General features: G+C 43.5%; 2 protein-coding genes across 2 annotated transcripts; both read right to left on the reverse strand.

Annotated features, from left to right (window-relative positions):
• Positions 1-23,860: 23,860 nt before the first annotated feature.
• HEATR3 (HEAT repeat containing 3) lies at positions 23,861-69,248 on the reverse strand (the record flags this gene model as incomplete). Its single annotated transcript, XM_080702191.1, has 15 exons — positions 23,861-23,983; positions 29,101-29,277; positions 32,111-32,254; positions 33,525-33,613; positions 38,645-38,781; positions 39,098-39,180; positions 39,446-39,603; positions 39,691-39,781; positions 45,420-45,697; positions 51,525-51,665; positions 56,103-56,212; positions 58,753-58,865; positions 61,333-61,420; positions 68,862-69,034; positions 69,111-69,248. 15 exons carry the CDS (start codon positions 69,246-69,248, stop codon positions 23,861-23,863), a joined length of 2,043 nt encoding a protein of 680 aa, XP_080558317.1.
• Positions 69,249-82,847: 13,599 nt separating this feature from the next.
• CNEP1R1 (CTD nuclear envelope phosphatase 1 regulatory subunit 1) lies at positions 82,848-102,257 on the reverse strand (the record flags this gene model as incomplete). Its single annotated transcript, XM_080704058.1, has 6 exons — positions 82,848-82,889; positions 86,886-86,940; positions 87,061-87,170; positions 94,786-94,859; positions 100,313-100,384; positions 102,233-102,257. The coding sequence occupies 6 exons, from the start codon at positions 102,255-102,257 to the stop codon at positions 82,848-82,850; spliced, it is 378 nt and encodes a 125-aa protein (XP_080560184.1).
• Positions 102,258-144,179: the final 41,922 nt, after the last annotated feature.

Below are 144,179 nucleotides of genomic sequence, written 5' to 3' on the forward strand. Positions count from 1 at the left end.
TGAAAGGAAGGAAGGAAGGAAGGAAGAAAGAAAGAAAGAAAGAAAGAAAGAAGAGAGAGAGAGAATAAAGATTGGATTGGGAATGTGGCTCAGTAGCAGAGTGCTTGACTAGGATGTGGGAGGCCCTGGGCTCCATCCCCTGCACAGCACCCAAAAAAAAAAAAAAAAAAAAAAAAAAACTTAGATTGGTGATTTTTCTCTTTTTCTTTTCTTTTTGTTTTTGCTGCACTAGGGATTGAACCCAGGGGCATTCCACCTTGGAATTATACCTCCTGCCCTTTTTAATTATTTTTAGTTTGAAACAGGGTCTCACAGCCGAGTGTGGCGGAACACTCCTGTAATCCCAGTACCTGGGAGGCTGAGACAGGAAGATCACAGGTTCTAGGACTGCTCAGCAACATTTTTAGGCCCTGTTTCTGTGTGTGTGTGTGGTACTGGGAGTGGAACCCAGGGGCTTTTCTACCTCCAGGCTATACTCCCAGATCTATTTTATACTTTATTTGGAAACAGGGTCTCACTAAGTGGCTGACAGTCTCATTAAGTAGCTGAGGCTGGCTTTGAACCTGTGTGATCCTCCTATCTCAGCCTCCCAAGTGCAGCGCTGGGATTACAAGTGTGCACCACCATGCCTGGCTAGGCCCTGTTTCAAAATAAAAAATAAGCCATGAGTGGTGGCTTATGCTTGTAATCCCAGTATTTGGGAGGTTGAAACAAAAGGATCGCAGCTTTGGGCCCAGCCTCAGAAAAATAAAGCCTGTTTTAAAATAAAGAATAAAAAATGGGGCTGGGGGTGTAGCTCAGAGGTAGAATGCTCCTGGGTTCAGTCCCTAGCACACAAAAAATTAAAATAAAATAAAATACAGCTAGGGATGTAGCTTGAAGACTGAGTGCCTCTGTGTTCATTCCCCAGTACAAAAATGTGTGTGTGTGTGTGTGTGTGTGTGTGCGCGCGCGCGCGCGTGCACGTGTGTGTGTGTATGTGCCTACAATACCTTTTAGAAACATCATATATGCATTTTGTTCTGTAACTTTCCTTACACTCAACAACCTGAAAGGGCTGGGAGTACAGCTGAGTCGTAGAACATTTGCTTAACATGCACTAAGCCCTGGGTTTGATCCCAGCACCAACAATTTCTTAGGGACTGCTCAGTGTTAGCACGCATAAAGCTACTCTCCTTGGGATGTGAGGGGAAGTTGGTCTTCCTTTCTTCCTTCCTTCCTTCCTTCCTTCCTTCCTTCCTTCCTTCCTTCCTTCCCTCCTTCCTTCCTTCCCTCCTTCCTTCCTTCCTTTTGTACTGTGGGTAGAACCCAGGGGCTTTCTACCCCTGGGCTATACTCCCAGACCTATTTTATATTTTATTTGGAAACAGGGTCTCACTAAGTTGCTGAGAGCCTCACTAAGTAGCTGAGGCTGGCTTCGAACCTGCGCGATCCTCCTGTCTCAGCCTCTCAAGCGCTGGGATTACAAGTGTGCGCCACCACGCCTGGCTAATTCTTTATTTTGAAACAGGGTCTTACTAAATTGTGCAGAGCCTCACTAAGTAGCTGAGGCTGGTAGTGAGCCTGTGACCCTTCTGTCTCAGCCACCCAATTACTGAGATTACAAGTGTGCGCACAGCTGTTAATTTTTATTTATTGAAACAAGATCTTACTAAATTACTGTGTGCTAGACTCAAACCTATGATTCTCCTGTCTCAGCCTCTTCAAGTACTGGGATTATAGGTGCGGGCATTAAGCCCAGTCCAACTTTTTTTTTTTTAATATGTGAATTATCAGAGCCTATCCAAGTAATCATTATTGCTTAGAACTGGGAAGTTCCTCAAAGACTCACAAGTTGAAGGCATGGTCCCCAGAGCAGCAGTGCTCAGAGGTGGGGCTATGGGAGTGACTGGGTCCGGAGTGCTCTGACCAGATCAGGGATAATCCATTTACAGAACATTGGAGCTGGCCAACCATGGCACCCTGGAACCATGAGCCAAAATACATCTTTCCACCTAAGTTGTTTTTGTATTGGGCTCACAGAAACAAAAAGCTGACTGTCACGTGCTCCTCCACTCCCACCCCAGATGCAGAAATGGAGGCACAATTTGGAAAAGTAACTTCCCATGCTGTATGAGTGTGTGTGTGTGTGTGTGTATTATTAGAGATTGAAACCAAGGGCATTCTACCCCTGAGCTACAACCCCAGCCCTTTTGTGTGTGTGTGTGTGTGTGTGTGTGTGTGTGTGTGTGTGTGTGGTACTGGGGATGGAACCCAGGGCCTTCTACCTCCGGGCTACACTCCCAGACCTTTTATATTTTATTTGGAAACAGGGTCTCTTAAGCCAGCTGAGGCTGGCTTTGAACCTGAGTGATCCTCCTGTCTCAGCCTTCCAAGTGCGGGGATTACAAGCGTGCGCCACCACGCCCGGCGCCCATTTTGTTTTTAGTTTGGGTCTCACTAGGTTGCAGAGTCTCACTACATTGCTATCGCTGTCCTCAAACCTGCGATCTTCCTGTCTCAGCTTCTCAAATACCATGATTATAGGTAGTGCGGCGCTACGCCAGCTCCAGATACTTTTTATACTTGTCTCTCCTGGATTGAATCACATGGGTTTTCAAACTAGAGTGTACTGATCTGATGCCAGTACCTTATTTTCTCTCATTCCTGTACCAATCATCTTTTCACCTACAATTTAGAGTATTTCCATCCACGCGCTCAGAAAGTGGATCCCCAAAATTAGCCTTAACGTTCTTTCTCTGGATCTCAGAACACACCAGCAATTTTAATTTTTAGGGTGAAAGATTGTGTCTTGAATTTCCTCCCATGTAACTGGCAGTGACTTTGGTGGCGGCGTGGGGGAGGGGCAGCCCATTTTCCCACTGGCGCTTTTTTAATACTTTTTCCCTCAGTTCAGACAGCTAAGTTGTTTAAATCCTAAATACAGCTAGGTATAATTGACTTCAGCATCAAATTAATTTATATTAAATATATATTTGGGTCGACTTAAGTAATTTTTGAATCTGTGGAAGGAAATTAGTTTGATAAGTGGAAACAAGAATTGCCTTCTATTCTAAGGCAAAATTTGAAAAAAATAAAAAAACTGGGGATTGAACCCAGGGGCATTCTACCTCAACCTTTTAAAATTTTAATTAATTAATAAATTTATTTTGGTACTGGTTATTGAGCCCAGGGGCATTCCACCTCTGAGCTACACCCCTGGCTTTATTTATTTATTTATTTATTATTAATTAATTAATTTATTTATTTTTATTTTTTGCAGGTCTGGGGATGGAACCCAGGGGCATTAGACCTCCGAGCTACATCCTCTGCCCTATTTTTTATTCTTTATTTTGAAACAGGGTCTCACTAAGATGCAGAGGGCCTCACTAAGTAGCTGAGGCTGTCCATGAACCGTGATCCTCCAGACTCAGCCTCCCAAATGCTGGAAATACAAGCGTGTGCCACCACGTCTGGCTCATTCCTTGCCCTTCTGACCTGCCCGGCTCCTTTTTTAATTTTTGTTTTGAAACAGGGCCTCGTTCAATTTCCAGCAGCCTCACTAAGTAGCTGAGGCTGGCTGCGAACCTGCAATCCTCCTGTCTCAGTCTCCCAAGTACTGGAAATACAAGCATGTGCCACCACATCTGGCTCATTCCTTGCCCTTCTGACCTGTCCTGGGGTGGGGGATGGGGGAAGCCTCGGTACAGGGGTTGGCAGCTGGACGCCTGGCTGGGGTCTCTGGAGGTGGTAAGGATGAGGGCAGCCCGGCCACGTCTTTCTTCCTGAAGCTTTGAAGTAGGCTTACATGCCTCTTTTTTTTCTATGTCCTCCAGAACTTATGTGGCTGCTTGTGTCCTTCCACACATGGAGGACACTGACCCTGGGCTCAGCGGCAGGTTCCTAGACGGTGAGAAGCAGCAGTACCTCCCTCATCTCCCAGCGCCCAGGGAAGTAACCCTGGCTTCCATATGCCTGGCTCCTCCTAGAACCCTCGAAACCAGTGAGAGCGTCTAGGATGCAGGGGAGCTCTGCTGTATTGACCGTTTTCGTCTATTTGTTGGCTGTGTGCATTTCTTCCTTGAGTTATGTGTTTGTCTTTCTTTGGTTCTCTTTTCTTTGTTGGCGCTGGTGACTGAACACCATCTTGCACATACTAAGCATATGCTCTACCGCTTATCTTTATCTCCAGCCCAGTCTTTTTTTTTTTCTTATGCTTTAGTAACTCAAATTCTAGGATCTCACGCATAGATAATCACACAGATACTAAAATATTTACCAAAAGCATTATCCAAGGGTCCAAAAAATGAAGTACTCTGGAGGACTTCCGGGAAGATGGCGACCGAGAAAAGCGGGGCTTAAGAGTCCCGCTAACAACCAATCTCCATTACCACAAAAAGAGCGCCTTTCATAGCCAGAAAACACCATCACCAGAAAAACAAAAAAACCCACCAGGCTCCAGAGAGAAAGCGGACTGAGAACAGAGCTCAGGGCCACAGAGGAGACACACGCGCCCGAGGACGCGGCAGCAGCGCCATACTGCCGGCGGCAGCGGCGAACTCAACGGACGGCTACAGCAAGCCAGGTGAGCTGCTGCGGAACAGCCAGGCGGGATCTTTCGGCGCAGACAGCATTTAAAGCTCCCAGTGGCTGAGCTCAGCACACGCTGCAGGGATTCAGAGTGGAAATCAAAACCAGAGAAGAAAAAATACGCCAGCCTCATGGCCGAGGGCGTGGCAGAGGTGCCATATTGCCACCGGCGGCGGCAGCAGCAGTGAATTCACCGAGTCCAGTACAGCTACATCTGCGTACTCAAGAACAGTGAGTCAAAGTGCGGGCCACAGAGGAGAAATCGCAGTATTGGGCCTCCTGGGACTTGACCCAGTGAGGGAGTGGTGGTGGCAGAGATATCACACCATAGGAGAACGTGCAACCTGGCACCCCCCATAGTTTAAAGCAGCCTCTATCGACTCCCTGGGTCGGAGACTCTGTGATACAACCCAGTAAAGGAGTAGTGGGGTCTGAGATAATACAGACTCGAGATCCAGAGCACCTTAAGTGAAGCCATAGTGACCCAAGGGAAGAACCCAGAGAAGGCACAAACCTCCGAAATCATGGGAAAGAGGAATAACACTGGAGTAATGAATGTGCACAACCCCACAACATCAGAACCTGATAAAACAGAAAATCAGAGATTTCTAGAAGATCAAATCAGGAAAATAACTGTAGAAATAATAGAGGTGCTTCGAAAAGAACTCAGAGAGAGCCAAAAAGAGATAAAGGATGCAATTAATGAAGTAAAGGCCTCAATTCAAAGCACAAACAACCGATTAGACCACATGGAGAACAGAATCTCGCTCTTAGAAGATGAGCAATCCAAAAATGAATGCATAGTTTCTAATCTAGAAAAAAATATCCAACAGCAAGAATCTGACATTGAAGAAATATGGGCCCATCTTAAGAGAGCTAACCTAAGAATAATTGGAATAGAGGAGGGAAAAGAAAGTGATACCAAAGGGATCAACAATCTCTTCAAGGAAGTAATAGCAGAAAATTTTCCAAATATAGAGCAAGAGGTTGATACACAGATCCAGGAAACTTATAGAACTCCCTTTAGACAGGATCGGAGAAGAGGATCCCCACGCCATATAATTGTCAAAATGACCAATGTGGAAGCCAAGCAGAGAATCTTAAAGGCAACAAAAACAAAGGGCCAAGTGACATTCAGAGGCAAACCAATTAGAATCACTCCAGACTTCCCAAACCAAGTCATGATGAGCCAGAAGGGCTTGGAGTAACATATTCCAAACTCTGAAAGAAAACAACTTCCAGCCAAAAATGTCCTATCCAGAAAAACTTTCTATCAAATTAGATGGAGAAATAAGAAGCTTCGACAAACAGAAACTGAAGGAATTTATGTCTTCAAAACCAGCACTAGAGAAAATACTCAAAGAGATTAACTACAAAGAAGAAATAGGTAACACTCACCAGAACCAGAGAAACAAGAGTTTCCATCCAACAGACAACTAAGATTGGTTATCTGTGGAGATTCATTATTTATGTTAGTCTTTTACCTATCTCTAAGTTGTATTGTTTGCCTTTATTGTTGTTAATTTTTAGGATTTCTAGTTGGAATATTAATATACCTTCAGATATAGCATTTGGAAATATTTTATCCAATTCTATTAGTAACTTTTAACTCTGTTTACATTGTCTTTGGATATACAATATTTTCTTTTATTTTTTAGGGAGTTTGTATATTCTTCTGTTGCCTGTGCCATTGAAATCATATCCAAGAAATCACTGCCAATTTCAATGTTGTGAGGTTTTATGACCCAGATTTTCTCCTAAAAGTTTATAGTCTTAAGATTTATATTTAGGTCTTTTATCTAGTTTGAGTTAATACTTGTATGTGGGATTAGGTAAGGGTCCAATTTTATTCTTTTCCATGTAATTATTATTTTTCAACAATATTTAGTTAAAAGATTATTATTTCCACCACCAAATCTTCGTGGAAACCTTGTCAAAAATAACTTGACATTATAGGGAAGAATTTAGCTCTAGGCTTGTATTTAACTCCAATGGTCTATATATCTGCCTTTAGAACAGTACTACACTGTTTCAATTATTGTAGCTTTATATGGTTTGAAATCAGAAAATATATATTTGCTAGCTTTGTTCTTTTTCAAGATCGTTTTGGGTATCTAGAGTCCATATTCCATATTAGGATAGATTTTTTTCTGAAAAATAAATATATAAATATATGATAGTTTCACCTAAAAAAACAAAAAAAATATGCTCTAGTAAGAAAGAAAGCAAAAAGAAATATTGAAATGCTATCTTTAAATCATCAAACGCTTGGTATCAGACAAATGAAACTATTATGTGAGATTATCATTTTTAATTTTGGATAAATTGCTATAATACTAGATGTCAACCACTAAGCCAAGCATGGGAAGGAGGGATGGGGAGAGAATGGGGTGGGGATCGGGTGGGGGCTGACTGGGCGATGTGTGCATGTATGTCTACAAAAGTTTGTATCCCACTATGATGTATGAATACAGTGCACCAATAAAATAAAATTAAAAAAAAATGAAGTACTCTGGACATCCTCTTACTCAAGAAACATTCCACTTCTATAGGGTTCAACATGTTTGAGGCACTGGTCTGTATTTTACAAATACTGACTTCATCTTCAACAGCAAATCTATGAAGTAGCTAGTATTTATTGCCTTTTTTGGGAGGGGTAGGGGGACAGTTACTGCGGATTGAACCCAGGGGTGTTCTACCTCCAGTCCTTATTATTATTATTATTATTAGTAGTAGTTTTTTTTTTTTTTTTTGGTGGTACTGGGGTTCCTGGAAGCCCTTTTACCTCAGGGCTACACTCCCAGACCTATTTTATACTTTTTAAAAAAAACTTGGAAACAGGGTCTCTTAAGCCAGCGAGGTTGGCTCCGAACCAGCGCGATCCTCCTGTCTCCGCCTCCCAAGCACGGGGATTACAAGCATGCGCCACCACGCCCCGGGGCAGTAATAGTTTTGAAACAGGGGCTTGCTAAATTGCTGAGGCTAGCATCGAACCTGTCACCCTCCTCTCTCTAATGAGATTACAGGCGTGCCTAGTACTGTCATCCTCCCCTTTTCCAGATGAGCAAAATGAAAATTAAATAATTTACCAAGCTAAAACAACAAGGAAATGGCTGAGTGGGAATCTGAACCCAGGCTATTTGATTCCAAAGTCTGAGAGCTGGCCAGAATCCAGTGTGGCCTCCTCCAAGGGCTGACTGGTTAATTGACAGTTCTAACTCTTAAGTGGGGTTCTGAGGCTGCTAAAAAGAATGCAGCCCTCTGCACACTGACACGGAAGGATCGGGAACATATTAACTAACCAATGAAGGCACCACACACTCTTCTGAGGACACTACCATCTGTATACAGAGCTGAGGAACAACACGTACACGTGCTTGCTTAGGTAAAGAGCACTTCTTCTTCTTCTTTTTTTAATGGCACAATGTTATTTATTTATTTATTTATTTGTTTGTTTATTTATTTATTTGTGGTACTGGGGTTCCTGGAAGCTCTTCTACCTCCAGGCTACACTCCCAAACCTATTTTTTTAATTTTTTTTTTTTTTTGAAACAGGGTCTCTTAAGCCAGCGCAGCTGGCTTCAAACCTGCGCGATGCTCTTGTCTCTGTCTCCCAAGCACAGGGATTACAAGTGTGCGCCACCACGCCCGGCTTAAAGAGCACTTCTGAAAGAATGCACACAGAACTGGTAGAAGTATTTACCTTTTTCTTTTTTGAACATTGAACCCAGGGGCATTTTACCCCCGAGGTATGCCCCAGCCTTATTTTATGTTTTATTTTGAAATAGAGTCTCACTAAGTTGCTAAGGCTGGCTTCAAACCTGCGATCATCCTGCTGCAGTGTCCTAAGTACTGGAATTACAGGTGTGTGCCACCATACCTGGCTAGAGAAACCAGGAAATAGAAAAACATTACAATAATTATCTTTTGATATTGTTTTGTTTTGGAGGGTTTTGTGGTGCCAGGGTTGAATCCAGGGTCATTCTACCTTCGAGCTATGTGCAAGCCCTTTTTATTTATTTGTTTTGAAACAGAGTCTTGATAGGTTGCTGAAAGTCTCAGTACTTGCTGACAATGTCCTTAAACCTGAGATCTTCCTGTCTCAGCCTCCTAAGTACTGGGATTGCAGGCATGTGCTACCAGGCCCAAATTGTTGTTGTTTAACTATTTATAATGTACATGTAGTACCTGGTTTATATTATTATTATTATTATTATTATTATTATTATTATTATTATTATTATTATTTTGTGGTACTGGGGATGGAACTCAGGGGCATTCTACCTCTGAGCTATACCCCCAGCCCTATTTTTATTCTTTATTTTGAAACAGGGTCTCACTGAGTTGCAAAGCCTAGCTGAGGCTGTCTGTGAACCTGTCTCAGCCTCCTGAATGATGGGAGTACAAGCATGCATGATCATGCCCGCTTCTTAGTTAAAAAAACAAATGCATATTCCTTTAATTAGACATTTATTGAATAAAGTCTTTTCTTTTTCTTAGTACCTGTTTTAAACAAACTTTAAAAAAAAAATGAAAGGGCTGGGTACAGTGACACACACCTGTAATCCCAGTATTTGGGAAGATGAGACAGGAGGATGGAAGATTTGAGGCCAGTCCCAGCAATTTAACGAGACCTTGTTTCAAAATTTAAAATAAGGTCTGAAAATCTTGCTAAATTATGATGTACTTGCCGGGCGTGGTGGCGCATGCTTGTAATCCCCGCACTTGGGAGGCTGAGACAGGAGGATTACACAGGTTCGAAGCCAGCCTCAGCTACTTAGTGAGGCTCTCAGCAACTTAGTGAGACCCTGTTTCCAAATAAAAAAACATAAAATAGGTCTGGGAGTATAGCCCAGAGGTAGAAGGCTTCTGGGTTCCACCCCCAATACCACCAAAAAAATAATAATAATAATTAAGTAAATAAATTACGATATACTGGCCTCAAACCTGATGTTCTCCTGTCTTAGCCTCCCAAATATTAGGATTACCGATGTATGACACCACACCCAGCTATTTTTAATTTATTTTTTATTTTAGGATAGGGTGTAGTGCCTGGCATGGTGACGCACGCTTGTAATCCCCACGCTTGGGAGGCTGAGACAGGAGGATCGCACAGGTTCAAAGCCAGCCTCAGCTACTTAGTGAGGCTCTCAGCAACTTAGTGAGACCCTGTTTCCAAATAAAAAATATAAAATAAGTCTGAGAATATAGCCTAGAGGTAGAAAGCCTCTGGGTTTTCTACTCCTAGTACCACCAAAAAAAAAAAGGGGGGGGGCGTGGTGGCGCATGCTTGTAATCCCCATGCTTGGGAGGCGGAGACAGGAGGATCGCGCAGGTTCGAAGCCAGCCGCGCTGGCTTAAGAGACCCTGTTTCCAAATTAAAAATATGAAAATAGATCTGGGAGTGTAGCCCAGAGGTAGAAGGGCTTCCAGGAACCCCAGTACCACACATACACAAAAAAGATAGGGTGTAGCTTGGAGGTAGAATGCCCCTGGGTTCCATCCCTAGGACAATCAATCAATCAATCAATCAATATACAGGGGCATGCTAAGTGCCCTGCCTTGACTCAAAGTTTCAATCTTCCTTCTGCAGCCTCCTGAGGAGCTGGGATTTCAGACGTGTGCCACTGTACACGGTAAAAAGTATAATGTTTAAAAGACTAATAATTTCAAATTTAATTTCCATCTTTGAATATTTTTTGTTTTGTTTTGTTTTGGTACTAGGGATTGAACACAGTGGCACTCTATCTCTGAGCTACACCCCATCCATATGTTATTTTTTATTTTGAAACAGGATCTCACTAAGTTGCTGAGGCCGACCTTACACCTGTGATCCTCCTTGGGAACCTGTCGGCTTTCCAAGTCCTGAGATTACAGGTGCCCAGTCCCCCCACGCCTGGCTAAATATTTATGAAAAGAAGAAAGAGAAAGAAAGAAAGAAAGAAAGAAAGAAAGAAAGAAAGAAAGAAAGAAAGAAAGAAAGGGAATGAGAGAAAGAGACAAAAGAAAGATAAGCTATTTGAAATAGCCTTGTGAAAGTTATTTCACTGTTTTTGTCTTGTTATATATAACTTAAAATCTGATCTAAAAACAAACACATATTCCTTTAATTAGACATTTATTGAGAAAAAATCTTCACTTTTCTTATTTTACTTAAATAACTGTAATTATTTTTATGTTAAATAATCTCAAGAAATTGATTCCTACAAATTAGAGTAAGAAAGTGTTTTTCCTGGTTTCATGCTTACTAAATGGAAGCAATTGAAGTCAATAGCTCCTTAATTCAGAAAGAATTTGTTCTTTTCATGAATATTGCTGAAAATGTTAAAATTTCAGGGCAAATGTGTTCTCATAATTGGGTTTTCTATATAAGATTAGAGGATAAAAATGTGTGAGGAGAACACTTGCTTATCATTTCTCAATCTGCATTAAAAAAGACTCAAGTTAATTTTGTTTGCCAAAAGAAAAAAAAAGAAGAAAATGCTCAATTAAGCCAGGCATGGGCACGCTTGTAATCCCCACGCTTGGGAGGCGGAGACAGGAGGATCCTGCAGGTTCGAAGCCAGCTGTGCTGGATTAAGAGACCCTGTTTCCAAATAAAAAAGTATAAAAATAGGTCTGGGAGTATAGCCCGGAGATAGAAGGGTTTCCAGGAACCCCAGTACCACCTAAAAAAAAAAAAAAAAGCTCATTTAGGAGGACTAAAATAGTTCTGATTAAAGAAATAGTAGACTTCTCAGCCGGGCGTGGTGGTGCACACTTGTAATCCCCACCCTTGGGAGGCTGAGACAAGAGGATCACACAGGTTCAAAGCCAGCCTCAGTTACTTAGTGAGGCTCTCAGCAACTTAGTGTGACCCTGTTTCCAAATAAAGTATAAAAAATAGGTCTGGGAGTGTAGCTCAGAGGTAGAAAGCCTCTGGGTTTGACTCCCAGTACCACACACACACACACACACACACACACACACACACGCCAAAAAAAAAAAAAAAAGAAATAGACTTCTCTTTTTGGACAAAATTTGAGAATCTTCCCCTCTATGAAGACATAAGATTTTTGTCAGTGTGTGCGTGTGTCTATGTGTATGTGATTAATTACTGGGGATTGAACCAGGGGCATTCTACTTCTGACCTATGCCCCAGTCCTTTATTTTTATTTTGAAATAGATTCTCACTAAGTTACCACATGCTGGCTTCAAACCTATGATACTCCATTAGGAATTAATGATCCAAACAAGAAATTAATTCTTACAAAAATGTGTGTAAGAATAAATTTATAGAAGATGCACAATATCTACACATTAAAAACTACAAAACAAGCCGGGTGTGGTGGTGCATGCTTGTAATTCCAGCGCTTGGGAGGCTGAGACAGGAGGATCGCACAGGTTCGAAGCCAGCCTCAGCTACTTAGTGAGGCTCTCAGCAACTTAGTGAGACCCTGTTTCCAAAGAAAGTATAAAATAGGTCTGGGAGTATAGCCCGGAGGTAGAAAGCCCCTGGGTTCCACCTTCAATAACACACACACACACACACACACACACACACACACACACACCAAAATAGTGCTGGGGGTGTAGGTCGGAGCTAGAATGCCCCTGGGTTCAATCCACAGTACCCCCCAAAATAATTTTTTTTTTTTTTTTGGTGATACTGGGGTTCCTGGAAGCCCTTCTTCCTCCGGGCTACACTCCCAGACCTATTTTATATTTTTGAAACAGGGTCTCTTACGCCAGCGCGGCTGGCTTCGAACCTGCACGATCCTCCTGTCTCCGCCTCCCAAGCGCGGGGATTACAAGCGTGCGCCACCACGCCCGGCCCCCAAAATAAATTTTTAAAAAAGGGTTGAGATGGTGCTCAAAGGTAGAATGCCACTGGATTCAAGCCCCACTGCCAGACACACACACACACACACACACACACACACACACACACACACAAAACAAAAACAAAAACAAAAAAAACAAAAAAAAAAACAAATAAAAATCCGATGATAAAGGCAGTAAACACCTTTCTGTGATCAAAAAACCAGCAACACATAGCAGGGCATGATAGCACACACTTGTAATCCCATTACTTGAGAGGCTGAGACAGGAGGATTGCAGGTTCAAGGACAGCCTCAGCAACTTAGAGCAACTTAGTGAGACCCTGTTTCTAAATAAAAAATTAAAATAGAGTTGGGGTGTAGCTCAGAGGTAGAATAGAGGCTGAGACAGGAGGATCGCAGGTTTGAGGACAACTTAGTGAGACCCTGTTTCAGAATAAATAATAAAAAGGTCTGGGGAGTAGTTCAGAGGTAGAATGCCCCTGGTTTCAATCCCCAGTACCAAAATTAAAAAAAGAAAAAGAAAAACACAAGAAAAGAGAAAAGAGAAAGAGTGGAAGACAGGCAGGCAAGAAAGCACTGCTGTGTGCCCTGCACTGGCTGTAGACAGGGGCAGGACAGCACAGAATGGGAAAACTTTGGGATAGGAAGGTCGCTCATAAAGAGAAAAAAAAAAAAAAAAAACTGGGGGGGGGGAGAGGGTACTGGGATGGAACCCAGGGGCATTCTACCTCTTAGCTACACCCCCAGCCCTATTTTTTATTCTTTATCTTGAAACAAGTTCTCACTGAGTTGCAAAGGGTCTAAGTAGCTGAGGCTGTCCTTGAACCGGGATCCTCCTGTCTCAGGCTCCCACATGGTGGGGTTACAAGTGTGCGCCACCACGCCTGGCTCGGAGAAAATTTTGTTGCTTCTGGGATGACTGGAGTTAATAATCAAACTCACAAAGTTTATACATAAAAAAGTGCAGTGGCCCTGGTGGTCCAAGTCAAGGTTTCAACATAAAGGTGGTTCTTTTTACTGTTTTGTCCCTGTAGCTGTTAACAGATGGACCCCCCCTATCTTCTCCTTCCTCCCTTGGTCATTGTAATTCAATTTACGGCATCTCAGAATTTTTCTTTCATCACTAATACATCAGTGTATCCAAAATAAGCCCATCAAGCCGGGCATGGTGGCGCACGCTCAGAATCCAGACGTTTGGGAGGCTGAGACAGGAGGATCGCACTGGTTCGAAGCCAGCCTCAGCTACTTAGTGAGGCTCTTAGCAACTTAGTGAGACCCTGTTTCCAGAGGTAGAAAAAGCCCCTGGGTTCCACAAAACAAACAAACAAACAAAAAACAACAACAAAAATAAGCCCATCAGCCTTCCCCCAGTCTGAGCCCCTTCTAAAGTTCCCCAAATCACTAAATGGAGTATCGATGCTTTCTGTAGGCCGCAGACCTGAGTCAACCTGGAACTCTCACCCACCCATCTCCCCCTGTGTCTAATCCACCACCACTCACTGTTGAATCCTTCCACCTCACCACGACGACCAGGACCAACACCCTCTTTCCAGAGTGGCTGAACAACGTCCTACCAGTCCACCCTCCAACCTTCCTCCACCCTCAGCCAGGGCAGAGGGTTACAAAGTGCAAGTCTAATCATGTCAGCCCTTCCCTCCCTCCGTCTTGCTCTGCTTTAAAATACTTCAAGGATGTCGCCTTCCCATAGCCACGTGTGTGTGTGTGTGTTGGAGACTGAACCCAGGGGCATTCTCTCTCCAAGCTACACCTCCAGCCTTGTTTGTTTATTTATTTATTTATTTTTGTGTTGCCTGGGATTGAACCTAGGGCATTCTACCTCTGAGATACACCTTCAGTCCTATTTTTTTTTTTGGTAGTACAGGGGATGGAACCCAGTGGGATTCTACCTTTGAGCCACACCCTCAGCCCTATTTTTCATTCTTTATTATTTATTTATTTTGGTGGTACTAGGGGTTGAACCCAGGGTCTTTCTACCTCCGGGCTATACCCTCAGAACTATTTTATATTTTATTTGGAAAATATTTATTTTATTTGCTGAGAGCCTCACTAAGTAGCTGAGGCTGGCGTCGAACCTGTGCTATCCTCCTGTCTAAGCTTCCCAAGCATGGGGATTACAAGCGTGCACTACCACACCCAGCTCTATTTTTCATTCTTTATTTTGAAACAGGGTCTCATTAAGTAGCTGAGGCTGTCCTTGAACCACAATCCTCCTGTCTCAGCCTCCCAAATGTTGGGATTACAAGCATGCGCCACCAAGCCCAGCTCTATTATTATTTTTTTTTTATTTGAAAATAGGATTCACTAAATTACAGAAAGCCTTACCTAAGTTGCGGAGGCTGGCCACAAACCTGTGACCCTCCTGTCTCAGTCTCCCAAGTACTAGGATTACAGGCATGCACCATCACACCTAGCTTTATTTAAATTTTGAAATGAGTTGTGCCAAATTGCTAAGGCTTCTTTCAAATCTGCAAACTTCCTGTCTCAGCCTCCCAAGTACTCATATTATAGCCGTGGGACACCTGGCTTGAATTTTGAGGGACAAATAGGAGTTAGATTAAGTGGGAAAAGGAGGTGGGCAGAGCACAGTGCATTCAGACACCTGCAGCAAAGGCAGAAAGATGATGCCTGACAGCAACACACATAGCAAAGCAGGCTAATGGGTTGGATGACAACATTTTTTTTTTTGATACTGGGGGTGGAACCCAGGGGCTTTTCTACCTCTGGGCTATACTCCCAGACCTATTTTATATTCTATTTGAAAACAGAGTCTCACTAAGTTGCTGAGAGCCTCACTAAGTAGCTGAGGCTGGCTTCGAACCTGTGCGATCCTCCTGTCTCAGCCTCCCAAGCGCGGGGATTACAAGTGTGCGCCACCACACCCGGCTGAATGATGACAAATTTAACATCTAAACTGGAGTTATTTTTCTGTTTTCTCTCTTTTGTGGTGCTGGGCATTGAACTAGACCCTCACACATGCCAGATAAACACTTTATCACTGAGCTACACCCCCAGTCACAGAGCACTTTTTATTTTTATTTTATTATTTGGTATTAGAGATTGAACCCAGTGAAGTTCTACTTCCAAGCTATACCCACACTCCTATTTATTTATTTATTTTGGAATTTGGGATTGAAACCAGGGGTATTCTATCTTTGAGCTACATCCTCAACCCTATTTTTCATTCTGAAACAGGGTCTCACAAAGTTGCTGAAGGCCTAAGATGCTGAGGCTGGCTGAGAACCTGTGATCTTCCCGTCTCAGCTTCCCAAGTATTGGGGTTGCAATCGTGTGCCACCATGCCTGGCTTTATTTTATTTGGAAAGAGTCTCACTAAATTGTTGAAGCTGTCCTCTAACCTGTGTTCCTCCTAGCTCAGCCTCCAAGTACTGTAGGATTACAGGCTTGTATCTTTGTTGTGGTGCTGGAGATTAAACTCAGGGTTTTTCTACCCATACCCCCAGCCCTATTTTATTATTTGGAAATAGGGACATGCTAAGTAAGAGCCTCACTAAATTGCTGAGACTGGCTTTGAACTTCTGATCCTCCTGTCTCAGCCTCATAAGTATTGAGATTCCAGGTATGCTTTACTGTGCCTGGTGGTCAGTGTCTATTTCTTAATAATAAGAACATTTTTTGTATATAAGTAGCTATGCTGGATCACCAGGCATAAATCTGAACTATCTTAAGCATGTGGTCCTCCTACCTGCAAGTGATGGCCAGGGTTTTGAACTTCATCTTGTGGGTAACGGTAAGTATCAGAACGTACAACACAAAAGCAGGGAGCCTGTTTCAAAAGGACCACTGACAAGCTGCGCGTGGTGGCGCATGCTTGTCATCCCCGCGCTTGGGAGGCTGGGAGGATCGCACAGGTTCGAAGCCAGGCTCAGCTACTTAGTGAGGCTCTCAGCAACTTGGTGAGACCCTGTGTCCAAATAAAGCATAAAATAGGTCTGGGAGTATAGCCCCGAGATAGAAAAGCCCCTGGGTTCCACCCCCAGTACCACCAAAAAAAAAAAAAAAAAAATTAAATTAAATAAAAAGAAAGAAAAAAAGACCACTGGCAAGGCAGGCATGGTGGTGCATGCTTATTATAATCTAGCATTTGGGAGGCTGAGACAGGAGGATCATGGTTCGAGGACAGCCTCAGCTACTTAGTGAGGCCCTTTGCAACTCAGTGAGACTCTGTTTCAAAATAAATAAAAATTGGGCTGAAGGTATCTCTCAGAGGTAGAATGCCCCTGGGTTACATTCTCAGTACTGAAAAAAAAAAAAAAAAGAAAAAAGAAAAGAAACACAAAGGATCATTAGAAACGATGAACACAGTAGCCAGGTGAGGTGAAGCACATCTTTAATCCCAGTACTTGGGAGACTGAGATGGGAGGATTGCAGGTTAGAGGATAGCCTCAGCAAGTAGTGAGATTGTTAACCTAGAGAGACCCTGTTTCAAAAAAATAAAATAAAATAGGACTGAGGGTGTAGCTCAGAGGTAGAATACCTCCAGGTTCAGTCCCAGATACCCCCCAACACACATTATGAACATATGTTTGATTGCCTAGAAGAAATAAATTTCTAGACATATATGAAGAAATAAAATGCCTGAATAGAAAAATAACAGTATTCAGATTGGATCGGTAATAAAAAGTCTTCAAGCTAGGCATGTTGGCTCATGCTTGTAATCCTAGTACTTGGGAGGTTGACATAGGCTGAAGACCAGCCTCAGCACTGTAGCTGAGACTCTCAGCAACCTAGTGAGACCCTGTTTAGAAACAAAAAAATAAAAAGGGCTGGGAGTATTGTTCAGAGATAGAATAGTCCTGGCTTCAATCTCTAGTACTGCCAAAATAAAATAAAATAAAATAAGAATAGAAAAAAAAAATTCATTAAAAAATCCAGCCAGGAGTAGTGGTGTACACTTGTAATCCCAGCACTTGGGAGGCTGAAACAGGAGGACCAAAGGTTCATAGCCAGCCTCAGTCACTTAGTGAGACCATGTTTCCAAATAAAGAATAAAATATAGGGCTGGGGGTGTAGCTTGAAGTAGAATGACCCTGGGATCAATCCCCAGTATTGCATTAAAAAAAAAATCCCAGGACCAGATGGCTTCACTGCTAAATTCTACCAAGCATATTATTATTATTATTATTATTATTATTATTATTATTATTATTATTAATTGTTTTTGCAGTAGTAGGGAATGAACCCAGGGGAATTCTAATCTGAGCTACACCTCCAGCCCTATTATTTATTTATTTATTTATTTTTGTGGTAGTGGGGATGGAACTCAGGGGCATTCTACCTCTGAGCGATACCCCCTGCCCTATTTTTTTTTTTTTTTTGGTGGTACTGGGGTTCCTGGAAACCCTTCTACCTCCGGGCTACACTCCCAGACCGATTTTTTACTTTTTTATTTGGAAACAAGGTCTCTTAAACCAGTGCGGCTGGCTTCGAACCTGCGCGATGCTCCTGTCTCTTCCTCCCAAGCGTGGGGATTACAAGCGTGAGCCACGACGCCTGGCGAAACAGGGTCTCACTGAGTTGCAGAGGGCCTCACTAAGTAGCTGAAGCTGTCCGCAAACCGTGATCCTCCGGTCTCAGCTTCCCGAATGCTGGGATTACAAGCGTGCGCCACTACGCCCGCCTTATTCTTTATTTTGAACCAGGGTCTCACTAAGTTGCGGAGGGTCTCACTAAGTAGCTGAGGCTGGCTATGAGCCAGGATCCTCCAACATGCCCAGCTTCTACCAAGCATTTAAACAAGAACTAATACTAATTCTCCTTAAGCTATTCCAAATAGATGATTTATTCCAAACATTCTATATTACCCTGATACCAAAACCAGAAAAAGATGCAACAAAAAAGAAAACTATAGGCCAGTGTCCTTGATCATAAGTGCAGAAATCTTCAACAAAATACTAGCAACTTGAATCTAATAGTATACTATAGAGATTATTAGCTGGGTGTGGTGGCACACGATTATAATCCCAGTACTTGGGAGGCTGAGACAGGATTCCAGGTTCATGGCCAGCCTCAGCTACTTAGTGAGGCACTCTGTAACTTAGTGAGACCCTGTTTCAAAAATAAAGAATAAAAAATAGGGCTGTAAACCGGGTGTGGTGGCACACGCTTGTAATCCCAGCATTTGGGAGGCTGAGACAGGAGGATTGCAGTTCACAGACAGCCTCAGCTACTATTTAGTGAGGCCCTTTGCAGTTCAGTGAGACCGTTTCAAATTAAAAAAATAAAAAATAGGGTTGTAGGTGTAGGTGTAACTTGGAGGTAGAATGCCCCTGGGTTCAATCCCCAGTACTGCAAAAAGTAAAAATAAATAAAAATAAAAAAATAGGGCTGAGGGTATATCTCAGAGGTAGAATGCCCCTGGGTTCAATCTCCAGTAGTGCATTAAAAAAAAAAAAAAAAAGTCGGGCGTGGTTGCGCATGCTTGTATCCCCAGCGCTTGGGAGGTTGAGATAGGAGAACTGCACAGGTTCGAAGCCAGCCGTAGCTACTTAGTGAGGCTCTCAGCAACTTAGTGAGACCCTGTTTCCAAATAAAGTTTAAAAAAATAGGTCTGGGAGTATAACCCAGAAGTAGATGGGAAAAAAAAAAGCCCCTGGGTTCCACCCTCAGTACTATAAAATAAGTAAATTGGAAAAAAAAAAAATGTCCGGGCATAGCACACGCTTGTAATTCCAGTACTTGGGAGGTTGAGACAGGAGGATCGACGAGCAGGTTCGAAGCCAACCTCAGCTACTTAGTGAGGCTCTCAGCAACTTAGTGAGACCCTGTTTCTAAATAAATATAGGTCTGGGAGTGTAGCCTGGAGGTAGAAAGCATCTGGGTTCCATCCCCAGTGTCACACACACACAAACAAAAAGATTATTTAATCAGGCATAGTGGCACACAACTGTAATCCCAATACTTGGGAGGTTGAGACAGGAGGGAAGGCTGGAGGATGATCTCAGCAACAAAGTAACTCTCAACACCCTAGTAAGACTTGTTTCACTTTTTAAAATTATTTATTTATTTAATTTTTTTGGTAGTACTGGAGGTGGAACTTAGGGGCTTTCTACCTCCAGGCTATACTCCCAGACCTATTTTATATTTTATTTGGGAACAGGGTCTCACCAAGTTGCTGAGAGCCTCACTAAGTAGATGAGGCTGGCTTCAAACCTGTGTGATAACTCCTGTCTCAGTCTCCCAAGTGTGAGGATTACAAGCATGCGCTACCATACCAGGATAAGACTTGCTTCAAAATTAAAAAAAAATAAAAAAGGGCTGGCGTGGTGGTGCACCCTTGTAATCCCCGTGCTTGGGAGGCAGAGACAGGAGGATCACACAGGTTCGAAGCCAGTTTTGCTGGCTTAAGAGACTCTGTTTCCAAATAAAAAAAATATAAAAATAGGTCTGGGAGCGTAACCCTAGTAACACCAAAAATAAATAAATAAATAAAAATATAAAAAAATTAAAAAAATTAAAATTAAAAGGGCTGAGGTGAGGGCTAGGCATGGTGGTACACACTTGTAATCCCAGTACTTGGGAGGCTTAGGCAGGAATATCACAGATTTGCTGCCAGCTTCAGCAATTTAGTGAGGCACCCTGCAACCTAGTGGGACCGTTTCAAAATAAAAAATAAAATAGGAAGCCAGGCATGGTGGCACACGTTTGTACTCCCAGCATTTGGGAGGATGAGACAGGAGGATCACAGGTTCTTGGCCAGCCTCAGCTACTAAGTGAGGCCCTTTGCAACTCAGACACTGTTTCAAAAACAAAGAATAAAAAATAGGACAGGAGTGTGGCTCAGAGGTAGAATGCTCCTGGGTTCCATCCTCAGTAACACACACACACACACACACACACACACACACACACACACACACACACACTAAGCTCAATCCCCAAAGGTTTCAGGCCAGCCTCAGCAACTTAGTGAGAACCTGTTACAAAAATAAAAAAATAAAAAGGGCTGGGGTTCAACTCAGAGGCAAACTATTCCTGGGTTCAAACCAGGTATCATATAGCTAATACACTTTTTTTGTGTGTGTGTGGTACTGGGGATGGAAACTAGGGGCATTCTGCCTCCAAACTATACCCCAGCCTTATTTTTTATTCATTTTGAAATGGTCTCACTGAGTTGCAAAGGGCATAAGTAGCTGAGGCTGGCCACGAACTATGATCATCCTGTCTCAGCCTACTGAATGCTAGGATCACAAGCATGTGCCGCCATGCCTAGGCTGGGGATGCAGCTCAGTGGGAGAGCACTTGCCTAACATGTACAGGATCCTGGGTCCAGTCTCCACCTTGAAGAAAAATTATTCAGCGTTATCAAAATGGGATTCACCCTATGGATGTATGTTCAGTATATGGAAATCAGCAAGTGAATTATACCATATTAATAGAATGAAAGATAAAAATCATACTATCAGAGACGGGCATAAGATAAAAATTATACTATCAGAGACGGGCATGGTGGCACACACTTGCAATCCCAGCATTTGGGAGGCTGAGAAAGGAGGATTACAGTTTATTGACAGCCTCAGCTACTACTTAGAGAGGTCCTTTGCAACTCAGTGAGACCCTGTTTTAAAATAAATATTAAAAAATAGGGCTGGGGGTGTTGTAGCTTGGAGGTAGAATGCCCCTGGGTTCCATCCTCAGTACTGAAAAAGAAAAAAAAAAATACTATCAGCTGGGTGCAGGTGAAGCCTGTAATCTCAGCACACAGGAGGCTGACATAGGAGGATTGAAGGTTAAATACCAGCCTTGGCAACATGGAAAGGTTGTTCCAAAGGAAATGAAAAGCCCTGCTGGGGCCAATAATTTGGCTGCATTGACTACTGAGCACATATCTCCTGTATGTTTCTTGGGCCAGGAGAATAGAGCACAAGGAATTTCACGTGTGGTGTACCATTCCCACCCTTCTGCCCACAGAGAGAAATCTGCTCATTTTCACTTGATCTCATAGGCCCAGTGACTCTTAGAGCTGGGAAACATCTCGGTTTCTCAACAATCTCTACCAGACAGGTAAAAACTCTAAGATATGCCACAGTGCAAATGAAACCTAACACTAGCTCATTTTATGCAGCTACAGAAGCAGGAGGAAAAGTACTATACCGGGGGAAACGGATACATCTTCAAATCTCCACGGACAACTCTTCTCACCAGGCAATCGGATGGATGATGGACCCCAGGGACCCCCTCAGGGAATAATGCACACGTCACCTCCCACCTTGAGGCCCAGCGGTCACCTTATTTCTTCAAAGACCCTGGGAGGTAGTGCTGGGAAGTCCTGCTGTCTTTTTAAAAAAAATATATCTTTATTGGTGCAGCGTACGTAGTCTCACATTATAATGAAGTTGAGAGTGACAGGGACATACATGTGCACAGCACTCCCAGCCCTTCCCCTGTACACGACACTGCATTGGCACCCATAACTTCATGGATGTACACAACGCCAATGCAAGTGTGTCCTTCATTGATTCTCCCTCCCTCCCACAACCACCCTTCTCCAGATCCCTCCATCACTCCACTGGGCTTTCCCCTCCTTTATATGAAGTCTTTCTTAATGTCTCACATACATATTAAGTCATGTTAGCATACCATCAAGAGTAGGATTATTTAACAAAAAATTGTACAAAAGATTTTTAAGATACAAAACGTCCAATTAAAAAAGTATTTATTAAAAATATTTTCTTACCAATTTCTGATTCTGTGTCAAGTTAGATCAAGGAGTAATGTTACAACTGATGTGACCACTGAGTAGAGGCTGGAAATGACCTCATTAGCTCATCCGTACAGTCCACTTAGTAGAAACATACTAATTCAGCTCACTTAAGTTTCATAATTGGAATATAGACTTCATATCGAAAAATAATGTTATAAAGCTTATCTTCATATTTCAGTGAGAGATAAAGCTAATCTAAAATGATACTGGCTTTAAAAAGTATCCAAGACATGATCTGAATTTTTCATTCTTGCAGAACCTAAGGACAACATGATTGCTTTCTTGTCTTTTCACCGGTCATGCAGTACTTAGGAACTATATGACCTGAGTCTGAGTTTGCATTACTGCTCTTGTATCTAATGATAAAAATATTCTGGAGAGCTGGGCATGGTGGTGCACATCTGTAATCCGAGTACTTGGGAGGCTAAGACAGGAGGATTGCAGATTTGAGAACAACCTTAGCAAATATTGAGACTCTCAGCAGCCCATTGTGACCCTGTTTCAAAACCAAAAAAAAAAAAAAAAAAAAAAGGGGCTGGGGTTGTAGCTTGGAGACAGAATGCCCCTGGATTCAACTCCTCGTAAAAAAAAAAAAAAAAAAAAAAAAAAAAATTTTAGAGCCGGGTGTTGTGGCGCACACTTGTAATCTCAGTACTTGGGAGGCTGAGACAGGAGGATCACAGGTTTGAGGACAGCCTCAGCAAGTTGGAGAACTCTCATCAACCTAGGGAGACCTTGTTTCAAAATAAAAATAGGGCTGGGGTTGTGGCTTGGAGGTAGAATGCCCTTGGGCTCAATCTCCAGTACCACAAAAACAAAAAACACACACACAAAAAAACAAAATTAAAAATAAATGAATAAAAAGGGTTGAGGTATAGTTTGGAGGTAAATGCCCCTGGATTCAATCCCATTACCACCAGAAAAGCCCGAAATGCAGTAGAAAGCACTAGAAACACCACATAGGTCTCAAGGCATCTAGAGTTTCTGACAGGTGTTAAAGTTGTTGGATTTTTTTTTTTTCTTGTGCTGGGGATTGAACCCAGGAGCATTCTACCTCTGAGCTATACTCCAGCCATATTTTATTTTTTATTTTGAATCATGATCTCACTAAATCCCAGAGGGCCTTGCTAAATTGATGAGGCTGGTCTCCAACCTGTGATCCAATCCTCCTGTCTCAGCTTCCCAAGTACTAGGGTTACAGGTTTGTACCATCATGCCCAACTGCTTTTAAAGAGTTTGTGAACTTAAGCCGGGTATGGTGGCACACCCTTGTAATCCCAGCATTCCGGAGGCTGGGACTGGGAGGATCACGATTCGCAGACAGCCTCAGCTACTTAGTGAGGCCCTGCACAACTTAGTGAGACCCTATTTCAAAATAAAAAATAAAAAATAGGGCAGGGGGTGTAGTTTGGAGGTTGAACATCCCTGGGTTGCATCCCCAGACCCGCAAAAAACAGACAAAAAATCAAATACAAAATAAAATAGGGCTGGAGGTGTAGCCCAGAAGTTGAATGCCCCTAGATTCAATCCCCAGCACCACCAAAAAAAAAATAAAACCAGAATACAGGCATTTAAAAAAAAATGGCTCTCCGAAACACACACACCTTTCCTATTCTTAGCATCAAGTACTTTGGGGAAGAGCTGGTCTTTTTTCTTGTAGTGCTGGGGACCAAGCCAAGTGCTCTCCCAGCATGCTCCATCTCCAGCACGGATGCTCTTCAGGTGCTCAAGAAGTCAGTCTCTTCTCAACAGTTTCTTGATAAGCAACAAACCTTCTCAAATTCATCTTCACGTTGTCAAGAACACACAGCTGTTCTGGACTGTATTTACCTCTCCCTTCTTTACGTATCTGGGGGAAAAAAACATTACTCTTTTAATAAAATATTTAATTTGAGGTATATTTTCTGAATAAGACAGCTGCAAAAATTTGGTGAGAAGGATGATGATGATGATGATGACCATCATCATCACCACCACCATCATCATCACCATCATCATCATCTATTTTTTGTGGTACTGGGGATGGAACCCAGGGGCATTCTACCTCTGAGCTGCACTCCTAGACCGATTTTTTATACTTTATTTTGAAACAGGGTCTTACTAAGTTATGACGACCTCACTAAGTAGCTGAGGCTGGCCGCTCAGAACCCGGATCCTACTGTCTCAGCCTCCTAAGTATAGGGATGATAAGCATGTGCCATCAAGCCTGGTTTGAATGTGTACTTTTTTTTTGCAGGTCTGGAGATGGAACCCAGGGGCATCCGACCTTCGAGCTATACCCCCTGCCCTATTTTTTATTCTTTATTTTGAAACAGGGTCTCACTAAGTTGTGGAGGGCCTCACTAGGTAGGTGAGGCTGACCATGAACCACAATCCTCCGGTCTCAGCCTCCCGAATGCTGAGATTACAAGCATGTGCCACCACGCCCGGCTTGAATGTGCACTTTTAAAATGATAGTTATAAAGCCAGGCATGGTGGTGCACGCTTGTAATCCCTGCAACTTGGGAGGCTGAGACAGGAGGATCGCACAGGTTCGAAGCCAGCCTCAGCTACTTAGTGAGGCTCTCAGCAACCTAGTGAGAACCTGTTTCCAAATAAAATATAAAAAATAGGTCTGGGAGTATAGCCTGGAGGTAGAAAGCCCCTGGGTTCCACCCCCAGTACCACCAAAAAAAAAAAAAAAAAAAAAGGATAGTTATAAAAAAAAATGATAGTTATAGGCGAGCACGGTGGTATACACACCTATAATCCTAGTATTTGAGAGGCTGAAAGTCTTTGAGGAAGTCTCAGCAAATAGACTCTCATAAACCCAGTGAGACCCTGTTTCAAAATAAAAATAAGATAGGGCTGGGGGTATAGTTCAGAGGGAGAATGCCATGCGGTTCTATCCTTCCACCCCCCCCCCCCCGACAGAGTTAGAAGAAAAATGACTTAGACTTGAAAACTAAATTTGGAGGCTGAGACAGGAGAATCACAGGTTTGAATCCAGATTCGGCAACTTAGTGGGTATCCCTGCAACTTAGTAAGATACTGTTTCCAAGTAAGAAATAAAATTGGGCTGGGGGGTGCAACTTGGAGGTAGAACACCTCAGGGTTTAATCCCAGCAACCAACCAACCAACCAACCCAAAAAACACATGTGGCTCATGCTTGTAAACTCAGCACTTGGGAGGCTGAGACAGGAGTGTCACAAGTTTGAAGACAGCCTAAGCAAGTAGTAAAATGTTCATCAACCTAGTTGTGACCTTGTTTCAAAAGAAAAAAATAGGGCTTGGGTTATAGCTCAGAGATAGAATGCCCCTAGGTTCAATCTCCAGTATCACACACACAAAATTAAAAAAGAACTGGGTGGTGCACGCCTATAATCCCAGCATTTGGGAGACTGAGACAGGAGAATCGTGGTTTGCAGACAGCCTAAGCTTACTTAGTGAGGTCCTTTGCAACTCAGTGAGACCCTGTTTCAACATAAAGAATAAAAATAGGGCTGAGGGTGTAGCTCAGAGGTAGAATGCCCCTGGATTCCATCCTCAGTACTGAAAAAAGAAAAAAAAAAAAAGGCTGGTGTGCAGCTCAGAGGCTTAATGTGCCTGGATTTAATCCCTAGTACCAACAAAACAAAACGAAACAATACTGTATCACTGGGTATGCAGCTTAATGGCAGAGTGCTTGTCTAGCCAGGGTAAGGTCCTGGTTTCTTTTTTTTTTGGTGGTATTGGGGGTGGAACCCAGTGACTTTCTACCTCCAGGCTATACTCCCAGACCTTTTTTTTTTTTTTTTTTTTTAATAGTTTATTTGGAAACAGGGTCTCACTAAGTTGCTGAGAGCCTCACTAAGTAGCTAAGGCTGGCTTCGAACCCGTGCGATCCTCCTGTCTCAGCCTCCCAAGCGCTGGGATTACAAGTGTGCACCACCACAACCGACTAAGGCCCTGGTTTCAATTCCCAGCATTGCAAAAGAAAAAAACAAACAAACAAACAAACCAACAAATTGTAGGCTTGCCTTCTGGCTAAAAATTCATTAATTTCACTAGGATTTTATACCTTTTAGAAAAGAAAAACAATAAAATATTATTACCACAGCAATGCATACTAAGTAGGGAAATGAATCCAAGCAGCATACTTTTCAGAAGTACAGGGTTATTTCTCAGTTCATTGTTTACACAACTCCTTTCTTAGCATTTGCATCCTCAATTTTGAGTTTTTTTTTTTTTATTATTTCTGGTGCTGGTGACTGAACTCTCAGGGCCTTGGTCTTGTTAAGCATGCAGCCCACGACTGAGCTGTACTTATGGGGCTTCTGTGGTTTTTTGTTTTGTTTTGCACTACTGGGCATTGAAACCAGGCCCTTGCATACGATAGGCAAGTATTCTATCACTGAGTTATATCCAGCCCTTTTTTATTTTGATAGAGTCACACTAAGTTGCCCAGGCTGGCCTGGAACTATAATCATCCTGCTCTAGCCTCTGGAGTAGCTGGTATTATAGGTGTTAACATACCCAGCCTTTTGCAGAGTTGGTTTGGCATTCTACCTCCAAGCTACACGCAGCCCTATTTTTTAATCTTTATTTTGAAGCTCACTAAGTTGTGGAGGGCCCAAGTAGCTAATGTTGGCTGCAAACCTGCAATCCTCCTGTCTTAGCCTCTCAAGTACTAGGATTACAATCATAAACATCCACACCTGGCTTTTTTTTTTTTTTTTTTTTTTGGTGGCACTGGGGATTAAGCCCAGAGGCATTCTACCTCCAAGCTACCCCCCCAAAACCCTATTTAGTTGATGAGAGTCTCACTACTTGCTAAGACTGTCTATCCTCCCATCTCAGCTTCCCAAGTACTGGGAAACAGGTGTGTGCTGCCACACTGGGCTTCTGCAGGGTTGTGACAGCTCTTAACTACTTCTGCTTTCCTGGCAGCTGCAGAAAAAAAGGGGATTATTTTTTCCTCATCTTGTAAGCTCCTTTCTCAAAAGTTTCAAGGGCCTATAGCTTTTAAGAACACTGTGGATACACTCATATATTGGTATGAAAATACCTCTAAGATATGGTGCTAAGAGAAAACACAGGAGGTGTAGGACTGTCATTATATTATGCCTCCTTCTAGATAATGAAGGAGAAAATACTAAGATTCATTTGTCTTTGCTTAAAGAAACACCCTTGAGCCAGGTGCGGCGGCACATGCCTGTAATCTCCCAGTACTTGGAAGGCTAAAGCAGGAACGTCCCAGGTTCCAGGCCACCCTCAGCAGCTGAGCAGCACCCTTAGCAAATTAGCAAACTCTGTTTCAAAATAAAAAAGTACTGGGGGTATAGCTCAGAGGTAGAACACCCCTGGGTTCCATCCCCCACCCCCCAAAAAAACCTCCACCACTCAACTTGGTTACATGTAAGGTAAGGAATATGGGGAAATAAAACCTCTAACTGCTTGTAAAACAAGCAATTACAAAAAACTTGACAGGCTTGAACAAAGCATAACTAAGAGTAAACTGTTCACTTTATTTCCCTTCACAATTAAGTCACTCACCAGTGAAGGTCAACTCAATATACCAGAGCCAGTATTACTAAGTTCTATAATGTCAAAACGGAAAAACCATTGTTGTTGTTGTTGTTATTATTATTATTATTATTTGCACACTGCTGAGGATGGAACCTAGGGGCATTCTACCTCTGAGCTACACCACCAGCCCTACTTTTATTCTTTATTTTGAAACAGGGTCTCACTGAGTTGCAAAGGGCCTCACTAAGTAGCTGAGGCTAGCCACCAACCTGTGATCCCCTGTCTCAGCCTCCCAAATGCTGGGATTACAAGCATGTGCCACCCCGCCCAGCTTCAATGTTAATGTTCTTAAAACAACACTGACATGTGATTCAAGGTATTTTTTTTGGGGGGGCGGAGGTACTGGGGATTGAACCCAGTGGTATTCTACCTCTGAGCTATGTCCCAACCCTATTTTATTTTTATTTTTAAACAGGGCCTCGCTAGGTTGACTTGAGCCTCACTGCTTGCTGGGCTGGCCTTGAACCCGGGATCCTCCTGTCTCAGCCTCCCCAGTACTGAATTACAAGAATGCGCCACCATACCTATTTTCAAGTTTGCTCTTTAAATGTTTGGAAGTGTAGCTCAATGGTAGAGCATATGTTTAGCATAAAGGAGGCTCTGGGTTCAATCTTTGGCACTAAAGTAAGTCTTGGTTGTGGTGCACACTTGTATTCCCAGCATTCGGGAGGCTAAAACAGGAGGATCGCGGCTCGTGGACAGCCTCAGCTACTCTGCAACTCAGTGAGACCCTGTTTAAAAATAAAGAATAAGAAAACAGGGCTGGGAGTGTAGCCTGGAGGTAGGATGCCCCTGGGTTCCACCCCAGTACCGCAAAAAATGAAGTTACAAATAAATGAAACAGCTAATATGGATGCTACATCCTGCCCCTCCTTTTAAATTTTGAAACAATATCAGGTATGGTGGATCATAACCTAGCAAGACCCTGTTTGAACTCAAAAGGTCTGGGGGTGTAGCTTGGAGGGAGAAAGCCTCTAGGTTCAATCCCCAGTGTTACACACACACACACACACACACACACACAGTCTTAATAAGTTGCTAAGGCTTGTTTCAAAAATTGTTATCCTCCTGTCTCAGCCTCCCAAGTAGCTAGGGTTATACCTGGCTATAGGAAGGAGTGAGTATGAGAGAGAGAGAGAGAGAGAGAGAGAGAGAGAGAGAGAGAGAGAGAGAATGAATGGTGGAGCTCGTCAGATGCCACTCTAGCTCCAATGACAGTAATTCAAGAGTCACTTTGGAGCGGTGACTCAGCCAAGAAGCATTCTAGAAAGTACTGGGGATGAAGTGCAATGTTAATTACTTGGATTCACAGGAACTCGTCATGCACATGCCTCTGAATTTCACGGTTATAACTCCATTTACTCTCGTCCCCAGAGAATGTGAAGGTTTATGTATTTATAAATAAAACAGCTACAAACCTTCACTTTGAAGACTGGCTGGAATTCTTTCAGAGCAGATAACAATTTAATTTGAATTGAGGCTCTTTCAGCTTCTTCGCCGTCTGCAAAAACATCAAACAGGGCGTCCAGAGCTTCTCCTGCTACTACAAGGTTAGGCTCTTTGGTGGCAACATCAAGCAGAAAGCACCCGATGGTCTGGAAACAGCAAACATATTAGGCAATGACTGTGGTCAGTCCCCAAAATGAACACTAACTTCCACTGTGGCAATAAGTCATCCATACTATTTTATATAAAAATGCTGGGGGAAAATAAAAACTTATTTTTTTTTTGGTACTAGGCACTGAACCCAAGGGCATTCTACATCCGAGCTACAACCCCAGCTCTATTTGCAGGAAATACAGAGGACAGAGAATGAGCCTAACACCATAAAGGAAGCAATCAGATGAATCCAGGAGTCTGGACGTTACGTGAACAACTGATCCGGGAACTAAGGAAGAACAGGTAGCGCTGGCAAGAACCGTTCTAGATTAAGAGAGACACAGAGGAGCCCACACAAGACACAAACCGTGGAATTAACTGGTCTACACTATTAATAGGTGTCTTTAAGACAACTGGGAAATTATGAATATGGACCAGGAATTAGATTATTAAAAAATGAGCCGGGTATGGTGGCGCACGTTTGTAATCCCAGCATTTGGGAGGCAGCCTCAGCTACTGAGTGAGGCCCTGCAACTCAGTGAGACACTTTAAAAATAAAGAATAAAAAAACAGGGCTGGGGTGTAGTTTGGATGTAGAAGGCCCCTGGGTTCCATCCCCAGTACTGCAGCAAAAAAAAAGAAAAAAAGAAACCGAATTGTGTAAGGCATGATAATGACAGTTACACAGAAAACTGGCCCTACTCTTAAGAGATGCATATTGAACCAATAAGGCAAAAAATTATGATGCCTTTAATACTCTAACATACCCAGCAAAGAAACTATGTGATATACATGATTGAATGTTCACAGTTCAATCTGTGACAGGTAGTCAAAATTTATTGTACTTTCTCTCTACTTTTTTTTTTTTTCCATCTTTGGAAATCTAGCTAAATAAAAACATTTTAAAATCTTGTATCTGAGAAGCTGGGCATGGTGGTGCACACTTGTAATCCAAGCATTCGGGAGGCGGAGACAGGAGGATCATGGTTTGCGGCCAGCCTCAGCTACTCAATGAGGCCCTAAGTAATACAGTGAGACCCGGTTTCAAAATAAAGAATTAAAAAAAAAAAAAAATAGGGCTGGGGGTGTTGCTCGGAGGTTGAATGTCCCTAGGTTCCATCCCCATCCTGAAAGAAAAAAAAAAAAAAAAAAAAAAAAAAAAGCTGGGCATAGTGGCCCACGCTTGTAATCCCAGAATTTGGGAGGCTGAGACAGAAGGATTGCAGTTCGAGGACAGCCTCAGCTACTACTTAGTGAGGCCCTTTGAAAACTTAGTGAGACCATGTTTCAAAATAAAGAATAAAATAAAGGGGGGTGTAGCTTAGAGGTAGAATGCCCCTGGTTTCCAACCCCAGTATCTTAAAAAAAAAAAAAAATCTTGTATCTGAGAAAAACTTGTTCCATTAAAGTGGACGTGGATCTTGGCAATTACAGTCTTAAGTCTGTAAAAGAGGGCAGCAGAGGGCAATCTTCTCACTCTATATCATGCTTCTGCATTTTTCTAAATGTTTGCTATATATATGCATCATTTTCCCAAAAGGATTATTAAAAGCATTAGTCACAGTACACTCCTGTAATCCCAGTCCTTGGGAGGCTGAGATAGGAGGATTTCAGGTTCGAAGCCAGCCTCAGCAACTTTGTGGGACCCTTTTTCAAAATTAAATATAAAATGGGGCTGGCAATATAGCTCAGATATGGAACATACCTGGGTTCAGTCCCTAGTCCCACACAAAAACCCCACAAAACAAAACCATTAGTCATCACTATGAAGTTCTTAGCAGGTTAAGAGGTGCTTTAAGATAACTAGTTTATTAACCATTAGTTAGTCATCAATAATCAAGCAGTTATTAGCATAATGAAGGGCAATTTTACATTGTTGACTTCTGAGTTATAGTGTGTACCTGTAAAAGTGCAGCTCCTGAGCACCTGCAGAGAGATCAAGTGCTAAAAGCAAACATGCTGAGTGAATTGCTAGTGTGTTGGCACTATATGAGGTACTGCGTGCGTGCGTTACTAGGGACTGAGCTCAGGGCATTCTACTGCTAGCTGGGGTATCCCCAGCCCTATTTTTTTTGTGTGTGTGGGTCTGGGGATAGAACCCAGGGGCATTCGACCTCCAAGCTACACCCCCTGCCCTATTTTTTATTCTTTAATTTGAAACAGAGTCTCACTAAGTAGCTGAGGCAGTAAGCGAACTGTGATCCTCTGGGTCTCAGCCTCCCAAAAGCTGGGATTACAAGTGCACCACCAAGCGGCTGCCCTTTTTTTTTTTTTTTTTTTTTTTTTTAATTTTGAAAACGGGTCAGTCTTGATAGGTTGATAAAAGTCTCCCTGCTTGCTAAGGCTGTCCTTGAACATGTGATCCTCCTGTCTCAGCCTCCTAAGTACTGGGATTACAAGTGTGTGCTGGCTTAAGAGTTGCTGCTTTTAACTTATAAAGTGATAAATTATCTGTGTGGTATTTTTCAAAATGCGCTTTGCCTGTTGTATAAGGAAAACTGGATGGTGTTTCCATCAGCAGAATATAAAATACAGAAATATTACCCAACAGCAAAAGCAAAAGGCTTTAAAACTTCTGCATTTGGCCTTTTTGAAATCAGTTATTTCCAGTGTAAAGTTAAATGGCAAAAGAGGCTCAACTCTTCATGTCCTTATCTAATACATGTAGTGAGAACAATTCAAAGGGTACATTCTCAAAATATAACTTAAGCAACTGCTAGATATGACACTTCATTATGCCCACAGAGGTTTTTAAAAATCCCATACCAAGTCATTGTTCACCCATTTGTAATTTATTTAGCATTTTAGAATGGAAACAAATTGTTTTACCTTAAGAGTTTCAAGTGTACCAACTTCTTTGGCTAGAACACTGCCAGTGATTCCTAAAATACTAACAACATTCACTCTAACCCCGATATTACTACTATGAAGGCCTGCTTTGCACAACGTCATCAGCTGATCAGGTGTAATGCACTGTGGAGAGAGAAGAGTATTTATTTATTTATTTATTTAATTTTTTTTGGTGGTACTGAGGGTGGAACCCAGGGGCTTTTCTACCTCCGGGCTATACTCCCAGACCTTTTTTATACTTTATTTGGAAACAGGGTCTCACTAAGTTGCTGAGAGCCTCACTAAGTAGCTGAGGCCGGCTTCGAACCCGTGCGATCCTCTTGTCTCAGCCTCCCAAGTGCGGGGATTACAAGCCTGCGCCACCACGCCCGGCTTAGAGAAGAGTATTTAAACTCAAGCATTTCCAGTGACAAGTGGAAGAAGGAATTTCTTCTAAAAGCTGGATGATGCTAAGAGCAGCAGGAATGGCTGGTGGAGATTATTATGTATTCCTATAATTCACAGAGACAGCTGGCAGTTCTGAGCTAAGCTGAGGTGCACTCCTGTGGCCTCATCCAGCTATAAACGGGGCTTTGGGTCCCATTAGCGTCGTCTGAAGATGAACACTCTAGATGTACATAACTGAAGAGATTCTAATTTCATTTTCTTTTCCTTTTTGTAATACAAAAAAGAAAATTTACAATTTGAACCCATTCTACCTCAGAGGCATACCTCCCCCAGCCCTATTTTATTTTGTGGTACTTAGGGTGAAAGCCAAGGGCATTCTACTGAGCTAGACCTCCAGCCCTATTTTTTATTCTTTATTTTGAAGCAGGATCTCACTGAGTTGCAAAGGATCTCACTAGGTAGGTGAGGCTCCTGTCTCAGTCTCTCAAATGGTGAGATTACAAGTGTGCATCACCACGCCTGCCTCTTATTTTTATATTTTATTTTATTTTATGGTACTGGGGGTGGAACCCAGAGGCTTTTCTACCTCCGGGCTATACTCCCAGACCTATTTTATACTTTATTTGGAAACAGGGTCTCACTAAGTCGCTGAGAGCCTCACTAAGTAGCTGAAGCTGGCTCCAAACCTGTGCGATCCTCCTGTCTCAGCCTCCCAAGCGCTGGGATTACAAGCGTGCGCCACCACGCCCGGCTTTTGTTCTTTATTTTGAAACAGGGTCTCATGAAGTTGCTAAAAGCCTTGCTAAGTTACTGAAGCTGTTCTGGAACCTGCAATCTTCCTGTCTCAGCCTCCCAACTACTGGAATAACAGATGTATACCATTATGTCCGGCCATGCATTACTTTGTAATAGAAATAAGTATTTTAAAAAATTAGTTAAGTAATGAATTTTACCTACTGATACAGAATCTTTTCAAGTTTCATAAAAACAGTTTAAGAAATCTTACCTGAGGAATGTTCTTGGAGGCCATTGTCTGCAAAAGGGCCCTTAAGGCACTGCTTATGGCTTCTAGAAACTCATCGTGTTTAGCAAAATCTAAAACAAAAAAAGCTGCTGTAAAACACAAAGAGGACGTACAAATGTTCACTTTCTCCACACAAGCAATTCTGTAGAAAAAGAAATAGGATCAAGCCAAGTGTGTTGGTGCACACTTATAATCCCAGCATTCAGGAGGCTGAGACAGGAGGATCGCACAGGTTCAAAGCCAGCTTCAGCTACTTAGCGAGGCTACTTAGTGAGGCTCTTAGCGAGACCCTGTTTCAAAATGAAAAATAAAAAATAGGGAAGGGGGTGTAGCTTGGAAGTCAAATATCCTGGGTTCCATCCCTAGGCCCGCAAAAAAAAAAAAAAAAAAAAAAAAAAGGATCAAAACCAAGCCTGTTTTCCAAGTATGGTGGCATATATCTATAATGCCAGGACTTGGGAGGCTGAGGCAGGAGAATTGCAGGTTTGAGGACAGTCTCAGTAAGGCAGTGAGACTCAGCAAGCTAGCGAGACCCTGTTTCAAACTAGAAAATAAAAAGGCTGCAGGTGTAGCTCTTAGGTAGAATGCCCCTGGATTCAATCCCTAGCAACACACACACCAAAACCCTTATACTATAACACATAAGTCTGAACAAGGACCACAGCTGAAACAGTCACAGAGGAGAGTGTTCCTGAGTTCCAGGAACAGCGCCTCAGCCGCCTTCGCCGACTCTCACTCTGGCATTTGATGAGCCTGAGCAGGCTGCTGGAGACTGACTTCAGTCCTTCGCAGACCCCCAGCATGGTGACGGCACACCTGTGCTGCTGTCCCCTCAACCAGAGCGCTTCCTTGCCAACTGAGTCCTGCGGAGCTAAAACCTAGTGTTTGTGCACAGCCAGGCCACTGTTCCTCCCTGGTCTGCACTGATTCCCCTTCCCCTTCCCACTCCCATTCCTCATGCTCCTCATTCTTTCTAACTGTCCCTTTTCCTCACATGAGAGAAACGGAACAGAAGCTAACAAAGTTGCTAAAACAGTTATACACAAAGGTCAGTGACAGTCGCCCCTGTAAGCCAGCTCCCTGACCCCCTTTATGGGAAGGGAAAGTAATTCACTTGGATTCCTGGACTGTAACTTCCAAAAATACCACAGAAATATTTCCAGCCCTGCATGATCTTCGGGAACCTTGCCACCTCCCATAAAGATGGGGTGGGGGGCTGTTTCTCCACTCCTTGAACCTGGATGGGACTTTGTGACTTCTCAACAAATAGAACACATGAATGATAGTCTAGGCCATAAACACAATCTAACTTCCCTGACTCATACGTGTGCTTTTTCTCTCTCGATTCTTGCCCTTGGGACCCGGCCATCATGTCATGAGGGAGCCCGGGTCACATGCAGAGGTCATTTAAGGGTGTTCTACCTGACGAATGCAGCCACAACTGTCAGACAAGTGAGTTAACAAGACTTCAGATGATTCTGGTTCAAAGCCTTCAAGGTTTCCAGCAGAAGTCTTAGATTAGTATTTCTGGAGCTCAGCACTATTGACTTGTTGGACCACGTATTCTCTGCTGTTTGGTTAAAGGAGTTTCCTGTGCTTTGCAATATGTCTACTAGAACCCCTGGCCTCTACCTTTAGATATCAGTTGAACAAAATAAAATACCTCCAGACACTGCCAAATGTCCTGGGGCAAGGCGGAAGGCAAAACTGCCCCTACTGGAGAAACCAGCCCTAGACATTCTAGTATAGTTAAGCCATGTCCACCATGCTCCACTTAAATCCCCGACCCAAAGAAACTGTGGGGAGTAACAAGTGATTATTGTTTTGTTTTTTTGAGTCAGGGTCTTACTATGTTGTCCAGATTGGTCTTGAACTCTTGGGTCCTATTTATTCTTTATTTTGAGACTAGGTCTCACTAAGTTGCAGAGGGCCTCACTAGGTAGCTGAGGCTGGCCTCAAACCTGTCATCTTCCTGTCTCAGCCTCCCAAGTGCTGGGATTAGAAGAGTTTACCACCACGCCCTCTGTGCAGCTTGAATGTTGAATATCCTGGGTTCAATCCCCACTACCCCATGGAGGTCTTCAGGGTCAGTGGACCTAGGACAGAGCTCTGCCTATCATCTCACATTGGTTTCAGCTCACACGCTATCCTCAGAGGTTTCTGCACTCGCTGAACACCTCACATCACTCTGCAGGGACTTTTTTTCATTTCTGAAATTGCATTACACATCATGCCAGAATCTAAAACTATAAACTGCCTTTGCCAATCTGTTGACACCAGTATATACCCCTAGGACCTAGACAGTAAGTGACACATAAAGTAAACATTTAAGAAACACATGCTAAACAACGAATCTCCTTGAAGAGTTTCCTTAACCTTTCTTTTTTTTTGGGGTGGTATTGGGGGTGGAACCCAAGGGCTTTTCTACTTCCAGGCTATACTCCCAGACCTTTTTTTTTTTTTTTTTTTTTGCGTGTCTGGGAATGGAACCCAGGAGCATTTGACCTCCAAGCTACACCCCCTGCCCTATTTTTTATTCTTTATTTCGAAACCGGGCCTCACTGAGTTGCAGAGGTCTCACTAAGTAGCTGAGGCTGTCCGTAAACCGCGATCCTCCGGTCTCAGCCTCCGGAATGCTGGCATTACAAGTGTGCACCACCACACCTGGCACTCCCAAACCTATTTTATATCTTATTTGGAAACAGGGTCTCCCTAAGTTGCTGAGAGCCTAAGTAGCTGAGGCTGGCTTCGATCATGTGGAATCCTCCTGTCTCAAGTGCTTGGGATTACAAGTGTGCGCCACCACTCCTGGCTTCCTTAACCTTTCTAAATCTTAACTACTTCATCAGAGAGATGAAATGATAATATATGTTTCCTAAAACCTGCTACCTAACAGGCTCTAAAAAATTAAGTGTGAGCCAGGCATGATGGTGCACGCTTATAATCCCAGCATTTGGGAGGCTGAGACAGAGGATCATGGTTTCTGGACAGCCTCAGCTACTTAGCTAGACCCTTTGCAACTCAGTGAGACTGTGTTTCAAAAAATAAAGAATAAAAAATAGGATGGGGGTGTGTGGCTCAGAGGTAGAATGCCTCTGGGTTCCATCCCCAGTACTTAAAAAAAAAAATTAGTGTGAAGTTGTTACTATTAAACTTCAAAAAGTTATCACATTGGTTCTGAAATGTATTTAATTAATCCTCAGAGAGAAAAACTAGAAATTCAAACTACTCATAAAAATTATAAGTTACAACTGCATTATGAAACATTAACTCAATACAAACAAAACATCTCAAATTCAATTTTTTCTGTTGTTTCTCAGGAAACTAATCATTATCTTAGATTCAAAATGCTAATTTATTACCCAATTTACATTATGTGTAATTCACATTTTATCTAGATGAAGGAAAATACTTGGTCAATTTTATCCAAATTTCTGGCCATTTATAAAAATTTGGGAAAATAACTTCAAACCAGCCTGCCTTTTAGATAAATTTCCAGCAAAAGGTCAACAGAATAGGCACTGTCACAGATATTAAGTAAATGCCAAAAAAAAGTCAAATAAGCTGGGCATGGCAGTACACACTTGTAATTCCAGTACTTGGGTCACTATACAGGAGGATCACAGATTTGAAGCTAGGCTCAGAAACTTTTTTTTTTTTTTTTTTGGTGGTACTAGGGTTCCTGGAAACCCTTCTACTCCAGGTTACACTCCCAGACCTATTTTACATATATTTTTATTTGGAAACAGGGTCTCTTAAAAGCCAGCGAGGTTGGCTTCGAGCCAGCATGATCCTCCTGTCTCTCCACCTCCCAAACGCAGGGATTACAAGCGTGCCCAGCTAGGCTCAGGAACTTAGTAAGGCCCTGTTTCAAAAATAAAGAATAAAACAGGGCTGGGGGTGTGGAGTTAGAATCCCCTGAGTTCACGTGAGTAACAGCAGCTCCTCCACCCACCCCATCCCACAGGACATCTTGCTGGACTGCTGAGGAGTCAGACCAGCAAAAACTCATGTTTCAAATTAAAGAATAAAAACTAGGGCAGGGGGTGTAGCTCAGAGGTCAAATGCCCCCGGGTTCCATCCCCAGACTCGAAAAAAAAAAAAAAAAGTTGGGCTGGAGATGTAACTCAGTGTTAAAGTGCCTGTCTAGTACCCACAGAACCTTGAGTTCAATCTCTGGAAATGTAAAACAACAACAACAACAACAACAACAACAACAACAGGTTAACTATGGTATGGTATGGTATCTGTCTAGGTTTTACATTATAAATGCAATTAATCCATATTAAGCTGGGTCCCGTGGTGGCGCACACTTGAAATCCCAGTACTGGGGAGCCTAGGACAGAAGATGAAGTTCAAGATCAGCCTCAGCAACTCGGCAAGATCTTACTTCCAAATAAAAAGATAGGACTGGAGTGTAGCTCAGAGGTAGAAAGCTGCTAGGTTTAATCCCCAATAAAACACACACACACACACACACACACACACACACACACACACACACACACTCAGCTCCTACCATGCAAAGGTATTTGGAAAGATACATATCAGATCAAAGCAAAGTGTGGAGCTGTGGATGGTTTTAGACCGTTTGCTGCCTCCCCATTTCCCATATATCTCATCTCTAGAGAATCTCTCTGGAAGCAAACACATGCAACTGGTTTAACAGTGGCGGGGCTCTGGAAGAGGAACTGGGTGGCATGGCACAGAGGAGGGGTAGTGTCTGCTTTACATTCTCTAATACCTGCTCAAGTTTGTTCCACATAGAACAAATTTTAAATTTTAAATTCTTCAAGTGAAAGGAAAAGTAAAGGATGGAGAATTACTCAAATATCTCGATGAGGATTTGATGCATTTATGATTCAGTTTAACTGGCCTGACACAACGAGATGCAAATAATTTTAAGAAGAAAGAAAATTATAACCCCCACACTTACTAGCATACCTTGTTTTCCCCTCTATACCACTAGCAAATATGATTATTAGTGTCTGGAAAAGGTTTCTGCAGGTTGAATGATAAGCAATACATAAATTCCAAGTTCCTGCTCATTCAAACTTCTGCTCTGTTTAAGCAGTCTTTCTCAAGGCAGCCTAAATATTTACCTGGTTGAGAAAAAAGGAGTTGTGACAGGTGCTGTGCAAGCGTCTGAAGGCCTGGAGCTCCTCCCAGATGGTCCACGTCCAGGAGGGACACAAGACTCTGGAGACACACGAGCGCTCGGCACTGTACAGTGTTCATTCTGAAAAGGAAGTGAGACGGTACTGTCTCTCTAAACTACCCACGGAAATGCAGCGTTAACGTTCAACCAACCTAAGCTTCAGATTCCGACGGGAGTAACTGTAAGTGTTAAGGGGATCCATGACAGGTCACAAAGAACCACAAGATGGATGTTGATCTGTCAGTCAAATTGCGTGCGCACTCAGGGTTGTGATGTACAACTCATTTGCAGCAGAGTCATGAGAACTTCTAGGTCTTGGGAGAAGTCAGCATTTTCTACTTATTAATTCAACATTTTATATAATGACAAATGTTTTTGAAGATAGAAAAATTCTTACTTTCTAATCAAAGGTTTCCACGTAGGATTCCTGGAACATATGTCAACTGCAACACTGTTTGGAAAGGAAGTTTTCTCAAAGACCTAGGTTTTAAAAAGGCAGTAAGAAAAAGGTTACAACTGATTTCTTTATAAATTCCCGTACTATTACCACCAAGAATAAAAGGTTAGGCATGATAACAGAATGTCCTTTAAGCCTGTTTTCAGTACTGCTAAGTTCTGTTTGTGGCCCACATGGTGCCACTACCTGCAAGCTGGAAGTGTGTGCTTACTCCTTGGCACACAGAATGAATAACTTGCTTAAGCCTTGCCCGTGCTCCATAATGAACTCAGAATGAAAAAGTATTACCTTTTTTGGAATGAGATAGTTGGTGAGAGCTGTGTGAATCTCATGGGAGAGACAGAGTGGAGACAGCAGCTGCCCACCGCATTCGCTGAAGGAACTCTCCATAAACGCATCACTCTCATCACTGCTGGAAAGCTCTTCCCATTCATCATCGGAGGGGTCTGGGAGGAGTACAAAATCACACTTGGCTGGGATAACTCCACGGAAGCTGCCCTCTGCCCAGGGATAAATGCAAACTGGTGTCAAACCTTCACTGCAGCACATGTTGACAATAATTTCCAGAGCAGTTTGTTGAGCTGTCAACAAAGCTATCGTCTCTCTCAGTTCCTTGTCAGTGGGCTTAAAAAAAAAAAAAAAGGCAAAATTTTTGCATAAATTTTCTCATTTAAGGCCTACTAGAAGAGTTCTGCACTTGGAATGGAGCATGTGGGGATGGGGGTAGGTAAAAGAAAGACCATACGTGCTAGAAGTAGAGGCAAGCATTTTAATTCCTCTTGGCACAGTGAAGTGCGTCACTGTTAACTGAGTTTCCAGCTATCAGCATGTTTATTCGCTAAGTGTGCTTAGTTTGCTTGAGAGAACAGAAAGATATTCAGGAATTTTGAACTAAATTCATCCTGAAACTTAATCTAGTATGTTAAGAAACAGCTTGGCATACTAAGATTAAAACAAAAGTTTATTTCAAACACCAGATATTTAAACACAATGAACCTATTATAAGATGCTCAGACTTCTTGGAAAGACTATTAACAAATACTAATAATAAGCCTTTATATGATCAACAAACTTTGGCTAAGGAACAGATAGGCAAGCTTCCTGGCTTTTGTTTTATTCTCTTGTGGTACTAGGGACTGAATGCAGGGGTTTTCTACCTCTGCACTAAACCTCCAGTACTTGTTTATTTTGAAACAGGGTCTCACTAAGTTGCTGAGGGCCTCACAAAAGGCTGGCCTCAAACCCAGGATTCTCCAGTCTCAGCTCCATGCCCAGCTTTCCTGGCTTTTTTGAAGATTAAAATAAGTATTCTGGCCGGGCATGGTGGCGCATGCTTGTAATCTCCGCGCTTGGGAGGCTGAGACTGAAGGATCACATGGGTTCGAAGCCAGCCTCAGCTACTTAGTGAGGCCCTCAGCAACTTAGTGAGACCCTGTTTCCAAATAAAATATAAAAAGGTCTGGAAGTATAGCCCAGAGGTAGAAAGCCTCTGGGTTCCACCCCAGTACCACCAAAAAATAAATAAAAATAATAAGTAAATAAAATAAATATTCTGTTAAGACTGAAAAAGCCAGGTGTGGTGGCACATGCCTATAATCCTTGTACTCAGGAGGCTGAGACAAAAAGAACACAGGTTCAAGGCTGGCATTGGCAATTTAGCAAGGCCCTGTTTCAAAAATTAAATTAAAAAAGCTAGGCGTGGTGACACACACCTATCATTCCAGTAGTTGGGAGGCTGAGACAGGAGGATCACAGGTTTGAAGCCAGCCTCATACATTAGAGAGACCTTCAGCAACTTAGGGAGATCCTGTGTCAAAATAAAATAAGGTTGGTGGTAGGGCTCAGAGGCAGAATGTCCCTAGATTCAATCCACAGTACCACACACAAATATAGAAAAAAGAAAAAAAAAATAGGGCACTGTGGGTATAGCTCAGAGATAGAATGTTCCTAGATTAGGCCCCAGTACCCTTCCCCCATACACACAATAGAAATGCCAGTGACAAACTGAAATAGTGGCACTGATATTCTTTTTGGTGTCTGTGTATATATATGGTACTGGGGGTTGAATCCAGAGGCATTCTACCTCCAAGTTATACTCCTAGACCAATTTTAAATTCCCAGCCCAATTTTATTTCTTGTTGGAAATGGTCTTGCTAAGTTGCTGAGGCTGGCTTTGAACATGCAATCTTCCTGTCTCAGCCTCCCAAGTCCTGGGATTATTAGCTTTATTTACCACGCCTGGCTGTGGCACTGAATTTTTTTTTTTTTTTTTTCCAGTACTGGAGATGAAACCATGAAACCCAAGGGCATTCTACCTCTGAGCTACACCCCCAGCCCTATTTTTTATTCTTTATTTTGAAACAGTCTCACTGAGTTGCAGAGGGCATCACTAAGTAGCTGAGGCTGCCTGCAAACCAAGATCCTGTTTCAGCCACCCAAATGGTGGGATTACAAGTGTGGGCAACCACACCTGGCCCCACTGATATTCTGAAATAGAACAAAAACTAAAAACAATGTATATTTTACTTTTTGTGTGTGTGTGTGTGTGCTACTGGGAATGGAACCAAGTGGCATTGTACACCCCCAACCCTATTTTTATTATTTATTTTGAAACAGGGTTTCACTGAAATGCAAAGGCTTCACTGAATAGTAGCTGAGGCTGTCTTCGAACTGCGATCCTCCTGTCTCAGCCTCCCAAATGTTGGGATTACAAGCATGCAGCTACCACATCCGGCTACAATGTATATTTTATTGTTTGAATGTTTCCAAATTTTGACAGTGTTCTAATTGTCTTTTCCATGGCTATATGACATTTACTGAATGGATACCATGTAATTTACTAAGCCTTCCACTCGTGTACAGTATTTCAGATTACAATCAGTTCTTCATATTCACAGGTTCTACACCTATGATTTTAACCCACTTTGTCACTTTTTTTGTGTTGAGATGGGGTCTTACTATGTTGCCAAGGTTGTTCTCAATCCAAGAAATCCTCCTACCCCTGCCTTCCAACAAGGCGGGACTACAAGGTGCTGTATGCATAACACAACACCCAGGTGACCAATTTTACATCAAAACTTTTGGGGGATGCTAGGCATATACCTGTAATACCAATACATGGGAAACTGAGGCAGGAGGACCACAGGTTCCAGGCCAGCCTCAGCAATTTAGTGATACTCTGCTTCAAAATAAAAAAAAATTAAAAAATCAGGCATGATAGGGCACACTTGTAATCCCAGTATTTGAAAGACTGAGATAGGAGGAGGTTTGAGGCCAGCCTCAGCTACTTAGTGAGGCCTTCTGCAATGTAGTGAGATCCTATTTCAAAATAAAGAATAAGCTGGGCGAGGTGGCGCACGCTTGTAATCCCAGCATTCGGGAGGCTGAGAACGGAGGATCGCGGTTCACAGACAGCCTCAGCTACTTAGTGAGGCCCTATGCAACTTAGTGAGACCCTGTTTCAAAATAAAGAATAAAAAACGGGGCAGGGAGCCGGGCGTGGTGGCACACGCTTGTAATCCCAGCATTCCGGAGGCTGAGACCGGAGGATCGCGGTTCGCGGACAGCCTCAGCTACTTAGTGAGGCCCTATTCAACTCAGTGAGACCCTGTTTCAAAATAAAGAATAAAAATTGGGCTGGGGGTGTAGCTCAGAGGTAGAATGCCCCTGGGTTCCATCTCCAGACCTGCAAAATAAAATAAAATAAAATAAAATAAAATAAAAATAGAGCTGTGGGTGTAGCTCAAAGATAGAAGGTCCCTGGGTTCCATCCTCAGTTACACACATAGACACAAACAACTTAAAAATAGGGCTGGCAGGTGTACCTCAGAGGTAGAATGCTCCTGTTTTCGATCTTTAGTAAAATACATGCGTGCACACGCACGCACACACCCACACACCCACCTGGGGGGGGGTGAAGTCTACTGTACTGAACATGTACGGACCCCCCACCACCACCTTGTCCTAATTCCCTAAGCAGTGCAGTATAACAACTATTTGCATAGCAGATATAATGTATTAATAAGCAATATAAGAAATCTAGAGATTATTTAAAGTACATCTGAGAGCCAGGCATAGTGGCCCTTGCCTATAATTCTAGTACTTGGCAGGCTAAGAAAGAAGGATCACAGGTTTGAAGCCAGCCTCAGCAAATTAGCAAGATCCTGTATCAAAAAATAAAAAGGGCTGGCAGTGTAGTTTGGAAGTAGAATGTCTTTGGGTTTAACTCCCAGAACAAAAGTAACTAAGTACACCAGAGTGAGGCACAGTGGTGCACACCTGTAACCCCAGTACGTGGGAGGCTGAGACAGGAGGGTGGCAGGTTTAAGACTTGTTGATCTGGTAAAGTTGAACACCAAAATGAAAGAGACAGAATGTCTCTAAGCAAAGGACAAAATTTTAATTTGAAGAAAGTTTGGGAGATGATATGTAACTGAAGGAAGAGACAGAAGAGATAGGACAATCAGGTATTTCTGAAGTATTTTAAAATGTTTTCCCATATGTAAAAGTTTTCATTTTAGACAAGTGATTTTTTTTCTCTCTCTTTGGTAGAGACATTTTTTTGTGGTACTGATGATTGAACCTAGGGACACTGTACCTTTGAACTACACCCCCAGTCCTATTTTTCATTCTTTATTTTGAAACAGGGTCTCACTAAGCTGTGGAGGGCCTCACTATGTAGCTGAGGCTGGCTGTGAAGCTGTGATCCTCCTGTCTCAGCCTCCCAAGCACTGGATTACAAGTATGCGCCACCACACCCTGCTTTGGGAGAGACTTCTAATGTTATCATGGGAATCAATAAGAAAACATAACTGATTTTTACTGAAATTCACTTTCTTTTCCTTTTCTCTTTTTTTCCAGTGGTAGTAAGGGGTTAAAACCAGAAGCATTCACCTCCGAGTTACATCCTCAGCCCTTGTTAGGTATTTGTTTGTGTGTGTCTGTGCGTGGGCATACATGTGTGCAATACTGTCAATTATATCTAGGATGCTCTACCTGAGCTACCTCACCAGAACTTTATTTTTTGTGGTATGCAGGATGGAACCCAGGGGCATTGTACTCCGAGCTACACCCCAGCCCTAATTTTTAGTCTTTTTATTTTTGAAACAGGGTCTCATTGAGTTGCGAAGGGCCTCGCTAAGTAGCTGAGGCTGTCCACAAACTACGATCCTCCGGTCTCAGCCTCATGAATGCTGAGATTACAAGCCTGTGCCACCATGCCCAGCTCACCAGAACTTTTTTTTTTTGGTGGTACTGGGGGTGGAACCCAGAGGCTTTCTACCTCCGGGCTATACTCCCAGACCTTTTTTATATTTTATTTGGAAACAGGGTCTCACTAAGTTGCTGAAAGCCAAAGTAGCTGAGGCTGGCTTTGAACCCATGCGATCCTCCTGTCTCAGCCTCTCACCAGAACTTTTAATCTTTTTTTTTTTTTTTTTTTTTTTTGGTGGTACTGGGGTTCCTGGAAGCCCTGCTACCTCCGGGCTACACTCCCAGACCTATTTTTACATTTTTATTTGGAAACAGGGTCTCCTAAGCCAGCGTGCGCGGCTGGCTTCGAACCTGCGCGATCCTCCTGTCTCAGCCTCCCAAGCGCAGGGATTACAAGCGTGCGCCACCACGCCCGGCAAGAACTTTTAATCTTTAATTAATTAATCTACTGGTACAGGGGATGGAACTCACGGTCTTCTACCTCCAAGCTACACCCCAGTTCCATTTTATTTATTTATTTTTGCGGGTCTGGAGATGGAACCCAGGGGCATTCGACCTCCAAGCTACACCCCCTGCCCTATTTTTTTATTCTTTCTTTCTTTATTTTTTTGCGGGTCTGGGGGTGGAACCCAGAGGCATTCGACCTCCAAGCTACACCTCCTGCCCTATTTTTTTATTATTTATTTTGAAACCAAGTCTCACTGAGTTGCAGAGGGCCTAAGTAGCTGAGGCTGCCCACGAACCTCAATCCTCCATTCTCAGCCTCCCAAATGCTGGGATTGCAAGCGTGTGCCACCACGCCTGGCCCATTTTATTTTTTATTTGGAAAAAGGGTCTTGCTAAATTGGTGAGTTTCTCACTAAGTTGAGGCTGGCCTCCTGTCTCAGCCTCCCAAGTACTAGGATTAGAGAAATGCACCACTGTACCCAGCTCTGAAATTCTCTTTCTATACATAATTTTACTATAGTATTTTTATTTTTATAAAGCTAAAGCTACCTGTTGAAAGAAAACAGCCATTTAATCAATACTTTGGAGCATCCACCTGACTTACTGGAAGTAAATCAGAAATGAAGGTTTTTCTTCTGACTTTTCTTTTACGAGAAATTCCTTCCATTTCATCATCTTCAATCAAATCTTCACCATTAGCATACTGTACGATTTCCTCGGTCTCGGTGGCAGTTTTTAACCTTTGAGTTTCGGCTTCCTTCATACGAATAACAACTTCAACAGCATCTACTTCCAAAACTTCAGATATAATCTTCAGTATGGCATTTATGATTTCTGCCTGACTCTTGGATGGGATAATTTCCTTTAGATTCCAGACTGTGCCTATGAGGAAATAAGCACAATGACAAAGGAATCACCTATGGAATCTTTTTTTTTTTTGAGGCCCCGGAGATGGAACCTCTGAGCTACACCCCCAGCCCTATTTTTTATTCTTTATTTTGAAACAGGGTCTCACTGAGTTGCAGAGGGCCTCACTAAGGAGCTGAGGCTGTCCTCACAGTGATCCTCCTGTCTCAGCCTCCCGAATGCTGGGATTACAAGCGTGCGCCACCACGCCCGGCTCCTCAGCAGCTTTTTGTACTCCAAGAGTGAAATGCACTAAAATTTCAAGGTTTCATGTATAAAACAGAGAACACATTTGTGGCTTTTTGCTTAACAAAATAGAACAGGAGCTACTGTTATGTAGATTGATCTTTTTTTTTTTTTTTTTGAAGGTCTGGGGATAGAACCCAGGGCCATTCGACCTTCGAGCTACACCCTCTGTCCTATTTCTATTCTTTCTTTACTTTTATTTATTTATTTTTTCAGGTCTGGGAATGGAACCCAGGGGCATATGACCTCCTAGATATACCTCCTGCCCTATTTTTTATTCTTTATTTTGAAACAGGGCCTCACTAAGTAGCTGAGCTGATTGTCGTGAACCACAACCCTCTGGTCTCAGCCTCCTGAATGCTGAGATTACAAGTATGTGCTACCATGCCTGGCTGTAGATTGATCTTTTTTTTGGTGATACTGGGGTTTCTGGAAGCCCTTCTACCACCGGGCTAAACTCCCAGACCTATTTTATACCTATTTATTTTTGGAAACAGGGTCCCCTAAGCTAGCGTGGCTGGCTCCAAACCTGCGCGATCCTCCTGTCTCGCCTCCCAAGTGCAGTGATTACAAGCATGCGCCACCATGCCCGGCAAAAGTGAATTTTTTTTTAATTTTAATTTTTTTTTGTGTGTGTGGTACTGGGGTTCCTGAAAACCCTTCTACCTCCGGGCTACACTCCCAGACCTATTTTATATTTTATTTGGAAACAGGGTCTCTTAAGCCAGCATAGCTGGCTTTGAACCTGCGGGATCCTCCTGTCTCCGCCTCCCAAGAGCAGGGATTACAAGCGTGCGCCACCACACCCGGCTGTAGACAGATCTTTTTAAAAAGGTGGTTTACTTTTTTTTTTTTTAACTACTTTTACTGTTATTTATATAATGCAATATTATTTAAGCATTAAAAAGGAAGAAAATACTAATTTGCTATGACACTGATTCATCTTGAGGACCTTATTAGGCTAAGTGACATAAGTGAGTCACAAAAAGACAACTACAAATGATTCCACTTGGTATTAAAATTCAGAGACAAGTGGGCACAGTGTTCACACCTTTAACTACAGTATGGAGAGGTACAATGTCTTGGATTCAATTCCCAGTAAATAACAGTAATAATGAGCTGGGCGTGGTGGCATATGCTTGCAATCCCAGAATTCAGGAGGCTGAGACAGGAGGATCACGGTTCAAGGACAGCCTCAGCTACTTAGTGAGGCCCTTTGCAACTCATTGAGACCATGTTTCAAAATAAATAAAGACCCTGGAGAAACCGGGGCCGGGTCACAAGGCCCTGGACCCTGGACGGGGGTCAGGTGGAGCACACTGGACCCCGGGTCACAGGACACTGGGCTCCGGGTGGGGTGGCGTGGAGCAGGCCAGACCCATGGAGAAACTGGCCCACTCGCAAGGCCTTGGGCTCTGGGCGGGGGTCAGGCGGGGCACGCTGGACCCCGGAAGAGCCAGGCGCGGGTTGCAGGACTCTGGGCCCTGGGCGGGATCGCGCGAAGCACGCCAGATCCCTGGAGAAACGGGAGCGCGGGCGGGGATCAGGCAGGGCACGCTGGATCCCAGAAGAGCCAGGGCCCAGGTCGCAGGACTCTGGGCCCCGGGCAGAATAATGCGGAGCACGCTGGACCCCCGGGGAGACCGGGCCCGGGTCACAGTGTTACTGAGTGCCCAATCCCACAACCTCCTCAATCCACACATACTGTCTTCTCTTATTAAAAAAAAAAAAAAGAAAAGAAAAAGAAAAAAAAATATCGGAGAGGGATCAAGAAGGCTGTGGTGGATGCCAGGATACTGGAGATGCAGACAAAACTTATCCAAATGAACTGGAACTTTTGGAAAAATTCCCCGCAAAGGAGGACTGCTTCTTCTCTACATTCTTAAGAATCTTGGACATCACCTGTAAGGAGAGAGTTTAGCAGAGACCTAGGAGGAAGACAGTGTTGGAAGCGGTCTCCGTGATGGCGGTGGAGACTTGTATTCAGGAGAGGCAGAAATCGGATCCTACCAACCTTTATTTTTTTTTGAGAAATTACACTAAACGTTGAATGCTAGCGTCATGCATGCTTAGGAACACTGGACAACATTCAGAGTGGAAAAAGAGCTTGGGAAAGATTTGAAGTGGTGGAGGCAGTGGCAATGGCAGTGGCCAGTACTCAGGGGAGGCAGAGATCTGATGTATTATACCTGGAACTTTTTAAGTAATATCCTCAGAGGCAGAATGCTACCACCATGCACCCTCGAGAACGTGGGACAACCGGCTGGTTGAAGAGGATGCTCGGATTGGACCCTGCTGAGGGGTGAGGCCGGCGACGGAGACAGCAAAGATGGGATTGTAGCCTGCCGTGAAGCAAGGCTGGTGCTGGAGCCTCCAAGGCCGTGATTGGAGACTGCCGAGGGTTAGGCCGGTACTGGGGCCAGCGAGGCCAGGATTGAAGCCTGCCGTGAGGCAAGGATGGTGCTGGGCCTCTGAGGCCGGGATCAGAGCCTGCCGAGGGGATAGGCTGATGCTGGGGCCAGCGGCCGGCATTGGAGCCTTCCGTGAGGCAAAGCTGCTACTGAGGCCTCTGAGGCCGGGAGCGGAGCCTGCTGAGGGGTAAGGCCGGTTCCAGGACCAGTGAGGTTGGGATTTGAGCCTGCCAAGAGGCACGGCCGCTACTAAGGCCTCCGAGGCCGGGATCAGAGCCTGCCAAGAGGGTAGGCCGGTGCCGGGGCCAGAGAGGCCGGGATCGGTGCCTGCCATGAGGCAAGGCTGGTGCTGGGGCCAGCAAGGCCGGGATTGGAGCCTGCCAAAGGATTAGGCCGGTGCCGGGGTCAGCAAGGTTGGGATTGGAGCCTGCCGTGAGGCAAGGCCGGACTGGGGCCTCAGAGGTCGGGATCGGAGCCTGCCAAGGGGTAGGCCAGTGCTGGGGCCAGCGGTTGGGATCGGAGCCTGCCTTGAGGCAAGGTCATTACTGAGGCCTCCAAGGCCGGGACTGGAGCCTGTCAAGGGATTAGGACGGTTCTGGGGCCAGTGAGGATGGGATTGGAGTCTGCCGTGAGGTAAGGCTGGTGCTGGGGCCCGCGAGGCCTAGATTGGAGTCTGCCGAGGGATAAGGCTGGTGCTGGGGCCAGCGAGGCCGGGATCAGAGCCTACCATGAGGCACGGCCACTACTAAGGCCTCCGAGGCTGGGATCGGAGCCTACTGAGAGGGTAGGCTGGTGCCAGGGCCAGCGAGGCTGTGATCGGAGCCTGCCAAGAGGCAAGGCCAGTGCTGGGGCCTCTGAGGCCAGGATCAGAGCCTGCCGAGGGGTTAGGCCGGTGCTGGGGCCAGCGAGTCCGGGAGTGGAGCATGCCGTGAGGCAAGGCCGGTGCTGGGGTCACTGAGGCCGGGATTGGAGCCTGCCGAGGGGTAGGCTGGTGCCAGGGCCAGTGGCTGGCAACGTAGCCTGTCTAGAGGCAAGGCTAGTGCTGGGGCCTCCGAGGCTAGGATCAGAGCCTGCCGAAGGGTTAGGCCGGTGCCGGGGTCAGCAAGGTCGAAATCGGAGCCTGCCGAGGGGTAGGCCGGTGACGGGGACAGCGGCCGGCATCGTAGCCTGCCTTGAGGTAAGGCCGCTACTGGGGCCTCCGAGGCCGGGATCGGAGACTGCCGAGGGGTTAGGCTGGTACTGGGGCGAGCAAGGCTGGGATCGGAACCTGCCGTGAGGCAAGGCCGGTGATGGGGACTCTGAGGCCAGGATAGGAGCCTGTCGAGGGGTTAGGCCAGTGCCAGGGTCAGTGAGGCTGGGATTGGAACCTGCTGTGAGGCTAGGCTGGTGTTGGGGCCACCGAGGCCGGGATCGGAGCCAGCCGAGGGGTTTGGCCGGTGTGGGGGCCAGTGAGGCCAGAATCAGGGCCTTCCATGAGACAGGGTCGCTGCTTGAGCCAGCGAGGTCTGGATCAGTCCACCTGGTAGCCAGGCCACTACTGGGGCCGTCAAGAGTGGGATCAGTACTTGTAACGCGGCATGCACAGAGAAATATCACAGAAAATAAAAACCAGATGCTTTTTCTAATTAGCAATAACTAGGAGGAAAGGGGCAACAGGAAGAGGTCGAGTTGTAGAAAGGGCCCTATAGCGAAGCAATTAAGGTGACCAATCAGAAGGTATGGAATAGGGGAGGATGGAGCCTCTTTAAAACTCAGGAGGTACATAAACAAATGTATCAAAGTTAATCACCAAACAAGCATGGGATCGTGGGAGGAGGAGGGAATGGGATGGGGAGTGGATGAGGGCTAATTGGATGTGTGCTTGTATATCCTCTCAAGTCTTGTATTCCAATGTGATATATGATTACAATGCACCAATAAAAAAAAGAGAAAAGAAAAAAAAGAATAAAAAATAGGGCTAGGTGTGTAGCTTGGGGTAGAATGTCCCTGGGTTTCATCCCTGGTACAGCAAATAAATAAATAAATAATGATTAAAAAAATAATTTTAATAGTTGTTATTATTTTTGTGGTAGTGGGAATTGAACCCGGGCATTCTACCTCTGTGCTACACTTCCATCCCAATTTTTTATTCTTTATTTTGAAACAGTGTCTCATTAAGGTGTAGAGGGCCTCACTAGGTGTAGCTGAGGCAGGCACGATCCTCCTGTCTCAGCCTCCCAAATGCGGGGGTTACAAGCTTGCACTACCACACCTGGCTCCAAAGCATTCCTTAGTAAGAGAAAATAGCGTTAAACTGAAAACAAATCTATTCTAAATGTCTTCATAACTATGAGCAAGTAATTAAATCAAGGGTCACCACTGAAATATTAAAATTTCAGAACAAACTGGGTGTGGTGGCATATGTAATCCCAGGACTTGGGAGGCTAAGAAAGGAGGATTTTATGTTCAAGACCAGCTTCAGGAGTCTCAGCAACCTAATGAGACCCCGTTCCAAAAAACAAAAAATAATAATAGGGCAGGAGGTTCATTCGCCCCTGGGTTCAATCCTCAGTACAAAAAAAAATATTTTTTTTTCGAAACAGACATGAGCACAGAAAACCTTGGTGTGATGAAAAGAAAGAATGACTGAACTTTGGTCTCCATCTTCACTCATTACAATTACCAACAAGGCCGGGCGTGGTGGCGCACGCTTGTAATCCCTGCGCTTGGGAGGCAGAGACAGGAGGATCGCACAGGTTCGAAGCCAGCCATGCGGGCTGGCTTAGGAGACCCTATTTCCAAATAAAAATGTAAAAATAGGTCTGGGAGTGTAGCCCGGAGGTAGAAGGGCTTCCAGGAACCCCAGTACCACCAAAAAAAAAAAAAAAATATATATATATATATATCAACAAGGTAGCTGGGGGTGGTGGCGCACACTTGTAATCCCCGCGCTTGGGAGGCTGAGACAGGAGGATCGCACAGTTTCAAAGCCAGCCTCAGCTACTTAGTGAGGCTCTCAGCAACTTAGTAGACCCTGTTTCCAAAAAAAATAGGTCTGGGAGTATAGCCCGGAAGTAGAAAGCCCCTGGGTTCCACCCCCAGTACCACCAAAAAAACCCCAAACAAGTTACCAACAAATTATAGTACCTCATTTTGCTAAATTTTACCTGCTATCAATGTCTTCAAAAGGATGTATTCCATGGAATTGATAGGACAAAGCATGGTAGATTCCAGCACATGTAGTGCTGTGGCACCAAAAGATTTCAGTAACTCTGGGTTATCTTCAGTCACCGTCTGCAAACAATACGCTATCAGACAAAAATTAAACATTTAGAAATAAGTAATTCTGTCTAGGATAATTTATACCAATATAACTCATAAAAAATATACATCTTAAGCTGGGCGTGGTGGCGCAAGTTTGTAATCCCCACGCTTGGGAGGCAGAGATAGGAGTACTGCGTAGGTTCGAAGCCAGCCGCGAGCGCTGGCTTAGGAGACCCTGTTTCCATATAAAAATGTACAAATAGGTCTGGGAGTGTAGCCCGGAGGTAGAAGGGCTTCCAGGAACCCCAGTACCACCAAAAAAAAAAAAAAAAAAAAAAAAATCTTAAAACTTTAGACACATATAGCTTTAGCAGTTTATACACACCCTACTCAAGATGGCACATGCAAATGAGACTTCTCAAATATCAGAGCTATACAAAATCTTTTTTCTAATTGTTTACAGAACTGTATTTTTGTAAAATACAATTTAAAAAAATTTTTTTTTAATTTGCAGTATTGGGGATGGAACCCAGGGGCATTCTACCTCTGAGCTACAGCCCCAGCCCTATTTTTTATTCTTTTATTTTTGAAACAGGGTCTCATTGAGTTGCAAAGGGCTTCACTAAGTAGCTGAGGCTGGCCAGGATTACAAGCGTGTGCCACCACACCCAGCTGTAAAATACAATTTTAAAAGACTCTTAAATGTGGTGGCAAATATCTTAGTTTCAATTTCTTTACTTTTGGACCAAGAGCAACTTGTACACCAAATATCAATCTACTGTCCACAATTTCAGAGTAATTCTCTGCCAAAAATAAGCCATAGGTTTTGGGACATCTTGGCTTTCTTTAAATTCATCATAGATGGGCATGGTGGTACACACTTATAATTCTAGTACTTGGGACAATGAGACAGAAGGATCACAGATTTGTGGCCAGCCTCAGCTACTTTGTGAGGCCCTCTGCAACTTAGTGAGACCCTGTTTTAAAACAAAGAATAAAAAAATAGGCTAGGAATGCAGCTCAGAGATAGAATGCCCCTGGGCTCAATTCCCAGTACTGGGGGATATATATATATAATGAAAATTCATCATTATCTTAAAAACTTGGGATTATTTCTAGCGAAGCAACAGTTCTTTGAGGAAAAATAAGTCATTTTACATAGGAATATGAGCATATTGACGCTGGGGATGGTGGTGCACGTATGCCTGTAATCCCAGTAGTTGGGAGGCTGTAACAGGTGCATTGTGTGTTGCCAGCCTTAAATTCTATCTTTGCAATTTAGTAAGACCCTATTTAAAAATATATATATAGGGCTAGGGGTATAATAGCTTAAGGTTGAATGTAACTGGGTTCAATCCCCAGCATCACATAAGGAAAAAAAGAGCAAGTTGAGAGAAGGGTAAAATACTAATGGAAATATATTCCATTCAGCACTTAATTTCCCCCTGCATTAAAACAAGACAATAGAGTACAAACTGCACAGTAGAAATAATTAACTAAAAGTATGACAACAACTGGGATGCCGTGAAAGTTTTGACAGAAGAGACCTATGAGCCTGGCGTGGTTGAATTCACTTGTAATCCCAGTACTTGGGAGCTAAACCAGGAGAATCAAAGATTCATGGTCAGCCTCAGCTGCTTAGTGAGCCCCTCCACAACCTAGTGAGACTATGTTTCAAAATAAAGAATAAAAAATAGGGCTGGGGGTATAGCTCAGAGGTAGAATGCCCTTGGGTTCAATTCCCAGTACTACAAAAATAAAGCAAAATAAAATAAAGACTAAAAATCAGGCTGAGGGTGTAGCTCAGCAGCGGAATAGCCCGGGTTCAAATGCAATACTGCAACCCCCCTTGCCAAAAAGAAAAAAAAAAAAAAAAAAAAAAAGAAGAAGAAGAAAAAAACAAGACCTCTAAGAACAAGAAAGGAAATAAGCCAAAATCTTTTTATTTTAGTCCCTACATATCTACTCATTTTTTCAGGTCCAAGAATTTCAAAATATACTGAACGTATCCAAATTAATCAAGAGATGCTACAGCTATGGTTTAATTTGGCTTCCAAAACACATTTGTATACAAGTCATACATGCATATATAAATACTTATATTTACAGTCAGATATATATTTTTTATTAAGAGACTAATTATATTCACTTTAGAAAAAAGAGAAGATAAGCTGTAATGGCAACCATAAAGATAGTATAAATTCAAAGGAAGATATACTAATATATAGGAAGAAATTTTCTTTTCTTTTCTTTTTTTTTTTCTTTTGGTGGTACTGGGGTTCCTGGAAGCCCTTCTACCTCCAGGCTACACTCCCAGACCTATTTTATACCTTTTTTATTTGGAAACAGGGTCTCTTAAGCCAGCACGGCTGGCTTCAAACCTGTGCCATACAACTGTCTCCACCTCTCAAGCGAGAAATTTTCTTTATGTGTGTAATGTAAAGAGAGAATCTAGGGGCATCAGGGGCATTCTACCTTTAAGCTCCACCCCTAGCCTGATTTTTTTTTTTTTTTTTTTTTTTTTTTGTGGTACTAGTGACGGAATCCAGGGACTTTCTACCTCTGGGCTACACTCCCAGACCTATTTTATATTTTTATTTGGAATTAGGGTCTCATAAGTTGCTGAGAGGCTCACTAAGTATCTGAGGCTGGCTTTGAACCTGCATGATCTTCCTTTCTCAGCCTCCCAAGTACTAGGATTACAAGTGTATGCCACCATGCCCAGCTCCCATTTTTTATTCTTTACTTTGAAACTGGGTCTCACTAAATTGCAGAAGGCCTGACAAGTTGCTGAGGCTGGTCAAGAACCTGTGTTCCTCCTGTCTCAGCCAGGAGGGAATCTAATAAATTTACTTTACACTGGGCGTGGCGGCACATGCTTGTAATTGAGAGGTTGAGAAAGGAAGATTTCAAGTTAGAGGACAGCCTCAGCAAATAGTGAGACTCTAATTGCCCTAACAAGACCATTTCAAAATAAAAATAAAAATGAAAATGGGCGGAATGCCCCTGGGCTCAATCCTCAGTGCCACAAAAGTAAATAAATAAATTAATTAATAAGTTAATTAATTAATTTACTTAGCTGAGCATGTTGGCACATGCTTATAATCCCAGCATTTGGGAGGTTGAGACCGGATGATCACGGTTCGTGGACAGTCTCAGCTACTTAGTTAGGCCCTTTGAAACTCAGTGAGACTCTGTTTAAAAATAAAGAATAAAAAATAGGGCTGGGGCCAGGCGTGGGGGCGCACGATTGCAATTCTAGCATTCAGGAGGCTGAGACTGGAGGATCACAGTGGACAGCCTCAGTTATTTAGTGAGGCCCTTTGCAACTCAGTGAGACTCTGTTTCAAAATAAAGAGTAGAAAATAGGTCTGGGGTGTAGCTTGGATACAGAATGCCCCTGGGCTCCATTCCCAGTACTGCAAAATAAATAAATAAATAAATAAATAAATTAATTAATTAATTTTTAAAAAAAGTACTGGAAGTATAACTCAGAGGTAGAATACCCCTGGGTTCCATCATCCCCAGTATTGCAAAAAAGAAACTTAGGCTTTCTACAACTTAGTGAGACCCTGTTTCAAAATAAAGAATAAAAATGAGCCGGGCATGGTGGCACATGCTTGTAATCACTGCGCTTGGGAGGCTGAGACAGGAGGATCATGCAGGTTTGAAGCCAGCCTCAGCTCCTTAGTGAGGCTCTCAGCAACTTAGTAAGAACTTGTTTCCAAATAAAATATAAAATAGGTCTGGGAGTGAAGCCCAGAGTCAGAAAGCCTCTGGGTTCCATCCTTAGTACTCCCCCCCACCCCGCACACACACAAGGGCTTGGGGTGTAAGCTCAGAGGAAGAATATCCCTCAGTTCAAATCCTCAGTACCACATGTGCACGCTCGTGTACACACACACACACACACGATTCAAAATAAACAGAACTCCACACAAACATCAATCAGTAAGTTGAACATGAAAAGGAGGGATGGCGGAGGGAGTGGGGTGGGAACTGAGAAAAAGCTAAATGCATGCATGCTTCTACCATCTTGTACCCTATTAAGACGTATGACTACAGCCAGGAGTGGTGGCACACGTTTATAATCCCAGCATTCGGGAGGCCGGGACTGGAGGATCGCACGGACAGCTTCAGCTACTTAGTGAGTCCCTTTGCAACTCAGTGAGACCCTGTTTCAAAAATGAAAAGACTAAAAAAAGTAGGGCAAGGGGCGTAGTTTGGAGGTTGAATGCCTCTGGGTTCCATCCCCAGACCCGCAAAAAACAAACAAACAAATAACCCAAAAAACAAAAGTATGACTACAATGCACCAATAAAAGAAATAAATTTGAGTTGATTATAAAAAAACAGAACTCTTCAGCTAAATATTTATATACAGTGACACAATAATCACTTTTGTAGAATAAACATGCTATATCTGAATACAAATTTTTAACATAGGTACACATTATAAGTTATCACATTTTCTTTACTTACCTACTGAAATAGCCAGGTCAACATTGGTGGAAAACCTACTTAAATATTTTAAAACAATCTCCAAACACCCTTCTTTGTTGAATATAGATACTGCTCTACTACTGCATTCACTAAATTGAAGGGGAGGGAAAAAAAATTTTACTATTAACATTTTAACGTTAAGATATCAACCCCAGAAATCCACACACACACAAAATCAATAAAGCAGGCTTTGTAAAACCAAAGAGTTGAAATCAAACACCCATCATTTTCCTAGATGAAGCAGCACGTGCTCATTCAGAGTCATGTAGTGAGAACTGGCTCCCTGCACTTCACTTCCATCATGCTGAATCCTGTCAATCTCTTTACATGACAGCTTCTTTATAGAAATTTTAGACCTTCAAAATCATTTAATCTAGTCAGGCAGGTGTGGTGGCACATGCTTGTACTTCTAGTACTTGGGAGGCTGAAGACAGGAGGATCTTGGGTTTAAGGCCAGCCTCAGCAACTTAGTGAGGCCCCCTGCAACTTAATGAGACCGTTTCAAACTAAAAAATAAAATAGGGCTGGGGGTGTGGCTCAGAGGTAGAATGCTCTAGGGTTCAATACCCAATATAGAAGAAAGAAAAAGAAAAGAAGAAAAAGAGAAATCATTTAATCCAACTTCCCTTTTTTATAGATAAGAAAATCCAGTCCCCAAAAGGTGAAATGACCTGTGATTCTCCTGTCTCAGCCTCTCAAGTACTAGCATTATAGACATGTACCACCATGTTTGAGATTATACTATTTTTTTCTTTTTTCTTTTTGGGGGTACTGTGGTTCCTGGAAGCCCTTCTACCTCCGGGCTACACTCCCAGACCTATTTTATATATTTTTTTTTATTTGGAAACAGGGTCTCTTATGCCAGTGCGGCTGGCTTCGAACCTGCGCGATCCTCCCGTCTCCGCCTTCCAAGCGCGGGGATTACAAGTGTGCGCCACCACGCCCGGCCTGACATTATACTATTTAATAAAAGAATCAGAGTTATCAATGCTACTAATAAGCATTCAAACTAAACATATTAGAATTAATTATAATAATTTTATGTATACGTCTAGATAAAAATAACCTTCCAAATGTACTACATACATATGAGACACATTAACAGAACTAACACAGCTCTATTATATTATTACATGAAATCTGTCATCTAAAGAAAAATATTTTGTTTGCTCTCTGTCTTATCTACCTACATATCTACCTACCTACCTAGTGCCTATAGCAATGAAGTATAGTCAGGAATACAAGGTATACACGAGTCAAGATAATCTGAAATAAAAACTGTGAAATAAAAATATTAAGACTCATGATAACTACCAGGGCTTGCCGGGCACGGTAGTGCACCCCTGTAATCCCAACATTTGGGAGGCTAAGACAGGAGGCTCTAAGGTTGAAGGCCAACCTCAACTATGCAGTGAGACCCCCAGCAATTTAGCAAGACTCTGTTTCAAAATAAAAATAAGCAGCTGGGCATGGGCACACTTTGTAACCTCAGCATTTGGAAGGATGAGACAGGAGAATTGCAGTTTGTGGACGGCCTCAGCTACTTAGTGAGGCCCTTTGCAACTCAGTGAGACCCTGTTTCAAAATAATGAATAAAAATGCCTGGGGCTGGGCCAGGCATGGTGGAGCATGCTTGTAATCCCCGCGCTTGGGAGGTGGAGACAGGAGGATCACGCAGGTTTGAAGCCAGCTGTGCTGGCTTAAGAGACCCTGTTTCCAAATAAAATATAAAATAGGTCTGGGAGTGTAGCCCGGTAGAAGGGTTCCATCCCAAGTACCACAAAAAAAAAAAAAAAAAAAAAAAAAAAAAAAAAAAAAGCCTGGGGCTGTAGCTCAGAGGTAGAATGTCCCTGGGTTCGGTTCAATCTCCAGCATCCGCCTCCTCCACCAGGCTTTTTTCAAGGAAATGTTTCTTTAAATTTACAGCTCAACAATTTAAAGGAGATGAGGGTATGTAGCTCAGTGGTAAAGTGCATGCTTAGCAAGCACAAGGCCTGAGTTCAATCCCTAGCACCAAACATAGACAAGTTGAAATTATCTTCCCAGCACCAAAAACAATTAAGTTAAAGTTATCTGGTACATAGAAAACCAGCATCCATCAGTTTGCTCAAATGCCACTTTCTCAAATCTAATCTCACTAATACTTTTATTCCTAGAGCAAGTCCGCTCCACTCGCACCAGTGCCACATTCATGGAGTGGAAAGTGGCCTTCTTCCTACTGGGGCACCTACTTCCCACTCACATGGCCACTGCCAGGGAAAAGGAGTAAAGCAGCAGCCCAGGCTGTGGTCCTCTCCCTCCCATTCCAGACACCAAAGCAGGTGCTCACTGGGCTGCCCAGCTTGAAGACAACTCCTGCTGGGGTATGCAGGAGCTGATGGAGACAGGAGGAGCAATAAGAGAATGACTTCTCTTATTTTCATCAAAAGCAGTAAGAGGAGGGAAAAGAAATGAAATGGAAAAAAAAAAGTAGTAAAGCTATGAGTAAAAGGCTTGGGAAGGAGGGTTGATCTCAGGTCAACTGATACTACCTCCTACCAAGCATCCATGTCCTGGTTTCCAGGCCTACCCAGGGGACCAGAGACACCCAGTGGCAGCACAGCAGGAGGCTGTTTGGAAAGCATCTTACCATATATTCCACAGCACATTCACAGCCTCATTGGCTATGTTCTCAATAGAATTTCTGTTCTGATCTTTTTTCTCCTCTGGAGACATTTCATTTGAGTCCAGTCCAGCACTACACTGCAACCAAATATCATAATTAGCACCCTGGTTCAAAAGAATAATTAAACAGAAAAGCTAATGATAGTGAAGAAACAAAAATTAAGCATCAGAAATTATAATGGTTAACAAGCCCATCAAATTCTCATAAGTACTGCAATTCCCATAACCTTACATTTTTTTGGCAAGAGATACAGACAAAAGAGGTTCCCAAATCACTGTGCAAACTTGACAAAAAGCATTGTACAGCCAGGCACTGTGGTGCACACTTGTCATACCAGTAACTTGGGAGGTTGAGACAGGGGATCTCAGGTTCGTGGCCAGCCTCATCAACTTAGCGAGGTCCTCTGCAACTTAGTGAGACCCTGTTTCAAAATTTAAAAAATGGAATAGGGCTGGGGTTACAGCTCAGAAGTAGAATGCCCCTGGTTCAATCCCTAGTAACAAAAACATCGTATTTTCCTATCTATGGAATCCAAAGGTGTTCTGCCTCTGGGCCTCTGGGTTACATCTCAGCCTTTTTTTTTTTTTTTTTAATAGGTTGATGAGAGTCTATTTACTGAGGCTGTCCTTGAACTTACAATCCTGCCAAGTACTGGGATTACAGGCATGTACCACCATGCCTGATTAGCATTTCACATATTAAAATGAAAGGACAGCCAATACAAAGTATTTTGCCTAACATCTATATAGTACCTCTGAAGGCTCCATTTTAAGCATTTTACACATATTAAATCATCTAATCCCACAACAAACCTGTAGGGTGAATGAACTATTATCCCTAATCTCCCCAATACACACAGGAAAATGAGAGACAAGGATGTTGCTGAAGGTGCAGCTTAACACGTGGTGAAGCCAAGCTTCAGCTGCAAGCATTCCAGCCTAAAGCTCATGCTCGTAATCATTCTGCAGCACTGTCCCTCGAGTATAGTCCACGGCACCCTTTAAAGCAAAGCTTCTCAAGCTAGGACTTCTCTATTACTGACAATCTGGGTGAGATAATTCTTTGTTGTGGAGGAATGCCCTCTGCATCGTAGGAGGTTCAGGAGCATCCCTGGCTAATATTCCCTACATACCAGCAGTAGCCCTTACTCCCCAGCTGTGACAAGAGAAATGTCCCCAGATACTGATAAATGTCCCCTGTGGGAAAAATCATCCCAGTTGGGAATCACTCCTTAAAAGAGAACAGGACAGCTGGGCGTGGTGTCGCACGCTTGTAATCCCAGCATTTGGGAGGCTGAGGCAGGAGGATTGAGCAGGTTCGAAGCCAGCCTCAGCTACTTGGTGAGGCTCTCAGCAACTTAGTGAGACCTTTTTCCAAATAAAGTATAAAACTAGGTCTGGGAGTATAGCCCGAAGGTAGAAAAGCCCCTGGGTTCCACCCCTGGCAACACACACACACACAGAATGGTATGGCATTAAACATGAGAACTGAATATAATCTTCACAAGTTCATAATGTATGTTCTCTGACTTTTTCAACTGTAAGATGAGAATGATAGTAGCTGCCCCAGGCTGGGGGTATAGCTCAGTGGTAAAACACATGCCCTGCATGCATCCGGTCCTGTGTTCAATCCCCAGCATCACAAGAAAAAACAAACTTGCCTCGTAAGATTGCTATGAATTTAAATTAAGTGTACACAGCCCAGAGTGGTGGCGCACGCTTGTAATCCCAGCATTTGGGAGGCTGAGACAGGAAGACTGCAGTTCACAGACAGCCTCAGCTACTTAGTAAGGCCCTTTGCAACTCAGTAAGACTCTGTTTCAAAATGAAGGAGCCAGGCGTGGTGTGCACGCTTGTAATCCCAGTACTTGGGAGGCTGAGACAGGAGGATCGCACAGGTTCAAAGCCAGCCTCAGATACTTAGTGAGGCTCTCAGCAACTTAGTGAGACCCTGTTTCCAAATAAAATGTAAAATAGGTCTGGGAGTGTAGCCCGGAGGTAAAAGGCCCCTGGGTTCCATTCCCAGTACCAAAAAAAAAAAAAAAAAAAAAAAAAAAGGGGCTGGAGGTAGAATGCCCTGTTCTATACCGCAAAATAAAAAAAGTGTACAAAACTAATTATTTATTGTATGAAGTTTAAAATCTAAAGGAGCCTACATTTTTAGGAAAGTCTTCCAATTATCACATAAATAAAGATAGTAAAGTCACATAATACATTGGTATCAATGATGAGAGAAATAAAAATTCCCAGTGTGTGGATTTTTTTTTTTTGTGGTATTGGGGACGGAACCCTTCTCGGGCTACACTCCCAGACCTATTTTATATTTTATTTGTTAACAGGGTCTCTTAAGCCAGCGAGGCTGGCTTTGAACCTGTGTGATCTTCCTGTCTTTGCCTCCCAAGCTTGGGGATTACAAGCGTGCGCCACCACGCCCAGCATTCCCAGTGTTTTAAGGCAAGACAAAATAACACCAAAGTCCTTAAACAAAAAAGCCCATCTGTTTGCCTTCCAGAAGCTACATTTGAAGGTTGCCAAGGCTGCGTACCTCTTTCAGCAGTGCCACCAGAGGGGTCATGATGTCCTTAGTCACCATGTCATCACAAACTTCAAAACCGCCACAAGCGCTGAGATTTCTACACAAGTTTAAAACAAGTTTTACTTTAAGACCACATGTAATAAAATACTATTAAGCTCTGAAAATTATTTATTTTTAACCTACTAAGTCTTCCCATAGGAAATTGTCTATTATTTCTGTCACATACTGTCACAGGACCAATCCACAGATGCTACCTGCTCTGGTCCTTACTCTGTAAGATATAAACAAGTGACAGCCATGTAACAGGTGGCTCTGAGGTGGTACACAGAAGCACGGGTACAGAAGAGAGGCGGAGAGAAGACTTTTCCTATTTAATGTGAAAAAAATCACATACTGTATGAAAGGACCATTTCTTAAGAGTCAAGACTGCAAAACGGGAGTGGTGATGCACTCCTGTAATCCCAGCACCTGGGAGGCTGAGACAGGAGGATCACAGGCTTGAGGCCAGTGTCAGCTACTTAGCAAGACCCTGTTTCAAAATGAAAAAGGAAAATTGGTCTGAGGCTATATCTTGGAAGTCAGAGGTAGAATGTCTCCGAGTCAAATCTCAGTACCAAAAAGAAAAGAAAAGAAAAGAAAAAAAAAAGGTGGTAGGGTGAGGTGAAAAAAAAAAAAAAAAAAAAGAACAAAAAAAGGTGGGGTGGGGTGCTGGCCACTGTGGCACACACCTATAACAGTACTTGGGAGACCCGAGACAGGAAGATCACAGGTTCAAGACCATAATCAGCAATTTAGCAAGACTCTCAGCAACCTAGCAAGACTCTATTTTAAAAAAGGAAAGGGCCAGGTATGCTGGTACAGCTTGTAATCCCAGAATTTGGGAGGCTGAGATAGGAGGGTCCAGGTTCGTGGCCAGGCTCAGCTACTTAGTGAGGCTACCTGAAACTTAGTGAGACCATTTCAAAATAAAAAATAAAAGAATTGGGCTGGAGGTGTAGCTCAGAGGTAGAATGCCCCTGGGTTCAATTCCCAGCACAACAGAAGAAAAGTGGGGTGGAAGGGAGGGAATTGTAGGTAGAATACAACAATACCACACATACACATATAAACACACATATACACACATACATTTAAAGGGGTACTGGAAAGCCACGTGTGGTGGCGCAGGCTTGTAATCCCAGCATTCGGGAGGCTGAGACCTGAGGATCGCGGTTCACGGACAGCCTCAGCTACTTAGTGAGGCCCTCTGCAACTCAGTGAGACCTGGTTTCAAAATAAAGAATAAGAAATAGGGCAGGAGGTGTAGCTCGGAGGTTGAATGCCCCTGGTTCCATCCCCAGACCTGCAAAAAAAAAAAAGGGGTGGGGGTACTGGAGCCGGGCGTGGTGGCACATGCTTGTAATCCCAGCATTCAGGAGGCTGAGACTGGAGGACTGCGGTTCGTGGACAGCCTCAGCTACTTAGTGAGGCCCTCCACAACTCAGTGAGACCCTGTTTCAAAATAAAGAATAAAATATTGGGCAGGGGGTGTAGCTCGGAGGTCAAATGCCTCTGGGTTCCGTCCCCAGACCCACACACACATAAAAAAAAAAAAAATAAATAAATAAATAAAGGGGTACTGGACATGGTAGTGCATGCCTGTAATTCCAGTACTTGGGAGACGGAGACAGGAAGATGGCAGGTTCTAGGCCAGCCTCATTAACCTAACAAGGTCCTTTCGCAATTTAGCAAGACTCACTGAGTTGTGAAGGGCCTTGCCAAGTAGCTGAGGCTGTCCCTGAACCGTGATCCTCTGGTCTCTGCCTCCTGAATGCTGGGATTACAAGCCTGTGCCACCATGCCTAGATCCCTCAGCCACTACTTAGTGAGGTTCCCTTTGCAACTCAAAATAAAGAATAAAAATAGGGCTGGGGGTATAGCTCGGAGGTAGAATGCCCCTGGGTTTCATCCCCAATACTGAAAAAGGCCAGGTGTGGTGGCACACGCTTGTAATCCCAGCATTTAGGAGGCTGAGACAGGAGGATTGCAGGTTTGCGGACAGCCTCAGCTACTACTTAGTGAGGTCCTTTGCAACTCAGTGAGACCCTGTTTCAAAAAATAAAGAGTAAAAAGCTGGGCGTGGTGGCACACGCTTGTAATCCCAGCATTCGGGAGGCTGAGACCAGAGGATCGCGGTTCATGGACAGCCTCAGCTACTTAGTGAGGCCCTCTGCAACTTAGTGAGACCCTGTTTCAAAATAAAGAATAAAAAATAGGGCAGGGGATATAGCTCGGAGGTCAAATGCCCCTGGATTCCATCCCAAATCTGAAAAAAAAAAAAAAAAGTAAAATATAGGGCTGGGCGCGGTGGTGCAGGTTTGTAATCCCAGCATTTGAGAGGCTGAGACAGGAGGATCACCATTCAAGGACAGCCTCAGCTACTTAGTGAGGCCCTTTGGAACTCAGTGAGACCCTGTTTCAAAAAAAAAAAAAAAATAGGCCTGGGCATGTAGTTTGGAGGGAGAATGCCCCTGGGTTCCATCTCCAGTACTGAAACACACACACACACACACACACACACACACACACACACACAACAGAGCTGAGCGTGGTGACATATGCTTATAATCCCAGTACTTGGGAGGCTAAAACAGGAAGAGTGTAGGTTTGTGGCCAGCCTCAGCTACTTAGTTAGGCCTTCCAAAACTTAGTAAGACTGTTTCAAAAAATAAAATAAAATAAATATTAAAATAAGAAATAGTTGGGAGTAGTGGCACACATGTGTAGTCCCAGTACTTGGGAGGCTGTGACAGGAGGATTGCAGGTTCAAGGACAGACTCAGCAAGCAGTGAGACTCTCATCAACTTAGGAAGACTCTGTTTCAAAATCAAAATAAAATTAGGCTGGGGGTGTAACTTGGAGGTAGAATGCTTCTGGGTTCAATCCCAAAAATCTAACAATAAAAAGACGTTAAAAATAAAAAGAAAGAAAGAAATTAGGATTGGGGTGTACTTCAGAGGTACAGTGCCCCTGGGCTCAGTTCCCAGTACCCATTATAAGGGTAGCAAGGAAGGCTAGTGAAAATTGCATAGACTGAAGCAGCCATGGGTTAAATTTAATTCTTTCTTTCTCTCTTTCTTTTTCCCTTCCTTCCTTCTTTCTTCCTTTTTTTTTTTTTTTTTTTTTTTTTTTTTTTTTTTTTTACGGTAGTGGGATTACAGGCATGAGCTACCATGCCCAGCATTTTATTATTTTTTTAAAGTTTGAGCTGGGCATGGTGGCATACACTTGTAATCCCAGTATTTAAAAGGCTGAAACAGGAGATCATGGGTTGAAAGCCAGTCTCAGCAATTTAGTGAGACCCTGTTCCATACAAAAAATAAAATAGTTGCTGGACATGGTGGCACACGCTTGTAATCCCAGCCTTTGGGAGGCAGAGACAGGGGAAATGTGGTTTGCTGACAGCCTCACCTACTTAGTGAGGCCCTCCGCAATTTAGTGAGACCCTGTTTCAAAATGGGGGTGTAACTTGAAGGTAGAGTGCTCCTGGGTTCAGTACACACATACACACTCTAAATTGTGGAGGGACTCATTAAATTGTTACGGCTGACCATGAGCCTCTGATTCTCCTATCCCAGCCTCCCAAAACTCCCAAGTACTTGGTTAAAAGACATGTGCCACCATACCTGGCTTTCGTTTTTTTTATTTTGAAACAAGGTTTCAACTGGCTTTTATTTTTTACTTTGAAACAGGGTCTCAACTGACTTTTATTTTTTACTTTGAAACAGAGTTTCCAGCCAGGAGTGGTGGCCCACCCCTGTAATCCTAGTACTTGGGAGGCTGAGACAGGAGGATACAGGTTTGCAGCCAACCTGAGATACTTAGTAAAGTCCTACAGAACTGAGTGAAACCCTGTTTCAAAATAAAGAATAATCTGGTTGTAGTATTGCATACTTGTAATCTCAGGATTTGGGAAGCTGAGACAGGGGGATCACAGGTTCACTGCCAGCCTCAGCTACTTAATGAGGCTGGCTACAACTTAGTGAGACCCTGTTTCAAATTAAAGAATAAAAAATAGGGATGGGAGTGTAGCTTGGAGGTACAATGCTTTGGGGTTCAATCCCAACTTCCACAAATAAATAAATAAATAAATAAATAAATAAATAAAATAAAAAGTAAAATACAGGTTTGGGGGTACAGCTCAGAAGTAGAGTGCCCCTGGGTTCAATCTCTAGTACTGCAAACAAAACTAAACAAAACAAACTCCAAAGAAACGGTCTCACTAAATTACTATGCACTAGCTTTGAAGCTGTAATTCTGCAAGTTTTCTGCCTCGGCCTCCCAAGTACTAGGATTAATAGCATGTAATCCCATACCTAGCTCTAAAACTGTTTCTTTATTTCTTTCTCTCTCTCTCTCTCTTTTTTTTTTTTTTTTTTTTTTTTTTAGTGGTACTGGGACTGAACCCAGGAACTTTTTACCTCTGAGATACATTCCCAGCCCCGTATTTATTTTTTTTATTTTGAAACAAGGTCTCACTAGGTTATAAAGGGCCTCACTAAGTGGCTGAAGTTAGCTTCAAACCTAAGATCCCCTCCCAAGAACTAAGATTACAAGCATGGGCCACCACACCTGGCTCCCTAGCTCTAAATTTAATTTTAAATTTGGAGCCAGACATGGGAGGCTGAGACTGGATTATAGGTTCAAGGACTGCCTCAGCAAGTAGTGAGACTCAGAAACCTGGCAAGACCCTATTTCAAAACAAAACAAAACAAAAAGGCTGGGAGCATAACTCAGAGATAGAATGCCCCTGGGTTCAATCTTCAGTACCAAAAAAAAAAAAAAAAAAAAAAAAAAAACCCAAAAACAAAACCCCAAAAAACAAAACTGCTAATCTTTGAATATATAGTTCTGGTCCAGGCACTAAGAATATAGAGTTAAATTGGAAGGTGCCCCAGTAATCTCAGGAGCTCCAGTTTGTGAACATTTAGGAAAGGGAGAGCTTCCAATATTATATATTTTCCCCCAGGGTAGGCTGTCCACCCACCCTCTATCTCGTGGTTAACCCCACTCACCTCACAGATTTCACCTCAAACATCACTTGTTCAGGGTTTTCTTCCCTGAACCCTTAGTAATTTCCTCTCATAGCATCCTCTGTAATTACAACTGGCTGTAACTCTCCACTTAGGTGATTATTTGGTTAATGCTTGTCTCTCTCAACACTTTAAAACTAAAAACAGAAATTATGACTTGTGTTGCATACTACTCCGTGCACAGAGCCTAGTCCAGTGCCTGGCATGCAACAGGTATCCTATATATGTTTGCTAAGTCAGTGATTAAAACACAAGCAATAATGCATACAGAACAGTAAGAATCACAAATTTTAAGTAAGTTCTACTCTTGCCCCTTCTCTAGTCCATTCTCTACACAGCCACCAGAGAGGTTTGTTTGTTTGTTTGTTTATTGTAGTGTGGGGAATTGAGACAGGCATTCTACCTGTAAGCTACATCCCCAGCTCTATTTTTTTTTTTTTAAATACTGGGGATTAATAGCCGGGCGTGGTGGCACACGTTTGTAATCCCAGTATTTGGGAGTACTTGTAATCTCAGTACTGAGATAGGAGGATTGCAGGTTGGAAGCCAGCCTCAGCAGCTTAGTGAGGCTCTCAGGAACTTGGTGAGACCCTGTTTCCAAATGAAATATAAAAATAGGCCTGGAGGTGTAGAGCTGAGGTAGAAGGCCCCTGCGTTCCATCCCCAGTACCACATACAAAAACAAAAAACAAACAAACAAAAAAACCTAGGGATTAAATCCAGGGGCATTCTACCTCCAAGCTACACTCCCAACCCTATTTTATTTTTTATTTGGAGACAGGGTCTCACTAAGTTGCTGAGGCTGGTCTCCAACCTGAGATCCAATCTTCCTGTCTCAGCCTCCCAAGTACTAGGTTACAGGTGTGTGCCACCACCTCTGGCCCAAAAAGGCCTTTTCAAAGGTAAGTAAGAATGGATATTGTAGATCTTGTGCACATCTGTAACCAGTACTTAGGAGGCTGAGACAAGAGCATCACAGGTTCAAGGCCAGCCTCAGTACCTTAGGGAGTCCGTTTAAAAATAAAAAAGGCAGCCAGGAATGGTGGTGCACACTTGTAATCCCAGTGCAAGGGAAGCTGAGACAGGAGGATAGCACAGGTTCAAAGCCCGCCTCAGCTACTGAGTGAGGCTCTCAGTAACTTAGACCCTGTTTCCAAATAAAGTATAGAATAGGTCTGAGAGTACAGCCCAGTGGTAGAAAAGCCCCTGGGTTTTGGGCATGTGGTGCATGCCTGTAACTCTAGTACTTGGGAGGCTGAGTCAGGAGGATGAGGACTGCAGGTTCAAGATCAGCCCTAGCAACTCAATGAGACTCACAGCACTCTAAGGAGGCCCTTTCAAAACAAGCAAAAACAGGCAGGGGTGGGTGGAGTTTTAAGGTAGAATACCCCTGGGTTCCATCCCCAGTACCAAAGAAACAAATAAGAGTAGGAGTGTAGCTCAGAGGTAGAATGCTCCTAGGTTCAATATTTAGTGCCCCCAAAAAAGGTAAGTTAGAGAATTCGTCATTCTCTTGCTTAGAGTGGCCCTTCAGTCGTATTTATCCTATACCTCATTCGTCTCACTCTATCTCACCTTCTATGACTCCCACCCCTACTTTACCAGCAACACTACCCACCCACCCCTTGGGTACTGGGATTGAACCCAGGGGCATTGTAACTCCGACCCATTCCCCCAGCTCATCATCATCATTATTTTCAAACGGGGTCTTACTAAGTTGCCCATGCTGGCTTCAAACCAGCACTCCTCCAGTCTCAGCCTCCCAGGCTTGAACCTTTCTGTCTGAACATATCAAGCTGTGGGCCGCCTAACTTCCCTGCGGCTACTGTTCCCTCTTTAGGGAATGAATGCTCTTCCCCACTATTTCCCCACACCTGGCGAGTTCATCCTGGAAGTCGCAGTTCACAAATGTCATGGGGAGAGCTGGCAATTTTAACTTCCTGTCTCCAACTCATCACCCTCTTGTTCTCACTACCTACTATGCCTTTCCACTAGTCTTCTGTCTCTCCACTAGTAATAGATGGCTTCTGCAAACAGGAATCTCTATTTTGCTCAGCATCTTGCCTGCTCAAAATCCCTTGCATTGAGAGCAGTTCTTGGCACAGAGACTGGACGAGTTCATCCAACCAGAGGACTCTACTACGGAGGGCTCCGTGAGAGCGAGAAACGTGCGCCAGATTCCAGAGAACAGAAGCCTTGGCAAGCGGGTGCTGCTGGCGAAAAAGTTGCAAACAGACGGACGGAATACAAGTGGCGGGAGGGTCTTGGGGTCCTCTGGGGCCTGGGTTCACATTCCTTTACCGCTTGCCACTGAAGGCAGGTTCGTCGCCCTCCCAACCGGATCGAGAATGAATGGGAAGAGTGCGCGCTTGGCATGCAGAAAGCGCTGGCGGACGCGGCGAACCCGGGCCCCAGGCGCCGGGCACGCTCGCGGTGGGCACCACCCCCGGCCCTCGCCCGGCTCACCTCAGCGCACCCGCCGCCGTCTCCCTCACCGCCAGGCTGGCGTCCAGCAGCAGCGGCCCGAGCCGGCGCACGGCGTCGCGGCGAGCCAGGCCCGGGAGCGCCGGCCGCTGCTGCACCAGCCGGGCCAGGCCCGCGCAGGCGCACTCGCGGACCTCCGCGCTCGGGTGCTGGAGCTGCGCACAGAGCACGGTGTCAGGGGGCCCGGCACGCACGCGCGCCCGCGCCCGGCCGCCCCAGCCCTCGCCTCACTTTTTCCAGGAGCTCTGCCGCCGGACCGTCATCCTCCTCGCTTCCAGCTCCGTTCGCCGCTGCTTCGGCCTCGGTCTGACAGTTGCCTGTAGGGGAAAACTGAGGTCGCTTGAAGCGCTTTGTTCGGCTCTTGCCCATGGCGACGCACGCCGTGGGGACCGACCGAGAGGAGGGCCTCCGCAGGCCGTGACAAGGTCTCGTCCCCGCCTGGTAATCGGGTCTCCTACTCAGCTGGGCTGGCAGCACGAGCACACATGGACCGGCAGTGCGCATGCGCGCGCACGTCGGCGGCGAGCGCCGGGAGCACGCAGGCGCAGGAGAGGGCGTGGGCGGGGCCAGCCCTGGCAGGAGGCGGAGTCCTGTGGTTTTCCTGGGAACAGTAATGCATATGTTCTTAATTCTGCGTGGAAGAAAAGTTCCGTGGTATGGTAACCCTACCCTCGAGGAATCGACTGCCCAAAGCAAAAACACGTAAATTTCTATAGCATATTTTAGAAAATAGTCACAGAAGTGTAGTTCCAATGCAGAAGCTAAATTTAGGTATAAGGAAACCTTGCAGCCACCAAATATGTTGGTGGATTTACTTCCTAGATCCTTTTTTTTTCCTCTCCGGTATTGGGGATAGAACCCAGGGGCATTCTACCTCCGAGCTACACCTCCAACTATGTTTTTTCTTTTTTCTTTTTTGCGGGTCTGTTGATGGAACCCAGGGGCATTCGACCTCCGAGCTGCACCCTCTGCCTTATTTTTATTATTATTTTGAAACAGGGTCTCACTAAATTGTGGAAGGCCTCCCTAAATAGCTGAAGCTGTCCTAACCGTAATCCTCCGGTTTCAGCTTCCCTAATGCTGCGATCACAAGCGGGCACCAACCACACCCGGCTATCCCAGTCCTATTTTTTATTCTTTATTTTGAAACAGGGTTTCACTGAGTTGCAAAGGGCCTCACCAAATAGCTGAGGCTGCCCTTGAACCGCGAGCCTTCTGTCTCAGCCTCCCATATGCTGGGATTACAAACGTGCGCCACCATGCCCAGCTTCTACATCCTTCTTTTCTGGCCACAAATCTCCAACCTCTCTAGTCCAAGCTAATGTCATCATTTGTTTTGGCCACGTGGGCTATAGGTCTCTCCATTTTCACCCTGCCCACCCCTATTCAAAGAACAGCTAGCATGAACTTTTCTTTTTTAGTGGGAGAAGTGAACCCAGGGATATTCTACCCCAACCTACGCCCACAGCTCTATTTTATTTTTATTTTGAAAGTCTCACTACTTGCTGAGGCAGACCTCGAACCTGTAATCCACCTGTCTCAGCTTCCCAAGTATTAGGATTACAAGCATGCACAATGACCAGCTAGTTATGATTTTCAAACCATAGTTTTCTTGTGTGACCACGCCTAGCAGCATTCTACCCTTGAGTTATACCCCCAGCATGATTTTCTTATTTGGAAATAGAGTCTTGCTAGGTTGCTGAGTCTCACTACTTGGTGAGACTGTCCTCAAACCTGTGAACCTCTTGTCACAGCCTCCCAAGTACTGGGATTACAGGTATGCGACACTATACCTGGCTCTAATAAAAATTATTTTGGTACTGGGGATTGAACCCAGAGGCATTCTACCTCTGAGCTACACCCCTAGCACTATTTTTTTATTCTGAAACAGGGTCTCACTAAGTTGCAGAAGGCCTTACTAAATAGCTGAGGCTGGCTATGAGTCTGTGATTCTCCTATCTCACCCTCCCAAGTACTGGTATTATAAGAGTGTGTCATGGCACTCGACTCTTGTTTTTTTGATGAGATAAAAACAGATTCTTAGCCAGCCTTGGTGGTGCAGGCCTGTAATCCTCAGAGATAGAATGCCCCTGGGTTCAGCCAGGCGTGGTGGCGCATGCTTGTAATCCCCGCGCTTGGGAGGCAGAGACAGGAGGATCACGCAGGTTCGAAGCCAGCCGCGCGCGCTGGCTTAGGAGACCCTGTTTCCAAAATAAAAATGTAAAAATAGGTCTGGGAGTGTAGCCCGGAGGTAGAAGGGCTTCCAGGAACCCCAGTACCACCAAAAAAAAAAAAAAAAAAAAAAAAAACCAGAATGCCCCTGGGTTCAATCCCCAGTTACACACATGCGTGCGTACACACACACACACACACACACACACACACACAACCAGATTCCTGTTGTTTCACTTGGTGGGGGAAATTAATTGAGCAAGAAAACTATATGGTTCAAAAACATTAAGCCGGGTGTGGTGTCACACACTTGTAATCCCCAGCATTTGGGAGGCTGAGACAGGAGGATCCCAGTTAGCGGACAGCCTCAGTTACTTAGTGAGGCCTTATGAACTTAGTGAGACCCTGTTTCAATAAAGAATAAGCCGGGCGTGGTGGCGCACGCTTGTAATCCCCGTGCTTGGGAGGCAGAGACAGGAGGATCACGCAGGTTCGAAGCCAGCCACGCTGGTTTAGGAGACCCTGTTTCCAAAAATTAAAAAAAAAAGTATAAAATAGGTTTGGGAGTATAGCCCGGAGGTAGAAGGGCTTCCAGGAACCCCAGTACCACCAAAACAAAACAAACAAAACAAAATAAAGAATAAGAAAGAATTAAAAATAGGGCTGGGGTTGTAGCTCCAAGGTAGAATGCCCCTGGATTCAATCCCTAGTACTGGAAAAAAAAAATTTTTTTTAACTAGTTGGGCGTGGTGGAACATGCTTGTAATCCCAGTACTTGGGAGGCTGAGACAGGAGGATCACAGGTTTGAGGACAGCCTCAGTGAATGCCGAGACTCTCATCAACCTAGTGAGACCCTGTTTCAATATAAAAATTAAAAAATGGGCTGGGGGTATAGCTCAGAGGTAGAATGCACTGCGTTCGATCCTCAGTACCACAAAACACATACACATACACACACACACCCCAAAATAAAACTTAACTCGAGCCAGATGTAGTGGCTCACACTTGTAATCCCAGTACTTGGGAGATTGAGATAGGAGGATTGCAGGTTTGAGGACAGCCTCAGCAAACAGTGAGACTCATTAAGCTAGTGTGACCCAGTTTCAAAATAAAAATAAAATTGGTCTGAGAGCGTAGCTTGTAGGTAGAATGCCCCTGGGTTCAATGCCAGTGCCACAAAAACAAACAAAAAACTTGTAGCTGGGCATGGTGGCATATGCTTGTAATCCCAATACTTGTGAGGCGGACACAAGAGGATCACAGGCTTGAGGACAGCCTCAGCAAGGAGGGAAACTCTCATCAACCTAGCAAAAAATCAAAATTAAAGATAAAATAAAAATTCAAAATAAAAATAAAAAATAGGGCTGGGGTGTAGCTTGGAAGTAGAATGCACCTGGGTTCAATCCTCAGTACCCCTTCCTTCTTCCCCTCTGCACCATACCTACTGTCTGATTAGATGGTACACACTTGTAATCCCAGTGACTCATGAGGCAGAGGCAGGATGATCTCTTTATGTAAACTAGAATTTGAGTGATGATGATCTATCAGTGCAGGCCCATCAGTCTTAACAAATGTACCCTGCTGGTGGGGGATGTTAATTGGCCAGGCTCTGCACATATGTGGGCAAGAATTATATGGGAAAGCTGGGCATGGTGGCGCACGCTTGTAATCCCAGCATTCAGGAGGCTGAGACAGGAGGATCGTGGTTCGCGGACAGCCTCAGCTACTTAGTGAGGCCCTCTGCAACTCAGTGAGACCCTGTTTCAAACTAAAGAATAAAAAATAGGGCAGGGGGTGTAGTTTAGAGGTTGAATGCCCCTGGGTCCCATCCCACACCCTCAAAACAAAACAAAACAAAATTATATGGGAAATCTATCTTCTTCCTCTCAATTGTACTTTGAACTTAAAAGTGTTAAAAAAAAAAAATGGAAGTCTTGCCAAGCTTGGCGGTGCTCACTTCTAATCGCAGTACCTAGGAGGCCGAGAGGAGGATCACAAATTCGCAGCCAGCCTCAGCTACTTAAGTGAAGTCCTCTGCAATTTAGTGAGACCCTGTTTCAAAATAAAAAGATTAAAAAATAGGGCTGGGGCGGGGGGATCTTGGTGGTAGAATGGGTTCCATCCCCAGTACAATAAATAAATAAATAAATAAATAAATAAATAAATAAATAGTGTGCTAAGGGTGACTGGGCATGGGGGTGCATGCTTGTAATTCCAGTACTTGGGAGGCTGAGACAGGAGGATTGCAGGTTAAAAGCCAGCCTCCTCAGAAATTTAGTAAGATACTTTTTCCAAATGAAAGTTTTTAAAAAATCAATCTGAGCCGGGCGTGGTAGCACACACTTGTAATCCCAGCCCTTGGGAGGCTGAGACAGGAAGATTACACAGGTTTAAACCAGCCGCAGCTACTTGGTGAGGCTCTCAGCAACTTGGTGAGACCCTGTTTCCAAATAAAATAGAAAATAGGTCTAGGAGTATGGCCCGAAGGTTGAAAACATCTGGGTTCCATCCCCAGCACCACACACATACACACAAAAATCAGTCTGGAAGTGTAGCTCAGGGGTAGAATGCACCTGGGTTCAACCCTCAGCACCAAAAAAACAAAAACAAAAAACAAAAAAACAACAAAAAAACAACAAGGGCTAAGTGTATAGCTTAGAGGTAGAGTTCAATCCCTAGTACCACACACTAACTACACACACAAGCCCCACACAGTGGCACACATCTCTAATCTCAGCACTTAAGCCTAAAACAAAAGAATTGCAGGTTTAAGACCAGCCTCAGCAATATAGCAAGACCCTCTGCAACCTAGCAAGACTGTTTCAGAACAAAAAAATAAAACAACTGGAAATGTTTAACTCATAGGTAGAATGCCCCTGGGTTCAATTTCTAGCACCATAAAGAAAAAGAGGATTTCCTTATGGTTATTCAAACTAAAATGCTGCAAAACTAGCCACGTGTAGGTGTGGTGGTATCTATCTATAATCCCAGTATTTGGGAGGCTAAAACGGGAGAGTATCAAAACCAAGGCTAACCTCAGCAATTTAATGAGACGGTTTCCAGGAAGGAAAAAAAAAAAAAGAAGAAGAAGAAGACTGGGGTGTATCTTTCAGATAGAATACTTCAATCCTCAGCATCAAAAATTACATAAAAGCCTGACACAGGCATGGTGGTGCATGCCTGTAATCCCACTACTTGGGGGGGCTGAGATAGGAAGATTGTAGGTTTGAGGCCAGCTGTTTAAAAAAAAGCTAGATATGGTGGTGCACACCTCTAATCCCAGTAAATCGGGAGGCTGAGACAGGAGGATCACAGGTTCAACAGCGTCAGCAAGTAGTGAGACTCAGCAACCTAGCAAGACCCTGATTCTAAGTAAGAAATAAAATCATGCTAGGGTGTAGCTCAGAGGTAGAATGCCCTGGGTTCAATCTCCACTGCCACACACCAAAAAAGACCTATATCCTATATATCATCTTCCTATATCTAAGAGAATGGCATTATGCTCACTTAATAAACTAGGAAACTAAGGTTACATAATTTGCCTAGAGTTAAAAAACCAGCAAGTAGCAAATCTGAGATTCAAATTCAGACAGTTTTGCCTGGAAGTTTATATCATAATCTAATGGAGCCAGGCATGGTGGCACACGGTTGTAATCTCAGCATTTGAGAGGCTGAGACCGGAGGATCGCAGTTTGTGGACAGCCTCAGCTACTTAGTGAGGCCCTGTTTCAAAATAAAGAATAAAAAATAGGGCAGGGCAGCCGGGCGTGGTGGCGCACGCTTGTAATCCCCGCGCTTGGGAGGCTGAGACAGGAGGATTGTACGGGTTCAAAGCCAGCCTCAGCTACTCAGTGAGGCTTCCGGCAACTTAGTGAGACCCTGTTTCCAAATAAAATATAAAAAAGGTCTGGGAGTATAGCCCAGAGGTAGAAAGCCTCTGGGTTCCATCCCCAGTACTACCAAAAAAAAAAAAAAAAAAAAAGGTCAGGGGGTGTAGCTCGGAGGTCAATTGCCCCTGGGTTTCATCCCCAGACCCACCAAAAAAAACCCAAAACAAACAAACAAACAAAAAAAACATCTAATGGCTTTGAACTAAATTCAACATACATATATTATTTTAATCTGAGTCAAAGATTTGGGGTATGATGCTGGCTTTGTCTTTTTTTTTTTTTTTTTTTTTAAGTTTTGGAAACAGGGTCTCAAGCCAGCAGGGCTGGCTTCTGAACCAGCGTGATCCTCCTGTCTCCGCCTCCCAAGCGCGGGGGATTACAAGCATGGGCCACCACACCTGGCCTGGCTTTGTCTTTTTTAAGTCCTGGGCCTACAGTAAGATCACTTGCAAATCTGAGACTGCTTTTCCCTATCTGCAAAATTATGAGAATTTGACTCAAGCATAGTGTGGAAAAGGGGAAGAGAGGGTGGATGTGGCAGTGAGAAATGTGGCAAGATTCCTTGGGCCATTTGGCGCATGCTTATAATCCCAGTACTTGGGAGGCTGAGACAGGAGGTTTGTGGTTCATGGACAGCCTCAGCTACTTAATGAAGCCCTCTGCAACTCAATGAGACCATTTCAAAATAAAGAATAAAAATAGGGCTGGTGGTATAGCTCAGAGGTAGAATGCCCTTCGGTTCAATCCCCAGCACCGGAAAATAAAATAAAATAAAATAAAATAAAGGAGCAAAAGCTTTTCTGGAACATAAACTGTTGTGGTGGAGGTAAAGGAATAAAAATTCTCTATAATAGCCCTAGCAACTTAGCAAGATTCTGCTTCAAAATAAATGAGTAAAATAAAAATTAAAAGGGGCTGGGGATGAAACTCAGTAGTGGACTGCCCATAAATTGAATCCCCAGTACCACAAAAAAGAAAAAGGAAGACGTAGAGCGTGATGGCACAGCCTGCAATCCCAGTACAAAAGAGTAAATGAGCCGGGCGTGATGGCACACGCTTGTGATACCAGCATTTGGGAGGCTGACTGGAGGATCATGGTTCACAGACAGCCTCAGCTACTTAGTGAGACCCTGTGCAACTCAGTGAGACCCTGTCTCAAAAATAAAGAATAGAGACTTCCGGGAAGATGGCGACCGAGAAAAGCGGGGCTTAAGAGCCCCACTAACAACCAATCTCCATTACCACAAAATCAGCGCCTTTAATAGCCAGAAAACACCATCACCAGAGAAACAAAAAAACCACCAGGCTCCAGAGAGAAAGCGGACTGAGAACAGAGCTCAGAGCCACAGAGGAGATACACCAGCCTCACACCCGAGTACGTGGCAGCAGCACCATACTGCCGGCGGCAGCAGCGAATTCATCGGACGGCTGCAGCAAGCCAAGGTGAGCCGCTGCGGAACAGCCAGGCGGGATCTTTCGGCGCAGAGAGTATTTAAAGCTCCCAGTGGCTGAGCTCAGCACACGCTGCAGGGACTCAAAGTGGAACTCAAAACCAGAGAAGAAAAAATACGCCAGCCTCACGGCCGAGGGCGTGACAGCGGCGCCATATTGCCACCGGCGGCAGCAGCAGTGAATTCACCGAGTCCAGTACAGCTACATCTGCATACTCAAGAACAGTGAGTCAAATTGCGGGACACAGAGGAGAAATCCCAGTACTGTACTCCCTGGGACTTGACCCAGTGGGGGAGTGGCAGTGGCAGAGATATCACACCATAGGAGAACGTGCAACCTGGCACCCCCCCATAGTTTAAAGCAGCCTCTATCGACTCCCTGGGTCGGAGACTCTGTGATACAACCCAGTAAAGGAGTTGTGGGGTCTGAGATACTACAGACTCGAGATCCAGAGCACCTTAAGTGAAGTCATAGTGACCCAAGGGAAGAACCCAGAGAAGGCACAAACTTCCGAAATCATGGGAAAAAGGAATAACACTGGAGCAATGAATGCCCACAACCCCACAACATCAGAACCCGATAAAACAGAAAATCAGAGATTTCTAGAAGATCAAATCAGGAAAATAACTGTAGAAATATTAGAGGTGCTTCGAAAAGAATTCAGAGAGAGCCAAAAAGAGATAAAGGATGCAATTAATGAAGTAAAGGCCTCAATTCAAAGCACAAACAACCGATTAGACCACATGGAGAACAGAATCTCGCTCTTAGAAGATGATCATTCCAAAAATGAACGCATAGTTTCTAATCTAGGAAAAAATATCCGACGGCAGGAATCTGATATTGAAGAAATATGGGCCCATTTTAAGAGAGCTAACCTAAGAATAATTGGAATAGAGGAGGGAAAAGAAAGTGATACCAAAGGGATCAACAATCTCTTCAAGGAAGTAATAGCAGAAAATTTTCCAGACATAGAGCAAGAGGTCGATACGCAGGTCCAGGAAACCTATAGAACTCCCTTCAGACAGGATCGGAGAAGAGGATCCCCACGCCACATAATTGTCAAAATGACCAATGTGGAAGCCAAGCAGAGAATCTTAAAGGCAACAAAAACAAAGGGCCAAGTGACATTCAGAGGCAAACCAATTAGAATCACTCCAGACTTCCCAAACCAAGTCATGACAGCCAGAAGGGCTTGGAGTAACATATTCCAAACTCTGAAAGAAAACAACTTCCAGCCAAAAATTTCCTACCCAGCAAAACTTTCTATCAAATTAGATGGAGAAATAAGAAGCTTCCATGACAAACAGAAACTGAAGGAATTTATGTCTTCAAAACCAGCGCTAGAGAAAATACTCAAAGAGATTAACTACAAAGAAGAAATAGGTAACACTCACCAGAACCAAAGAAACAAGATTTTCCATCCAACAGACAACTAAGATTGGTTATCTGTGGAGATTCATTATTTATGTTAGTCTTTTACCTATCTCTAAATGGTATTGTTTGCCTTTATTGTTGTTAATTTTTAGGATTTCTAGTTGGAATATTAATATACCTTCAGATATAGCATTTGGAAATATTTTATCCAATTCTATTAGTAACTTTTAACTCTGTTTACATTGTCTTTGGATATACAATATTTTTTTTATTTTTTAGGGAGTTTGTATATTCTTCTGTTGCCTGTGTCATTGAAATCATATCCAAGAAATCACTGCCAATTTCAATGTTGTGAGGTTTTATGACCCAGATTTTCTTCTAAAAGTTTATAGTCTTAAGATTTATATTTAGGTCTTTTATCTATTTTGAGTTAATACTTGTATATGGGATTAGATAAGGGTCCAATTTTATTCTTTTCCATGTAATTATTATTTTTCAACAATATTTAGTTAAAAGATTATTATTTCTACCACCAAATGTTCGTGGAAACCTTGTCAAAAATAACTTGACAATATAGGGAAGAATTTAGCTCTAGGCTTGTATTTAACTCCAATGGCTTATATATCTGCCTTTAAAACAGTACTACACTGTTTCAATTATTGTAGCTTTATATGGTTTGAAATCAGAAAATATATATCTTCTAGCTTTGTTCTTTTCCAAGATTGTTTTGGGTATCTAGAATCCATATTCCATATTAGGATAGATTTCTTTCTGAAAAATAAATATATAAATATATGATAGTTTCACCTAAAAAAAAATAGAAAAAAAATATCCTCTGGTAAGAAAGAAAGCAAAAAGAAATATTGAAATGTTATCTTTAAGTCATCAAAAGCTTGGTATCAGACAAATGAAACTGTTATGTGAGATTATCATTTTTAATTTTGGATAAATTATTATAATACTACTAGATGTCAACCACTAAGCCAAGCATGGGAAGGAGGGATGGGGAGAGGATGGGGTGGGGATCGGGTGGGGTCAGACTGGGTGATGTGTGCATGTATGGCTACAAAAGTTTGTATCCTATTATGATGTATGAATACAGTGCACCAATAAAATAAAAAAATAAAGAATAAAAAAATAGGGCAGGGGGTGTAGCTTGGAGGTTGAATGCCCCTGGGTTCCATCTCCAGACCCGCAAAGAAAAAAAAAAAAAAATAGAGTAAAAATAGGCTAGCCAGCTGGGTGTGGTGGCTCATGCTTGTAATCCCAGCATTCAGGAGGCTGAGACCAGAGGATCGCTGTTCGTGGCCAGCCTCAGCTACTTAGTGTGGCCCTCTACAACTTAGTGAGGCTCTGTTTCAAAGTAAAGAATAAAAAATAGGGCAGGGGGTGTAGCTTGGAGGTCAAATGCTTCTGGGTTCCATCCCAGACCTGCAAAGAAAAAAAAAAAAAGTAGGCTAGCCAGTCCTGTGGTGGTCCACGTTTATAATCTTAGCATTTGGAAGATCATAGTTTGAGTCCAGTCTCAGCTACTTAGTGAGGCTCTCAGCAACTTAGTGAGACCCTGTTTTCAAATGAAGTATAGCCTGGAGGTAGAAAAGCCCCTGGGTTCCACCCACAGTACCACCAAAAAAAAAATATATATATATTAATAATAATTAGGGCTGGGGAGTAGCTTGTAAGTAGAATGCCCCGGGGTTCCATCCCCAGTACAAAAATAAATAAATAAATAAATAAATAAATAAATAAATAAATAAAAGATAAAGAAAAAAGGAATAAAAAATAGGGCCGAGGATGTAGCTCAGAGGTAGAATGCACCTGGATTCTATCCCCAATACTGCAAAATAATTAATAATAAAAAAAAAAACAGGTGTGGTGGCACAGGCTTGTAATCCCAGTATGTGGGAGGCTGAGATAGAAGAATCACAGGTTTGCCACCAGCCTCAGCTACTTAGTGAGGCCCTCCACAACTCAGTGAGACCTTGTTTCAAACTAAAGAATAAAAAGTCAGGCTGGGGGGGTATAGCTCAAAGGGATTTGGGTCCAATCCCTGATACTGCGGAAAAAAAAAAAAAAAGCAACAAATGTTAAAATATTGAGTAAGCCACTTATTTATTTTTGCAGTACTGGGGATAGAACCCAGGGGCATTCTACCTCCAAGCTACACCCCCAGCCCTATTTTTTGCTTTGTTTTGTGGTACTGGAGGTTGAACCCAGGGGTATTCTACCTCCAAGCTACCACCCATCCCTGTTTTTATTCTGTTTTGAAACAGGGTTTGAGTTGTGGAGGGCCTCACTAAATAGCTGAGACTGGTTTAAACCTGCGATCCTCCTATTCTCCTGTCTCGGCCTCCCAAGTAATAGGATTACAGGTGTGCCACCACTCTGGTCCCTTTTATTTTATTATTATTATTATTATTATTATTATTATTGCAGTTTTGGAGATGGAACCCAGGGTCATTCTACCTCTGAGCTACATCTCCCAGACCTATTTTTTATTATAGCAAAGGGCCTAAGTAGTTGAGGCTGTCCATGAACCACAATCCTCCTGTCTCAGCCTCCCAAATGCTGGGGTTACAAGCATGCGCCACCATGCCTGGCCTTTTTTTTGTGTATGTGTGGTACTGGGGGTGGAACCCAGGGACATTCTACCTCTGAGCTACACCCCCAGCTATATTTTTTATTATTATTATTATTTTTTTTTTTTTTTTGCGGGACTGGGGATGGAACTCAGAGGCGTTTGACCTCCGAGCTACACCCCCTGCCATATTTTTTATTCTTTATTTTGAAACAGGGTCTCACAGAGTTGCAGAGGGCCTCACTAAGTAGCTGAGGCTGGCCACAAACCACGATCCTCTGGTCTGTCTCCCAAATGCTGGGATTACAAGTGTGCGCCACCATGACCCGCTCTATTCTTTTATTTTGAAATAGGGTCTCACTGAGTTGCAAAGAGCCTCACTAAGTAGCTGAGGCTGTCCACAAACCACGATCCTCCAGTCTCACCTCCTGAATGCTGGGATTACAAGCATACGCTACCCATGCCCAGCTCCTATTTTTTATTTTTGGTGATACTAGGGGTGGAACCCAGGGGCTTTTCTACCTCCGGGCTATACTCCCAAACTTATTTTATACTTTTGGAAACAGGGTCTAAGTTGCTGAGAGCCTCATTAAGTAGCTGAGGCTGGCTTCGAACCTGCATGATCCTCCTGTCTCAACCTTCCCAAGTGCTGGGATTACAAGTGTGCGCCATTACACCCGGCTCCTATTTTTTATTTTGAAACAGGGTCTCACTAAGTTGTGGAAGGCCTAAGTAGCTGAGACTGGACATGAACCTGTGATTCTCCTTGTCTTAGCCTCCCAACTATTCAGATGATAAGTGTGTGCCACAATGCCTAGCGAGTAAGACTTATTAAAAGTAACCATAAAGCAAGGCGTGGTGGCGCACACTGTAATCCCAGCATTCAGGAGGCTTAGCTAGGAGGATTGCAGTTTGCAGACAGCCTCAGCTACTTAATGAGGCCCTCTGCAACTTAGTGAGACCCTGTTTCAAAATAAAGAATAAAAAAATAGGGCTGGGGGTGTAGCTGGGAGGTCGAATGCCCCTGGGTTCCATCTCCAGACCTGCAAAAAAAGTAACCATCAGCTTAAACTGAGGTACCTACAATTACTACCTAACACCCACTAGATTCGGAGTTAAAATATCTCACTGGAACTAGCCTGTAAGTATGCTCAAATTTTTTTCTAGTTACAGACTTAAAATAAAGAAAAGTCTAATATCTAGTTATATATAAAGTATTTATTTTTATGCACATATTTACCTACAAAATTTACAGAAAATAAAACAATGCAGAATATATAGAATACCCTCCAAGACTTCTTAGGAGCAGAGGGTTTTATTGCTGCAGTTCAAAGAATAAAATTTTTCCATGTGAGAGCCAAGATGAAGATATTTAAGTTAAATGGCAGCCTTGTTAAGTTGTTTTGTCCTATTATTGAAATTTCAGCTCTATGTTAAATGAAATTTAAAAGATTACTCATGAAATAATTTAAACCTTTTCAAAATCTTCTATTAAACAGGTAAAAGGCACCTCCAGTACTTTTAAAATATTTACAGCAATTCCAATAGTTAATTTTAAGGGGTATTATAGTACACGTGGCTGTTATGCATACACAGTATGTCATTAACACTCTCTATACAGTGAGAATTGTAGGCTCGAGTTTGTGGCACCGCTCCCATGTTATCCTGGTGACGGAGAGGGACGATTCGTCACACCTGTGTAGTACTGGTGTAACAGTATATCTACCACAGCATAAAATCCAATTATCTAAAACAGTGACTACCAAATTCCCAGATAATACATAATTTATAATGAAACTATTACATCAGACTTTGGGTGTTTTAAAAATTCTTAAAAAAATATAAAGTATATTTAGCATTAAGTGAAAACAATGAACTGAAAAATATAACCACAATCGTTGCTGGAGTTCAGTACCTGGTTTAACAAAAACTGTTTCTATCTATATATAACTTCTTACAACATAATAGAGGTGAGTTTTCCTTAGTCTAAGCGAAATCTGATGTTTTTCCTGCAGTACAAGTAAAAGAGGAGTTAAGAATGAAAGGCACACATAATAGCTGGTTGTAAAGAGCTGTGGGGATGGCAAGCAGATGTTCCTTAAATACTGGTGCAGAAGAATCAAGTCCACAGGACATTTTCCTCTTTAACATTGGCATTGATTTGCTATTTACAGTAGTTTGCAAAAATACATTATAAAAACTGAATGAGGTTCTGTTTCTAAGTTTAACTTAGTAACATACATACTTCATCTGCAAAAAATCTTTGCAGGAACTGAAGTACTAAAGTGACAGTAATACTGAACACAGGTAATCAAAGGTACCAAAGCACGGGTAACTTGAGTCATCTTCATCAAGATAATGAGTAAATATTGCACACTTCTTGTCAGTTGTTGCTATAACCTTCACATATCCAGCTGCAAAAGGAATCCTTTATGGCTTTTTGCTGTATCACTTATTTGAAGACAGAACGTTTTAGGTCCCAAAACAATGAATGCAGATTGTCATTGAACATGAGGTCGAGGCTTCAAAATTAGTTTTCCTGTCTGTAAAAAAGAAAGCAGTTTTTGTCAACACAGGGCTATTAAAAATACAACCCTACTTAAGTTAAAAACTTTAACAGGAATTTGTAAGGAATCAGGATACTTCTCTATACTTAATCTAGATTCAGCAATACACACACACAGTTGGTGTGGTAGCTCAGGGACAGAACGCAAGCTTAGCATGCATGAGGATCCAGGTTCAATTCCCAGCACCAAATCCACACACATACATCTTTATTTGGATTCCCTAGCCAATAGCTGCCCAGAAATCAGATCCCCTAGATAAGTGGCCCTCCTGTGAATGAATATATTACTATTGGTTTGACCAATGGTTTTAGTCTATTTTAAATTATATTAGTAATATGTTAATGTAATTTCATTATAAAGAAAAAAGTTCAATGAAGCTGGGGTTGCTAGTGCCTATCTATAAGTGCATAACTCCTAAGTCCATAAGTGAAACACCGCAAAGTCTCACTTGTCAACAGTACCCAGTATTAATAATGAATTCAACTCTTAGTAATCAACATATTCTCGTTTTATCTGTTTCCCTTCTTGCATTCCTCTCCTGGTTTACTCACTTTATTTTTTGGTACTGGGGATTAAATCAGGAGCATTCTACCTCTAAGTTTTTTTTTTTGTTTTGTTTTGTTTTTTTAGGTAGTACTAGGGATTGAACTCAAGGGCATTCTACTTCCGAGTTCCACCCCCAGCCCTATTTTTTATTCTTCAGTTTGAAAGAGGATCTCACTAGATTGTGGAGTGCTTCACTAAGTAGCTGAGGCTGGCTATGAACCTGCGATCCTCCTGTCTCAGCCTTCTAAGTATCGGGACTACAAGCGTGCACCAATATGCCTGGCTTAGCCTTTTTTATTTTTTATTTTGAAATAAGTTGTTGAGGCTGGTCTCAAACCTGCGATCCTCCTGTTTCAACCTCCAAAGTGCAATCTTAGTACACCTGTAATCCCAACAGGTATGCACTACAGCACCTATCTCCTGTCTAATTATTTTGAAAGTAATTTTAATGATATATATTCATATGTAAATACTTCTGCATATTAGACACCAATTTTTTATTGTTTGTATGTGCAAATAAGTCCATAAAAATTACCTAGTATTCATGCTACAATTAATTTTTGGAGAGAGAACAATAACTTCCAGTAGGTGGGTAGCTTATCTGTATCATTTAATTTCTGGAGAAAGAACTATAATTTCAGGTAGATGGATAGCTTATCTGTATCATTTGAATGTGTGTGTGTGTGTGCGTGTGTGCGTGCGTGCGTGTGTGTGTGTGTGTGATTGAAGTTCAGAGGCATTCTATCTCTGATCTAGACCCCAGCCCTAATTTTTTTTTTTTTTTTTTTTGGTGGTACTGGGATTACTGGAAACCCATCTACACACCCAGACCTATTTTTATACTTTTTTATTTGGAAACAGGGTCTCTTAAGCCAGCATGGCTGGCTTCGAACCTGTGCGATCCTCCTGTCTCCGCCTCCCAAGCACGGGATTACAAGCATGCGCCACCATGCCCAGCTAATTTTTTTTTTTTTAACACAGGGTTTCACTAAGTTGTAGTAGAGGGTCTTGCTAAGTTGCTGAGACTAACCTCGAACCTGTTGTCTTTCTGTTTCAGCCTCCCAAGTACTGGGATTACAGGCATGAGTCAACACACCCAGCTTGCTTTTTTTGTGTGTGGTACAGGAGATAGAACTAAGGGGCATTCTACCTCTGAACTACAGCCCCAGCCTTTTTATTTATTTGTTGTTTTTATATTTTTATTTTTGGTGGTACTGGGGATGAAACCCTTCTCGGGTTACACTCCCAGACCTATTTTATATATATAATTTTATTTGGAAACAGGGTCTCTTAAGCTAGCGAGGCTGGCTTCGAACCTGCACGATCCTCCTGTCTCTGCCTCCCAAGTGCAGGGATTACAAGCGTGCACCACCACACCCGGCTATTTTTTTTTTTTTAAACAGGGTCTTGCTTGGTTATAGGGTTTTGCTACTTAGGTTGTCCTTGCACCTGTAATCTTCCTGTTTCCATCTCCCAAGCACCAGGAATACAGGCATATACCACTACATCCAGCTTATTTTTTCTTTTTTGAGACAGTGTCTTTCAGCCAATCATCATACTTTATTGATCCTAACATGGTTTCAGTTTTAAGGTATATCATGATTTTATGTCATTAAGATTATAGCCAGGCCAGGATGGCTATAAGCGGGTGACACCCACTTGTAATCCCAGTACTTGGGAGGCTAAGACAGCAGTATTTCAGGTTCAAGGACAGCCTCAGCAACTTAGTGAGACCCTGCCTCAAAATAAAAATTAAGCCATGTGTGGTGGCACATGCTTGTAATCCCAGTACTTGGGAAGCTGAGACAGAAGGATTGCAGGTTTGAAGCCAGCCTCAGCAACTTGGTGAGGCTCTCAACAACTTAGTAGGACCCTTTTTCAAATAAAAAAATAAAATAGGTGTGGGGGTATATCCCAGAGGTAGAAAGCCCTTGGGTTTCAAACCAGTACCAGAAAAAATAAAATAGGGCTGGGGTGTAGGTCAGAGGTAGAATGCCCAGGTTCCATCCCAAGTACCACATAGGAGAAAAAAAATTACAGCTGGACATAGTTGTGTACACTTTGATCCCAGTACTTGGTGGGAGGGGGACTGAGACAGGAAGACGGTAGGTTCAAGGACAGCTTCAGCAATGTAGAGAGACTCTCAGCAACCTTGAGAGAATCTGTTCCAAAACAAAAAATAAAAGGCCCAGGGATGTTTAGTGGTAGAGTGCTTGCCTGACAAGGACTGGGTTTGATCCCCAGCACCACCAAAACAAAACAAAAAACTGATCTAGGGGCGGTGTACCTTGGCAGTAGAGTGCCCCTGGGCTCAATCCCCAGAACCAAAACATAAAAGGGAGAAAGGGAAGTTTAGGGGTATAGCTCAGAGGTAGAACATCGCAGGGTGAAATAACCAGTACCACCACCAAAAACAACATATTTTTGTGGCACTGGATATAGAAGCCAGGGGTATTCTACCTCTGAGCTATACTCCCAGCCCTATTTTATTATTTATTTATTTTTGTGGTACTGGGACTGGAACCCAGGGGCATTCTACCTCCGAGCTAACCCCAGCCCTATATTTTCTTCTTTATTTTGAAACAGGGCCTAAGTAGTAGCTGATGCGAACCACGATCCTCCCATCTCAGCCTCCCAAGTGCTGGGATTACAAGCGTGCACTACTTATTTTTTATTTTGAAAAAGGAACTCACTAAATTGCTACGGTCTAAGTTACTGAGGCTGCCCACGAACCTGTGATCTTCCTTTCTGAGCCTCCCAAGTACTGGGATTACAGACTTTGAGTCACCACACCCGGCTCAACAGCTTATTTTTTATATTGGAGATTGATTGAATCCAGGAGTAATCTTCCTCCAAACTACCCACCAGCCCTACTTTTTTTTTATTTTGAAACAGGGTCTCACTGAGTTGCAGAGGGCCTCACTAAGTAGCTAAAACTGGCTGTGAACTTGTGATCCTCCTGTGTCACCATTCCAAATACTGAGATTACAAGCGTGTGCCATCTCACTCAGCAAGTCTATTTTTCTTAAACTATACATTTTTCTTTTTGGTACTGGGGATTGAATCCAGGGGCATTCTACATCTGAGAGACACCCCAGCACTTTAATTTAAATTTTGAAACAAGGTCACGTTAAGTTGCTGGGTAAAGGTAAAATTTCAGTTATTCATGTACATCTACAATTTCCCTTCCTTTCCCCCTCCCTCTCTCCTTCCTTCCCTTTTTCTTTTTTGGTACTGGGATTTTGAATCCAAAAAGCATTCTATCTTGAAGCTATACTCCCAGCCCGATTTTTTAAATTTCTTATTGGAAACAGGGTCTCATGAGGTTACTGAGGGTGGCCGGACCCTGTGATCTTCCTGTCTCAGCCTCCCAAGTACTGGAATTACAAGTATGTGATCTACAATTTTCTAATGAAAAATACTTACGTCATCACAAGACATATTGTACTCTGCTAATATTGTTCGACACCGAGCAGCTATACTGAATAAATGTGGTCAAAGGAAAATTTCTCATTTCAAAAGTTAGCTTCTAACCACCATGTAGGTAACTGAGAAAGTGCTTTAGTTCAGAGACTAAAACTCCATTTGCAGTAAAGGATACATTGATGGTGCAACTACTCTCTTGTGTATTCCAGCAAAGAACAAGCCTATGAGAGTGATACAGCTGATAGTGAAAAATGGGTGATTCCACAATGAAGTGAAGAAGGAGACCTGTAAAGAAAACCGTGACATATAAAGTGCAAACTCTTAGCACAATGCCTATTTCTACCTCTCCACCTGCACACGTGTAAAACTTTTTTTTGTGTGTGTGGTGCTGGGGATTGAACCCAGGAACATTCTACCTCTGAGCTACACCTCAGCCCTATTTTTTTTGGTAGTACTATGGATTGAACCCAGGGGTTTTCTGCCTCTAAGCTACACCCCAGCCCTATTTTTTATTCTTTATTTTGAGAGTCTCACTAACTTGCAGAGGGCCTCACCAAGTAGCTGAGGCTGGCCAGGACTTGCAATCCTCCTGTCTCAGTCTTCCAAATACTGGGATTATAAGCATGTGCCACCACGCCCAGCTCATCAGCACTATTTTTTAATTTTTTTTTTGGTGGTACTGGAGGTGGAACCCAGAGGCTTTCTACCTCCAGGCTATACTCCCAGACCCATTTTATATTTTATTTGGAAACAGGGTCTCACTAAGTTGCTGAGAGCCTCACTAAGTAGCTGAGGCTGGCTTCGAACCTGTGCGATCCTCCTGTCTCAGCCTCCCAAGTGCAGGGATTTCAAGCATGCGCCACCACGCCCAGCCTACTATTTTTAAATTTTATTTTATTTATTTATTTATTTATTTTTTTGGTGGTACTGGGGTTCCTGGAAGCCCTTCTACCTCCGGGCTACACTCCCAGACCTATTTTATACTTTTTACTTGGAAACAGGGTCTCTTAAGCCAGCGCGGCTGACTTCGAACCTGCGCGATCCTCCTGTCTCTGACTCCCAAGCGCGGGGATTACAAGCGTGCGCCACCACGCCCGGCTTATTTTTAAATTTTAAAACAGGGTTTTACTAAGTAGCTGAGGCTGGCAGCAAACCTGTGCTCTTCCTTTCTCAGCCTCCCAAGTAATGGGATTACAAGCATATGTCACCACGCCAGGCTGTGTAGTACTTTTATTATCTAAACTACAAGGACTTAAAGATTTCCAGTATCCCAGCTCTTGTCATTGTTACACTGTAAAAATGAAAATAATGCATTTTATATCTTCCTTTTTTTTGTGGTAGTGGGGGTTGAACCCAGGAATCTTCTACCTCCAAGACACACCCGCAGCCCATTTTATTTTTCATTTGGAAACCGTGTCTCATCAAATTGCAGAGGGACTAAGTTGCTGAGGCTGGCTTTGATCTTGTCATCCTCCCATCTCAGCCTCCCAAGTACTGGGATTAAAGGCATGCACTGCCATGTCTGGCTATATCTTCTATATAGCAAGAAAATATAACAACATCTCCTCCATTCATCTCAAATACTTGAACCATTACAAATTCATTCCTATAATCAAAGAACAATCCTACTATAAATATTATTGAATTCTCTATTCAGTAAGTCAAGATGAAGCCTCTATTCTCGATGAAAACACAAGACAAAAGTGATCTAGATACCTTCCCTTTTGAAAAGCTTCCTAAAGAGGATCTGGGAGCTGGGCATAGCCGTGCATGCTTGTAATCCTAGTGCTTGGGAGGCTGAGACAGGAGGCTTGCAGGTTTGAAGCCAATCTCAGCAACTTAGTGATGCTCTATCTAGCAAAACCATGTTTCCAAATAAGATATAAACTATGTGTGGGGGTATAGCTTGGAGGTAGAAGGCCCCTGGGTTCCATCTCCAGCAAAATACACACACACACACACACACACACACACACACACACACACACACACGGTCTGGAACAAGGCACTGGTGGCACATATGTGTAACCCCAGTACTTGGGAGGCTGAGACAGGAGGATTGCATGTTCAAGATCAACCCCAGCAACTTAGTGAGGTCCACTGCAACTTGGAGGGATTTTCTTTCAAAACAAAAAAATAAATAGGGGTGGAGGTATAGCTCAAAGATAGAATGCCTGAATCCAACCCCCAGTCCCCCCGGCCCACGGGTCTGGGGATGCAGCTTTGTGGTAGAGTGCTTGTCTAGCATGCATGAGGTCCCTGGGTTTAATCCCCAATACTGGTGAGAAGAAAAAAAGAAAGCTTAAGAGTTGGGTAAAAGCTGGGCATGGTAGCATACCTTGGAATCCCAGTGCTTGGGAGGCTGAGACAGGAGGATTTCAAGTTCGCCACAGCCAGCCTCAGCAATTTAGTGACACCTTGTTTCAAAATAAAAAATAAAATAGAGCTGAGGGAGCCCAGATGTAGAATGCCCTAGGTTCAATCCCCAGTACAACACACACACAGATTTGGGTGAGTTCTGCCATTCATAACCTGATCCTAGTCTAATCTGTGTCTCATACTACACTCTCACACCCATACTACCTTCTCCATCTGGCCCCTCCTCACCTCCTCCAACCTGTCTTCCTACCTACCGACCTTCCCCCCACCCTCTCTTTCTGGAATTGGGGTTTGAACCCAGGTGCATTCTACCTCCAAGTTACATCCCCAGCCCTATTGGAAACGGGGTCTTGCTAAGTTGCTGAGGCTGGGCTTTGAACCTGCAATCCACCTCTCAGCCTCCCAATTACTGGGATTACAAGCATGTGCCACCACAGCCCCAGCCCTATTTTTAATTCTTTTGTTTTGTTTTGGGGTGGTACTGGGGATGGAACCCAGAGGCCTTCTACCTCCAGGCTACACTCCCAGACCTATTTTATATTTTATTTGGAAACAGGGTCTCTTAAGCCAGCAGAGGCTGGCTTCGAACCTGCATAATCCTCCTGTCTCAGCCTCCCAAGCATAGGGATTACAAGTGTGCACCACCAAACCCAGCCCTAACTCTTTATTTTGAAACAGGGTCTCACTAAATTGCAGAGGGCTTCACTAAGTAGCTGAAGCTGGCCAGGAACCTGAGCTCCTCCCATCTCAGCCTCTCAATTACTAGGATTACAAGTGTGTGCCACCACACCTGGCTTCCATCTAGCCAATTTCTACACACAAATCCTGACAAGGCTCAACTCCAGCACCACTCTTCCTTCTCTGAGAAAAAAAAAAAAAAAAAAGGCTTGGTTTTGAAACATGAGATTTTTGGCCACAGAACATTCAAACAGGGAAAAATTATTAGTAGCTATCTTTAAAGAACTAGAATTCAAGAGAAAGGGGTGTTTTTTTTTATTGTTGTTGGTACTGGGGTTCCTGGAAACCCTTCGACTTCCGGGCTACACTCCCAGACACCTATTTTTTATATTTTTATTTGGAAACAGGGTCTCTTAAGCCAGTGCAGCTGGCTTCGAACCTGCACGATCCTCCTGTCTCCGCCTCCCAAAAAGCGCGGGAATTACAAGTGTGCGCTGCCTCCCAAAAAGCGCAGGAATTACAAGTGTGCGCCACCATGCCCAGCCAGGGTTATGTTAATTTTCTTTTTTGTACTACTGGAGTTTGAAACCAGAGGCATTCTATCTTCAAGCTACACCCCCAGCCCAATTTATTTATTTGGAAACAGGGTCTCACTAGGTTGCTGAGAGTCTCAATACTTACTGAGGCTGTCCTTGAACCTGCAATCTTCCTGTCTCAGACTCACAAGTACAGGGATTACAGGTGTGTGCTACCGTGCCTGGTGAAAGGACTTATTTTAGACTTGAGCATAAAAGAAAACTGGACAAGACACAATTCTAAGAATATGTAGCGACAAGAGGCTAGGGACTCAGACTGGAACAAGAGTAGGCACCAAAGCCAGATCACTGGGGAAAAGAAACACAGAGTAAGGGAGGGTGGGGAGGGAGGAAGAGTGGGAAAGGGAGGGAGAAAGAGAAAAGGAAAGGGGAGAGGAGGAAGTGAGGAGAGGGGAGAGGAAAGAGGAAAGGGAATTATTTAGGCATCTGGGAGAAGAAACCAAATGGACTAACAACTAGACAAGAATAACAGACTCAAAGAGCACATTCCCACCCTACACATCAAGAGATGGGTCACAATTTAAGACAGAGAACTAAACATGCATACATGTTTCAAGACAGAAAAGCACCAGCAGTGAGATATTTAAATAAGTCTGTTCGCCGGGCATGGTGGCGCACGCTTGTAATCCCAGCATTTGGGAGGCTGAAACCAGAGGATCGCGGTTCTCGGACAGCCTCAGCTACTTAGTGAGGCCCTCTGCAACTCAGTGAGACCCTGTTTCAAAATAAAGAATAAAAAAATTGGGCAGGGGGTGTAGCTCAGAGGTCAAATGCCTCAGGTTCCATTCCCAGACCCCCCCCCCCAAAAAAAGTCTGTTAAATAAAGAAGTCAGAGGCTAAATAAAACATCAGGAGGAAAGAAGCTCTTAAAAAGATGAGATCCAGTCACTCCCACATGGTGGCACTCACCTGTAATCTCAGTACTTGGGAGGCTGAGCCAGGAGGATTGCAGGTTCACAGCCAGTCTCAGCAACTTAGTGAGGCCCTCTGCAACTTAGTGAGACCCTATTTTAAAATAAAAAATAAACTAGGCATGGTGGCTAATCCCAGTAGTTGGGAGGCTGAAGCAGGAGGATCACAGGTTCATGGCCAGCCTCAGCTACTTAGTGAGGGCCTCTGCAAGTTGGCGAGACACTGTTTCAAAATAAAGAATAAAATAAACTGGGTGTGGTGGCTCACCCTGTAATCCCAGTACTCAGGAGGTTGAGACAGGAGGATCCAGGTTCATGGCCAGCCTCAGCTACTTAGTGAGGCTCTCTGCAACTTAGTGAGACACTGTTTCAAAAAAAAAAAAAAATTGGGCTGGGAGTGTAGCTTAGAGGTAGAATGCCCCTGGGTTCAATTCCTATCACCACAAAAATAAATAAATAAACACATAAATAAATGATAGGGCTGGGGGTATAGCTTGGAGGTAGAATGCTCCTGGGTTCAATCCCTAATACCTTCCCTCTTACACACCCAATGAGATCCTAAATAAAGATTAATATTCCAGAGAAATGTCTCCTTTTTTCTTCTTGTGTGTGTGTGTTGGGGGAGGGGGGTACTGAGGATTGAACCCAGGAGCATTCTATCTGAGCTATACTCCCAGACTGATTTTAGCTTTTATTTGGAAACAGGGTCTCAAAAAGTTGTGAAGGGCCTAAGTTGCTGAGGCTGTCCACAAACCTGTGAACCTGTCTCAGCCTCCCAAGTACTGGCATTACAAGTCCAAGGGAATGTTTTCTTAAAACCTCTGAGAACAGTTTGGTCCTTACGAGCCATCTGTGCGGTCTGTACAATGTTCGCTAGTCTTTTTTTAATTAGTTCAGTCAGTATTAGCCTCCTTTTCTCCATGGCAAGAATCAACTGCATCCAAACAGTAGCTGTCCCCTTTGATCAGCATCTGCCATATTCCTTCTCTCCATAGCTTCTTCTAGCTAGCCACTGGCTTCTCCCTACTTTCTTACAAACAGGCAATGGCTTCTGTGTTTGCAACTCCTGCTTCACACACAATTGCTGCATAAAACTCTTGTCAGGTTTGGAGTTATTAAATACTAAAGTAAAAAGAGCCAACCCTAAGGCTAATAGTTAAGACTCTCACCTAATTTAGAAAATTGTATTAACTACATAGTTTTGGGCCTATTTCAAATTACATTTAATTCTGTGTTTTATTAAGATCTCAACTAGCAGAAATCAGCTTATATTTTTCCCAATTAGAAGTCAGACTCATTTCCCAAGATAGACTTTTTTCAATCTTCTTGCCAGCCTCCTTCTACTCTTCCCCTAAAGATGAGTACCAAATGCAGCCTTAAGATCTGATTTTTTTTAAATAAATGAAGACACAGGAGAATTTCTTGTCTGCCATAAAAAATTCTCTATTAACATAAAATTTCATCACCAACCTCTCTTGCTTCTGATCCTTTTATATCTCCCCCTCAGTGGACAATCAGGGGATTACATGCTAAATAAACCCCTGGCAGTCTGAATTGCCATTTAGATTGATGACAAAAGCCTTACTACCAGGTTTTTCTTCCATATAACCTAAAAAGTTATAAATAAAATTATAAAAACTACTAGTTACAGTTTAATAAGAGGGAAGGGACTTTTGAGATTTATGAAACCTGTAACACTGTTACTACCTAAATAAAACTGCATGGGGCTGGGCATGGTGGTCCAGGCTTATAATCTCAGTACTTGGGAATCTGAGACAGGAGGATTGGGTTCTGGGCCAGCCTCAACTATTTAGTGAGGCCCTCTGCATCTTAGTGAGACCCTGTTTCAAAATAAAGAATAAAATTCTGGCTGGGTATGTAGTTCTGAGGTAATATGCCCCTGGGTTCAATTCCCAGTACTGCAAAAACAAACAAACAAAAAAAACAACCCCACAAAACCTTCGAGGGGGGGGTATTCACTGAAAAACTAAAGATTATTGCTTCTCTAATAAAGTCTGAGTTTGAAATTAAGGCACAGTTAGTAGAAAGAGGTAGAAAATTTAAGAAACATTTTATCAGCTTTCATCAAAGAATGCTTGAAGAAACATTATAAAATCTGTTACTGAATTTGGTATGGGAATGTTCTCCCACAGTACCCAGTGGCAGATCTCTTGGCATTTCCTATATTAAAAACTTCAGGCAGGAAAATCTTTAACAGATAAATGCAAAGAAAGAAAAACTTGGCTAGCTTAAGGAACTGATAAGCATATTCTCCTCAAAGACAATGAAAAGCACAGAATTAACTGAGATTGACTGGTTTGTTGAGATTGGTTTATTGAGATTGACTCGATTTATAAGCCAAAGCTGGCAAGCCACATGCCCTATGCAACAGTGACGGGTTTGCTTCCTGGTTTGGACTTCCTGATCTAATCTACTAATTCTACACTTATATCATGCTCTTTTGTCATGTTTCCTAAAATCATCTCAAATGCTTTATGGGACAAAGAAAAGTATAAACATTGATAATCCATAAAACAAAGTACTATTTTTTTTTCAGTAGTGGGGATTGAACTCAGGGCTTCCTACCTCTGAGCTACAACCCTAACCCTATTTTTTATACTCTTTATTTTGAAACAAGGTCTAAGTTGCAGAAGGCCTAAGTAGCTGAGGCTGTTCAAGAACCATGATCTTCCTGTCTAAGCCTCCCAAGTACTGGGATTACAAGTGTGCACTGCCATGCCCAGCTTTTATAAATTTTTAAAAAGCTGAAACTAAATTAACAAAACAAAGAGAATGTACATGTGTACACACACACACACACACATTAAAAATGTAAAATCTAGCCAGGCATGGTGGCACATGCAGTAATCCCAGTACTTGGGAGCCTGAGACAGGAGGGTTGCAGGTTTGCAACCAGCCTCAGCTACTTAGTGAGGTCCTCTACAACTTAGTGAGACTTTATTTAAAAAATAAAGAATAAAAAATAGGTCTGAGGGTATAGCTTGGAGTTGAATGCCCCTGGATTCAATTCCCAGTAGAGTAAAAAACAAACAAACAAACAAACAAACAAACAATCTGTATACAAGTTTAGAAACCAATTGCAAAATAGCAGAAATGAAGTAAACAGTTCTTAGGCTTTTTCCTTGTATAACTATTTAATTCAATGTAGCCAAACAAAAATTTCCTTAAGCAAATTAATATAGAGCATGTGTTTAAAGTAACAATACATTAGTAGTAGTTTTAAGTAGCATTTGAATAACACTTGACAATTAACAAAGAACCACTACACCCATTATCTCATTTAATCTACTAAAGATTTTAAACCAAAACTTCTACCTTTTGTGTCTCAGGATCTATTAACCAGTTCCAGGCACCAGTAGCTGTACAGACAGATACCACTATAAGAAGCACTGATAAAAGATAAACATAAAATTAGTAAGAAAATATACCCTTAATATTTAATACTACCGTCAGTTCCTAATAAATGATAGCCAAAGAATACAGCACTTTATTAAGTGGAAAATGCAGAAGCCAGGTATGGTGGTGTACACTTATAATCCCAGCATTTGGGAGGCTAAGACAGGAGGATTGTAGTTCGTGGACAGCCTCAGCTATTTAGGGATCTGCAACTTAATATGACCCTATTTCAAAATAAAGAATAAAAATGGCTGGGATGTAGCTCGGAAGTAGAATGCCCCTAGTTCTGCCAAAAAAAAAAAAAAAAAAAAAAAGTGCATTGACTGGACTTGAAAATTAGGAGATTTGGCACATGACCTTGAGGAACTTTCTTAAATATTCTGAATCTTATATCTGAGGATACTAGAGATTCCCTCAGAATTTATGAGAATGAAGATTAATAAAATCAAAAGCAAGAACTCAGATGGTAGAGCTTCAATGTAAGATTCTATGTCATATAATCACTGTGATTTGTGATGCTTTTGCAGATATTATAAACTCATTTTCTAATGTTTACAAATCAAACAAAGACTCCTTTTTGAATGCACTGAGAATTCTGGCTACAGGATTTTGCCTGGGAGACAACCGCCTGCTATTGAATTAAACAAAGATCAGTGTTAGGAAGTGTTGAGTTGGAGCTGACCAATCAGTGTCAGATTTTAAGAGATTTCAAAAAAAGTTCAGGGTAGAAATTATAGCTAGCAGAATTTAGAACTTCTCTCTACTAAGATAAAATTATTTTACAAATTCTCCCCCCCCCCCGGAACTGGGGATGGACCCCAGGGCCATTCTACCTCTAAGCTACACCCCCAGCCCTATTTTTTCTTTATTTTGAAAACAGGTTCTCACTGAGTTGCAAAGTGCCTATGTAGTAGCTGAGGCTGTCCGCAAACCACAATCCTCCTGTCTCAACCTCCCAAATGCTGGGACTACAAGCGTGCACCACCATGCCTGGCTTCACAAATTCTAAATAGATCATAAATATATTTTTTTGGTACTGAAGATTGAACCAAGAGGCATTCTACCTCCAATTTATATCCCCAGCCAGGTATTTATTTAGAAACAGGATCTCACTAGGTCGCTGAGGCTGGCTTCGAACACATAATCCTATTTCAGCCCCCTAAGTACTGGGATTAAAAGCATGCACCACTATGCCCAAAATAAATAAAATTTGAGAATAAACGATGTTATTAAGAAGTAATAAAAGGACACTAGAACATAGTTAATATTCTGAAAATAAGGACAGTCGCCTGTCTTTAAGCTAAGATGCATATATTTTTCAAATGTGAAGATTGTTTCAAAGAGCAACAGGAATATAGTCAACCTTAACTATCCCAGAGTTCCTAAGTGTTTAATAATTAAAATTCAAAATTATGTTCCAAGAGCAAATTGAACTCATTTCTTATAATTTTATATTTCCAGAAAGAAATATATACGATTACACAATTTTTAACAATGAAGACCAAAATCAAAACACTAGGATTGCATACGTGTTTTATTTGATTGATACAGCACTGAGACATGACCAGGAGAAAATATAATCACGCCCATGATATTCCACTTTATGAGGCAGAGCCATATCATATGCATCTTAAAATAGTCTCAAGTAACAGTGGGGAAGTTAACTCAAGAGGCAGAATGCCCTTAGGTTCAATCCCCAATGTCCCCCACCCGCACACAAAGGCTGGGGTATAGCTCAGAAGTAGAGTGTCCCTGGGTTCAATCCTAGGTGACAATTGATGAACCTGTTATTAGATCTATTTGTGAAGTTTTAATCATATACCTCAGTTCTGATTAGTCAGAATTCACAAGTAATAATTTTCTCAGATTCTCTGGTTTATACAATATGACATTTTTTGGTACTGGGGATTGACTCTACCACTGAGTTATACCCCCCAAATAGGATTCTTTTCTTTTTATTGCAGTATTGGGGATTGAATTCAGGTGCACTCTACCACTGAGCTATACACCCAGCTCTATTTACTTTTGTGTGTGTGTGTGTGTGTAGTAGTGGGGTTCCTGGAAGCCCTTCTACCTCCGGGCTACACTCCCAGACCTATTTTATATTTTTTATTTATTTGGAAACAGGGTCTCTCAAGCCAGCGAGGCTGACTACGAACCTACACGATCCTCCTGTCTCCGCCTCCCAAGCGCGGGGATTACAAGTGTGCGCCACCACGCCCGGCTCTATTTATTTTTTTACTTATTGTGGTACTGGAGATTGAACCCAGAGGCATTCTACCTTCGAGCTACACCCCCAGCCCAATTTTATTTCTCTTTGGAAACAGGGTCTCACCACTTGCTGATGCTGTCCTTGAAGCTGCGATCCTCCTGTCTCAGCCTCCCAAGTACTGGGATTACAGGCCTGTTCCACCAAGCCTGAGTCTTTTTATTTATTTTGAGACAGGGTCACCCAAAGTTGTCCAGGCTGGCCTGAAGCTGATCTTCCTGCCTTAGCCTCCTTGTGCCACTGAGCCAAACTGACATTTTTCTTTTTGGTACTGGCGATTGAACCCAGGGGCATTCAACCTAGAAGCTATACCCCCACTCCTTTTATTTTTATTTTATTTTATTTTTTTGCGGGTTTGGGGATGGAACCCAGGGGCATTTGACCTCTTAGCTATACTCCCTGCCCTATTTATTTTTAATTCTTTATTTTTGAAACAGGGTCTCACTAAGTTGCAGAGGGCCGCACTAAGTAGCTGAGGCTGTCCTCAAACTGCAATCCTCTGGTCTCAGCCTCCTGAATGCTTGGATTACAAGCGTGCGACACCATGCCCCCCCACCCCAGTCCTTTTATATATTTTCAATTAGTTAATTAATAATACTGGGGATTGAACCCAGCAACACTCTACATCCCAGACCTATTTATTTTCTTGTGGTGCTAGGGATTGAACTGAAGAGCATCTACCTCTAAGCTATACCCACAGCCCTTTAATATTTTCTTTTGAAACAGGGTCTCACTAGGTTGGTAAAGACTATGTATGTTGCTGAGGCTATCCTTGAACCTTCGATCCTCTTGTCTCAGTCTCCCTAGTATAAGGAATTACAGATGTGCGCCACCCTTCTCGGCCCTATTTTTTATTGTGAAACAGGGTCTCCCTGAGTTGATAAGTCTCATTACTTACCTAGGCTGTCCACAAACCTTCAATTTTCCTGTTTTGGCCGCCTAAGTGCTAGGATTACAGGTGTGCACCACCATGCCCGGCTTTATATATATATATATATATTTTGGAGCACTGGAGATTGAACCCAGAGACATTCTACCTCTGAGCTCTACCCCAGCCATATTTTATTTTTATTTTGAAAGAGGGTGTCCCTAAGTTAATGAGAGTCTCATTATTTACTCAAGCCATCCTTGAACCTGCAACCCTCCTGTCTCAGCTTCCCAAGTACTGGGATTATAAACATATGCCACCATTTTGAAACAGGGTCTAAGTTGCTCAGGGTCTCATTAAATTGCTGAGGTTTGAGAGTAAGCTCAAACCTGTAATTCTAATTCTCCTGTTTTAGCTTCCCAGGTACGGGATTATAGGTGTATGTGGCCAAGCCCAGCTTGATTTATTAATTAACCTCCTGTGTTCCAACTGATTATTATTATTCCTTTACCTTCTTTTTCTTTTTTCTTTCTTCTTTTATTTTTTTGTTTGTGTGTGGTAGTGGGAATTAAACCCAGAGACATTCTACCTCCAAGTTACAACCTCACCCTATTTTATTTTTTATTTGGAAAAATGGTTTCACTAAGTTGCTGAGGCTGGCTTCAAACCTTCCATCCTCTTGTCTTACTTTCCCAAGTACTGGGATTAAAGGCATGCATCACCAGTGCTCCACATGATTTATTATAATAAAATTATTTAAATAGCGTGTAGGCAAATTATAAAATTGTGAGGTAGGCTACTGAAACTATTACCTGTTTAATAAAAAATCAAAACATGTATTTTCATGGAAAAATAAAAATTCATCCACAGAAAATAGACTGTTGGCTGGGTGTGGTGGTACACACTTGTAATTCCAGTACTTGGAAGGCTGAGACAGGAGGAACGCACAGGTTCAAAGCCAGCCTCAGCTCCTGAGTGAGGCCCTCAGCTAGTGAGGCTCTCAGCAACTTAGCAAGACTCTGTTTCCAAATAAAATATAAAACAAATAGCTGAGGAAGTGTAGCCCAGAGGCAGAAAGCCCCTGGGTTCCACCCCCAGTACAAAAAAAAAAAAAAAAAAAAACCCCGAAAATAGACTGTTGAGTATAGCCAGTTATAATGTCCTTTTCCTAAGACATTTCTCTGTAATGCATTGTTTACAATGTTAAATAATTTTTTTCTCAGTGGCATTCTACCTCAGAGCTACAGCACTAACTTTATTTGATTCTTTAATTTTAGGACAGGGTCTCACTAAGTTGTAGAGGGTCTTAATAAGTTGCTGAGATTGACCGCAAACCTGCAATCTCCTGGTTTCAGCCTACCAAATTCTGGGATTACAAGTGTGTGCTACCATACCCGGCTTAACTAAATTTTAAAATTATCTATATAAGAGAAAACTTATAGGTTAGTAAAGCAAGAATTGTGTGTGTGTGTGTGTATGTTTGTTTTACTGGGGATTGAACCCAAGGGCATTCTACCTCTAAGCTTACCCAGCCCATATTTATTTACTTATTTATTTGCTGTACTGGGAATGGAACCCAGGGGCATTCTACCTCTGAGCTACACCCCAGTCCTATTTTTTAGTCTTTTTATTTTTGAGATAGGGTCTCACTGAGTTGTGAAGGGCCTCACAAGTAGCTGAGGCTGTCTGCAAACCATGATCCTCCTGTCTCAGCCACCTGAATGCTGGGATTACAAGTGTGTGCCACCATGCCAGCTATTTTAATTTTTTTTTTTTTTTTTGGTGGTACTGGGGGTGGAACCCAGAGGCTTTCTACCTCCGGGCTATACTTCCAGACCGTATGTTTTTATTTGGAACAGGGTCTCACTAAGTTGCTGAGAGCCTCACTTAGTAGCTGAGGCTGGCTTTGAACTTGTGTGATCCTCCTGTCTCAGCCTCCCAAGCGCAGGGATTACGAGTGTTCACCACCACACCCAGCTGCTTTTTTCCTTTAACTTTTTTTTTTGAAACAGGATTTTATTGAACCCAAGGGCATTCTACCTCTAAGCTACATCCCTAGCCCTTATTTATTTTATTAATTTTTTTTGGAAACAGGATCTTGCTAGGTTGATAAGAATTTCACTACTTGCTGAGGTTGTCCTTGAACCTGCAATCCTCCTGTCTCAGCCTCAGATGTGCACACCACCATGCCTGGCTAAAGCAAGCATTTGTTAATTGAAAGTTTTACATAAAAGCAAGTCATCCCTACTTAGGAATAAAATAATAAATTGTCAGTTTATTTTATCTTAAAAAAACATTCAGGAACTTACTTCTCCAACGTCCAGTGGCAGGTTGCAAACAATGAATATATTCAGTAAGTCTTCTCTCGAAAGCCTTGAGATCTAGGTAAAAAGATTGCAGTTTCTAATTAGTCACCCTTACTCCTTTGCATTTATTAAAACAAATTTTACATACACTTAGTGTTTCAAGTCTTAGACACCAACTTACATGTTTCAATGTGCTCTTTATTTACTACGACACTTTAAACACATAATAAAAACAGATTTGAGCTGTACATAGCGGCAAATGCCTGTAATCCTGGTATTTGGGCAGCTGAGACAGGAGGATTACAGGTTTCAGGATAGTCCCAGCAACTTTGTAAGACCTTGTTTCAAAATAAAAAATAAAGCCAGACATGATGGCAGAGGCTTGTAATCCTAGTACTTGGGAGGCTGAGACAGGTGGATGGCAAGTTAGAAGCCAGCCTCAGCAATTTAGTGAGGCTGTCAGAAACGTAGCAAGACCCTGTATCAAAATAAAATAGGGCTGGGTGTAGCTCAGAGAAAGAATTACCTTGGGTTCAATCCCCAGCAAAACACACACACACACACACACACACACACACACACACACACACACAGTAGCCAAAGAAGTAAAAATTCCCCCATGTTCAGTCCCCAGTACCAAACCAAAACAGAACCAGAAACATTAGGTTTCTTTAATTCCATTTCTCATATAAAGAAAAACTTGACGGTTAATTTTTAAAAGCTTCAAAAAAATATGTGGAAAACCAGCAGCAACCTTAACCAGTACCAAAAGCTAAAATTTTGGAGGCTGTAAATGATAGGAACTAAATAAAGTCGAAGCCGGCAATGGGGGTGCAGACTTGTAAGCCCAGTAATTGGGAGGCTGACACAGGAGGACCCAGGGTAGTGTCCAGCCTCAACAACTTAGGCCCTCTACAATCCGATAAGATCCTGTTTCAGACAAACAAACAAAAAGAAATAAATAAAATAGGCCCTGAGGTGTACCTCAAAGGTAAAAGCCCCTAGATTCCATCCATAGTAGAAAAAAAAAAAAAAAGGAAAGAAAGAAAGAAAGAAAGAAAGAAAGAAAAAGCTGAGTTATAATTCCTTCAGAAACAGTGACTTTTTATTAAAACAAAAGCAAAGTCTTCGAGGCCTATTTGGCTGCAATTACTCGATACCAACTTATAGATGTTTATTTATTGTGGTACTGTGGTTTGAACTGAGGGGCATTCTGCCTCCGGGCTACACTTCCAGCCCTATTTTATTCTTTTAGTTTGATTCAGGGTCTAAGTTGCTGAGGCTGCCTTTGAACCTACAATCCTCCTGTCTCAGCCTCCCAAGTACTAGGATTACAGGCATGCGCCACCACGACCGGCTAGTTCTTATATTTAATTAATGGCCAAACTATTTAATTAATGGCTAAACTGTCTATTTCTACAAGACCTCTGGACACCCATAACGGAAGTGTGTGGAAAGATACACCCCTCCCAAAGGATTCCAGGTGATACCCTGGCACTGTTAAAGGGCCAACACCTTGTTCTAAGACAGGGCCGCCTAAGGTGCTTCCTACGAAAGCGGCGGTACCCCTGCCAGGGTGGTGTTTTTAAACTTTAAGAGACCGAGGAGTACTTCCTAACCCCGCCACGGGATCACGGATAGGATCGAGGCCAAGACTCGGAGCTATCTCTCGGCAATAAATGAAAACGAGCCGGCACACTACACCAAGCGAGGCACGAGTGTCTGCCAATGAATAAAAATTAAAAGCGGAGTCGGGCAGGAGGCGGCGGGCGGCCGAGCCCGGGAGGCGGCCTCCGCGCCGCGCCGCCCAGCTCGGCCCCGCCCGGCCCCGGCGGACCCCGCGCCCGGCCGCGCCGCCCCACGCCGGGCTCCGTGCCCCGGCGGCCTCGGGACGAGCCCGGGGCCGCCCGCGCCAGCCCCTACCTTCCGCCTGCTCCAGCGAGTTCATGTCGGGCGGTAACTCGGTCACCGCCGCGGCCCCGTCCGCATCGCAGCCCCGCAGCCCCCGCCCGGCTCGCAGCGCCAACTCCCACTTCCAACCGCTCCCCTCCGCCCGTCCCGTTGCACCGCCCCTTGCCTAGGCCCGCTGCGCTCATTGGGCAACTCTGTCAGAACCCCCAACTAAGACGGTTTTCTATTGGCTAATTTCCTCATTAGCTTGGGGGCCCTTCGTTGGACGGTCAGCCGGAGGGGCCAAGAACTGCCCGCGGCCAGGCTGGTGTGACGCTGGCGCCCCCTTCTGCCCTGGGGAAGAACTGCAGCCTATCCAAATCGGTTCATTGCTATGCGTTTCCGACCCCCAGGGTGGTTCTCATACAGCTAATAAGCGCCCACTACCTTCCGGGGAAGTATTCTGGTGTTTATTCTGGGAAGCAGAAATCAACAAGCTGGCTTTGCACTCCAGGAATTCAATGGGAAATAAAGTACGTGCAGAACTAGATAAAACAACAAATAATGGATTTCCTTAATTATGGCACCTCTTTCCTAGATACCCAAAACCCTTAAGCAGACATTTCTCTCTTGCTCACTTGTCATGTCACACAACTTTCATAAATCATAAAGAAGCCCCAATACCTATAACTGAAAAGAATCTGTAAAGAATTGGCTACATTTATATTTGACTACAATTTTTTGCATAATTCCTGGTGATAATTCACTCCCTACAGAACTTTTCATTACAAGATATACTAGGCATTGTATTTATCATGGATACAATAATGAGCAAGAGGAACAAGATTCGGGCCTCAAAGTGGAAGAGTATAGCAGACAATAAAAACGCACACAAGCCGGGCATGGTGGCGCACGCTTGTAATCCCGGCTCTTGGGAGGCGGAGACAGGAGGGTCGCGCAGGTTTGAAGCCAGCAGAGCTGGTTTAAGAGACCCTGTTTCCAAATAAAAAAATATAAAATAGGTCTGGGAGCGTACCCCGGAGGTAGAAGTGCTTCCAGGAACTTCAGTACCACAAATAAAATATAAGTAAAAACGCACACAAGTAATTGAATTCAGATAAGGAGAAATTCTGTTAAGAAAGAAATATGGTGATCAAATACACTGAGAGAGGAAAGCTAGCAAGAATTTGCTAGCGTTTTCTTTCTGGGATGGGTGCTTTTTCTGTAGTATTCAAGACTGAAGCCAGGGGCAATCTACCTCTGAGCTACAATCCCAACCCTTTTTAAAAATTTTTTTTTTTTTTTGCAGCTCTGGGGTTTGAACTCAGAGACATTCTACCTCCAAGCTACACTCCCAGCCCTATTTTTTATTCTTTATTTTAAAATAGGGAGGATTTCACTAAGTAGCTGAGGCTGGCTGTGAACCTGTGATCCTCCCAAGTACTGGGATTATATGCATAGACCACCATGCCCAGCCTCCCAGCCCTTTTTATTTTTTGTTTGGAAACAGGGTCTTAGATTGCTGAGAGTCTCACTGTATTGCTGAACCTGTCTTCCAACCTGTGATCCTCCTGTTTCAGCTTCCCAAGTACTGGAATTACAGGTGTGCACCACCACGCCCAATCAGGAAAGACCTTTTTTGCTGAGTCTACAGTGTGTGTTGCCTGGGCCTCTCTATGTCCAGGGCCATCAAAGACATGATGGAGCTGTGTTTGTTGTTAATTATACAGCTGGGTTAGGAACGGTGCTCCCAAGCCTTCATGAGGCACCAAACTGAGGAGTTCCTGGTTGTGAAGAGACCACGACTCAGGACTAGCCAGGCCATTGGCTTATACCACAGAAAATAATTTCAAAAACAGTTTCTGGGCGTGGTGGCGCACGCTTGTAATCCCTGCGCTTGGGAGGCGAAGACAGGAGGATCGCGCAGGTTCGAATCCAGCCATGCTGGCTTAAGAGACCATGTTTCCAAATAAAAATATAAAAAATAGGTCTGGGAGTGTAGCCCAGAGATAGAAGGGATTCCAGGAACCCCAGTACCCCCCCACACACACACACAGAATTTCAACACAAATCAGTCAAAGAACACAGAGATTATTTAGGAAAATAAGAACTCCACATTCAAGGAAGAAGTCAGGCTACCTGAGAGAGACACATGCGGGGGTTCGTGACCCTTTTTTATAGACTTTTGAGAGGGGTAAGTGGGAGGAGGTATATGTGGACGAGGTCAATCTAGTAGTCACAAAATGATTTAGTGTGTTTTGGTCTTCTTTGGAAACTTTTTCATGATCTTACTTATTATTTTATTTTATTTTTGTTTGTGGCGCTGGGGAATGAACTCAGGAGATTCTACCTCCAAGCTACACCCTAAGCATTATTGCAATATTATTATTATTAGTAGTAGTAGTAGTAGTATTGATTTTTTTGCGGTACTGGGGATGGAACCCAGGGGCATTCTACCTCTGAGCTATACCCCAGCCCTATTTTTTTCCCTTTATTTTGAAACAGCATCTCACTGAGTTGCAAAGGGCCTCACAAAGTAGCTGAGGCTGTCTGTGAACTGCAATCCTCCTGTCTCAGCCTCCCAAATTCTGGGATTTTCAAGCGTGTGTCACCATGTCCAGCTTGAATGGTATTCTTAAAAACCATCTAACAAAACTCTTCCTGGAGCTGCAAGTGTCATGGCCCAAACTCCTACCACTGGCTCTGCCCGGCGTATGGCCACCCTTCGAAGCCCCACCTTCATGAGCCCCTTGGAATTGCTGTATGGTCGCCCTTTTTTGCTTAATCACTCTCTCCCTTTGGATCCCCTTCCCTTGGCTTCCTACCTCCCTTACTTGTCTTTTCTCAAGCACCTCCTTCGGGAACACACTGACAGATATCTTCCTCAACCTGGGACCAAAGAAGCTGTTTCACACCCGGCAGCCAAGGCCCTTAAGCTGGGAAAACAAGTCCTCCTCAAGTCGCTTCAACCAACACAAGTGTGCACCACCACACCCGGCTTTTCTTTTCTTTTCTTTTCCTTTCTTTTCCTTTTCTCTTTTTCTTCTGGAACCAGAGGTTAAACCCAGAGATATTCTGTCTCTGAGCTATATCCCCAGCCCTTTTATTTTTTATTTTGAAATAGGTTCTTGCTAAGTTGCTGAAGCTCTTGATAAGCTGTACAGGCTGTCTTCAAACCTATCATCTCCTATTTTAGTCTCCAAATTGCTGGAATTACAGGTATGTATCACTATGCCTGGCCTACATATTTCTTTCTTTTTTTTTTTCGTGTGTGAGTGTGTGTGTGTGTGTGTGTGTGTGTGTGTGTGTGTGCGCGCGCGCTTGATGACACAGAAAACAGACAAGTGAGCAGGGAGTTTATTGTAAAAAGAATGGGGAAAGGAAGAAGAGGCAGAGCACCCTGTGGGTAGTGGGAACCTGGGAGTCCAGCAGCTGCCTCCTGGACACTACCTGGGAGTAGCTAAGCCACATGCCATCATTTACAATCTTCTCCCAAAGTCAAGGCAATCTACCAAAGAGAGGTGCAGGTCACTCCTAAGGGCCTCGGTGGGCCTCGATGTCCAGCGGGTATCTTCTGGTCACTACCTGGGAATTGCCCAGGCCAAGTACCATTGTCAATTACACACTTCATGCTCTTAAAACCGACATGAACTGCAAGAGAGAGAAATGCTCCCCAAAGAGAGAGATTCCCAGAATGGGAAAAACTGTTGAGAGCGGCTGGTCTATGGACTTCTATATTTCTTTAAGTCTCCTTTGAGTTGGGGTCTCAGAGACAGTTTCCTGGGATTTGCGAGTGTATTTGCAGAGTGACCTTCTTTGAGTCTCCTTCTCTTGGTTGGGGTCCCAGATGCTGTTTCCTGGACTCGCGGGTAATCTCCTAGGATTGCTTATCAGCTGAAACAACTGGAGTTTCGTGAAGCCCAGGAGGCTTTTGATCTCACGATCACTTGACATTTGGGAGGTCTGGTCTTCTCAGGAGTTTTAGAAGTTAGTTCGCATCTTCTGCCTCTCAGGAAATGGAGTTTTCTACCATGGTCCTCTGGCCCTACCTGTCTGCTTTTTTCTACCTCCTCAATTGCCCACACTGGAATAGTAGATGTCTTGCTAACTTGCCTTCAGAAGAGATGCTTCCTTTCACTCAGAGCTTTTGTTTGCTAGAGTTGGGTAAGTTTCCAGCAATTGCTGGGGATGAGCTAGAGAAGAAGAAGGGCCACATCTTGGCATTTCCATCTCCATCCACTGTTTTCAACTGTGCTCAAATGAATTTCAATGATACCTTTGAAAGGGTGTGTATTATTTGTTAGCAAATACAGGGATAAAGAAAACACAGGTCTATAGGCCAGAGCAGGCTCTTTAATTGGAATGGAGCTTGGGAGGGGGCTGACCAGGAGAGAGTCCACAAAAGACAGGAGACCCTTTCCTTATAGACTCAGGGCAGCCAGGCGTGGTGGCACAGGCTTGTAATTCCAGCATTTGGGAGGCTGAGACAGGAGGATCGCGGTTTGAGGACAGCCTCAGCTACTTAGTGAGTCCCTTTGTAACTCAGTGAGACCCTGTTTCAAAAAAATGAATAGAAAATAGGGCTAGGGGTGTAGCTTGGAGGTAGAATGCCCATGGGTTCCATCCCCAGTACCACAGAAAATAAATAAATAAATAAATTAATTAATTAATTAAAAATTTAAAAAGAATACAAAAAATAGGGCTGAGGGTGTCGCTCAAAGGCAGAATGACCCTGGGTTTCATCCCCAGTACCACACACACACACACACACACACACACACACACACACACACCAAAAAAAAAAAAAAAACTTATAGACTAGGGACTTTTATGGATTGTTAGGAGAAAGGGAGAGCAAGGTAGTCATGCATTTCTCCGATTGGTAGGTTTAACAGCGGGTCAAGACAGGTAAATTTATGGGGCTGGGGAAAGGGGGATGGTTAGAGGCATTTATCCACCTTTGTAAATTCCTTTTGTCACCCAGGCCTCGCAATCAGACCTCATAGGGCCCACATTCCAGAGGTTTTATAATATTTATACTGGGAGAGAGCAGCCATATTCACTCTGAGTACTTCCTGCATGGCAATGGAATGAAGATAAACCTTGAAAGGTTGAAAATAGAGTTAGGGGGTTTAGAAGGGAGGTAAAAACACCAACTGGGTTATCAGAGACCGCTGCTTTATTCAGACCCAGCACCCTCCGGAGAGTCAGCCAGCTGTGGAGGAAGGGACCGACAGGCCACGCGTCTGGAGAGTTGTGCATACTCCTGATCAGCTGGCTGAGTCACGTGGTGGATCGGAAGCACCGATGCTTTATAGGCATGCTGATTCTCTCATGACATCTGTAATCTCGCAATGTTTGGAGTATCGAGGCACCTGGATTCTCCTGATATCTCCACTTCTTGCTTCTGCCTCCTGGGTTCCGCCTCCTGTTCCCACTGCGAGATCATGTGGGGGAGGGGAGGGACCCGACTTATTAGACCTAGGGCTAGAAGCTATGTTGTAGGCACTGTGAGGATCATTAGAAAGAAGGTTCTGTACATTTGGGAGGAGAATGTATTGGCTTTTGGTCTGCAAGCATTTAGTGATTTTTCAAATTTGTAGCATAATTAGATTGATTATGCATGGCTCAAAGAGTAGGATAGGAGAAAAACGAGCAAAGGAGTTAGAAAGGGCAGGAGCCATACTGTCCAGGAGGAACCATATCCAAAGAGTCCTTTTGACCTGTGAATATTGTCCAGTTAAATTATTAGTCATATTTAGACAAGATATACCAGGAAATTTCTGACATAAATTACACAAATCCATTTTTTTAGTGTCTGAGGAACCTGTGAAAACTCAGGAATGGCAGGTTTAACTTTACAGCATCTTATAAGAACATACCTGGAGAGAGGTTCTGGGTAAAAGTGTCATCTTATTTTGTTGTGGGCTTAAAGGTAGAAGTACTATATAAATGGTTTTAGTACAGATCCTTTTTGTCACCCCTGAAGTAGCACATATCATACTGGTTATACTGTTTTTCTGGGGATCCAAGATCAAGCTGGTGGCCCTATGTTGGGCAAGCATGTTTTTCTAACAATTTTTGCTGTTAAGGTCAGTCAGGGCTCCTCGGGGTTATACTTGGTGAGACTTCACCCTTACCAGTTGTGCCCTCTGCCAGGACACATCATGTCATGGCATTCCCCACTACTTGGCTTCACTTGAAGCATAGAGCACATTTTCCTCTCTTATGACCCTCTTTTTGTAGAGTATGTGCTGATGGTTCTGTCTCCAGGACTTTTGTGAGTTCCCTGACTTAGAAAGTCAGATGACTTACCAGAGTTCCAGAAGCCTCTCTGCAGTTTTTTCCTGAGTCCTACTTGACCTTGGAGGACTAGGACCAATGTTAGCTGCTTTTCCTTAATCCTATATTTCCTAACCATTCTCTAGGTCTCAGTTATTGAACACCCAGGAGGTCAGTTTCACCATTCCTTTTAAGATGCCGCACAAGTGATGGTTATCTCAAAACACTATTTGGGTGTTGTACTTTTGTTAAATGCTAACAACAGTTACATAGCTCTTTAGGAAAAACACAAAACAGAACTATCAGGAATAAAACAAATCCCATTTGTAACTTTGCATAAAGAAGATGATCATAATGTAACTAGTCCTGTATGTTTTTGGAGACAGAAATATCTAAAACATGATTGTCAATACACAGCAGGAAACACAGGTTTTGTAAAACTTTACCAAAGGCAGAAAAAAAAATTAAGCAAATTGTTTCAGCCTGGAATACATACAATCAATACATTTAATGTGAACCAACCTTATTATACATTTATATATCTTTTAATATATTATCCTTTACAAATCACTTGCAACTTTCTCCAACCCTCTGCAATGTGCTTATCCCTCTAGTTTTGTTTATGTCATTCTTTTTCCTGTGGGAAAACTCAGTCATTTTGAACTAAAAACCTTGACATACAAACTCCTTTCCACTCATGCCTACAGTTTCTTTTTTGTTGGTTGGGCTTCCTTTTGCTTTGGGGCCTCTGATGGTATGGTAGGTATTTATTGGTCAGTGTGGTCTAATTACCTTGCTGGCATAGCTTGAGATTATTTTTATTTATTTATTTTTTTGTGGTACTGGAGATTGAACCTAGGGGCATTCTAACTCCGAGCTTCATCTCAGCCCCTACTTTACTTTATTTTATCGTTTTATTTTGAAACAGGGTCTCACTACTTGCTGAGGATGTCCTTGAACCTGCAATCCTCTTATCTCAAGCTCCTAAGTACAGGGATTACAAGCATGTGCCACCATGCCCAGTAGGATTTTTAAATACTCAGTTAACAGCAATGTATATTTCCAGCAATATTTTTACTGGTTTAGTAAAGACCCAAAAATAAGCCAGGCATGGTGGCACACGCTTGAAATCCCAGTACTTAGGAGGCTGAGACAGGAGGCTCTGGGTTTGTGGCCAGCCTCAGCTACTTAGTGAAGCCCTCTGAATCTTAGTGAGACCCTGTTACAAAAATAAAAGAATAAAAAATAGGGCCAGAGTGTAGGTCAGAGGTAGAATGCATTTAGATTTAATCCCCAGCAAAACACACACACACACACACACACACACACACAATAAGCCAGGCATAGTAGCACACATTTTTAATCACAATACTTGGGAAGCTGAGACAGGAGGATCATGAGTTTGCAGCCAGCCTCAGCTACTTAGGGAGGCTCTCTGCAGCTTAGTGAGATCCTGTATCTAAATAAAAAATAAAATCAGGTTTGGGGTATAACAGAGAGGTTATACCCCAAACTGGGTTTTAAAAAATTAATAGATAAGCCGGACATGGTGGTGCACGCTTGTAATCCTTGCTTGGGAGGTGGAGACAGGAGGATCACGCAGGTTGGAAGCCAGTCTTGCTGGCTTAAGAGACCCTGTTTCCAAATAAAATATTAAAAAATAGGTCTGGGAGTGTAGCCCAGAGGTAGAAGGGTTCCATCCCCAGTACCACACACACACACACACACACACACACACACACACACACACAAAGTAATAATAGATAAAATAATGCAGATGCTGGATGTGGTGGTGCATAACTGTAATTCCAGTACTTGGGAGGCTTGTAGGTTCATGCCAGCCTCAGAAATTTAGTGAGAATGTTTCAAAATAAAAGTGGGCCAGGGGTTTCACTCCAAGGTAAAATGCTCCTGTGTTCAATCCCAGATCCAAAAAGTAAAAAATAAAAATAACAAAGACCCCAAAATAAAGCCATTTTCCAATATTGTTTTCCTATATGTGAGCAATTTAGAAAACCCACTTAATTAACTGGAATGTTATTTTAAATTCTAAGACACCAGCTGGGCGTGGTGGCATATGCTTGTAATCCCAGTACTTGGGAGGCTGAGACAGGAGGATCACAGGGGTTCAAAGCCAGCCTCAGCTACTTAGGCTCTCAGCAACTTAGTGAGACCCTTTTTCCAAATAAAATATAAAATAGGTCTGGGAGTGTAGCCCAGAGGTAGAAGGTACCTGGATTTCATTCCCAGCAATAATAATAATAATAATAATAATAATAATAATAATAATAATTCTAAGAAGCCAAGAACTTTTTTTTTTGCAGTACCAGTGATGAAACCCAGGGTCACTCTACCTCCAAGCTACACCCCCAGCCCTATTTATTCTTTATTTTGAAACAGAGTCTCTGAGTTGCAAAGGATCTCCCTAAGTACCTGAGGCTGTCTGCAAACCATGATCCTCCTATCTCAGCCTCCCAAATGCTGGGATTACAAGCAAGCACTACCTTGTCTAGCTTTCACCAAGAGCATTTTAAAGCATTTGTTGCATTTTACATTTACACAATCTAATAATTAAATTTTAGATTACCCCTGAAAATTAGGACATTCGTATCTAAAACATTTTTAATAGAAGAAAAGCCTTTGAGCCTAGTGTTGTGGCACATGCCTGTAATCCCAGTACTTGGGATGCTGAGACATGAGGATTGTAGTTCTTGGACAGCCTCAGCAATCAGTGAGGACCTCTGCAAATAAGGGAGGCCTTGTTTCAAAATACTAAAAAAAATAGGGCTGGGGTTGTAGCTCAGAGGTAGAGTGCTCCTGGGTTCCATCCCCCAGTACCACAAAAACAACAACAACAAAAACCTCCAAAACTTTAAAGCTAGCTGTGGTGGCACACACTTGTAATCTCAGTACTTGGGAGGCTTAAACAGGAGGATCTCAGGTTTGCAATGAGCCTCAGCTACATAGTGAGGCTCTCTGCATCTTAGTGAGACCCTGTTTCAAAATAAATAATAATATAAAACAGGGCTGGGGGAGTAGTTCAGAGGTAGAATGTGCAGGGTTCAATTTTCAGTATCACAAAAAAATAATAAACAAAAACCTCTAAAAGAATGAACATTGTGCTTGGAAACCGCCTACAAAAACAAACATAGTCTTGATTAGCTATTTGCTTAGCGAAAAAGGCATGCAGTAATAGTTTTAAGGACATTTTTCTTTAACCTCAAGGATAAGTCTTAAATTTCTTTAGTTGTTACATTTACTTAAGTCATGTGAATTCAGAGGCATTTGATTTTTAAGGTTCCTTTAATTTTTATGAGTGCTCATTTATAAATATGTGTGTCTGTGGTGCCATGTAGACAGACACACTATATATATGGCTGGAGTGAAGCCAGATCCTAGACCCAGGCATTAGAAAAATCTATAGAGTTGGCAGTGCTCAGTTAGCTTCCGATGGGTGACACTGAATCAAATCTATTCAGATGGCCACTCTGTCTCCCCAAGCCAGACAAATATCCCAGTCACCCCCACTGTTCATCTTCTCTTTCCTAGGATACCAAGCAGAGAACTAACCTTGAATAGTAAAGACAGAAGAGAAAACCCCACAGTATAGTGGTTAAAATTCAGGGCTTTATAATCCTAGACTTAACTTTTAGATTGTAAAAGAAGAAACATTAGAAAATGGAATTATGGAGTGGGACATGGTTGTGCGCGCTTGTAATTCCAACATTTGGGAGGCTGAGACAGAAGGATTGCAGTTCGCAGGCTGCCTCAGCTACTTAGTGAGGCCCTTTGTAACTCAGTAAGACCCTGTTTCAAAATAAAGAATAAAAAATAGGGCTGGGGGTGTAGTTCGGAAGTAGAATGCCCCTAGGTTCCATCCCCAGTACTGCAAACAAAAAAAAGAAAGAAATGGAATTATGAAATTTATAAAGCTGAAGTATATGCATTCCTCGCTGTATTTTATTTTTTGTTTTTAAATTTTTATTGGTGCATTATAGTCAGACATCATTTTTTTTTCTCTGTGGGTCTGAGGATGGAACCCAGGGGCATTTGACCTCTGAGCTACACCCCTTGCCCTGTTTTTTATTCTTTTTGTGTATGTGTGGGTCTGGGGATGGAACCCAGGGGCATTTGACCTCTGAGATATACGCCTTGCCCTATTTTTTATTCTTTATTTTTTCAAACAGGGTCTCACTGAGTTGCAGAGGGCCTCACTAAGTAGCTGAGGCTGTCGATGAACTGCAATCCTCCGGTCTCAGCCTCCCAAATGCTGGGATTACAAGTGTGTGCCATCATGCCTGGCTGTAGTTATTTATTTTAATGGGATAAAATGGTGGAGACATACATGTACACATTACCATATTAGCCCTTACCCAATTCCTTCTCCATTCCCTCTCCTCCCTCCTTCTCATTCCTCACTGTATTTTAAACAGACAAACCTTTTCTGAGCAGGGTCAGTGAGGGCCTTTTTATCTTGAGTCAACCCCATAGATAGCAACCCACCTCCTTCGGGGCAGGGGTGAGGGGAGTGTTAAAACTTTTAGAGAGGAGTAATCTACCCTCTACTAGGGCTGGCTCCCTGGCAGGGACAGAAATCAGGTGGGAACAGTGGGAGAAGAGAACCTTAGCCAGTAGACCACTGTGGCTATGAGGGGGAAGGCTCAGGGAACATATTAGAGGTGCCAGTACTTGGGAGGCTGAGACAGGAGGATCGCAGGTTCTCAGCCAGCCTCAATTACTTCGTGAGGCTCTCTGCAACTTGGACCTTGTTTAAAAACAAAGACAAAAACAAACAAACAAACAAAAAAACCCAGCAAGCCGGGCATGGTGACACATGCTTGTGATCCCAGTATTTAGGAGGCTGAGACAAGAGGATCCCAGTTTGTGGCCAGGCCCAGCTACTTGGTGAGGCCCTTTGCAACTTAATGAGACCCTGTTTCAAAATAAAGGCTAAAAAATAGAGCTGGGGGTGTAGCTTGGGGGTAGAATGCCCCTGAGTACCATCCCCAGTACTACAAAAAATAAAAACTATAAAATTAATAAAAAAAACAAAATAGAGCTGGGGATGTAGCTCAGAGATGGCATGCCCCTGGGTTTCATCCTCAGTACTGAAAAAAAAAAAAAAAAAAAGGTGAACTGTAAAGGTAATGGACTTCCTACTGAGCATCCTCCGGCCTGGGCCCAAGCAAAATGACACAGGCAGACTTGGTGGCAGGACCACGGACTAGGGACCCACACCGGGCTAGAGCGTTGCAGCAGTGAGGAGGGGCAGGGCAGCATAGATAAGCTGTGGAAGATACTTTGGGAGAAGAGGGCAGGCGCTGTGGGGGGGCCTCTACCCAGTAGAACAGCGGGTTGGGGGCCGGTGCAGCTCCCCAGCCTCAGCCATTCCTCCCAGGCCAGCACAGTGGGAGAGGCTGGGGATGAGCGGGCCAGGCTCAGCAGTTCTGCTCTGGTGGGCCCTGGAGTGGGCTGGAGGCCAGGACCAAGTATGGAGGCAGCCTGAGCGTTGGGCCACAGTGCACTGGGGTGGAGCAGGAAGGTTAGCAAGCAGGTCATGGGAAGGCTGCTGCTGTGACACATTTTTGGCTGGGCCCAAGAAGTCCGTGGGCCCCATGGGCCCCATGGCCAACTGTAGGCTGGCTCTGTGCCTGCTCCGGGAGCTCCTGCTCCCCCCACCGGCAGGCGGAGGGGCCTGTTGGGGAGATGGGAAGGGACGGTGAGGCTTGGCTACAGCATATGCTCAGGTGGCATGGGTGGGGGCCAGCGGGGGCTGAGTGTAATATTGAAATTGAGTCGGGGGTTGCAAAGGAGGCAAAATATAGCAAAGGAGTGTGATACCAGGCCCCATTTATTAGAGGTCCGTAGCTCCCAGTCAAGGTCTGCAGACTGATATTGTGGGGTGGGGGCTATCAGTCTACAGAGAAGCACTGTAGAGAGGAAGTGAGGGTATTTATGTAGCCAGGGTCTTGGGGTGGGACTAACAAGGCAGGAGAATGCCGGTCCTCTTGCAACATTTGGAGTCTGTCCCATCTCTGCTTCTGGCTTCTGGGGCTCCACCTCCTGTCCCAGATGCCCGTGAGGAGAGGGGGAAGGACCCAACCTATCATCCCAGCCTTTTGGTGATATTGGTTGATGACTGAGTCAATAACTACTTCCTGCTGTCAGAGGTGGCGTCGTTATAGGGGCCCTTTGGCCAGGAGAGGTTGGGTAATTTGGAAGTGGGAAGGCGGGAGTATGGCTGCAGCAGGAGTTGATAGAACGTTACCCTGGATATCTTGGTAATGCATGTTTGAATGAACTTTAGCAGACAAGGAGCTATCAGAAAGGCAAACCAGGCCTTTTTGACAGGAGGATTGTGCAGGTTCAAAGCCAGCCTCGGTTACTTAGTGAGGTTCTCAGAAACTTAGTGACACCCTGTTTCAAAATAAAGAATAAAAAATAGGGCTGAGGGTGTTGCTCGGAGGTAGAATGCCCCTGGGTTCCAACCCCAGTACCGCAAAAAAATAAAAAAAAAGAAAAGGCAAATCATGATAAGGGGTCCCAGGAAGGGAAGGAGCCAAGCAGCTACTGGCCCTAGGAGCCATTCCAGATATAAGATAGACTGTTGATATGTTTTTAGGTTCTCACTTAACCTGGTCAGAGTTTGGACATTTTCCTCCACTAGACCAGATTCATTAATGTAATAGCAGCATGTTTCCCTGAGAAAGAGACACACACCACCCTTTTCAGCGGTGAGTAAATCTAAAGCCCGTCTATTTTGGAGGGCTACAATAGCAAGGGAGGTAATTTGTCACTGAAGGGAGGCCAAAGAGGAGGATGTAGATTCGGGAGCCACTTGAAGTCGCCTCAACTTTGGTTAGGCAATATGGTTCAGTCTGGTCAAATGGAAAACATGCTATTTGGTCAGGAGAAACAGTAACAGATTTTAGAGAGAGTTCAATACTTATGACTGTCTGGTATCCTGAGAAAGAGAGCACTGTCCCGATCCTACCTTATGGTCATTCCAACGTTTTGTAGAGGGGGGAAAATAGGTCTCCTGCGTGGTGAATTTCCAGACATAAACAGGTGGGCCTTAAAGGGCCCAGTCCACCGTGGATGGAGATGTTTTGGTTGAAGCGACTTGAGGAGGACTTGTTTTCCCAGCTTAAGGGCCTTAGCTGCTGGGTGTGACAGCTTCTTTGGTCCCAGGTTGAGGAAGATATCTGTCAGTGTGTTCCCGAAGGAGGTGCTTGAGAAAAGACAAGTAAGGGAGGTAGGAAGCCAAGGGAAGGGGATCCAAAGGGAGAGAGTGATTAAGCAAAAAAGGGCGACCATACAGCAATTCCAAGGGGCTCATGAAGGTGGGGCTTCGAGGGGTGGCCGTATGCCGGGCAGAGCCAGTGGTAGGAGTTCGGGCCATGACACCTGCAGCTCCAGGAAGAGTTTTGTTAGATGGTTTTTAAGAATACCATTCAAGCTGGGTGTGGTGGCATACATTTGTAATCCCAGAATTTGGGAGGCTGAGACAGGAGGATTGCAGTTCACAGACAGCCTCAGCTACTACTTAGTGAGGCCCTCTGCAACTCGGTGAGACCCTGTTTCAAAATAAAGAGAATAAAAAATAGGGCTGGGGTGTAGCTTGACGTTAGAATACCACTGGGTTCCATCCCCAGTACTTCAAACAAACAAACAAACAAACAAACAAACAAACACAAATCCCATTCATTTTTTCTACCTTTCCTGATGACTGTAGATGATATAGGATGTGAGCTTCTAAGAAATGCCAAGGGCCTGTGCCATCTGTTGAGTAACCTTAGAAATCCTTAGAAATAAAAGCTGGTCCATTTTCAGACTGTAAGGAATTCGGGAGTCCAAACCGAAGGGTGATGTCCAAGCATCGAGCATTGGCCACTGTGCTGGCTGTCTCGTCCTTTGATGGGAAAGCCTCTATACAACCTGTTATGGGGTCAACCATGGTAAGAAGATATTTTCGTTTTTTATGAGAGGGCATATGAGTGAATTAATTTGCCTGTCCTGTCCTGGCAAATGTCTTTTCATTTGGTGGGTAGGAAAAGAGGGACGTAGGCCTCCTTGGGGAGAAACGATGGCGCAAGTAGAATAGAAGGCAATCGCTTTACTAATGAGCTGTTCCAGAAAGGGATAATAAAACAAGGGGTTTAGAAAATGTTTAAGTGCTGTAGGCCCAACGTGTAGGGAATTATATATTAATGACCACTTCAGCCTGAGCTTTGGGCAGGCTATTTTGTGTGTATCATAAACCATCCGTCCTCTGTGCAGGACGCCCCAAGCTTTGGATTTCCAGCAGCGGACCCTGGTGGCCACCAATCTGTTTGGCCGAGGGATGGATACTGAGCGCGTCAACATCGTCTGTATGATATGCCCGAGGACTCGGATACCTACCTCCACCGGGTGGCTCGTGCGGGTCGCTTTGGCACCAAGGGCCTGGCCATCACTTTTGTGTCAGATGAGAACGATGCAAAAATCCTCAACGACGTCCAGGACCGATTTGAAGTGAACGTGGCAGAACTTCCAGAAGAAATTGACATCTCCACATACATTGAGCAGAGCCGATAACCGTGTGCTTTGAAGACCGTAGCCCCCTGCTTCCCAGGCTGCCCATGGCCTCTTCTGGGCAACAGACGGGTGTCACTTTTTATTGTTTAAAAACTGTAGATGTGTGTAAGAATAAATTTTTATTATGGAAAAAAAAGAATTGCAGGTTCATGGACAGCCTCAGCAAATAGTGAAACTCTCATTAACCTAGCAAGACCCTGTTCCAAAATAAAAATTAAAAAGAGCTGGGGGTAGAGCTAGGAGTTAATATGAGCACTGGTGAAACACAGAATGAAGAATAAAAACTGTGACAGAAGAAAGGCATGCCCCTAACTGTTATCCGGCTCCCCCCCACCTATATATTAACCAAATTTGCCTGAGCCTCAAGCCCACTAATCATCAGTATACATCACTGCTCCTGCATCCTCACTCCCTTCCTAACCCATACAAGCCCTAAGTCTGTAAGACAGCGGGCTTCTGAGTCTGGTCGTTCTCTCTCTGGTCAATTGCTCCCTCTCAGGCTTTTACCCCAAATAAAGATTGTCCTTTGCTGTCAAACTCTGTTTCTTTATCACTATATTTTCTAACAAATATTAGACAAACATGTCAGGATAAAACCCACTATGGGACAGCTCAGCCAAAAGGCAGCTCTTCTGGGAACAGAAAATCATTCTCTCAATGATTCAAATGATTTAAATAATTCCACCCAGCCGGGTGTGGTGGCGCACGCTTGTAATCCCAGCATTTGGGAGGCTGAGACAGGAGGATCGTGGTTCGCAGACAGCCTCAGCTACTCAGTGAGGTCCTCTGCAACTTAGTGAGACCCTGTTTCAAAATAAAAAAATAAAAAATAGGGCCGGGCGTGGTAGCACATGCTTGTAATCCCTGAGCTTGGGAGGCAGAGACGGGAGGATCGTGTAGGTTCGAAGCCAGCATCGCTGACTTAAGAGACCCTGTTTCCAAATAAAAAATAGAAAGCCGAGCGTGGTGGCGCACACTTTGTAATCCCAGCATTCGGAAGGCTGAGACCGGAGGATCATGATTTTCAGACAGCCTCAGCTACCTAGTGAGGCCCTCTGTAATTCACTGAGACCCGGTTTCAAAATAAAGAATAAAAAATAGGACAGGGGGTGTAGCTCGGAGATCGAATGCCACTGGGTTCCACCCCCAGACCTGCAAAAAAAAAAAAAAAAAAAGGTCTGGGAGTGTAGCCCAGAGGTAGAAGGGTTTCCAGGAACCCCAGTACCACAAAAAAAAAAAAAAAAAAAAAGGCAGGGGGTGTGCAGCTTGGAGGTCAAATGCCCCTGGGTTCCATTCCCAGACCCGCAAAAAAAGAAAGAAAGAATAAATAATTCCACCCATAAACTGAGATGATTAGTATATTAGTATAGATGATTAGAATATTAGTAAAGATAACTGCAACTAATAATTACATTAAAGGAAACTGATTGGTTTGCCACTAACTGGAAATTAAAGAGAAGAATAAGATGGCCAGCATCAAATGGCACGCAATGGCTGTGCGGCACTAATCTCTGGCCATGGCTACCTCCAGGCTGGATAGGAAAGTGGACATTGGGATAATCCTGGGTGCAGAGATGCTGAACCAAAACTATAGAATTTCCAGCTAATTTGTCAAACCTACGACATCAGTAATAAGATCTGGTTTCTATCTTTGTCTCCCAACCAAACTTCCTTCCTTCCTTTCCTCCTACCTTCCTTCCTTCCTTCCTTTCTTCCTACCTTCCTTCCTTCCTTTCTTTTTTTTGTTATTTATTTTGAAATGCGGAGGGCCTCACTATGTATCTGAGGCTGGCTGTGAACCTGTGAGCCTCTCAAGTACTGGGATTTCAAGTGTGTACCACCACACTTGGCTTCAGAAAGCCTTTTTTTTTTTTTTTTTGGTACCAAGGGTGTAAACCAAGGGGCATTCTACCTCCAAGCTACACCCCCAGCCCTATATTTTATTCTTTATTTTGAAACAGGGTCTCACTGAGTTGCAAAGGGCCTCACTTAAGTAGATGAGGCTGTCCTTGAACCACAATCCTGCTGTCTCAGCCTCCAAAATGCTGAGATTACAAAAGAATGGATGGCTGCAGCAGCATACTTCTTAACCTCAGGTTACATTTCTTAGAGAGGTAGGCAGAACTAACCTGCTTGGTTCACCTGAACTCTCTAAAAATTTGGAATACGCACTGTTATGGTTGTAATGGTACTGTGGTCTCTTTATCTATTCAACTAGAATTTGTTGAATAGGGAAATCAAAACTAATGGACAGTTTGGTGCCACTTGAGAAAGTCTTTATTAGCCGGGTGGTGGCGTACACTTGAAATCCCCGCGCTTGGGAGGCTGAGACAGGAGGATTGTGGTTCAAGGACAGCCTCAGCTACTTAATGAGGCTCTTTGCAACTCAGTGAGACCCTGTTTCAAAATAAAGAATGAAAAATAGAGCTGGGTGTGGTAGCACACGCTTGTAATCCCCATGCTTGGGAAGCTTAGACCGGAGGATAGCACAGGTTCGAAGCCAGCCTCAGCTACTTAGTGAGGCTTTCAGCAACTCAGTGAGACCCTGTTTCCAAATAAAATATAAAATAGGGCTGGGAGTATAGCCCAGAGTTAGAAAGCCTCTGGGTTCCATCCCTAGTACCACTAAAAAAAAAAAAGTCTTTATTAAAAAATTAGTAGGAAATAGAGAAGAGAAGAAAAGCAGCATTCCTGGGGCATGCTAGAGAGCACAAAAGTGGAGCTCTGAACCCTCTCCATCCCCAGCCTTTAAATAGATTTTGTATTTGTATGTTCTATCAGCATTACCAAGGCAATTGGCTGGTAACTTATTTCTTAGCCAGGTGGTGCTTCTTTCCCTCCAGACAGTGCACTAAGTGCAGAGGTCAATAGTCTACCTTGTTTCTGCTTCAATTGTATTAGGTGGTATTGGTTGCTCATCAACTATGGAGTAACATAGAGTTTACCTTTCCTATACCCAGGATGGGTCACAAAGGAGATGAGGTAAACAGAGTCACTAATTGCCTCTACATATTTTTAGGGCTAAAAGCTTCAATTGTCTATTGGGCTTATAAGGCTAATGGCCTTAATTTTCTTTACATTCTTACTATAAGTTAATCATTAGAACAAAGGGCAGAGAGAGGGAGAGGAGCTCTGCATGTAACAGCTGCCACCCCTCCCTGCTTGAGTGCACACGTAGCACCCAGGCTCTGACTGCATTTTTTTTGTGTGTGTGTGTGGTACTGAGGATGAAACCCAGGCGCTTTCTACCTCCAGGCTATACTCCCAGACCTATTTGTTATAGTCTTAAGATTTATATTTAGGTCTTTTATCTATTTTGAGTTAATATTTGTATATGGGATTAGGTAAGGGTCCAACTTTATTCTTTTCCATGTAATTATTATGTTTCAGCAATATTTAGTTAAATGATTATTATTTCCACCACCAAATGTTCGTGGAAACCTTGTCAAAAATAACTTGACAATATAGGGAAGAATTTAGCTCTAGACTTTTATTTAACTCCAATGGTTTATATATCTGCCTTTAGAATAGTACTACACTGTTTCAATTATTGTAGCTTTATATGGTTTGAAATCAGAAAATATATATCTTCTAGCTTTGTTCTTTTTCAAGATCGTTTTGGGTATCTAGAGTCCATTTTCCATATTAGGATAGATTTTTTTTTCTGAAAAATAAATATATAAATATATGATAGTTTCACCTAAAAAAAATAGAAAAAAAATATTCTCTGGTAAGAAAGAAAGCAAAAAGAAATATTGAAATGTTATCTTTAAGTCATCAAAAGCTTGGTATCAGACAAATGAAACTGTTATGTGAGATTAGCATTTTTAATTTTGGATAAATTGCTATAATACTAGATGACAACCACTAAGCCAAGCATGGGAGGGAGGGAGGGATGGGGAGAGAATGGGGTGGGGTTCGGTTGGGGGCTGACTGGGCGATGTGTGCATGTATGTCTACAAAAGTTTGTATCCCACTATGATGTATGAATACAGTGCACCAATAAAAAAAAAGAAAAAAAGAAAAAAAAAAAAAAGAAAACAGGGTCTCACTAAGTTGCTGAGAGCCTCACTAAGTAGCTGAGGCTGGCTTCAAACCTGCGTGATATTTCTGTCTCAGCCTCCCAAGTACTGGGATTACAAGCATGTGCTACTAAGCCCGGATCTGACTGGTTTTTACATTGTAGAAATTAATACCAGAAAAATTTTCCAATAATAGCACAGCCACTATTGGCCAGTTTCTGGCCTTGGGGAGGGCGTTAAGCTTCCAACCCACATGGTATGGTGGGAGAACAAAGAAAAGCTCTTCACCACCCCAAATTTGATACATATGAGAAGGGAGGTGTACCACCCACATGCTGGCTCTGGGAGGGGTGAACTACTCCGTTCTTGGGGTGACTGAGAACATCTCACACCTAGTCCACTGCTGCCGCTGGTCAGACTCACAAGAAACTTTTGCTCTGGGTAGATAATGTTTAAATGTTTCTTGTCTGGGGCAGGGGAGGGCACCAAGCACAGTCTAAATGTATACAATTTTCAATGTGTTCCACATATAAATAAAAAAAATGAGAAAAAATGTTTCTTGTAAAGGATTATACAATAATTCTATTTTCTAATGTTGTTTGTTCTCTTACACTCTAAAAGCCAATTCTAGGATTCTAGAGCTCTGCATTTTAACCCTTGTGACAAGAAAAAAAAAAAAACACCAAGAGTCTTCTTAAGCAAGACTCTATACAAATTTATAGCAGAATTCTTTTTTTTTTTTTTACTACAGTAACTGTGGCTATTTGTTTTTGAGCATATGGATACAGAATGTCCCTAGGTTCAATCCCCAATACATACCTATAAAAAAAAAGATGAGTGGTGTATACTTATAATCCCAGTATTTGTGAGGCTAAAACAGTAGGATCACAGGTTTGATGACAGCCATACCAAGTAGTAAGATTCTCATCAACCTAGTTACAGTTGTAATGGCTCTGTGGGCTTTTTTCCCCCTCGATTCAAATAGATATATTGAATTGGGAAACTAAAACTAATAGCTCAGTTGCAGCTTAAACAAATCTTATTACAAAGTCAGTAGGAAATAGAAAAGGAGGAGAAGAGCAATGTGCCTGGAAGGCATGTGGGAGAGCCTGAAAATGAAACTGTCCCCCTCTCCAACACAGCCCTTAAATACAATTTACAATTTTCTTTCTTTTTCTTTTCTTTCTTTCTTTTTTTTTTTTTTTTTTGAGGGTCTGGGGATGGAACCCAGGGGCATTTGACCTCCGAGCTACACCCCCTGCCCAATTTTTTATTCTTTATTTTGAAACAGGGTCTCACTGAGTTGCAGAGGGCCTCCCTAAGTAGCTGAGGCTGTCCGCGAACTGCGGTCCTCTGGTCTCAGTCTGCCAAATGCTGGGATTTCAAGCGTGCGCCACCACGCCCGGCAAAATACAATTTTCTTATTGGTATGTTCTTATCAGTGTTACCAAGACAACGGGTAGTAACTTATTTCTTAGGCAAGGGGTGCTTTCTTGTCTCCAAACAGTATACTTTCTAAGTGCAGGAGTTAATAATCTATCTTTTTCTACCTCTGTTGAATTAGGCTGTATTGGTTGCCTATCAATTATGGGTGCTTTGAAGTAACACATGGAGTTTACATTTCCTATATCAAAGAGGAGGAGGAAAACAAAGGCACTAATTGCAGCAATTGCAGTTCAGTGTAATTTTTAAGAGCAAGGATACCTTTATGACTTTAAAATGTGCCAGGCAGAGTCACTGTGATCTTAGGGCTTTTAATTGCTTCTATATGTTATTAGGTCTAAAGGCTTTAATTGCCTCTATGTATTTTAAGGCTAATGGCTTTAATTACCTCTATATTCTTACTATAGGTTATAATCAAGGCAAAGGAGGGAGCAGGGAGAGTTCTAAAATATAACAGGCAAAGCTACAATTTTGTCTGCCTGAGTGACTGTGTAGCATCCAGGCTATGGCTGCCTTTACATTTTTATTGGAAATCAATACCAGTGCAATTTTCCAATAACAGCATACTGGTGACCCTGTTTCAAAATAAAAATAAAGTAGGGCTGGGTATGTAGCTCAGAGGTAGAATATCTCAGGTTCAATCCCCAGTTGCACATTAAAAAAAAAAAAGATGGTGCCAGGCATGGTTGCACACACTTACAATCCCAGTACTTGGGAGGCTGAGTCAGGAGGATTGTGGGTTCATGAACAGACTCAGGTACTTTGTGAAGCCCTCTGCAACTTAGTGAAACCCTGTTTCAAAACAAAGAATAAAAAATAGGGCTGAGAGTGTAGTTCACAGGTAGGATGTCCCTGGGTCCCATCCCCAATACTGGGGGAAAAAAAATGGTACATTTATTTGTACTTTACCACTTTTTCCCCCATAGGAACCCTCTCCTGGCAATGCATTATTGGCTAGCCAAAAGATTATATAGGTACAGTGAAACTAAGATTAGTCAACTATTGAGTGCTAAACACATTGGCAGCTGTTGCTGGTACTTGGAAAAGAAAAAGATTAAATTCTGTTTAGACTTAGCTATATGTTCAAAAAGTTTAAGAAACCTAGAGAATGGTTTTGTAGAAACTCCAAAGAGATGACCCAATTACGGCCTCAATCTCCTTGGTGGTCTTGCAATGCCTAATACAAGGTAAGCTACCTCGGTATGATAAGGCAACTTCTGTAGAAATTCCCCTCACCTTCCCGGAGGTGGTAGAGGCATTCCTTAATAGGGCCCTGGCAAAGGAGGTTCCAGCCATTTTGTGTAACATCACATCAGACGTAAGTGACTGAATGAAAGGCAAGCACTTGGCCAAGTCCATTCTAGACAGAATAAAAAGCTTCAGTAACCCCTTTTATAATGATATAGAAATGCAGAAACTATCTAAGGGAAAGCTTTCCAGTAAGCACGGTCAGACACTCAACCCCTAAAAGGGGCGACTTGGAACTGATGACCTCGGGAAAGACGGAACAAGTAATTGAAACAAGGGGATTCACCTGGGCAGAGATACAGCGGTACAGAGGAGACTTCACCCAAAAGGAATCCAAAGATGCAGAATTAGTTCTCAAACTCTGGAATAAGACAGCTAATAGTATTAGATTATCAGCTGAAGAAATTACTTCCCTGATAGATATAGTGGAAAATTCACATATTTTTGGTGCCTTAAGTACGATCCTGGAAAGTAATACAGAACAGGTCCACTCCTTATTCTAGTGGATCTCATCAACCTGGCGTCGAGTCTTTCCAACCCTAGACCTAGGCTCATTTGAGCCGCAGTGCTCATGGAGCACCTAGATTAAGCAGTTATGTCATGCCACAAGCTGGGTCTCATTCACAAAATATATCACTCCATACGTACTCCACTAGTGAGCCACTAGTGAGCCCCCTGATGGCAACCATGTATATCAAAGGAGCCCCCTCCCATCTGCATATGATGTTAACCTCAACTCTGTTGGGCTGCCAAACCATACAAGACATCACTGATTACTTTAAACAGCTCAGGAGCTAGAGAGTGGAAGGGTTTTATCCTTCATTTCCTCAATTCAAACCCCTCTGTTGCTGTACAAGCAACCCAAGGCCACATTAATGGCCAAGCTGTGGGACAATATGCCCTGTTGTAGGAGGTACAACAACTGCTCTCAGTGGTGCTCCTGTCCAAAAAAAAAAAAAAAAAAAAAAAACCCCAAGAAGCCAAGTGTGGTGCAGGCTTGTAATCCCAGTACTTGAGAGGCTGAGACAGGAGGATTGCATGATTGCAAATTTGGAGCCAGCCATAGCAGCTTAGTGAGGCTCTCAACAACTTAGTGAGACCCTGTTTCCAAATAAAAATATAAAATAGATTGAAGGTGTAGTCCAGAGGTAGAAGGCCCCCGGATTCCATCCTCAGTAATACACACACACACACACACACACACACACACACACACACACCAGACTAGGATCCCCATGGACCCCAAACTGGGGATCTGAGAGATAAGAGGAGCCACAGTCTTGGCCAAACTGGACTTCTCTGGGAATTTGCCGCCCCATAGGAAATCCCCAAGGACAGATGAGAGACATACTACCCCAAACCAGACAAAACCTTACTGCCAAAGTGACCCTCGTTACCCAGCAATCATCTGCGTTAATGTGAGCTTCCTCTCACCGGACCATGGTTGGCACGATGGCAGGCAGGATGGGGATACCACTGGTAAACTTAACTTGACTAACATAACCAAACCATACCTAGAGAAAGTTCCCCTCTCGTTCAATGTCACCTATTCCTCTTTGGGCAGCTACTCTTTTAATGGTACTATTTTGCCTTATTGCTTGATCAATGTTATTGACTCAATACCGTTAGGGCGTAATATTCTGTGGAACTGCATTCATTTGGTTCTCTGTAACTCCTTCTCTTAAGTGCCTGGCCAATGGTATCATCATCAGCTCCCTACCTTTCGGGTCACTGGTGATCGCTTACCCATTCTAGTCTATAAATCCACTTCTTCTATCAAGGGGTGGCTCTTTCCCTCTGGCATCACTTCTTCAAAGACTGCTCATGCTCCCAAGTCTTCTGTGTTTGCCACCACTCTGCTTAACTATTCCACTTTAGTTTGGTTGATCACTTCTCGTGCCTTTTATTGCCTCTAATAGCCTGTGGAGGGCCTGTGATATCCACTGGCTTATGATCTCTAATACATTTGTGGATTTTGAGTTCCTCTAGACATCTATGAGACATTTTATGTTAATTACTTGCATAATTCCCAGTGGTCTGCATGGTGACCTAGACACACTAACTTTTCATTGCTAGACTACCATTTTCCCACCTTGGACACTCACACACTCTCTTGGGGTAATTGCCCCCAAGGTCCAAACAGTTGCTAAGATCTGCTACCACATTAAGGCCACAGGTGGCCATACCCTCTCTTGGTGGACCTCTGCTGGTATGGCCATCTCTGAATCTTTGCAGAAGATGGCTTCCTGACATGGTAACCTGCCCTATAATTTCTATATGGTTCTACCTCTCCCTTGGGTCACTGACTGGGGTGTTGTCGACCTTGTCACCCACCAACCATCTCACAATTTGATTTTGTCTAAACTATGGGATACCATCTGTGATATGGACCGCATTTTCCTCAGGCCCTTAATCTTCCAAGAATGCTTCATCTGTCCTTCCTCAGATGCCCCATCTGAGGATTGCAGGAGCTTTAACTCTACCCATAAGTTTTATACTACACACTATAAGCACACTGTTCTTTTTCCTCAAAGAGCAGCTGCTTTATCTTTCTGTCAGGCTCCTATGGTCCTTTCTGACCTTCACCTTCCTGTGTGCTTGTTGGTACAACCTAAGGTGCAACCCATCTACTTGGAGTTTGACTTGTGGGCCTTGGTCCCGGAGCTTCCTCAGTGCTCATGTGACTCCACTCTGTCTCTTCCAACCTCTAGCTTTGAGGCTGGCTGCCCCACTGTTGGATGCAAACCATTAGCAATGACCAGTGACTTCATTTTAGGTGTTGCCGCTGGCTCTGTCATGTCTTCAGTGATGACCGCCAAACTGTGTGTTAGCATCAACTACCTTATCCATGTCACTAATGATCAGATGCATGGGCTCTCTGCCCTCTCTGGATCCCTTGTGACAGACACACATCTAATTCACTCCCTTGACCTTGAAATGCCTCTGGTAAAGTCAAGGTCATTGGGAATGAGATCGTTCAAACCCAAGCTCTCACGTGTACATATGTGAAAAACCTCCATAGAGGACAAGAATACCTTAAGCGCCAAATGCTCTTTTCTGAAGATTCCTCTGATATCAAGGCTTTGTTTACCTCAGGATACCCTGGCCAGAACTCCAGGCTTGTTACTTGCTCCACCCTGCTGAAGCCTCTTGGTGTGACACCAGCCAATGCTCCTTGCATCTACACCAAATCTATACTGACGCTCATATCACTGCCTTTCGCTCTATACCCGCTCCCCGCCATTTGGGGTATTGTTTTGGTCAGTCCTCTACATCTTATCTTTGGGTTAACAGGTCTGGTGGTTCTGCTGGACTCTTCTACCCTATTGACTGCACCATCCCTGTGGCTTCTAGCACCCAGCTTGCCACCTCCCCACTGGTCAACAAACTTTACCTCTCCACCATCCAGGTTGTGTCCTTCCCAGACCAAACCTTTGACTTTGGCAATTACCGCTTCTTGTCCTGTTCTGCTTCTAACTTTTCCCTTCGGGCTTGGGTAAAACATATTTATTCCTCTAATATTTCTTCTCTGGGCAGCTGTATTCTTACCCTCTAGGCTTATAAAATTCATTCTACCGCTGGGCGTGGTGGCGCACACTTGTAATCCCCACGCTTGGGAGGTGGAGACAGGAGGATCCCGCAGGTTTGAAGCCAGCCACGCTGGCTTAAGAGACCCTGTTTCCAAATAAAAATATTAAAAAAAAATAGGTCTGGGAGTGTAGCCCTGAGGTAGAAGGGTTTCCAGGAACCTCAGTACCATAAAAAAAAAAAGTTCAATCCACCTTTAACTTCTCCTCATCCACCTTGATTTCTGTGGTTGTATACCATTCACATGATGTTCTCAGTTCTAAATATGTTTTTGTGCCTCAGGATTATGATGCGGATGTTTACAAGGAGCTTTGAGAGTCCCAGGAGCATCTTACCACTGTTTTCAGAAAGAACTCTAAGGTCTTACAATCCCTAGATGCAGACACTGAATCTCATTTCAAACCCCTGGACTGCCAGGTAGCCCATACCTCAGATATAATACTCCAGTAAGACACTCTTGCTGGGAACATGGCCGTCCACAGCACAACGACCCCTTGTTTTGTTTTGTTTTTTTCCTGGTCCACCGTGCAAAAACTCCTTACCTTGGACACAACTTGCATCTTGCATCATGGAACTCATGATACTGGCTCAAAGAGACTGTCTGCTTCTAGCTTGTCTGATTCCTCTCGTGACTTTCAGCCTCTCCCTTTGCCTCTGCAGACGGGTATCCTCGGAATTCCAGAGTGTGGCCTGCCCATTATTCAGTGATGCCATCACCACCCGTCCAACTTATGGGAACTTGCTGTTCTCGTCGGATCCGGCACCTCAGCATTTGATATACTCACCGCTTCTGCCCCATATACATTGAACCCTGCCCAAGACGATATCATCAGTGACGACCCTCTCTCCTTTCTTTCTTTGGGCACTCATTCTTTTTCAATCGCCCCCATCCTCTGGTGTCTTTACAACCTTTGCTTTTCATGCTCTTCTTACCCCCCTGGCTCCTTTGCTGCCTTCGCCACATTTGTGCCCATAACTTCTATTTATTTATTTATTTATTTATTTATTTATTTATTTATTTTATTTGGTGGTACTGGGGTTCCTGGAAGCCCTTCTACCTCCGGGCTACACTCCCAGACCTCTTTTTACATTTTATATTTGGAAACAGGGTCTCCTAAGCCAGCGCGCGCGGCTGGCTTCGAACCTGCGCGATCCTCCTGTCTCTGCCTCCCAAGCGCGGGGATTACAAGCGTGCGCCACCACACCCGGCCTTGTGCCCATAACTTCTATCCAGGTCATTTCATCTCTTGGTTCCCTTGTTCAGTTCCCTGAGCTGTATGCATCTCCTATACTCCCACTGGGTGATCTACCCTCTATCTTTGGCCTGTCATTCTCTTACCTCTCCGTATGACAGCCTCTCTTTCTCTACCCCCAAGGTGGTCTTATCCTTATCCGATAGAGTCTAATCTTACCCTTCTCTTGGGACTGGATCATGATCAAGCGCAGACCCCTACCGTGAAGGCCATTTCCACACCAACAGTGAAGACTCTCACTTTCTTGCCTGTTCCCACTATGGTCAAATGCCCCTGGGTTCCATCCCCAGACCCACAAAAAAAATAAAAATAAAAATAAATAAAATAAAATAGGTCTGGGCCTTGAGGTAAAAGGCCCCTAGGTTCCATCCTCAGTACACAAAATAAAATAAAATAGAGCCATTAGAAACAGTGACCCATGCTCTCCAGCCCTCCAGTGTCCGATGGAGTGCCCTCTGTACTGGTGAGCCTCAGACCTATCATCAAACCCAAGCATCAGCTGAAGGTAGACCTGGCTGAAAAGACCTTCGACTTGGACACATCCCATGTGAGTCTTCCTGGGTCTGGTGCCTGGTTGGGCGTGGACTTAGACCTAGACCTAGACTTAGGCTCTGTAATTGATCTTTGTGGAGCGCCACTGCATTCCAAATTAAATCTTTTTTTCATCTGCCATTAGAGTGGGAGTTAGGATAATATAGAGGTTTCCAGGTGAGATTAAAGGACTGGGTGACTCAGATAGACTTTTTAAAAAATTTGGGAGGAGTTTTGGAAAAGGATCCTAATCACTGCTCAATTTGAGAAAGGTCAGAGAAAGTAAGGGAACATGGACCAGGACAGTTTTCTTGGAACTGAAAACTCACGGGAGGAGAGGAGAAGTTGGGGGTATAAGATCACATGTGGGAAGAAGAAGAGGCAGAGGTTTGTGGGGAAGGGGAGTTGGAGTCTGATTGAGATGCAGGGGGAGGGAGATTATCAGAATAAATGGATAAATGGGAGAAGGGTTAGGCAGGGAACAGGAGCAGTAAGGTGGGGTTATCGGCCAGGTCAAGGGATGGGTGTCATTGGTGGGGTGGGAATCTTGTGGGGGTTGGGGGTATGGTCCTGGAGAAGAAGCTCCACAGAAACAGGGCTTTCCCTTGACAGAGAAGAAGGTTTGGACATAAGAGGTCTCTTCCTACTTGCTGTGCCTCTGGAGGAAGTGGTCTAAATCTACAAGAATTTGGGAACTGAAAATGCCATTTTTAGGCCATTAGTTGCTGTTATTAAGGAAATACTGGGGCCAGGTGGTATTGCAGAAGATTTTTGTTGAAGTACTGGGAATTGAACCCAGGGGCATTCTACCTCCAAGCTATACTCTCTAGCCCTTCTTTATTCTTTATTTTATTTTATTTTATTTTATTTTATTTTGTGGTACTGAGGATTGAACCCAGGGACATTCTACCTCCAAGCTACACCCTCCAGACCCACTCCTTCCTTCCTTTCTTTCTTTCTTTCTTTCTTTCTTTCTTTTCTTTCTTTTCTTCTTTTTCTTTTTTTCACAGTACTGAGGTACTGGAGATTGAACCCAGGGGCATTCTACCTCTGAGCTACACTTTCACTCCTATTTTTATTCTTTCCCTTTCTTTCTTTCTTTCTTTCTTTCTTTCTTTCTTTCTTTGGTAGTACTGGGGGTGGAACCCAGAGGCTTTCTACCTCCAGGCTATACTCCCAGACCTATTTTATATTTTATTTGGAAACAGGGTCTCACTAAGTTACTGAGAGCCTAAGTAGCTGAGGTTGGCTTTGAACCTATGCGGTCCTCCTGTGTCAGCCTCCCAAGCTCAGGGATTACAAGTGTGTGCCACCACGCCCGGCTTTATTCTTTATTTAGAAACAGAGACTCACTAAGTTGCAGAAGGCCTCACTAAGTAGCTGAGGCTGGTTGCAAACCTGCAATCCTCCTGTCTCAGCCTCCCAAATACTGGGATTACAAGTGTGTGCCACCATGCCTAGTTTATTCTTTTTTTAAAAAAACAGAGTCTCTCTAAATTGCAGAGGTTGGCTGAAAATCTGTGATCCTCTTGTCTCAACCTCCCAAATACTAGGATTACAAGTGTGTGCCACTATATCTGATTAAGAAAATTGTTTCCTATGAATGTCTTCTTTAAGGCCAAGAGCCTGGATTAGAGAGGATATAGACAGGTGGAGTCAGGGGGCAATTTAGAGCCCTGAGTTTCCTAAGTAGGAAGTTGGAGGACTATCACATCAACCTGTGAGGTGTTCCCCAGGGCAGACATTCTTGCAGAGGTCAAAATGACCAGTGAAACAAGAAAAGATAAAGAGGGGAGTTCCACTCAAGATCTTTCTTGATATAGAAACCTTCCTGGAAGGTATAGGTGCCATTGGCTGTAAGAGATTCTCTTCCCTGTCCAGGAGAAAAGAATTGGAAGGGTGACTTACCACAGAGGGAGCCTCAGGCAACAGATCAGTGATAGGTAATGGATGCAAAGACAGAAGAAGTTTCCCTGAGGCTGGAGCCACATATGAGGAAGGGAGGGAGGGGCAAGGGTTGAGACACCATATTGGGCAGTCAAGAGTGGGGACCAAGAAGTTGGCAGCTTTGAGAACTTACCGGAGAATAGCCCTGGTCAGAGCCTCACAATTCCGGCCAAGGTGGCTCAGAAGTCCAGGCAATTCACTTGGGGTGACAGTTGGTAGTGAGGAGGTAGAAAAGATGTAGGCAGGTAGGGAAGAGGCCTCAGTAGAAAAACTTAATTTCCTGAGGAGCAACGAATGCCAATTAACTTCCAAGGCTCCTAAAAAGAGACCAGCCCTTCCAAGGTTCAGAGATAAGAATGACCAAAGCTTCACAAAACCATCTGTTTACTAATCAACAAACCCAGGAGACATCCCTGGAGCAAGTCTGACACCTCTACTGAAAGAAGGAAACCCCTCAAGGACATGCAAATACCCTATGCAAATTTTAAGAACTGCCTCCCAGACTCCAAGTAACAGAGGACTTACGGAGATATATAAACCCCTAGACTAGTCACCAGGATGGTTACCCACTCTGGGAACCCCTCCCCTTTGGGGAGCTTTTCTCTCACACAGGTCACGTTGGCTTTGAGAGAAGGTGGGGTGCAATTGAAGGCACTTGGCCCGGGCTACACTCAGGTAGTGACCTGAAGGCCTCCACTGAACATCCAGGCCGACCAGGGTCCCTAGGGGTGACCTGCACTTCTTTTTTGGCAGATTGCGTGGACTTTGGGAGAAAGCAGCTTGCAACTGAAGGCATTTGGCTTGGGATACCCTCAAGTATTTTTCTGAAGGCAGCTCCTGGGCACCAGAGTCCCGACAGCCCTTAGGGGTGTTCTGCCACTTTTCCTATTCCCTACTGTTTCCAATAAACTTCTTGCTCCCCTTCCTGCCATCTGCGGGTGTCATTCTTCGCTCGCTGCAGACAAGAATCCGGTAAGGAAACGCTGTGTTTCTTCTCAAGAAACCCCGTTTCAGTAGTGAGACAGGGTGAAACACAAGGAAATGAGGATAAAAAACAAAAACAAACAAAAAAACCCCAAAACAAAGGTAGGAGTGTGTTACCCAGATTGGGCAGTAGAGGATGAAAATCTGGATCCAGTGGTTTCAAGAACTCACCAAGAGTTGCTCCAGCTGGAGTCTCACAATCCCAGCAGAACTGGTTTAGTTTCCCTTGCAATATGCTCTTTAGAAATAGAACAGGTATGAGAAGAGGTAGAAGGGGAGTCTGGAGGATGTGAAAAAAAGAGGGGGCCCGTGGGGTCATGAGCATGTAATGTGAGTCCAGCCAGTAGAGAGGAGACAAAGATGTTGGCAGAGAACAAAAATGACAAGGGAGATTCCTACAGAAAAACCAGCTAGAATAGAGCTGATGGCATAGGTGGAAAAAGGGAGGGCAAGGATGGAGGCCAGAGAACTTCCAGGATCCAGGAGTTGGCCTGGGACAAGCTGCTTCAGTTCACTGCTTTCTGGGTTGCAAGGAAGTGTTTCCACCCCGATGCCTGTCCCAGGTTCCCTACCAGATGTTAGGAAGAGGACAAAGGACAGCATAAAGAGAATGCTTTAATGCAAGCCTGAGAGAGACTCTTTCTGGCAGAACAGAGAGAGCCACCTATACAGTTTAGGGTGGGTGTTTTTTATATCTTGGAGACAGTGGGGGTGGGTGTTAGACCATGAAGGACCTGATTGAGGACTAGCATACTTAGGTGTTGATTGGGTGAAGCTGGTACAGTTTTCAATCTTTCATTAGCATGATAGGTCATCTCTTGTGGTTGGGTCAGCTTTAGTAAGAGATACTTTTGCTGCCATGTGGCTGCCTGCTTTTGTTCAGTCTTTTATCAGGCAGTGGCCAGATGGTCTTTGTTCTTTCAGTTATTTGAGTAAAGTTCCTTCACTCCTCCTTGTCATTATCTTTGATGTGCACATCCTCCTACAGACAAGAGAGGAGGGGAGGATAGGCTATCCCTGGAGACACTTCCAAGGTCAAAGTGCTGGGAGGAGAGAGGCACTTCTTAAATGTGAAACAGCTCTGGCAAATCCCTGCCAGCTGACCCCCACAGATCTGGATCTGTTTGTCTTCTACAGACAGAGTCTCTGCAGCAGGACTGTACCGTGCCACTTGCCAGCCCTGTAAGGGATGCAGGGAAGTTCCCCCAACATCTCCAGGGCTCAGTTCTTCCTCTGCTGAGTGGGAATCCTAGAGACGCTCCTCTCTGGGGGCTCCCTGAAGCCTCCCCTGGCCATCTCACAAGATTAAGCAAGGCACTACACTATAAAAATAAAATCTCTCTCTCTCTCTCTCTCTCTCTCTCTCTCTCTCTCTCTCTCTCTCTCTCTCTCTCTGTGTGTGTTTTACTGGGGATTGAACCCAGAGACAGTCTACCGCCTAGCCCCCCACCCCGCTTTCGTACTGAAAGTTGAACCCAGAGGTTAAAGATTGGCCTGGGATTGTGTGGGACAATGCATGTCAACAGCATGTACGCAAAAGTGTTAACCTTGTGGACTGGATACAGTTTGGAAACAAATTTCTAAGATAAAGAATAGAAACGCAGAGGGGTTTTATTCATAGGAAAGCATTAGTGCTGGGGTGGCAGGCCCCCGATGTAATCATCAGGCTGCCCCATTGAGGGAGAGTGGCCAGCCTTGGAAAGAGCTAAAGGACTGCTCCTGAAGACCGCCCGGAGGCGGAAGGGGCATGCACGCCTGGCTTGCCCTCGTTGCACCCAGGGGCATTCTACCTCCAAGCTACACTCCCAGCCCTTTTGATTTTGTGTTTGGAAACAGAGTCTTGATAGGTTACTGAAGTCTCACTGTGTTGCTGAGGATGACCTGGAATCTTGATCCTCCTGTCTCAGCCTCCTAAGTACTTGGTTTACAGGCATGTGCCACTGCACCCATCTGACACACCCTCTTTATAGCCCTTTCTTTTGAGCATGAAGTGCATGTCCCCTGGGTTTTTGTGCCCACAGCCCCCAAGGACATGATGGGGTACCTGCGCTTGAGATCAGGATGTGTCTTTGAAGTTGTAACACAGCAGGTGGTGCTAACTGGGGTACGCTACTAGAACACACCTTATCAGACTAGGCCACACAAGAACAAAATGCATATAAACTGCCACCACTGGCTGTGGAATGGGACTCTCTGGGCTCCACTCTGCTGTCTGTGAGGCTGAATGCTGGCTCATCCAGGGCACTTCTAGATGACGGTCAGATGCTCATAGACAGTTTTCCCATTGGTGAGTGACAGAAGCCTGTGCCACGGTGATTTAAGATCCTGCTTCTGCCCTCGGTGAACGACCTTTGGATAACGACCTGCTCTCCAGTGATCGGTGAGAGTCCCCTGATGAGGCCTCTGATGGCATCATACCTTGGCTACATGCTTGTATGAGTTTTTGTTGTGAATCCATCACAACACTAAAGACATAGATAGGTTTAAAGAGATACACACTTAAGGAAGAATGCAGGCCATCTTAGGAGTGAGAGATACCATGATTTCAGCTTCAAAAGGCAGTATTTTGTGCCGCTTATGGTGGTGCACTCCTGGGAGGAGTAAGGTATAGGTTAGGCGGTGAGGGAAAGGAACTCCCAGGAGACGAGGGTTAAGAAAAATGAAATCCAGATTCCTCCTAAGAAAGATGGTTCCCCATTGTTCTTCATCAGACCTGAACACAAACAATTAAAAGTGGAGGAATAGAGCCAAGATGTCAGAAACCAAAGATCTACGTGCATCAGCCATAGACCTGTGGACTGTTGCTACGTGTAGACCAAAGAACAAGCCAGAATAAACAGTCTCATCACCATACAGCACAAATTAACAACTAAGGAAAAACGGGGACCCTCTTCATTGGCTAATGTCTATACACAGGGGCTTCAAAAAGCCCTATGCTCAGCACCAACATCAGTTCCCCTCTCAGGACCCCTCCCCTGCAAGGGAGCTTTAACCCTGCTACTCTCTTTAGAGGATTGAGTGGACCTGGAAAAAGGTGCTGTGTAATTGACACTGCGTGGCCCTGGTTTCACTCGGGCAGTGCCAGAAGGCCCCGCTGGACTCTGGAGTCAGCCAAGGCCCCCAGGGGTGACCTGCCTCTTGGCTTGCTTGCTTTTTTAGAATAAATTTTCTACTTAAACTTTCATGGTGTCTGTAGATTTCATTCTTCGGTAGGACAAGAACCCAGTGAGAAACTCGGTATCACCTGTAATCCCATGACTTGGGAGGCTGAGACAGGAAGGTCGTGGGTTCAAGGCCAGGCTTCACAACTTAGTAAGATCCTCAACAATTTATTGTGCCCTTGTTTCAAAAGGAAATAGAGGCCAGGCATGATGACGCACACTTGCAATCCCAGCATTCGGGAGGCTGAGATAGGAGGGTTGCAGGTTCGCAGACAGCCTCAGCTACTTAGCGAGGCCCTCCATAACTTAGTGAGAACTTGTTTCAAAATAAAGAATAAAAAATAGGGCCAGGAGTGGAGGCACACACTTGTATTTCCAGCATTTGGGAGACTGAAATGGGAGGATTATGGTTTGCAGACAGCCTCAGCTACTTACTGATGCCCTCTACAACTCAGTGAGACCCTGTTCCAAAATAAAGAATAAAAAATAGGGCTGAGGGTGTAGCTCAGAGGTAGAATGTCCCTGAGTTCCATCCCCAGTACTGCAAAAAAAAAAAAAAGAATAAAAATAGGGCTGGGGGTGTAAGTCAGAGGTAGAATGTCCCTGGGTTCCATCCCCAGTACCATAAAAAAAAAAAAAAAGAAAGAAAGAAGAGAGCCGGGCGTGGTGGCGCACGCTTGTAATCCCCGCGCTTGGGAGGCTGAGACAGGAGGATCGCACGGGTTTGAAGCCAGCCTCAGCTACTTAGTGAGGCTCTCAACAACTTAGTGAGACCCTGTTTCCAAATAAAATATAAAAAAGGTCTGGGAGTAATAGCCCAGAGGTAGAAAGCCTCTGGGTTCCACCCCTAGTACCACCAAAAAAAAAAAAAAAAAAAGAGAGAGAGAGAGAGAAAGAAAGAAAGAAAAAGAAAAATAGGTCTGGGGGTGTAGCTCAGAGGTAGAATGATCCCCAGTACTGAGGGAAAAAAAAAACAGGAAATAAGGGTAGGAGTGTAGCTCAGAGGTAGAAATTCCCTGGGTTCCATCCCCAGTACTAAAATAAAGAGAAGAGAAGAGAGAGAAAGAGAGAGAGAGAGAGAGAGAGAGAGAGAGAGAGAGAGAGAGAGACAGACAGACAGACAGACAGACAGACAGACAGACAGACAGACAGACATTTTGGGAGTATGTGGCTCTTTTTGTGTGTGTGTGACACTGAGAATTGAACTCAAGGATGTTCTACCTCTGAGCTATGTCTCTAGCTCTTATAATTTTTGTTTTGAAACAGGATCTCACTAAGTTATAGATGGCCGCACATTGCAAATCTTCTATCTTCCGGTCTCAGCCTCCCGAGTACTGGGATGACATTGTGTACCACCATGTCCAGCTGTGGATCTTCTTTTAAAGGAAACTAGTTGAAGGGTGGGTATGGGACAGTGTGTGCGAGTGCATCGTTCCTGGGCATGGTCTGGTCATTTATTGGATCCTTAGGCTAATCATCATTGTCTGAGCCACAGATGAGGTGGAAAGTTCCATAGATTATTGGTTTCTCAACCTATATCATATATTTCTGCTTTTTTTCATTTTTTTGGTACTGGGGATTGAACCCAAGAGCATTCTGTCTCTTGAACTACAAATCTAATACCCCATCCCTTTTTTATTTTGAAACAAGTTCTCATTAAGTTGCTGAGACTGGCCTCAAACCTGTAACCCTCCTGTTTTAGCCTCCCAAATACTGGGATTATAGGCATGTGCACTGCCCGCTTTCTTAAACTATATATATTTTAATATTACTAGGGATTGAGCCCAAGGGCATTCTACCTCCAAACTATATACCCAGGGTCTCACTAGGATGATGAGAGTCTCTCTACATTGCTGAGGCTGGCCTGGAAGCTGCATCCTCCTGTATTAGTCTCCCAAGTACTGGGATTATAGGAATGGGCCATCAGGCCTGGCTTAATGGTGGAATAATTAACAGTGCACCAGGTTATCATAAGTGAGTGGAGTTTCGTGACTTTAAGATTGTGAGTAAAAACTGGGCGTGGTGGCTAGTACCTGTAATCCCAGTATTCAGGAAGCTGAGACAAGAGGATCACAGGTTTGAAAGTTCAAAGCCAGACTCAGCGATTTACTGAGGCCCTCAGAAACTTAATGAGACCCTGTTTCCAAATAAAAAACAAAATATATCTGGGCATGTAGCTTAGAGGTAGAATACCACACATACACACACACACACACACACACACACACACACACACACACACACACACACGACACACATATCCAGGCGTGGTGGCACACCCTTGTAATCCCAGTACTTGGGAGGCTGAAACTGGAGGATAGTAGGCTTGAGGACAGTCTCAGTAAGTAGTGAGACTCATCAGCCTGTGCGACCTTGTTTCCAAACACAAATAAAAATAAGCTGGGGGTATAGTTCAGAGGTAGAATGCTCCTGGGTTCAATCCCCAGTGCCAAAATAGAAAAAGATTGTGAAGATTTGTAGGTTTCCCAGAAATTGGTTGTGATGTGCCTGGGAAAGAGAAAGAGTTTGAGGAACTTCAGTACCAGGCTCTCATATTGAAGCTGTATATCATTCTAGATGTTTTCTTTTCTTTTTATTTCCTTCCTTCCTTTTTTTTTTTTTTTTTTTTTTTTGCGGTACTGGGAATGGAACCCAGGGGCACTGCACCTACAAGCGATCCCCCAGTCCAAATTTTTAGGTTTTTTTAGTTTTTTGAAACAGGGTCTCATGAGTTGTGAAGGGTCTAAGTATCTGAGGCTGTCTGCAAACCACTCTTTCTTTTTTTCTTCCATTCTTTCTTTGTATTCGGGCTTGAACCAAGAGTCATTCTACCTCTGAACTACAGCCCCAGTCTGTGTGTGTGTGTGTGTGTGTGTGTGTGTGTGTGTGTGTGTGTGTGGTACTGGGGATTGAACCCAGAGACATTCTACCTTCAAGCTATACCCTCAGCCTGATTTTATTTCCTATTGGAAACAGCCTCTCTAGGTTGATGAGTCTTACTGCTTGCTGAGGCTGCCCTTGAACCTGCGATCTTTCTGTCTCAACCTCCCAAGTACTGGGATTACAAGCATGTGCCACCACGTCCCCGCTCAGCCCCAAACTTTTAATTTTATTTATTTATTTATTATTTATTTATTTTTGTGATGCTGGAAATTGAACCCAGGGGGATTCTACCTCTGATTACATACCCAGTCCTAGTTCATTTTTATTTATTTTTCATTTTAATATTTATATTGATTGATTGAGTGATTTTTTGTGTAGTACTGGGAATTGAACCCAGAGGCATTCTTCCTCTGAGTTACACCTCTAGCCCTATTTTTTTTTTCTTACTTGGAAACAGGGTCTCACTATGTTGCTGAGGGTCTCACTAAGTTTTTGAGGCTGGTTTTGAACCTATGATCCTCCTGTCTCAGCCTCCCTAGTAATGGGATTACAAGCATGTGCTACCATGCCCGGCTTCCCCCAACCATTTTTTTTTTTTTTTTTGTAGTACCGGGGATTGAACCCAGGGGCATTCTACCTCCAAGCTATACCCCCAGCTCTATTTTATTCTTTATTTTGAAACAGGGTCTCACTAAGTTGCAGAGGACCTCACTAAGTAGCTGAGGCGGGCTGAGAACCTGTGATACTCCTGTCTCAGCCTCCCAAGTATTGAGATTACAACCGTGCACCACCACACCCAGCTTCCCCAACCTTTTAGCAGGTAACAAATTTATGAATTAAGGTCTGATAATAAAAGATTGTTACTGGATAACAGATTGTGAATTAAGTTCCAAGAGTGAAAGAATTTTAATGGGTAATGTCATGATGTGGATGCGAACTGGAGAAGAATTTTTAGGATAGGAATAGAGCTACAAACAGGTTCATTTCGGGGTGGGGGGAATACATATTCTAAGAATGCAGGCCCCAGCATTTGGGAGGCTGAGACAGAAGGATCTCGGTTCAAGGACAGCCTCAGCTACTACTCAGTGAGGCACTTTGCAACTCAGTGAGACCCTGTTTCAAAATAATGAAAAATAGGTCTGGGGTGTAGCTCGGAGGTAGAATGCCTCTGGGTTTCATCCCCAGTACCAAAAAAAAAAAAAAAAAAGAATGCAGTCCATGTCCTGAAAGAAAAGTAAAGGAAAAGAGAGGCCAAGAGAGATGGAGAGGCACCTCTGGGCAGAGGATGCCTCTTCCTTCATAGGAAACTTTATAAATGGTGAGCAAATGGCCTGCAAAAACAGTGAGCCCGCAGGGTCAGGGGTGATGGGGTGGCTTGGTCTGCAGAGCAGGGATGGTGGCCTGCTTCTCCTCAGAATCTTCCTCTGTGCCAGGCGTGGTGGCGCACGCTTGTAATCCCCGCGCTTGGGAGGCTGAGACAGGAGGATCGCACAGGTTTGAAGCCAGCCTCAGCTACTTAGTGAGGCTCTCAGCAACTTAGTGAGACCCTGTTTCCAAATAAAGTATAAAATAGGTCTGGGAGCGTAGCCTACGTGTATCATTGGGCTATGAACAAGATTTTGGTCTAGGCTTATTCTGATGAGTCTAAAATACATTCGGTAAACTAACAAAACATATAGGCACCAACTAATTAGACTTACACCGCTCTAAGATTTACTGGACCTTCTAAGAAGTCAGAGTTGGAAATAAACAGGGCCTCAGAGTGAAGAGGAGGGAGTCCATGGAGCTCCCAGCTTTAAAGCTACAGTCACAGCTGGGCGTGGTGGTGCACACTTGTAATCCCAGTACTTGGGAGACTGAGACAGGAGGATCGCAGCCTCAGCTACTTAGTGAGGTCCTCCACAACTTAATGAGACCCTGTTTTAAAGCCAGATAGAAGCCAGACGTGGTGACACACGCTTGTTTTCCCCACACTTGGGAGGCTGAGACAGGAGGACCGCACAGGTTTGAAGCCAGCATCAGCTACATAGTGAGGCTCTCAGCAACTTAGTGAGACCCTGTTTCCAAATAAGGTATAAAATAAGTCTAGGAGTATAGCCCGGAGGTAGAAAAGCCCCTGAGTTCCACCCCCCAGTACCATCAAAAAAATAAAATAAATAAAATAAGCCAGATAGTTGTAGATAAGCCAGTACCTACAATTTAGCAAGAGTCTCAGCAGTTTAGAAAGACTGTTTCAAAATAAAAAGTAAAAGATAAAAAAAGGCTAGGGGTACAGCTTGAAGGTAGAATGCTCTTGGGTTCACTACCTATTACCAAAAGAAAAAGAAAAAAAAAAAGGAAGGTAAGAAAGGTACTTTTCCTGCATTCAAAAAATGTAGAAGCAGAGACTTTTAGTTAAAGCGTATGAACTGGCCAGGGTGTGGTGGTTCTATATACTATAATCCCAGTGCTTAGGAGGCTGAATAGGAAGTTGGCAGGTTAAGGCCAGCCTCAGCAACTTAGTGAGACCTTGTTGCGGAAAAAAAAATATACGAGCTGGGGTGTGGTGGTGCACGCTTGTAATCTCCACACTTGGGAGACTGAGACAGGAGGATCACATGGGTTCGAAGCCAGCTTCAGCTACTTAGTGAGGCTCTCAGTAATTTAGTGAGGCCCTGTTTCCAAAAAAAATAGGTCTGGGAGTGTAGCCCGGAGGTAGAAAGCCCCCTGGGTTCTACCCCTAGTACCACCACCAAAAAAAAAAAAAAAAAAAAAAAAAAAAAAATATATATATATATATATATATATATATATATATATATATATATATGGATATAGCCCTGAGGTAGAGTGCCTGAGACCCCTTCCCCCAAAAAAAATTTTGCACTGAAAGCTCAAGACTAAGCCAGGTGTGGTGGCGCACACTTGTAATCTCAGCATTTGGGAGGCTGAGACAGGAGGCTCAGCTAGTTAGTGAAGCCCTTTGCAATTCAGTGATCCTGTTTCAAAATAAAGAAAAAAAATAGAGCTGGGGGGGTGTAGCTTGGAGGTAGAATGTCCCTGGGTTCAACCCCTAGTACCGCAAAAAAAAAAGAAAGAAAGAAAGAAAGAAAGCTCAAGACCTTATAGGCCACTTGGTCTCTGTTTGTCCATCTCACTTAAGTTGGTCATATACAGTCACATGGAGTTTCTGTGTCTCTGAGGATCTGTTCTTGGGCTGTACTCTGTTCTCTTGGTTGGTCATAATTGAGCTTTTTTCCTTTTTTTTTTTTTTGGCGGTACTAGGAATTGAATCCAGGGGCATTCTACCTCTGAGCTATTCCCCCAGATCTACTTTTTATTCTTTATTTTGAAACAGGGTCTAAATTGTAGAGGGCCTGACTAAATAGCTGAGGCTGGCCTTGAACCTGAGATCCTCCTGTCTCAGCCTCCCAAGTACAGCCTTGTCACCCTAAAGAAAGACTTCATTTGAGGACACAGATTGAATAAGCATAAAGGGTTTTTTTTTTTTTTTGGTTTGTTTGTTTGTTTTTTGCGGTACTGGGGATGAAACCAGAGTCATCTTATCTCCGAGCTACACACCCAGCCCTATTTTTTTCTTATTCTTTCTTTCTTTCTTTCTATTTATTTATTTATTTATTTATTTATTTATTTATTTATTTATTGGTGGTACCGGGGTTCCTGGAAGCCCTTCTATCTCCAGGCTACACTCCCAGACCTATTTTTACATTTTTATTTGGAAACAGGGTCTCTTAAGCCAGCCAGCACGCGCGGATGGCTTCGAACCTGAGCGATCCTCCTGTCTCTGCCTCCCAAGCGCGGGGATTACAAGCGTGCGCCACCACGCCCGGCTCTTATTCTTTATTTTGAAACAGTCTCACTGAGTTGCAAAGGACCTAAGTAGGTGTGAGGCTGGCCGTGAACCTGCGATTCTCCTGTGTCAGCCTCCCAAACGCTGGGATTCCAAGTGTGTGTCACCATGCCCAGTTTAGCATATAGGGTTTCATTGGGTTAGGTCACCAGGAAGATCACAGAGTTGGCTGATCCAGTAATGGGAGAAAGAGTGGGCCATGTGGTGAGTCCTTATCCAGAAGCCCCCCCCCCTCTAATGCGTGGTAATTTGGTGTGGTCACAGCTTAGTGCAGCTGCACTAATTTTTCCATGTTGGAATTTTTTTTTTTTTTTTTTTTTGGCATTTCTGAGGATGGAACCCGGGGCATTCGACCTCCGAGCTACACCCCCCGCCCTATTTTTTATTCTTTGATACAGGGTCTCACCAAGTTGCAGAGGGCCTCACTAAGGATCTGAGGCTTTCTGCTAACCAGGATCCTCCCATCTCAGCCTCCCAAATGCCACCATGCCTGGTTTATTCTTCATTTTGAAACAGTGTCTCACTGATGTCTAAAATGATGTGAAGACTAGTATCTCTGATGAAGGGGTGGGCAACCTCCAGATCTCTTCTCAGAAAGACCGGCCGGATCCTCCCTGCCCAATTTCTCTCCCTGCCCTGCTCATCTCTAATTAACTACCTGACACAAGGACAAGGGAATGTAACTTTAGTATGGAAGTATGTGGCAAAATTCCCGAGTCCTCTCACTCCTCAGCCAGGCCAGTTAGTCCACAGTTTTTGAGGAATTTACAAGCCTTGACTAATTACCCCGAGCACTGTTGACTAACTCGGAGGGTTATCTATGGGTCAGATGAACGACGATAAAAGATCTAGAAAGGTGACCAGACACAGAACTGGAAATTCACTCACAAAACACCTTGAAGCTGGGTGAGGAGGTAGTGCACGCTTGAATCCCAGCATTTGGGAGGCTGAGACAGGAGGATTGCAAGTTTGCAGCCAGCCTCTGCAACTTAGTGAGTCCCTCTTTCAAAATAAAGAAAAGGGGAAAAAAAGGACTGGGGATGTATCTCGGAGGTAGAATGCTCCTGGGTTCAATCTCCGGTAACACACACACACACACACACACACACACACACACACACCCCACAAAATTCCTTAAAGCTGCATGTAGTAGTGTACACATGTACTCCCAGTGCTTGGGAGCCTGAGACAGGAGGGTTGCAGGTTTGAGGACAACCTGAGAAACCTAGTTGAGACCTTCTTTCAAAAAAAAAAAAAAACAGTGGCTGGAAATATAGCTCAGTGGTACAGCACTTGCCTAGCATACATAATGCCCCCAGTTCAATCCCCAGCTACACACACACACACACACACACACACACACACACACACACACAGCAAAAATAAAATAGGACTGAGGGTATAGTTTAGAGGTGAAATGCTCCTGGGTTCCACCCCTCAGTACCACAAAACAAAACAAAATAAAAAGGGCTGGAGGTAGCCGGGTGTGGTGACACATGCTTGTAACTCCAGTACCTAGGATGCTGGGACAGGAGGATCACAAGTTCAAGAACAGCCTCAGCAAGTAGTGAGACTCTCATCAACCTAGTGTTAGAAACAGATTTTAGGGGAGTATTAAAAAATACTCATCAGCCGGGCATGGTGGCACACACTTGTAATCCCAGCATTCGGGAGGCTGAGACATGGGGATCGTGGTTCGCAGACAGCCTCAGCTACTTAGTGAGGCCCTTTGCAACTCAATCAGACCCTGTTTCAAAATAAAGAATAAAAAATAGGGCTGGGGTGTAGCTCCAAGGTTGAATGTCCCTGGGTTCCATCCTCAGGACAGCAAAATAAAAACAACAACAACAATAACCAAAAAAAAGAAAAAAACTCATGGCCCAGTGTGGTGGCACACACTTGTAATTCCAGTACTTGGAAGGCTGAGACAGGAGGATCGCAGGTTCAAAGCCAGCCTCCGCAAAGTAGTGAGGCTATCAGGAACCTAATGAGACTGTATTCCAAATAAAGAAATTAAATTGAGCTGGGGGCATAGCTTGGAGGTAGAATGCCCCAAGTTCAATCCCCATACCAAAACCAAAACAAACAAACAAAAAATACTCATGAAGTTGGTTGTGGTGGTGCACACTTGTAATCCCAGCTTTTGGGAGGATGAGACAAGAGGATCACAGTTCAAGGACAGCCTCAACTACTTAATGAGGCCCTTTGCAA

Source organism: Muscardinus avellanarius, assembly GCF_963383645.1.
Source record: "Muscardinus avellanarius genome assembly, chromosome: 10".
NCBI classification, from domain to species: domain Eukaryota; kingdom Metazoa; phylum Chordata; class Mammalia; order Rodentia; family Gliridae; genus Muscardinus; species Muscardinus avellanarius.